This window comes from Phyllobates terribilis, unplaced genomic scaffold (genome assembly GCF_046119375.1).
Source record: "Phyllobates terribilis strain yellow unplaced genomic scaffold, ASM4611937v1 Scaffold_4__5_contigs__length_816908805, whole genome shotgun sequence".
Classification (NCBI taxonomy): domain Eukaryota; kingdom Metazoa; phylum Chordata; class Amphibia; order Anura; family Dendrobatidae; genus Phyllobates; species Phyllobates terribilis.
This window is the reverse complement of record NW_027362764.1, coordinates 620,757,164-620,901,342: the sequence shown is the minus strand read 5'-3', so window position 1 is coordinate 620,901,342 and position 144,179 is coordinate 620,757,164. Positions and strand designations below refer to the sequence as shown.

At 44.8% G+C, this 144,179-nt stretch overlaps 2 protein-coding genes and 1 pseudogene across 2 annotated transcripts in view; all 3 read left to right on the top strand.

Moving 5' to 3' along the window:
* The window catches only part of MOS (MOS proto-oncogene, serine/threonine kinase), a 1,890-nt gene extending 1,874 nt beyond the window's left edge, over positions 1-16 (top strand). Inside the window, exon 1 of the mRNA XM_073679317.1 lies at positions 1-16. This exon is cut by the window's left edge and continues 1,874 nt beyond it. The gene's annotated coding sequence lies outside the window, so the exon portion shown is untranslated.
* A 57,220-nt stretch (positions 17-57,236) lies between these two features.
* RPS20 (ribosomal protein S20) lies at positions 57,237-62,182 on the top strand. The gene is made up of 4 exons (XM_073679315.1): positions 57,237-57,393; positions 58,500-58,599; positions 59,417-59,490; positions 61,964-62,182. Exons 1-4 carry the CDS (start codon positions 57,391-57,393, stop codon positions 62,144-62,146), a joined length of 360 nt encoding a protein of 119 aa, XP_073535416.1. The 5' UTR covers positions 57,237-57,390; the 3' UTR covers positions 62,147-62,182.
* Positions 62,183-79,349: 17,167 nt separating this feature from the next.
* Positions 79,350-132,263, top strand: LOC141264450 (kinesin-like protein KIF20A; annotated as a pseudogene).
* The last annotated feature ends 11,916 nt before the right edge of the window (positions 132,264-144,179 follow it).

The window sequence follows — 144,179 nt, the reverse complement described above, 5'->3', positions numbered from 1 at the left end:
GACTGGGCTTCTGCTGGTAATGACGTACTGACCTGCCGAGCCTCTGGACAGGGTGGGTGGACTGGGCTTCTGCTGGTAATGACGTACTGACCTGCCGAGCCTCTGGACAGGGTGGGTGGACCGGGCTTCTGCTGGTAATGACGTACTGACCTGCCGAGCCCCTGGACAGGGTGGGTGGACCGGGCTTCTGCTGGTAATGACATACTGACTTGCGGAGCCCCTGGACAGGGTGGGTGGACCGGGCTTCTGCTGGTAATGACGTACTGACTTGCGGAGCCCCTGGACAGGGTGGGTGGCCTGGGCTTCTGCTGGTAATAACGTACTGACCTGCCGAGCCCCTGGACAGGGTGGGTGGTCTGGGCTTCTTCTGGTATTGACCTACAGGGTGGGTGGTCCGGGCTTCTGCTGGTAATGATGTACACATCTCTGCCTGCTGTCAGTGGATCAAAATAAATTCTATGTACATCACAGCTATTGTGCTAGAATAATAATATATTCTCTGGTCTAACACTTGTCCTGCGGTGCTGATGTCATTCGCAGACTAACTGGCTTCTTTGTGCCAAATTTATCAACCATGACCTCAATATTGGTAGGGCATGAGGTTAGTTGTCTAAGATGTCTAATATTCCAGCCTGACTTACTCCTGGTCAGACTGTTTGTTTCAAGAGACTTGCTCTGTTCCGGTCTATAGCTCCTGACGAGGTACAGGCATCAAATTGTCCATCTGACAGCAAGCAGAGATATTCAAGCTGGGCATTAAATCAACTATGTACAGGATGGGTGGTGACTTGTACGTCAGTGGGGGCACAACACTACGGCACAGCGGGGCCCTTGTATCCACGTTGGCACTGAGCAGCAGTGCACCTGCTCCACCACAGGGCCATTTGTTTCCTGTGGAGCTGCTGAGCAATGTGCTTTTTCCTGCAGCCCCATAGAGAATGAATAGACCGGAGGTCAGCCATCTGACTTACTCTACTTAATGGGGTTTAAAGTTCCCCGTTCTGTCAGTGTGTGTCTCAATGTTTGGACCCCATGATCAATAAGTTATTACTTGTCCTATGGATAGGTGATTAAAGGGGTTGGTTGTTTTCTGTTCTACAAAGAATATATTTATTCCAGTTATCGAAATGAGAACTTGTTGAAACATTAATGTGCGATATACTCTAGCGAAATAGGTGTAACACTGACTCTTATGTACAGCATATACACTGTTACAGGCAGAGTAATGCTTTACATCTCTGCAGTCTAACCTGTCTTGTGGTGTGATGTATGATGGTCCTGGTGCTTTCTTCTATGTTGTGGGATTTGTGTTTTTCCGGTTGTATCTGTCATCAGACTTGTGCCCTCCACTGTTAAAGGAGTTTTCCGCTCTAAAATGACAAGTCTGCAGACTTGTGAATCCTCCCAGCGCGCTCACTGCACTCTGAGGATCCGCCGGGCGGCCGTCGCGTGACCGCAGTATGTGTGTACCCTCCCAGCCAGTACCTGGCTAGACTGCTTCCCGCCTCGTGCAATACTAGTGTATATAGTGGCTGCAGACTTGTCATTTTAGACCAGACATCTCCTTTTAATTAGCAAAAACCTGTCCTGGTCACTGAGGGCATTATGTTCACTTACAGGCAGCCTGTGGAGGAGGGATTTGTACTGGTATGTATACATGAGATATTCTCATAGAATTTGACTGAAAAGTGAATCCATTCCTTGTTCAAGGCTCAGTACGGAGCCTCCCTCTAACGGCCTGGTCAGATGACCATATAAGTCAGACCGCAATGCACAGACTGGCTGGCAGGTCTCCCAACCCAAGCGTGACTGCTCTATAGAAATATATAAAGCTGTCACACTCGGGTTGGGAGATCCGCCGGCCATTCTGGGCATTGCAGGCTTGATTTTATATGGTCATCTGACTGCACCCTAAGACTGTTTATATTTGATGGGAAGATTAGTGCAGCGTGCAGGACACAGTGCACCCTTCAAAGCTATTGTCATGTCAGCGATCTGGCATTCCTTCACTTTCTGCTCATTTGACGGGGACTGAAATGTAAACTCAAATGTTAAGTCAACTTGTTTCTTAGCTGTTGTCCACTGCTTTTACATTGATGGCCTATCCTTAGGACAGGTCATCAATGTCTGATCGGCCGGGGTCCGACACCCCTGCTGATCAGCTGTTAACTGTGTCAGTGGCCACCGACTGGAAGTACTCACTTGCCGAGCTGCTCCGTCTACTTGTAGTGGGCACTGCACATTCGCCTCCTATTTTGAATAACGGATGTGCAGTACCCAGCCCCGGCCACTACAAGTAGACGGAACAGCTTGGCTAGTGAGTACTGGCGGCCATCGATACCGATAACACTGATCAGCGGGGGTGCCAGATGTTGGACCCTGGCAGATCAGACATGGCCTTTCAATGTAAAAATAGTGGACAACCTCTTTAATCATTTTGTTAGTTTTTTTTTGTTATTCAGTTGCCAGCGAGTGATGGAGATATTCTTACCTCAGACACTTATGGCATATACACAGAATATACCATAAGATGTCAGATGTGGGTCATGCTATCATTCTAGAGAACCACTAGAGTGCCATGCCAGATCGGTTGGTGAATAGAAGGGTGGCAGCACATGGCTGTTTCCTTTAACTTCTGTACAAGTTTCGAAACTGGCCATGCAAGCTTCTCTCTGTTCACAGTGGGATGGGACGCCATCCTCTCTCCTTCTGTATTAGTTGGCGTAAGATGCGTACAACTAAATTGAGTATGAAAACCTTGGGTAGCTACAGGGCAGGCGCCCTATCTTTACACTTTATGTATAACCTAAATCCATGTTATGTTATCCAAGCAAAATGGGATGATGTCCCATAAGGCTATGTGCCCACGTTGCAGAAATGAAGCATATTTTTTACGCTTCTCCCTGGCAGGAAAAAACGCACATGGATTTTACATGCATTTTTCCCGCCAGGTAGAAGCGTTCTTCACATGCATTTCCGCATGCGGGTTATCAAGCGCTTTTCCAAGCGATTTTAGCATCACTTGGAAAAGTGCTTGACAACTTGTTCACACTATATAAATCCATGCAAGCGGTATGGATTTATAGTAGTGTGACCAAGTTAGTTAAAATAAAGAATAAGAATGGTGAAAATTAAAAAAAATAAAGTTTATACTCGCCTTCCGATGTCTTCCCAGTGTTTTGTCTGCTCCGTACAGTGTCTTGCATTGCTTGCGCTGGGTGAAGGACCTGCGGTGACGTCATTGAGCCATGTGATGGGTCACATGACTCAGTGACGTCATGGCAGGTCCTTCACATCTACGCGAACATTGCAAGACACCGGAGGGAGCAGACAAAACACCGGGAAGACATCGGTAGGTGAGTATAAACTTTATTTTTTATTTCAAATTCTTTTTTTTACAGTTTCTATGGTACCCAGGTCTGGATGAGTCTCCTCTACTCCAGACTTGGGTACCCATCCGCACATTGAACAGTGTGATATCCGCTTGTGCACATCTAGTGATGCGGATGTCACACTGTCCAATGCAAGTCAATGGCGGCGATTACGCTGCGTGTCCGCAAAATTAATGGACATGCTGCGGATTTTTGAGCGCAGCATAAACGCTGCGGAAAAATCCGCAACATGGGCATTGAAAGTGCGGCTTGTCATTGGGGACCATAGGGGGGCGGATTACCAAGTGTTTCCCAAGCGTTTCTGCTGTGGAAATTCCGCAGCATAAACGCTTGTAAAACGCTACGTGGGCACACAGCCTAAGTCTTATGGTGACGCTACATTCACACATTCATGTATACGTTTTTTTTTTTGTTTTGTTTTATATATACACTAAAGTAGGTAACCTCTTTCCTTTTAATCATCCATAGACTATTAGCAATAGTTCTGTTTTAAAAACTAATGGAACACTGAAGTACAAAGGATGTTTTTGTTTTTTTTTTATTTTGTGGCAATGGGTCTGATTCATCACTTTCACTTTTTTGGATGTCACTGTTTTGTCGTATACACTGGTATTTTTTGCACCAAATTCTTAAAAAAAAAAATGGCACATATAGTTCATGAATCTTGCCAAAATAAGGGACTTTAGCGGTAAAAGACATGTTCTGCCAGAATGTTGCCAAAATTCCAGGAATGCATAAAATATATATATTTTTTTTGTTACAATTGATGGATCGGCTGCAAACTCTGCTCACTATAACTAATGCACAAAAAAACAGGCGAACACGTGAAATAAGCTTCAAAAAGGTGCAAGTGAAAGTAATGGGGTGCAAATTAAAAAAATAAACTATAAAGTGCAAATTCAATAATGAATCAGGCCCTATGTCTTTATGGCAATTAGCCCATGAAGTATTGGCATTTTGTATGTATGTGACACATTTTAAAATGCACCATAAAATTAATAAAACTTTACAGATAACAGTTCATTTTGCTGCTGTGTTAACTATTACTTTCCTATATCAGGAAATCTGCTTGTTGCCCTTTATCCTTGTACTTTAGTGTGAACACTCAGCTGTGTACTTCTCTGCTGTATTCTGAACTATTAATTGGGTGGGGTCTCGACCTGAACCCCCACAGATCTGCAGGCATGTTTAAGTGCATGCAAAAGATTGTAGAAATGCATATGTTTACTTTTTTAAATGACCTGACCTGGTATGTTCAAAAAGGAAAAAAATTCATCAGCTCACCATCAAAGATGATGGAAATACGGAATCTGAGTGCAGATACACTGAAATCACAGGGCCATCATCCCCCTGTACAAACCACATGGAAAAAGAAAACCGGCCCAAAAGTATTTAAAGCACCACTCCAGCGGTGAAATAATATTTAAAATAACACACTGGAGTGCTGCTTTATATACAAGTTACCTGCCACCTTCATCTGTTTTCCGCGTCTGTCTCCGGAAAAAAGTGACCTGCTCACAGCTCCAATGTTTCATGGAGTGAGCTGGAGGTAAAACTTTTTAATACAAGTCTGAGAGCCTCTTTCCGGCTCTCAGACATATTTGAGAGCTTCTGATGTACTTCTGACTTCCAGTCAGATGCTAGTGTCACAGGATGGCTCGGGGGGCGAGTATGTAACGGGGCTTAGATTTAAAGCGCCACTTCAGAGCTGGAAAACAAAATGCTGGAGTGGTGCTTTAATCCCTTAACGACCACCGCTATGGGGCCTTATTCCCTCATTGGCGGTTTAAAACTGTGATTGTGAATAAGGGTATAACGCCCCCCAGAGTTGGAAAATCTCTGGGGTCTCGGCTACCTTGGGTAGCTGAGACCCTGGAGAACACTATCAGGGCCCCGATCACGTGATCACTGTTATTGAATGAAAAACAGCAATCATGTTAATAGCGGTCACACTTTTTTTTTTACGTTTCTCTCTTCTGAAGTGATATACATGTCATAGGAGAGACAAATGATGTCCCCCGGCCTCCGCTTCCTATTCCTGGTGGAAAAAAAATGGCGGGTGCATGCGCAGTATGCCGGCTGAAATCGTCCGGCACCCGGTAATAAGGATTTTTCCTATTGGTTCCTTTTGATCACTGTGATTGACCCTATCCCAGTGATCAAAAGCCAATAATTAAATCTTCCCCTAAGAAATAAATAAAAAAAAAAAAAAAATCTTTCATTCTTTGCCTCTAGGGTTGGGGCTTAAAAAAAGGGGTTGTATGAGCATTTATAGAATGCAGCACAAGCGCTAAATAAAGTCAGTTCCTATATCACGAAACTGGTGACTGGTTCCCTTTTTAAGAAAATATTGAGCAGGGATTAAAAAAAAAAAAAAAAAATCTACTCTTCGCGTCACTCATTGGTGGTTGATAGCTGTCAGTCACAGAGCATGTATGGTGGCTAATACTTTTGTGGCTGGTGCTGCCATGTGCCTGTAGTTTTGTCTAATACTAGCTGCATTATAGTACCAGCCACAAAGTATGCCTACTTAAAGAAGCACTCCTCCTCCCATCAAAGTTTTTATCCACTTGATATATTGCAATCATCATATTATATGGCACTGTGTACTTACAATTGCTCATTTTGACCTTCAGCCCAGGTAATTCCTTTCCATTAGGTCTATGACATCATGTGATTAAAAACTGACTAGCTGAATCCTATGTATCTAAGGGGTAAGTTTTCTCCTTTATGGAGAGTGACATGCCAGGTCTGGCACACCAGTAGGAGGAGGCTTAAACGCCTTGCATGCATCTCTGGAAAATTAAATGGGCTTTTATCCTATCTGCATAAATCATATTACAAGGCTCGTAAAAGGGCCAATATTGACTTGTAGGATTGCTGCTTTCAATAGGTGGCGCTAGAGTTCAAGTCCTTTTCCTCTCAGAAGAGACAATTTGCATATTTAAGTTCCATGTAGACACAGGAGGTCACTTTTGTCTGCACAAGTAATCACTGCAGAAGTCTATGGTAGGGGGGAGGGGTGGAGCAGCTGGATCAGGAGTTGAAGAGGGGAATGATAAATGCAGGGACAAGAGACTTCCTGTTTCTACATAGAGAAATGGGTAGAAGGGCAAAATGAGTAATTGTAAGTACACAGTGCTACACAATATGATAGTAGAAAAATCGCTGCACTGCTGGATACTGGTGCTTGAGTAGGGGCCGAACCCGTACTGTGCTATAGAGTAACCTCGGCACTCAAAAGTTCATTAAAGTAAGATTTTAATGCAGTCCACAAATTAACAAAAACGTTTCGGTCAAACAGACCTTCATCAGTAAACTGTTGGACATAAATAAAAGAAAATAACGTAAGAAAACATAAAATAACTCAGAGAAAATATAAATTAAATTAAATGGAACATGGACAATAAAGCCACAGGGCAGAGCAGGACTATTTAACATATATCAGTTCTGGTGTCAAGCCTGTGAAAGATCATGTAGTATCCTTCTAATGACGCGGATAAATACAATGGGTCAAAACCAGAGATTACCTACCAGACTGCTTGTGGGAGCTAAAGCATAGATGCAGAGGAAGAGGACTCAGTGTCTCAGATAGCGTAGATCTATAGGGGGAGGAGAAATGTAAGGCCGAGTTCACATGTAATGTGACTGTATATCCAAGCAGTAGTGTAGGAATAGTATACCTTTGGTAGAGTATATATCTGTAGCTGGAAGGGAACGCGGTATCCACCGCTAGTTCCTGGTACTGTGTGGGTAATGGTGGGAGGGTCCCTAGTTAAAGAAGAGGGGTGGGACTGCTGGTGAAGCCCAGCCAATCACCGCAAAGCGGCGGTATGCTGGCCGCGCTGGCCGGAAATGCCGTATTGCTAGTGAGGTGTGTGCGTTCCAAGCGCTCAGAGATTGCGTTCCACAGGGCCGGAAGTAAGCGTGCCTGACCCTGGAGACATGCGTTCCACAGGCTGGAAGCATGTGTATGTCTGGGCATGGTTAGAGATGGGTGAATCCCTGAGGAAGGGACCAGAAGATGGTATATATGTAACAGGAGGAGGAGGAGAAGGGAGGAAAAGGAGAAAAAAAAAAGGGAAAAACAAAGTCATTATAGTAGTATACAGAATTTCTCATCAGCATTAACAACAGTAATGACAAGACACCCGCAGAGAATAAATAAATTAGACATGCAGAAATAAGCATATGAAGTTCTAAATAGGTTGTCAACAGTGGCATTAATAATAGCGTAAAAACCTGCTACATAATTTGCAACATGGAGTAAGAAAGCAAATCATATTCCCTATTCAATCCCTTAGGTGATGGGGATTCCAATTCATGTATCCAATAGGCCTCCCTTCGTTTCAGGAGGCGGACCCGGTCGCCTCCCCGGCGTGGTGGCAGTACCTGTTCCAAAACCTGGTATTTGAGTTGGGATATGTTGTGGCCTGCTGAAATGAAGTGATGGGGAATGGGTAGTAGCAGATTCTTATACCGAATCGTAGATTTGTGTTTGGAGATTCTATCTTTTACGGGCTGAGTAGTTTTGCCTATGTAGATCAGACCACATGGACACTTGATGAGATATACGACAAATGCACTGTCGCAGGTAAAGTAGTTTTTAATATTGTATTTCTTGCCTGTGTGAGGATGATAAACAATATTGCCCTTTAAAATGTTATTACATTGCAGAGAAGGTTCCCATTTTAGGTTTCTGAAGGAATCGTTGTTTCGGTCCCTGGTTTGTTGTGCCAATGTCTGCACGTACCAGAGAATCCCTAAGATTGGGGGCTCTCTTGAAGCATGGAATGAACGGCTGTTGAAAGGAAGTGATATTGGGGTACCCTGTCCGTAATATGTTCCAGTGTTTCTGAATGGTTTTGTGTAAGATATAAGCGTAGGGGTGGAACGTGTGGACAAAAGGAATATGATCTTTATTGTTGGAGCGGACCCTCTTGGGATCCTCCGTCTGTTGTTGTAATATGGAGGACGGGTATCCCTGTTTGCTAAATTTAGAGCGCATTTCTTGTAGTCTCTGGTTACAGGTGGATTCATTGGTCACAATCCATTCAACCCTTTGTAATTGAGATTTGGGTATGGATTTCTTAATGGACCTTGTGTTATGATCTGCTACAGGGACTAAGGAAAGACAGGAGAACTGTCCCTACAATAGAACTAAACTAGATCCCTACGATGTAACGGGGAACCTGATCCTGCAGGCCACAACATATCCCAACTCAAATACCAGGTTTTGGAACAGGTACTGCCACCACGCCGGGGAGGCGACCGGGTCCGCCTCCTGAAACGAAGGGAGGCCTATTGGATACATGAATTGGAATCCCCATCACCTAAGGGATTGAATAGGGAATATGATTTGCTTTCTTACTCCATGTTGCAAATTATGTAGCAGGTTTTTACGCTATTATTAATGCCACTGTTGACAACCTATTTAGAACTTCATATGCTTATTTCTGCATGTCTAATTTATTTATTCTCTGCGGGTGTCTTGTCATTACTGTTGTTAATGCTGATGAGAAATTCTGAATACTATGACTTTGTTTTTCCCTTCTTTTTTTTTTTTTCTCCTTTTCCCCCCTTCTCCTCCTCCTCCTGTTACATATATACCATCTTCTGGTCCCTTCCTCAGGGATTCACCCATCTCTAACCATGCCCAGACATACACATGCTTCCAGCCTGTGGAACGCATGTCTCCAGGGTCAGGCACGCTTACTTCCGGCCCTGTGGAACGCAATCTCTGAGCGCTTGGAACGCACACACCTCACTAGCAATACGGCATTTCCAGCCAGCGCGGCCAGCATACCGCCGCTTTGCGGTGATTGGCTGGGCTTCACCAGCAGTCCCACCCCTCTTCTTTAACTAGGGACCCTCCCACCATTACCCACACAGTACCAGGAACTAGCGGTGGGTACCGCGTTCCCTTCCAGCTACAGATATATACTCTACCAAAGGTATACTATTCCTACACTACTGCTTGGATATACAGTCACATTACATGTGAACTCAGCCTTACATTTCTGCTCCCCATATAGATCTACGCTATCTGAGACACTGAGTCCTCTTCCTCTGCATCTATGCTTTAGCTCCCACAAGCAGTCTGGTAGGTAATCTCTGGTTTTGACCCATTGTATTTATCTGCGTCATTAGGAGGATGCTACATGATCTTTCACAGGCTTGACACCAGAACTGATATGTTAAACTAGCTGTACTACCCAGGTTAATAACTGCTGTTAGCAAAATAGAATATGTTAACAAAAATGTATTCTCCACACAAAAACCACAAAACAAATATATAGAAATGTAATTATTAAAAGGCAAAAACTAAGCTAATAGAAGCATTTCACAACATATATTTCAATACCAGAGATATTCCACACAGATTTAACTAAATTGGCCAAGTAATGTGAAGTAATCGTCTACTCCTTATTCGAGAGCCTTTTGATAAACGACATTTAGTTCTTCCTTCAGGTGCAAACACGAACAGATTTTAGGCTGTTCCAACTCTTGAACAGGCCACATAAAGTTGACCATGAGAAAAGCATGGAGATTGTAAATCGATTCCAACTACTTTCAAGGACTGTCCCTGAGCCTTGTTGATGGACTTAGCAAATGCCAGTCGAACAGGAAACTGGAGGCGTTTAAAATCAAAAGGCAAATCAGATGGAATGAGAGGAATTGTTGGAATGAAAACATCTTCTCCTGTGGCACCTACTGTGAAAATGGTTGCCTCAATTACATGTGGAAACAGGTTCTTAATCAAGAGTCTTGTTCCATTACACAGCTTTGGTGGATCCAAATTTCTCAATAGCAGAATAGGTGCTCCAGGTTTCAGAAAGAGGTTGTGAGGAGGAAGTCCTTGTGGCTCCAAGGAATTGAGGAACTCGGTTGGATAAAATAATGCTTGAGCAGGGTCTATTACTGTATCCACTGACTTATAGGTTGTGCACACACCTGGAAGGAGATTTAGAATTTGAAGATTGATCTTGTTGACACTGTCATTTTTGGAGCTAGAATAGCCCTTTCACACAGCCAACCAGAATTTTTGAAGTGGAGTTGAATGTTTGGAAAAACCTTTGCTTTCAACTCCTCAATGGAAGTCACAATGCAACAAAAGTTGCTTGGGAAGGTGATCTGTCCAGTGGTTGAGTTTACTGGTGCCTTGCCATCTCCAATAGTCAACAGCTGGCTCGAAAACAGTCCAGCAGAAACATTGCCTGTCATGTAGACCCTCATTTTTGTGTTCAGTGACATTTTCTTTACTTTTCTCCAAAGGTACGATGCTTTGAGACAGGCATTCCGTTCATCTGCAGGGGTTGATCTTGGAATAACAGGTAGTGTTTGGCGGAAGTCACCTGCCAAAACAACAACTACTCCTCCCATGATATATTTGTTGCTACGCAGGTCTTGCAGCAGTCTGTCAACTGCTTCCAGAGCCCTTTTGTGTGACATGGTGCATTCATCCCAAATGATGGCACTGCATTTTTGAAGCAACTTGGCCAGTCCTGATCCCTTGGCAATATTACACACGGGGCTGTCACTATGAGACAGGTTAAGTGGTAGTTTGAATGTCGAATGTGCTGTCCTGTCACCTTTTAAAAGCGTAGCTGCAATTCCAGAAGATGCCACTGCAAGTGCAATCTTTTTTTGTTGTCAAAATTTTGCCAGGAGCAAGTTGATTACAAATGTCTTTCCTGTTCCACCTGGAGCATCACGGAAGACAATCCCACCTTTGTTGGTTTCACTGAAACTTAAAATGTAGTTATAGGCATCTCTTTGATCTGGTACCAATATTGGCTCGTTCTGAGACACAAATGCTGTCAGTTCATCAATACTGTAGTTTGTTTCTAGGAAAATCTCCCTACACATTTGGGTGCCTTCAGGATTTCTTATTGGAGCAGGCAAACCAAGCAACTGTAAGGCTTTTCCTGACATTGCTATGCACTGATCTTCAAGGAGCATTAAAGTTTCATTGAACATTTCCTCAGTGAAGTTGATGAGTTGCTGATGATTTTCCCTGCTAATCTACATGAGGATGTCCTCACTGAGATCAGTTTTGTACTTTGTCCAAATCTCAAGAGGATTTGAAATGCTACAGGTTGTTGGAATAATAGCAAAGAGGTGTCTTGGTCGCTTTGGGGTTTGTGTGGCTGCTGCTTCACTGAGGGTCATGTCCCAGTGTCCATCATTTTCCAAAAGTCCTTTTCTTTGGCAAGCTTCCCTGAATGTTTCACACACATGGCCTTTGCCTGTCTTCAGGTCAGAAAATGATGTAGGGCCTTTGACAACATGAAGTAACATGTGCAGGTAGAAGCTCTCTGCATTTGACGGATGAACAGTGTAGACGCGACCAAAAGTATCAGTTGCTTTCACCCTTGGATAGCATTCAATATCAAGCCCCCGTTTCCTCCGTTCCAGTGTTTTTCTGGAGGCATTCCAAGTATAGTACTTTGGTAACATTAGGTCTTAGGTGGTGTTAGGAGCTGCTGCTCCAAACAGCTTCATTGCTGCTTATGTACCTGCCCATCTGGAACGCCTCCACTTCATCAATAATAGGTCCATTTTTCTGGAGTTCAAAAACTGCTTGATCACTTCCTTTGTGGACATATTTGCAGATATACTTGATTGATTTCACAGAGTGGCAAGATTTGACATTTATGTGGGCCTGGAAGATTTTTGAGAGCAAAGGGTTGTAAGGCACTACCCACCTGTTGTTAATTTCTATCTCTTGGAGTGATGATCCAACACGCATTTTGAGCTTTGCTATGAAACCACCATCCCCTGGCTTTCTTCTTCGGTAGACTGGATATCCATCCTGTCCTGTTTGGGTTTCTTGGACCAGGGATCGTGGGTAATGCTTTGAACACCTGCCATCAATCATACAGGGAGAATTTTTGTTCAGACTCCGACACGGACCATGGATCATGTTTTTTGTGATGGTGTCAAACAGCAATGGGTCAATCTGAGGGTCTGGCAATTCGGCACTGATGATATTGTCAATTTTGGTAGGCTGTATTTTTTTGCTTCAGCCAAATCAAGATGTGGTCGTGAGGAAGGCCTCTTTTTTGCCATTCAACTGAATACATCCAGCACTGCGTCTCACCATAAATATGTGATTTTGTGATGAGATTAGTCATCTTTGAAAGTTTCTGTTTGAAAACCCGAGCAATAAGGTCATGGCGATTCACTGTTTTTTGGCCCGGCAACAGGTGCCTCCAATTTCCTCCAAGGCAGGATTACAAGTAAAGGTGATGAAAAGATCTGGACGGCCATACTTTCTGACATAAGTCATTGCATCCTGTGTGTATTCATGCATGTGTCGTTGGCTTCCAGTGACAGTTGATGGAAGAATAACCATTTTCCCCAACTCTTTTGGATCAGCATCATTTGCAACAGCATCTCTAAGGTGAATATATTCCTCTGCCCTGAGCTGCTTGTGATTTAGTCGGATATATAAAAGACGTTCACTCTCAATCTTTGCATACATGTCAACAATAAATTGGTGGAAGAGGTGTTTGCATTTCAAGATGTGACTTTCCTCTGCAAATCTTGTCATGATCCTATATGCATAGAAGTCCATGGCAGACACTTTTTTTCCTGAAGGGTTGCCTGTTGTTGGATCTGTCTGAGGTATTTCAAAGTGATAGCCATCCTGTCCCTGCCAAAAGATGATTGGATATTGCAGAGCATCATAGGACCTGTGAGTTTCTGCTACTCGTTGCAAACTATTGTTCCTTTTCTAAAGCACAATGTCACGGCTTTGAAAATCATTACCTACAATCAAGATGGCTACCTCATCAAATGTGGGAGCATTGAAACGTCACTGATGTTCACCTTGTGGTGTTTTGTCAGCTCGAATGACAACTTTGTAATCGTCATTTGGCATGCATTCAAGTGCAGTCTTGAAAAGTTGAACATATAGATTGTTGGAGTGAAGGAACTGCTGCAAAATAGTTACAATATCAAGGCGAGTGTTAGGAATTAAAGAGCATCTCCGCTGAGCCTCTGCTTCTGCATTTCCCATAAAGAAGAGTTGAAGAAATTGAGGTGCTTCTCCTTGTAATGGAAGCAGTGAGCCAATTGAGTGGTAAACCTGTCCTTGAACTTAAAATGTCGGCATAAATCCTGTTGTAAACCTTTCTTTTGTTGCACCAAATGATGTCATTTGGAAGCAGGAGTTGTACTTCCTAATGTTGTCCAAGAAATGCTTTGATATTGTACTGGTACCTGTCATCAGAGACTTTAGGGGATCTAGTGGTGACAGGAGAGGTGCAATTTGCACAGCATAAACCTGGCGGTTCATCTTTCCATTTCAGGGCACTGCAGTACATGCAGACCACATCCATTTTTCCTATCTGAACTTTAGGATTATCCTGATAGTTTATGTCTGACTGGTAACAAAAGGCAGCATGTTTCAAATCTCCAACCATTTCCTGTGCCCTGGTGGAAGAAATAGCAATTCTCTTAGTGGCAAGTCGGCCTTCTCTCTGCTGAGATGACTCATTGGCCCTTGAGGAAGCAGCTCTTGTTTTCATGTCTGCAAGCCTCGCTTCCCTCTGCTCAGAAAGTTCATTGGCTCTTGAGGAAGCAGCTGCTGTTCTCATGTGTGTCAGCCTTGTTTCTCGGTCTTCACATTTTTCATTGGCCCATAATGCAGCTTTTCTTTTCGCATCAGCTGACATTCGTGCCATGAAATTCCTTTTCTTATGAGGCATTATTGTGGTAAAAGTAGTCTGTAACTGGCAGTTTCTATATCCTCTCACATAGAAGTAATATGACTGACATCAGCCTTTCCACCAACACACCCTAAGTGACATCTTATTACCTTACACAAGCTTTGTTATACTGAGAATGTCCTTTGTTGCCTATATTAACCAATCACAGCTCAGATTAATTAACTGTAGCAAAATAGAAGCTGAGCTGTGATTGGTTGCTATTGGCAGCCTGATAAATCTTTGTGAGATGCGTTTTGTGTGTGCTGAGGGTGGTATATGTGTTCAAGCACGTGGTAGTGTGTGGGGCATTTTGTGTGTGTGTGTTCATATCCCCGTGTGTGGTGAGTATGAGTATCCCATGTCGGGGCCCCACCTTAGCAACTGTACGGTATATACTCTTTGGCGCCATCGCTCTCATTCTTTAATTCTCCCTTGTTCACATGTGGCAGCTGTCAATTTGCCTCCAACACTTTTCCTTTCACTTTTTCCCCATTATGTAGATAGGGGCGAAATTGCTTGGTGAATTGGAACGCGCGGGGTTAAAACTTTGCCTCACAACATAGCCTATGACGCTCTCGGGGTCCAGACGTGTGACTGTGCAAAATTTTGCGGCTGTAGCTGCGATGGTGCAGATGACACACACACACACACACACACACACACACACACACACACACACACACACACACACACACACACACACACACACACACACACACACACACACACACACACACACACACACACACACACACACACCCCTTTATATATTAGATAGTCCTGCTCTGTGGCTTTATTGTCCATGTTCAATTTAATTTATATTTTCTCTGAGTTATTTTATGTTTTCTTACGTTATTTTCTTTTATTTATGTCCAACAGTTTACTGATGAAGGTCTGTTTGACCGAAACGTTTTTGTTAATTTGTGGACTGCATTAAAATCTTACTTTAATGAACTTTTGAGTGCCGAGGTTACTCTATACTACACAATATGATGACTGCAATATATTAAGAGGATAAAAACTTTTGATAGGAGTGGTTCTTACATACCCGAACTTGTTTTCCTGCCCGGGCCAAATTTTACAATTCTGACCCGTGTCACTTTATGAGGTAATACCGCTGGAACGTGTCCCAGTGATTGAGATATTTTTTTTTTTTTTTCATGACACATTGTACTTTATGGTAGTGGTGAATTTAGGTGAAAATATTGGAATTTAGGGAAAATGTTGCAATTTTCAAACCTTTAACCTTTATGTCTTTTTAAACCAGAGTTTTATATCATACAAAATAGTTAATAGTTTTCCACATGCCTACTTTACTGAACATAATTTATTTGGGGGGGATTAGGAAGTTAAAGGAATTAAAAGTTGATAAGCAATTTCTCAAGTTTGTTTTTTTTTGTTTTGTTTTTCTTTTCCCCTACAAAATTTATAAAACCAACTTTTTAGGGACCACATCACATTTGAAGTTACTGTTAGGGGCCTATATGACAGAAAATACCCCAAAGTGACACCATTTTGAAAGTGCACCCTTAAAGTTCTCAAAATCACGTTCAATAAGCTTATTAACCCTTCAAGTCCTTCACAGGAACTGAAGCAATGTGGAAAGATAAAATTAAAATTTTACTTTTCCCTAAAAAATGTTACTTTAGCCCTAATTTTGGCATATTCATGAGGGAAACAGGATAAAATGGACCATACAGTTTGTACAATTTCTCCTGAGTACACAGATACCCATATGTGGTGAAAAACAACTGTTGGGGCACTTGGAAGGGAAGGAGCACCAATTGACTTTTGGAGTGCAGAATTGTCTGGAATTGATAGAGGACACCATGTCGTGTTTGGAGAGCCCCTGATGTGCATAAACAGTAAAAACTCCTCAAGGAACTTATCTAGAGGTGTGGTGAGCACCTTAAACTCAGAGGAGCTTTACAGAATTTTATAACGTTGAGCTGTGAAAATGAAGGAAAATTTTTCCCTCAAATGTTGCTTCAGACCCAAATTATTCATATTCAAAATAATGACTGAAGAAAATGCATACAGATACCCCATATATGGTGTAAGACTACAGTTTAGGCGCACAGCAGAGCTTGGAAGGAGCGCCAATTGAATTCTGGAGCGTAATTGATGGCTAGAATAGATTGCGGATGCTATGTCACATTTGAAGAGTCCCTGACATGCCAAAACAGCAGAAACCTCTTGTGGCTAATACTGGCATTATAGTGTTATGGTTTAGTCTAACACTAGCTTAATTGTAATTCGATCCACAAGTAATACCAACCTAGCATGCTGTGCCCACCTACATTTGCCCAATACAACTGAGTTTGATAGATTAGATTGTGTAATTAGTTATCACTAGATTATTTAGAATCCACAATGCCATTTGTTGAGACAAAAGTATCCATCCCCTGTTTTAACCATTAGCATAGTACGTGACATTAGTCTCCCACATTTCTTTTGGCAAACTCAAAACAAGCCTTGGGCTATGTGCACACGTTGAGTATTTGATTGCAGAAATTTCTGCAACGTTTCTGTGTCTCTAGGAGTTTGTTGGCAGCAAAAATGCAACGGAAAATACATGCGTTTTTTTTTACTTGTTTGAGTGAAGTCAATGGTGAAAAACACAGGTCAAAAACGCACAGAGAATTGACATGCCGCAGATTATTTTCTGCACCAAATCTGCAAGTCACAAATACTCTTCGTGTGCATGACACTTCGGGTTTCTCATTCACTTTGCTGGCATCCGGTTTTGTCACAAATCTGTGCAGAAAAAAAACGCCACAATCGCACCAAATCTGCAACATGTGCACACAGTGTTAGTTTGTGTGCAAGTAAAGGCTTTTTTTCTGTCCACTCTTCAATAACTGCCACGTCTATGGAGTGTACGGCTTATTGTGGTTGTATGGACAGATACTCCAGTCTCTGCTTAGGAACTCTGAAGCTCCTTCAGGGTTATCTTTTGGTCACTGTGCTGCCTCCTTGCCCGGGCTGAGAGTTTTGGTGGGTGGCCCTCTCTTGGCAGGTTTATTGTGGTATCATGTTCTTTCCATTTGATGATAATGGATTTGATGATGCTCCGGGGAATCATCAGAGATTGGGATATTTTTTTTTTTTTTTTTTTTTTTTTTTATATAACCCCACCCTGACTTGTACTTCTCAACAGCTTTGTCCTTGACTTTTTTGGAGATCTCCTAGGTCTTCATGGTGTTTGGTTAGTGGTACCTCTTGGTTAATGGTGTTGCAGCCTCTGGCCTTTCAGAAAAGGTAAAGTGTATATACTGACGGACCATGTGATACTTAGATTACACACAGGGAGACTTCCTTTCACTAAGCATGTGACTTATGAAGGGAATTGCTTGCACCAGAAGTTTTTAGGGACTTCATAGCAAAAGGGGTGAATACATATGCTCATGCCAATTTTTAGTTTTGATCCTATAAATTTAATTTATGCCTATATTTTTCTCACTTTACCAACTTAGAATATTTAGTGCTGATGTATCACACATCGGATTACAAAAATATTTACACACATTTTGTAAATGTAACAAAATGGGTAAAAAGCTGTGGGGGGGGTGGAGGATACTTTTGCAAGTCATTGTAGTTTTGTGTGATCAGTAGTGTTGAGCGATACCTTCCGATATCAGGAAATATCGGATCGGATTGGATCGGGCCGATACCCAAAAAGTATCGGATATCGCCAATTCCGATGCCGGAAACCAATGCAAGTCAATGGGACACAAATATCGGAATGAAAATAAACCCTTTCTTTCCTTGTAGGTTAATTCTACATGAAGGAAAACAACTAACAATAATGTAGAATTTATTGGTGTAGGTGGTTGCCCAAATCGATGGGAACAGTGCTCACAGTGAAACATGAAAAGCCGGCAATTCAGCAGCGGCATACACCGGTACCCGACAATTTAGAACAGAAAGAAGAGAGCTTCACACACAGATTAGATAGAAACATGTCAGTCACATATATAAGAAGTACAGTGACAGTGTTGGTTACTGTACTTGTCATTTAGTGTAAAGGATTTATTAAAAAAAAATATGTGTTTTCATGCACCGTCTCTTTAAAAAAGCCGGCCGGCAATTCAGCAGCGGTACCTGACAATTTATAACAGAAAGAATAGAACATCACACATAGATTAGATAGATAGAAACATGTCAGTCACATATATAATAAGTACAGTGACAGTGTTGATTACTGTACTTGTCATTTAGTGTTAAGATAAAGGATTTATAAAAAAAAAAAAATTGGCGTGGGATCCCCCATAATTTTAGTCTCTAGCGGAGGTTAAGCAGACGGCTGGGGCAAATGTTTGAAGCCTGGGAAGAGGGTAATACCCTCGGAGCTTCCCAGGCTACTAATATCAGCCCCCAGCTGAATACCTAGCCTTTACTAGCTATTAAAATGGGAGACCCCCCCCCCCCCAAAAAAAAAATGACGTGGGGTCCCCCCTATTTTAATAGCTAGCAAAGGCTAGGCAGACAGCTGGGGGCTGATATTAATAGCCCAGGAAGGGTGCCATGAATATTGGCCCCCTCCCAGGCTAGAAACACCAGCCGTCAGCCTCCCCAGAAATGGCGCATTTTCCACGCTGCCCTGGTGCGGTGGCAGGGGGTAATAGTGGTGGGGTTCATGTCAGCGCCAGCTGCCATGAAGCCCAGGTTAGTAATGATGGGCGTCTATTAGACACCCCCATTACTAACCTACAAAGTGTTAAAAATAAAAAACACACACTATACCCAGAAAAAAATAATTTATTTGAAATAAAACACACCATTTTATTTAATTCTTAGTTTACTAAAAAAAATAGTTACCTGTCCACGTTCCTGCGCTGATCTCCCATGCACAGCTGTCACATCTGGAGATGGTGACAGCTGTGCATGGCTGCTGTAAGCTCACGCTGCCGGGAACACGTCCGCTCCCGGCAGCATGAGCCCCTGACTGAGGTCACCGGAGTGCATTCAGTCAGCGCAGCTCCGGAGACCTCCTTTACGGCACTGCTGTACCGTGGGAATTTCTCACGGTACAGCAGGGCCATAAAGGAGCTAACCGGAGCAGCGCTGCCTGAACTCCGGCGAACCCGCTTATGCAATGACGGGGCTGCTTTACGGCCCAGTCATTCTAGCGGCGGCGGCGGTTCAGAGCGGTCACATTCTATGTGGCTGCTCTAAACTGGAGATCATCGTGGGACACTCGTGGACTACTACGGAGGGGTAAGGATAAGGTTGTGGTTTATTATTTTATATTTTATTACAGGAGATCGATGGCTTCGGGGAATTAGGTGTCTAGGTGAGTATAGGTGTAGTTTTTTATTTTTTACTTTATTTTAGGTGGCGATCGGCGGGGACAGGTAATGTATAAACTAATTTATTTTAGGTAACCTCTGGCCACCAATGAAATGTATTTAAAATTTATTGGGGACCAAAAACAAATATATATGGGGGCCTAAAAGAATAAAAGATGTATAGGGGCAAAAATAACATATGGGGCAGTTTAAATAGCAGGATCAGGCTGATGGGAACTACTGCTCCCATCAAGCTGATCCTGCTGGCACGAGTGGACGGGGGACAGACATAGGCCGATGGGAGTAGTAGTGTCACATCGGCCTATGTCTGCCTGCACGCACACACCTGCAGACATCCCACAGACATCGCACAGACACCCGCAGACATCGCACAGACACCCGCAGACATCGCACAGACACCCCGCAGACATCGCACAGACACCCCGCAGACATCGCACAGACACCCCGCACACACCCGCAGACATCGCACAGACACCCCGCACACACTAATCATGACGGGCTCATGGTCTGGGAGGTGAGGCTGACCTGTGCGGCCGTGGGAAAGTTCATGTGAGTTCATGCAATGCAGTCAAGCATGAACTCACATGAACCCTCTGAGGGCACCGCGGCTACTTCAAATGAACAGCTGATCGGCATCACCTGATACCTCAGCTGTTCATTTGAAATAACCGGCGGGAAAGCGCAGCACAGAATGGGAAAGCCGGCGGTGAAGTCTTCTCACTGCCGGCTTCCCCGCCCGGGTCCTTCGCTCCCCGCTCCTTGGTGCTGTGCTCCCCGCCCCTTGGTGCTGTGCTCCCCGCCTGGTCCTAACTTACGATCAGGATGGGGGGAGCGGAGGATCGGGGTGGGAGGCTGCGGGGAAGCAGTATGGGGCTGTGTGATTGTTTAAAAGCCGGCGGCTTTTTACCGCCCGCCGGCTTTTTACCACCCGCCGGCTTTTAAACAATCAGGAGAATTCTCCCATGCTGGGATGGCATTCTGATGACAGGCTGGATCGCAGCTGAGCACTGCCATCCAGCTTGTCATCCTTCAGAGACACTGCAGAGCGCAGGCATTATGGGAACTTCCGATTCCGGTATTCGATATTGTAAAAGTATCGGCATTAAGTATCGGAACTCCGATACCGCGAATATCGGCCGATACCCGATATTTCAGTATCTGAATGCTCAACACTAGTGATCAGCTAAGACTTTCAACCCATCCTCAAAAGTCATTAGTAAAGAGAACAAGAAGAACCGGTCCTAATGCTGATCCTTGTGGTCCCCACTGCTGACTTTGTACCATTTACAGCAACTGTTTCCTGCCCTTTAACCAGTTGTTTTTTTTAACCCATCTGCAAATGGTGTCCCCCCAGTCCTTGCTTCTGGAACTTCAGTTTAAAGCTGTTTTGTGGTACAGTATTAAATGCTTTCACAAAATCCAGATATCACATCAGCCGCATTACCAACATCCAGATTTGCCCTTTCCACTTCATAGAAACTCAGCACATTTTTGCAGTTAATTTCTTATAATGCCCTCAAATTCTGGACACCACTGATGTGAATCTCACCGGATGGTATTTGCACAGATCCACCTTCTTACCCCTTTTGAATATTACTACCATGTCAGCCATTCTTGTGGTACTGACCTGGTTACATGAGTGTAAGATGAGATACAGCGGTCTATTCCTGAGCTCAGCTCCGTCAATATTCATGGATAAATATAGTCTAGTTCTGACTTTTTCAATATTTAGTTTGGTCAGTTGCATCTGTATTTCTTGTGTTTAGTGTTATTGGGTGGTGAATCTTGCCTGCTGCACCACATTGATAAATGAAGATGAAAAGTATAGCTTTGAATTTTGCAACATTTTTCCGCAAAAATTGTGACTTTTGGCAGTTTCGATTATCTCTGCCAAAATGGGTGAGATGATTATGATGATTTCTGCTTTTCTAATCTATAATGAGCTATTCACTCTAACGTGCCCCCTTATCAAGTCCGGTCTTGATGGATTGGGCCTAAGTGTTTTAAAATCTCGTCCTTCTTTGTCTACAATTATCACTATGGTCATCTTTTATGGGGCCAATACCATGGTTATTACCTTATTTTTCGGACTATAAGACGCACTTTTTTCCCTCAAATTTTGGAGGAAAGTGGGGGGCGTGTCTTATAGTTCGAATGTATATGGGTGGCTGTGGGGGGGGGGGGGGGGTCTGCCTGCTGCAGCCGCTACCACTGTGCCCGCTACTAAAGAAAATGAGTATTCACTGCTGGGGAGTGGGGAGCAGTGAATATTCATTTTCCTTAATAGTGCGCACACTGTACCCGCAGCGCGGCTCCTGCAGTGGCCGGCGGTCAATGTGCCTGCTATTAAAGTCCATGAATATTCACTACAACACTCTCCCATGGGTTGTAGTGAATATTCATGCTCTTTAATAGCGGGCACACTGACCGCCGGCTGCTGCAGGAGCCGCGCTGCGTGTACAGTGTGCGCACTATTGGGGAGAATGAACGGTCACTGCTCCCCACGCACACAGTCCCGACTATTCCGACACAGCATCTGTGTGAGGGCGCATGGCAGTGACATCATGCGCAGCTCACACTGTGAGATCAGTGCTGGCAGAAGAGCAGGACGCAGCGCTGGAGTACAGGGAAGAAAGGTGAGTAGAAGTATTTATTTTTTTTGTGTGCAGCATAGGATGGGGGGAGGGTGGACATGCATACCAGGAAGAGGGATGGGGGAGTGTTGGGGCCATGCATACCAGGAGGAGGGATGGGGGAGTGTCGGGGCCATGCATACCAGGAAGAGGGATGGGGGAGTGTTGGGGCCATGCATACTAGGAAAGGGGTGGGGGGGGGGCCATGCGTACCAGGATGAGGGATGAGAGGGGGGGGTTGGGGCCATGCATACCAGGAAGAGGGATGGGAGGGGGGGGTTGGGGCCATGCAGACCAGGAAGAGGGATGGGGGGGGGGTTGGTGCCATGTAGACCAGGAAGAGGGGGGGGTTGGTGCCATACAGACCAGGAAGAAGGAAGGGAGGGGGGGTTGGGGCCATGCATACCAGGAAGAGGGATGGCAGGGGGGTTGGGGCCAAGCATACCAGGAAGAGGGATGGGAGGGGGGGTTGGTGCCATGCATACCAGGAAGAGGAATTGGAGGGGGGGGTTGGGGCCATGCATACCAGGAAGAGGGATGGGAGGGGGAGGGCTGGGGCCATGTATACTAGGAAGAGGGATGGGAGGGGGGGCTGGGGCCATGCATACCAGGAAGAGGGATGGGAGGGGGGTTGGGGCCATGCATACCAGGAAGAGGGATAGGAGGGGGAGGTTGGGGCCATGCATACCAGGAAGAGGGATGGGGGGGTGTTGGGGCCATGCATACCAGGATGAGGGAGGGGCCATAAATACCAGGATGGATGATATTAACAGAATTAGGGAACATTATCCCTATGCCAGTGTCAGCAGCAGACCCCCTCCCCATAATCGTGCATCATGACCACATTTTTTTTTACATTTTTTTTCCAGGTGCGTTTTATGATCCGATGCATGTTATAGTCCGAAAAATATGTTTTTTTTTTCATATATGCACACAGGTACTGAAGAAAATCGTCTGGGAGGTTGTTCCAAACATTTTTTTTTTTTTTTTAAAACTAACCACAGATCTTCTGTGGATGGCGCTTGTGCAAATCCTTCTGTCTCTTCATGCAATACCAAACAGACTCGATGTTGAGATAAGGGCTCTATAGGGGCCATATCACTTCTATATGCTGATGATATTTCTTACTGGCATTGGCTGTATGTTTGGGGTCTTTGTGTTGCTGCCGAATAAATTTGAAGCCAACCTAATGCCTCCCTGATGGTATTACATGAGAGATAAGTATCTGCCTGTATTTCTCAGCACACCAGGACACCATTAATGACATCCCCCAACTCCATTTGCTGAAATAACCTTGTAAGCCCTCAGAATCCTCCTGGATGGAGAAAGAAGAATGTTGTGAAGAAAAAACGGAGAGTGGTGGTCATGGGGGATTCCCTGTTAAGAGGAACAGAGGCCGCTATCTGCAGACCAGACATAACCTCAAGAGAAATGTGCTGTCTTCCAGGAGCAAAAATTAAAGATGTGTCTGACAGGGTATCAAGACTCTTCAGACCTACAGATCACTACCCATTCCTGCTAATACATGTGGGGACAAATGACACCGCAAGAAAGGACCTGGAAACCATCTGCAGTGACTTTGAAGACTTAGGCAAGAAAGTGAAAGAATTGGGAGCGCAGGTGGTCTTCTCATCCATCCTCCCAGTGGATGGCCATGGAACAATGAGGTGGAATAAGATTCTACAGGTGAACAACTGGCTACGTCGATGGTGCCGTCAACAAGGATTTGGATTTCTGGATCACGGAATGAATTACCTATATGATGGACTACTTGCTAGAGATGGGGTGCACCTTACGAAGACTGGAAAACATGTATTTGGAAGTCGCCTTGCTACACTCATCAGAAAAGCTTTAAACTAGAACAATGTGGGAAGGGAAACAAAAGGCCAGAAAAAGCCATACAGCTGACAAATACTATTGAGATCTCTGCTACTGGAAGTGGAAAGGAAGAACAAAGACAAAACAATTTAAATAATAAAAATATGGGAGGAAGAGAAACCAATCACAAACTAAAATGTTTTTATACAAATGCACAAAGCATGGGCAACAAACAAGGAGAATTGGAACTACTAATGCAGGAAAAGGAATATGATGTCATTGGAATCACTGAAACTTGGTGGGACGATACACATGATTGGAATAAAAGGCTAAAAGGATACAACTTATTTGCAAGAAACAGACTTGATAAACGAGGAGGAGGTGTTGCATTGTATGTTAGAAAAGCGTATATCTGCACAGAGATTGAAGCTTCAGAGACTGGGAGTTCTGTGGAAACTGTTTGGGTAAGAATACAAGGAGAGAACAACGGAAAGGACACCATTGTAGGCATTTACTACAGGCCACCTGGGCAAGCTGAAGATATGGATGAACTCTTTATGTATCAAATGACCAAGTTCTCCAAAAAATATGACGTAGTGGTCATGGGAGATTTCAACTATCCAGACATTTGTTGGGAATCTCTCTCAAGTAAAACTAACAGGTCAAGCAAATTCTTATCCTCTCTTGCTGACAACTTTATCTTCCAAAAGGTAGGGGAGAAAACAAGGGGATCTGCTACTTTGGATCTAATCCTTATAAACAGGGAGGAAATGGTTGAGGAGGTAAAGGTGGCTGGGACCCTAGGAGGCAGCGATCATAATATTATAGAATTTTGGATAACTAGAGGAGGAAGACATGTGAAGACTCAAACTTCATTGTTAGATTTTAGAAAGGCAGATTTTAAGAGACTCAGAAAGAGAATAGGAGGGATCCAATGGCTGGATGTCCTTAAGGACAAAAATGTCCAGGAAGGATGGGAAATTTTTAAAAATGAGATTCTCAAAGCACAATCGTTAACAATCCCGAAAAGTAGGAAGAATGGGAAGCATTTAAGGAAACCAGGATGGATGAACACAGAACTTAAACACATGCTAAAAAGAAAGAAAGACATGTTTATTAAATGGAAAGAGGGAGGCATATCTAAAGAAGATTATAATGCAGTCTGCAGATCCTGCCGGGCACGTATCAGGTTAGCTAAAGCTGACAATGAATTAAGGCTTGCAAGAGATGTCAAAAGCAATAAAAAAGGATTTTGGGGGTATGTCAAAAGTAAAAGAAAAGTCAAAGATGCTATAGGATTTTTACAGGATGAAAATGGAGAAATGGTAAGAGAGGATGTTGAGAAGGCCGAACTTTTTAATTCCTATTTTGCATCTGTTTTCTCTCAGAAAGAAAATGTAACATCAACTGATCTTCACTGTCCTTTTAAAGGAATAGAGGAATCCAAGTTATCTGTAAACAGAAAGATTGTGAGGGAATATTTAGCTAACATAAATGAGTTCAAGTCTCCAGGTCTAGATGAATTACACCCCAGAGTACTGAAGGAGATCGTAGAAGAAATTTTAGAACCACTCTCCATAATCTTTGAAAATTCTTGGAGAACAGGAGAAGTCCCAGAAGACTGGAGAAGAGCAAATGTTGTTCCTATCTTCAAAAAGGGGAAGAAGGTGGACCCAGGGAACTATAGGCCGGTGAGTCTGACTTCTATACCAGGAAAGATCTTTGAACAAATTATTAAACAACATGTATGTAAGTACATGGATAAGAATGAAGTGATTAACCAGAGTCAGCATGGGTTTGTAACTAACAAGTCATGTCAGACTAACTTAATTTCCGTCTATGACAGAATCACTGACTGGGTGGATCAGGGAAATGCTGTAGATATAGTATATCTTGACTTCAGCAAAGCATTTGACAAAGTATCTCACACCATCCTTATTGAAAAAATGACCAAGTATGCAATGGACCAGGCAACTGTTAGGTGGATTCATAACAGGCTTAGTGATCGGACTCAAAGGGTGGTTGTAAATGGCTTCACATCCAGCTGGATGAATGTCTCAAGTGGGGTACCACAGGGCTCCGTCCTGGGACCTGTATTGTTCAACATCTTTATCAATGATTTAGATGAAGGAATTGAGGGTAAACTGATTAAATTTGCTGATGACACAAAGCTAGGAGGGATAGCTAATACTAGAGAAGAGAGAGAGGATTCAAAAAGACCTAAATAAACTGGAGCAGTGGGCAGCAACCAACAGAATGGTTTTTAACAGGGAAAAATGCAAAGTACTACATCTGGGCAATAAAAATGAAAAAAGCATATACAGAATGGGAGGAATAGAGCTAAGCAACAGTACATGTGAAAAAGACTTAGGTATACTAATAGATCATAGACTGAACATGAGTCAACAGTGTGATGCAGCAGCAAAAAAGGCAAATACAATTCTGGGATGTATTAACAGAAGCATACAGTCTAGATCACGTGAAGTCATTATCGGTCTTTACTCCTCTTTGGTCAGACCTCATCTGGAATACTGTGTACAGTTTTGGGCACCACATTTTAAAAAAGACATAGACAAACTGGAGCAAGTTCAGAGAAGAGCGACCAGAATGGTGACTGGTCTGCAAACCATGTCCTATGAGAAACGGTTGCAGGATTTGGGAATGTTTAGCTTGCAAAAAAGAAGACTGAGAGGAGACTTAATAGCTGTCTACAAATATGTCAAGGGCTGTCACATTGTAGAAGGATCATCTTTATTCTCATTTGCACAAGGAAAGACTAGAAGCAATGGGATGAAACTAAATGGGAGGAGACACAGATTAGATATTAGAAAAAACTTTTTGACAGTTAGGGTGATTAATGAGTGGAACAGGCTGCCACGAGAGGTGGTGAGTTCCCCTTCAATGGACGTCTTCAAACAGAGGCTGGACAGACATCTGTCTGAGATGATCTAGTGAATCCTGCTTTGAGCAGGGGGTTGGACCAGATGACCCAGGAGGTCCCTTCCAACTCTACCATTCTATGATTCTATGATTCTATGATTCTATGAAATGCAACTCAAACTTGCAGAGAACCTCCATCATGCTTCACTGTTGCCTCCATGTTAACCCCTTTATGATATAAACTTGCGTCATATGTCTTGTCTCTGCCTTTGATGTAGGATTGCACACCGTGCCCGCATCTTTCCTGGCAAATGAAGGTTAATTTATTCAGCCATTATGTTCCTCTAATAGCCGCAAATTTAACGGAACTTGGCCCGCGGCTGTTAACCTGTTTAAATCCCGCTGTCAATCTCTTGACAGCAGGATTTAATATGCGCCGGCAAGTGGGTGCGTCATTCCATGCTCCCATCAGTGCACCTGTGACGTGATCACGGGATGCCGATAGGTTGTCATAACAGCAGGGGGCCGGTCATTACGATCTTCCTATGAAAGCCAGCCTGCGGCAGGCGTTCATAGATCGTGAATTTCACTATACATAGTAATGCTGATTGAAATTTTTAATTTATTCTGCGCTTATCAACCCGCATGCGGAAATGCATGTGAAGAACATTTCACATCCGCATGTACAATCCGCATGTACAATCCGCATGTACAATCCGCATGCGTTTTTTCTCCCAGGGAGATGCAGAAACGCTCAGGAAAAATCCGGAGCATTTCTGCATCGTGGGCACATAGCTTCAGGCTATGTGCCCACGTTGCATTTATGAAGCAGAAAATTTCTGCTTCATTTCTGCAAGTCCTCTCCCGGAAAAACGCATGCGGAATTCCGCACGCGTTTATCGCTCATTTTTCGCGCGTTTATTACGCGTTTTCCACATGCGGAATTGCCTTGCGTTTTTTATGCATTGGACAAAGGCAATTCTGCTTGCGGAAACGCAAAATTAAATGACATGCTGCGGATTTTTGAACGCAGCATAAACGCTGCGGAAAAATCCGCAGCATGTGCATAGAACTTGCGGAATCACATTGGGGACCATGGGGTGCGGGTTACCAAGCGTTTTACAAGCGTTTCCGCTGCGGAAATTCCGCATCAAAAACGCTTGAAAAATGCTACGTGGGCACACAGCCTAAGTCCATCTTTCCTCACACTGACCGGCACCTCTGTCCCTACAATGGCAGCTGGTGGAAGAGCATATAACCAGGCCATCAGCCTCATCCAAACGGTCAATCATCTAGCCTCCAAAGACATCCTGATAGGGAATGTAGATCGTGAGCCCCAATGGGGACAGTGCCCATAATGTCTGTAAAAATTGTCTGAATTGTAAAGTGCTGCAGAATATGTTGGTGCTATATAAATAAAAATCATTAATATCTAGCTAAAAAAAAAAAAAAACAACCTCTTTATAAAATGAGAAATGAGATGTAGTTTTGGTATGGTTTGTAAGTATACAAGGTTTTTTTTATGTGAATTATTTTGTTCATGTTATTAAAATATTCTACTGATACACAGTTGTTACATAACCACATTGGGGCCAATTCATTAAGACTGGCATTGTACATACCAGCTTTACTAAAGGAGGGTGGTGTGGTAAGATGTGCCAAATTCTTTAAGAGGAACTGGAGTCAGATGTCTAAAGTGGAGTTACCATTAAACAGAATCTGTCAGCAGGTTTTTGCCATTAAATCTGAGAGCAGCATGAGGTAGGAGTGGAGAGCCTGATTCCAGCAATGTGTCACTCACTAGGCTGTGTGCTGTACGTTCAATACAATCAGAGTTTTATCAGCAAATTATCAGCTGCCTGATTAGCTCTCATGTGTAGCCTAGTCCAGCTGGTCTGTGTAACCCCACCCCCACCACTAATTATCAGCTTGCTCACAATGCACAGTGTACACAGGAAGCTTCCTATCAGTGCTGTGGACAGGGTCATACAGGACTTCACATTTTGACCACATCTACTACATAGAAAGCAGATATTTTATCAAAACTGCACCAAGCAGTGCAGCAAGTGACATTGCTGGAATCAGGCTCTCTGCCCTTATATTATGCTGCTCGCAGATTACATAGCAAAAACCTGCCAACAGATTCCCTTTAAAGAATTTGGAAGGCGGGCACTACCATGATCGGCCCACTTTGGTGAAGCTGGCCAGGAAAATGCCCAAAACTTTGTATTGTACAATATTGTAGCAACTCTGATGAATCGGACCAGCTGGCATTTTCGTTTTTTATATTATACGTTAACAGTAAAATTAAAGGGGTGGTCAGATACCTATAATACACTTTATAAATACCATCTTTAAGCCATAAACAACTTTTGCAATCTGGTTTATTATAACATTTCCCTATATCTGTTTTTTATATTTTACTTCCTATGGCGTTTAATTTGAGAGAAGTCTGTAACAGAACATCTCGCGGTACACTGAAGGACCTGCCGTCACATGACTATGACGTCACCCCAGGTCCTTGAGTCCACCGCGATCTGCTGGCAAGAGAAGACAAGTGCACCGCGGGCCATCAGAAGGTAAGTATAATATTTATTTTTTATTTTATTCTTTTTTTTTTTACAGGTTCTATAGTACCCGGGTCCGGAGGAGAGTCTCCTCTTCTCCAGACCCGGGTACCATCCGCACATTGAAACGCATGGATTCCGCATGTACAGATGCAGTGATGCGGAATCCAAGCGATTCAATGCAAGTCAATGGTGGTGAAAACGCAGTGCTTCCGCAAAATAATTGGTAGTGCTGCGTTTTTTTCCGCAATGATAACCCGCAGCGGAAATTTCCGTAGCATGTGCACAGCACATGCGGATTATCATTGGGGAACATGTCAGGCCTTCTAGCAAGCGTTTTTAAGCATTTCTGCAGCTTTTTTGCTGCTGCGGAAACACTTAAAAAACGCATCGTGGGCACACAGCCTAACAAGAGAAAGTGGTGACCTCTTCACCTGAGAACCTGTCAATAAGCTCGTTCTGACAGTCTAACAGGAAAGTTTCTAACTTCTACCTGTCTCTTTCTGAGCTCTCAGCTGATTTTTGGCCACAGGCTACATTAAAGTTGAATGTGACCGGAAGTAAAGAGCCCGTAAAAGGTAAAAGCCAAACAATGCAAAATGTGTAATAAAATCCAATTGCGAAAAATTTTAACCCAAAATGTATACATTTAAGTAAAAAAATAAAAAAAAATCCCCAAAAGGTGGACAACCTCCTTATCACAAATGAGTTTCTTTTTTTGACTTAAGGCCCCGTCACACTTAGTGACGCTGCAACGATCCCGACAACGATACGACCTGTCAGGGATCGTTGCTGCGTCACTATGTGGTCGCTGGTGAGCTGTCAAACAGGCAGGCTCACCAACGATCAGGGGAGCAGCGACATCGTGGAAAGAATCTTTCCACGATGTCCTGCTCCTGGTTACCAGCCTGCTGAAGCAGGAGCAGGCTGGTAACCATGATAAACATCGGGTTACTAGGGGCACACGCGCACCTAGTAACCCGTTGTTTATCATGGTTACCACTCTGCTATGGTGAGCCGGAGGTTACCGCTCACTTTAGCAGGCTCGTAACCATGATAAACAACGGGTTACTAGGTGCGCGTGTGCCCCTAGTAACCCGATGTTTATCATGGTTATCAGCCTGATCGCTGCTCCCGCTAGTCACACACAGCGATGTGTGCTGACCAGCGGGAGGGCAACGACCAAAAAATGGTCCTGGACACTTTGCAGCGATCAGCGACCTCACAGCAGGGGCCTGATCGCTGCAAAGTGTCACACATAGCGACATCGCTGGTGAGGTCGCTGTTGCGTCACCAAAACCGTGACACAGCAGCGATCTTGCTAGCGATCTCGCTATGTGAGACGGGGGCTTTACCATCAGCTCTAAGCAAGTCCCTCTCCTCATCTAGGCTGAGATACAGAAGGGGGTTGGTTAAACTATTGAATTAAGTAGTCAGCCTTCGCTCTGAATATTGATGAATATGATGATAATGGAAACACGTTCCTGCATCAAACACACAACCAGAAGTGGAGTCACTTGAGTGGACACTCAAATGTTGGAAGACCTGGCAAAACTGATGTGCTCTAATACCATATATAACTTACATTTTAATGCACATTTAAGTTTTCTGTTTGTTTTTTATTGGGGGGGGGACAACTTGTTTAGTGTTTTTCTCTATACTAATAGAACACGGGCAGCTATTAGGGCAAACCTGAGGCACAGTTATAGGATGCTTTTATGGGCTATCTACCCAAACCTTCACGAATGATGGGAGGTGATATAAATAAAAGTTATCCTAATTGTTCTATTTATGACAGAGGCAAAGTTTTTATTCCATGCAAGGTTAGGAGTTCACAAGAAGGTTATAGACGGCTGACTAATCGGGGAGATCTATTTATGAAGAAGAGCAAGGTGGTTGTAAAAAGGGATGTCAGAATAGTTTAGAGCTGATCAAACCTCACACAATGGAAATGGATGACCTTAAAGTGATCTAGGGTCATGCACTCGCATGATGCAATGTACGTTTATAATGCAAGTGACCGATCACTCCATGTCAAAGAGCCAAAACAATAGTAAAGACATGAGAAAACTAGAAATAAACATAGTAAGTCATATATACATGCAAAATAATAATTGTACATCAATGTTATGTGAAAATCCATTCCAGCCTTTTAAACTTGTCAGCCTAATCTAAAGCACTGTTAGCCCTGCTAGATGCCCTCTGGGCATGTTTAGTGCAGTTCTTCCAAAAATGTGGTATCAATTATGTATTCATGGGGATCACAGAGGCCATGGGAGCACATATCAGATTTACTGTGATGATTTATTGTGTTAGATGGTAACGTGCATTATACAATGTACATGACACACACAGCACCTCATTGTATACTTTAGAGTAGAACATCGCTGTCTGTCCAGACTGCTGCGCTGCATATGATATTCAGTACCAACTATTGGCATTTCTGACTGACACAGCCCAATGCATGTTTCCTTTTAATAACCTTTTACTGACCTCAGTCTTGACCTAAGGAAACATTATTCTCTGCGGAGGAAGCACATTATTTATAAACCCCCAATAACTTTAAATGTCCTATTTCCTGAACTCAACTGCCCAATTTAGCTGGCACAATACAATGAATGAAACCCGCGCTGCTCTGTTCCACAACCATGCTTTTGTGCTCTTCTATTCTAAAATTGTATGCTTAACACATTGTGGAGATTTAGCAATGCTGTCTAATGCTCTGCTAAGCTTGTAGGTTGCTTTATCTCCCTTCAATTTAGATATCAATACAGCCCTTCTTGGCACTTTTCAGCTGACTAAGTATCTGTTTCTTCCCAAAGATGCCTTTCTTTTTAATTTAGCCATTTTGAACTTGACATTTAATTTGTGTAGCCATAATTAACATTATTTGATTTTCGCCTAAGACTGACTCTGTAGTCGGGTCCTTTTTCTCAGAAACATGACCATTTATTAATTTTAAATGTTATAAAGGTACTGTAAATTAATTGTGAATGTTTTTAACAAATATTTGGTGACTAATGTTCTATTTTGCTACTTTGTTTTCACATGACCCTTGAATTTTTTTTATATCCAGGTAACCAAACACTATGTAAAGCATATACCCGTATGTTAGGTTTACAGAACAGCCACTATATTAAAATATTATACATTTAATATTTTAAAGAAAATTGATAAAAGTAATCAAAAAATACATATCAGTAAGCATGTTCAATACTTTTTTCCCTGTGTAATTTCTCGTTGTTACTTATAACTTATTTAGTGGACATCTATGGTTTGATCTCTTTGCCTGTGTGAGTTGGATGAGTTGTTACCGACATTCAGTGAGAATTTTATGTCAATTGCACGTTTAGAAATATATTTACTTAGGAAATTGGTGATGTGTTCAATACTTATTTCACCTGCTGTATATATGACTACTAGTACATACTCGCTCAACACTTGCTACCAGTGATGAGCGAGCATGCTTGTTTAAACCTTTAACCAAGCATGCTCGGGTGCTTACCGAGTAGTTTTGCCGTGCTCGTATATTATTTTCGAGTCCCTGCGTCTACATGATTTACGGCTGTTAGACAGCCTCAAGACATGCAGGGATTGCCTATTTGTTTGGGAATCCTCACATGTGTTGAGGCAATCTTACAGCCATAAATCATGCAGACGCAGGTACTCGAACATAATATACCAGCATGCTGAAGCTACTGTGTAAGCACCTGAGCATGCTCGGTTAAAGAGTTAAATGAGCATGCTCGCCCCGAATTGGTCATGCAGATCTATGGTGGTATAGGGGGTCAGCCCCTGTTAGCCTAACAACTGAATTACACTGTGACTTTCAGAGACAATGCTCCCCTCTGATTTTTGTACACTTGGACTAGTCCATTCCCCCCCACTGCTGCCTGATGTGTGTTGGTTGGGAAAAGAGGAAGGAAAGAGGCGCATTGCACATCCAGGGTAATTCTCCCCGCTCACCTGTAACCTGAAGGAAAGAAACAACTCTGTGGTACCAGTAATCCCTCAACATTTAAAGTGGGAATGAGACTTGCCCGGATCGGGAAGAGGACGGATCCATTAACCTGAAGGAAGAGCTCATCACAACAAACTCTACTCTACTACATCAGGACCAAGCAGCAGCTACAAGACCTTCTTCTAAGCCTACAAAACTGTAAGTGTGACACCGATGTCCAACTGTGTTAGGGTTTACAGCAGGTTTCTCTAGCTAGGGCGCTGTAGCAGCACGGCCCAATTATCGTAAGCCTGGTAGGAATTTAGCAGAGAGTAGTTGGTAGAAATTGTTTATTCTGTTTATATTGTACTTTGCATTGTCATAGCTGGAGCACTGCTTGTGTGACACGCTCCAGCCATCTCTTCTTGTATCTACTATTGTCATTATCATTAGAATAACTGTTAATCTTTATTTTCCAGCATATAATCCTCTCTCTCATTAAAGCCGGTCTTTTGTTTCTGCCTCCTCGTCTACTGTAACCGTACTTGAGTCCTGCCTGGCGGTGTCATTCAGGCACCCCTACAAGTGGCGCTGCGAGCAGAGTACGGTCACAGAGATGGAGGCGGCCGACAGCTATGGTGGTGGTGTTCATGCGAGTACAGCAGACAATGGTGGAACCCCTTTAAGGGCCCTCCCTATGAGCACGTTGTGTAGTGTGCTAGCCAAATTTGATGTCCAGAATATGCCACTGTTCGACTGGGTGACCAGATTGCAGAGCGCTGCGAAGATTTATAATGTCAGCCCAGAACTTACAAGTGGAGATCGCTCTGGCCACCCTTGAGGGTGAGGCCTCCCTGCAACCGGAAGCGACGCGTAACACCTTGAAAGAGATGGTGACATTTCTGGAGGAGATATACAGTGAAACAGCAAGTGTGGGGCACCTCCGGGCAAAGTTCTTCTACCGTCTGCAGTGGGAAGGGGAAGGGGTCTCCCAATATGCCACCGTGTTACAGGAATTACTAGCAGAAGTACAAAATAAAGAGACAGATGGAGTAGGCGGCATGGGATCTGTGGACCGGATACTATGAGAACAATTTATCTGGACCCAGACAGTCGCAAACCTCAGGGCCGTAAAGAATGAAGAGGCACTGATTAGAGTAGTAGAAAACCTGCAGAGTTCCCTGAATGGTATTCAAGAAAAGTTGACTCAAATAGAAAAGCGGATAGGGACCGGTCCCGCCTCTGAGGCCACCTACCCAGCCCTACAAACTCCATATCGGGCCTTGCCTCAGGTTCCTGAAACTGAGCCTCCATACGCAAGTGTGCTGAACCCCTACGGTCCTCCACCTACTACGCCTGGGTGTGGATCATCCTACCAAGTTCCTCAATATCATCCACCAGCGGGCCCTCTGTCTGAACGGATCTATCTGGGACCCCAGCGTCCTCCACCAAGGCCAGTTGGTGAGGTTCTAAGGGCGCCTTATACATACAGACTAAGAGATGATCGTCAGGACACAGTGTTGGCGGTGTGGATGTAGAGGACACTTCGCTAGAGGGTGTTTGGAGTGATTTGCAAGGACACCCAGAATCGCCATTAAACTTCCGGCCCCCGCAGTAGTGGGACATACTGCAGGGGAGGTAGAGGGACAAACCACCCAGAATAACTCTGAACACCTGGTTGCAGAGAGTCCCATCCTGCGAGCTGAGTTCAAAGGAATCCCAGTGAACTTGCCTAGTGGATACCGGGTTACAGGTAACTACCATGCCTGAGTCTTACTTCAACAGTTACTTTCAAATGATGGCCAAGCCAGAGCGGGAGACGTTGAGCCGTGTAACAGCGGCTAATCATCAACCGATCCCTGTCATGGGGTTATGTGGATGAATGTGCTTCTCGGCAGACCATCCTGCCACTGCCCATGGTAACCTTCCGCAACCTTGAAGGCATGAAGGTGGTCATCGAACCCGTGGGCCTAGGAGAGGTAGGCCAGAATGGTAACCCGTACATTAGGTACTCGTCCATTATGGACTACTGCTATCAGCCGTGAATGTGGGACAGAGAGAAGTCTGCTTAACCCCAGGAGTGGAACTGGCTCATGTTTGCCTACATCAAAGTGAAGTGTTGAGTCAGAAAGAAGTGACCCTGGCCCCGGTAGATGATGATGCTGTCTGGACCCTGGCAGTCACGGGCAAAACGGAAGAGGCCCCGGAATGGAATGGGCAAGCCATTTTGGCCCAAATGGAGGTGGATGTGAAGGCTCTTGATCCAGATCACATACAAGCAGTTGAAACAATGCAGTGGGAGAATCAGGCCGCGTTTTCCTGCCATGCCGACAACTTTGGCTGCACAGATGCCATCACCCATGAGATACCGACGGAGGACACTTCTCTGATCCGAGAAAGCTATCGACAGATACCTCCCAAGCTGTACCGGGAGGTGAAGACCTTTTTGAAACAGATGTTGGATTCGGGAGTGGTGCAGAGTATTCAGTCCATGGGCAGCCCCAGTGGTGCTTGTCAAGAAGGACGGAACCATTAATTTTTTTCATGGACTACTGGTGGTTGAATGCATGCACCGTGCGAGACTCACACCCCTTGCCCCGCATCAAAGATTGTTTGACGGCCTTGGGAAGGCTAAATACTTCTCCACTCTGGATCTAGCTAGCGGGTACTGGCAGGTACCAATGGCAGAAAAAGACAAGGCAAAGACAGCGTTTTATACTCCTCATGGGACAATTTTGAATTTCACGTTTCAGCGGCTGATGAAATGCCTGGGTGACCTGAACCTTGACGCGACTCTGATATATCTGGATGATATCGTTGTGTACTCCGCTACCTTCCAAGAACACCTGAACAGACTTGGGCAGGTACTTGGGCGATTACAGGCCCATGGCCTGAAGGTGAAGCCAAAGAAGTGTCATCTGTTCAAGAAGGAGATTGAGTCCCAGGACGGAGTCCTCCCTTTCCTAGAAACAGTATCTGCGATACATCAATGACCAGCACCCAGAACCCTGCAGGAGTTGAAAGCCTTTCTTGGATTGGCTGAGTACTATTGGTGGTTCATCAAAGACTATACCAAAATAGTGGACCCTTTGAATGAGCTGCTAAGAAGGACAGCTGGGATACCCAAGAATCAAAGCATACCCTGGGAACAGAAGCAGGAGCAGGCCTTCCAGACTCTGAAAGAAGCCCTGACATCGGCCCCCATGCAGGCTTATGAAGATTTCGATAGTTCGTTCCTCTTATACACTGATGGCAGTCTCTATGGACTTGGGACAGTCCTTTCGCAGATACAGGATGGACATGAAAGGGTTATTGTCTACGCTAGTAGGTCCTTACGGGATATGGAGCAAAACCCTCACAACTACAGCTCCTTCCGCCTGGAACTCCTTGCCTTGTGTGGGCCAAGATGGAGATGTTTGCAGAATATCCACAGGAGCTGACCCCCTACAGTAGCAAAAAGATTAATTAAATCATCCTCCGTGGAAAGATAGGGGCTTTTCCTCCGCCTTCTCTTCAGTTAACACCCTAGAGATGCAATTGGCACCACTGCTCAACAAAGGCTTACACTGATGTGCTCTATAAAGACCTGCAAGCCATGTCTAAAAACTGATGAGGTTGATATAATAGAAACAAATTGACTTCCATAAATATCAATCAAATGCAATAAATAGATCTAGCACGACCCACTATAGCCATCCATACACTAAAGTAGAAAAGTGTCAATAATATTAATACATATTAGGCATAAAGTAGCACAAGCATGAAGGATGGTACCCACACAAAGATCACAAGAAATGTATATGTTGACAGGTATACATCATCATAGTATTCAGTTTGCCACAGATATGAACAATCCCATATCAAAATAAGTTCGCCTAATATACCTAGTATGTCATACATACTTTATGCGTTTCCCCTAAATAGGTTCATCAGAAGTACATACTAAACAAGGAACCTTAACAAGAGAAAAGGTCATCATAAGCATTTACCAGACGAGGATACTTGGCTTTCAGATATATTCATACAGGGTAAGATGCTTCCAGTGCATAAGTAGATACATTAAATTGCTTATTCCAGATATAGGATCGTATTGTAGGCCAAGGGAATGCTGCCCAACAAGCATATGTTACTAGTATTTGTATGGACTTGAGGAAGACATTAGACAAATCTTGAAATGCATTGACCTATTCATAGTAAAAAAAGGCCTGGAACTTCATTTTCAGTCCCACCAGCGCTTCTGTTGATTGTGAGTCTCCTTTTTTTATACTCTAACCCCAGATCACTGATAGCAGTGATTGTACTGGGCTATTACCTTTTATGAGATATTTGTTTGCGGTTATCTACCAACAAGAAAAACGCAAAGAATGGCAAAATCTGCATAGGTTGTATGTTGATTTGCCGCAGATGTACATTTTTGGCTACCTCAAGCACTTAAATAGAGCCATTATGTGTCACTTTGAGGTAATAAAACTGGAACTCTTCAATGTATTCCAGTGATTTCTTAATGTTGTTTTTTCATAACACATTCTACTTTACGTTAGTGGTAAATTTCGATCAATATTTTTTACATTTATTTGTGAAAATATTATTATTATTATTTATTATTATAGCGCCATTTATTCCATGGCGCTTTACATGTGATAGGGATATACATAACAAAAGCATTTACATAATCTTAACAAAACGAGTCAGCGACTGGTACAGGAGGAGCGAGGACCCTGCCCGCGAGGGCTCACAGTCTACAAGGGATGGGTGAGGATACATTAGGTGAGGGTAGAGCTGGTCGTGCAGTGGTGTTTACTGCAGGTTGTAGGCTTGTCGGAAGAGGTGGGTCTTCAGGTTCCTTTTGAAGGTTTCCACGGTCGGCGAGAGTCTGATATGTTGGGGTAGAGAGTTCCAGAGTAGGGGGGAAGCACGGGAGAAATCTTGTATACGATTGTGGGAGGAGGAGATAAGAGGGGAGTAGAGCAGGAGATCTTGTGAGGATCGGAGGTTGCGTGCAGGTAAGTACCGGGAGACTAGGTCACAGATGTATGGGGGAGAAAGGTTGTGGATGGCTTTGTATGCCATGGTTCGAGTTTTGAACTGCATTCTCTGGGCAATAGGGAGCCAGTGAACGGATTGACAGAGAGGAGAGGCCGGGGAATAGCGGGGGGACAGGTGGATTAGTCGAGCAGCAGAGTTTAGGATAGATTGGAGAGGTGCAAGAGTGTTGGAAGGGATGCCACGGAGCAGGAGGTTGCAGTAGTCGAGGCGGGATATGATGAGGGCATGCACTAGTGTTTTTGCAGAGTCTTTGCTGAGGAATGCACGGATCCGGGAGATGTTTTTGAGTTGGAGTCGGCAGGAGGTGGAAAGGGCTTGAATATGTGGCTTGAAGGAGAGATCAGAGTCCAGGGTTACCCCAAGGCAGCGAGCTTGTGGGACTGGGGAGAGTGAACAGCCATTGACGTTGATGGATAGGTCGGATGGGGGATGGGAATGAGAGGGTGGAAAGATGATGAACTCTGTTTTATCCATGTTGAGTTTTAGAAACCTGTCGGAGAAGAAGGATGAGATGGCGGACAGACATTGTGGGATTCTGGTTAGTAGGGAGGAGATATCGGGTCCAGAGAGGTAGATCTGTGTGTCGTCAGCATAGACGTGATACTGAAAACCGTGAGACTCTATGAGCTGTCCCAGGCCGAAGGTGTAGATGGAGAAGAGCAGAGGTCCTAGAACTGAACCTTGGGGGACACCGACAGATAGGGGGCGAGATGAGGAGGTGGTGCGTGAGTGGGAGACGCTGAATGTCCTGTCTGTTAAGTATGAGGAGATCCAAGATAGAGCCAAGTCCGTGATGCCAAGAGATGAGAGAATCTGGAGTAAGAGGGAATGGTCCACTGTGTCAAAGGCAGATGACAGGTCCAGAAGGAGGAGGATGGAGTAGTGTCGCTTGGATTTGGCATTTAGTAGGTCGTTGGTGACTTTGGTCAGGGCAGTTTCAGTCGAGTGATGCGGTCGGAAGCCAGATTGTAGACGGTCGAAGAGGGAGCAGGAGGAGAGGTGGGAGGACAGTTCAAGGTGGACATGTTGTTCTAGAAGTTTTGAGGCAAAGGGGAGGAGTGATATGGGGCGGTAGCTGGTCAGAGAGGAAGGGTCAAGGGAGGGCTTTTTGAGGATGGGTGTGATTGCGGCATGTTTGAAACATGAGGGGAAGACTCCGGTTGTTAGTGATAGATTGAAGAGGTGGGTTAGGGTTGGGATGAAGACTGAGGTGAGGTTAGTGATGAGGTGGGATGGGATTGGGTCAAGTTCGCAGGTGGTGAGGTGTGATTTGGAGAGTAAAGAGGAGACTTGACCTTCTGTAATGGTGGAGAAGTGGGGTTTGGAGGAGGAGGGTTGAGTAGGTATGAGGAGGGGTTGTGTGGACTTTAGGCCAAAGTTTTGTCTGATGGTGTCAATCTTCTGTTTGAAGAATGAGGCAAAGTCGTCGGCTGAGATGAGAGAAGAGGGAGGAGGTGCTGGGGGACGAAGGAGAGAGTTGAAAGTGTTAAATAGCTGTTTAGGGTTGTGAGATAGGGAGGATATGAGAGATGAGAAGTAGGTTTGTTTTGCTGTAGTGAGTGCGGACTTGAAATTAGTGAGGGATTGCTTGAATGCGATGAAGTGCTCGATGGAGTGAGACCTTTTCCATCTCCGCTCCGCAACCCTGGAGGCCCGGCGCAGTTCTTTGGTAAGTTTAGTGTGCCAGGGTTGCCTGTTGAATGTGCGAGGTGTGGTGTGTGTGAGAGGGGCGATCGAGTCTAGAGCTGAAGCTATTGTGGTGTTATATGAAGCAGCAGCAACGTCTGCATCGTGTAAGGAATTTGTCTGTGAGAGGAAGGAGGGATTCAGAGAGAGAGTGTAGGTCAAGGTGTTTGAGGTTTCTGCGAGGGTGTGTGAGTTTGTGGAGTGGGGATTGTGCACCCGGAGAGGAGAGGGTAGAGAATGTGAGGAGGTTATGGTCAGAGAGAGGGAGAGGTGAGTTAGAGAGGTTAGATAGGGAACAGAGGCGGGTGAAGATGAGGTCCAGTGTGTGGCCATCTTTGTGGGTGGGTGTGGAAGACCATTGAGTGAGTCCAAATGAGGAAGTGAGGGATAGGAGCTTAGAGACAGACGAGTGGGGAGTGTCAATGGGGATGTTGAAGTCACCCATTATGATAGTGGGGATGTCAGTGGAAAGGAAGTGAAGCAGCCAGGCAGTGAAATGGTCTAAGAAGGTGGTGGCTTGCCCTGGGGTTCGGTAAACGACGGCCAGTTGGAGGTTGGAGGGGGAATAGATGCGCACACAGTGCACCTCAAAAGAGGGGAGTGTAACGGAGGGTGGCAGTGGGATTTTGATGAAAGCGCAGAGTTCTGATAGGAGGAAACCTACGCCTCCACCATGTTTGCCATTGGGGCGGGGGGTGTGGGAAAGGTGGAATCCGCCATATGAAAGGGCAGCTGGGGAGGCTGTGTCAGAGGGGGTGAGCCAGGTTTCGGTGATGGCGAGGAAGGAGAGTTTGTTTGTAATGAAAAGATCGTGGATGAAGGAAAGTTCTGGCGAACATTATGAAAATTTTGTAATTTTCAGGCCTTTAATTTTTATACCCTTAAATCAGACAGTTATAGCACCAAAAATAGTTAATAAATAACATTTAACATATATCTATTTTTCATCAGCATTATTTTTTAAACATTTTTTTTTCTTGTTAGGAAGTTAGAAATGTTGAAAGTTCATCAGCATTTTCTCGTTTTCCCAACAAAATTTACAAAATCAATTTTTTTAGGGACCACATATCATTTGAAGTGATTTTGATGGGCCTATATGACAGAAAATTCCCAAAAGTGACACCCTTTTAAAAACTGAAACCCTCAAAGTGCTCAACTCCACATTCAAGAAGTTTATTAATCCAGGTGCTTCACAGGAATTAAAGCAATTTAGAAATTTGGAAGGAAAAAATGAACATTTTAATTTTTCCCACAAAAAATGTTGCTTTAGCCCCAAATTTTGCATTTTCACAATGGTAACAGGAGAAAATGGATACCAAAATTTGTTGTGCAATTTCTCCTGAGCTTACCAATACCCTATATGTGGTGGAAAACTACTGTTTGGGCGGACATCGGGGAGTGAAGAAGCGCCATTTGACTTTTGTATTGCAAAATTTGTGGAATAGATAACGGATGCTATGTTGCATTTGCAGAGATCCTGATGTGCCTAAATAGTGGAAACCCACCACAAGTGACCCCATTTTGAAAACTACACCCCTGAATGAATTTATTTATAGGTGTGGTGAGCACCTTGAACCCATAGGTGCTTTTAAGGTTGAGCCATGAAAATTAAAAAAAAATTTCTTCCCACAAAAATGTTTTTGTCACAAATTTTTCATTTTCACAAGGGTAACAGCAGAAAATCGACTTTACAACTTATTGTGCAATTTGTCCTGAGTACACTGATACCTCATATGTAATGGAAAACTACTGTTTGGGTGCACGGCAAAGCTCTGAAGGGAAGGAGCGTCATTTAAATTTTGGAGCACCATTTTGGCTGGAATAGATCGTGGATGCCATGTCACATTTGAAGAGCCCCTGACATGCCAAAACAGCAGAAACCCCCACATTTTGGAAACTACCCCTACACAGAATTGTATAACATTGGGCAAAGAGTGGAAAATTACCAATTTTTTTCCACTAAAATATTACTTTGGCCCCAAGTTTTTAATTTTCAGCAGGGGTAACGGGAGAAAATGAACGTTTCAATTTGTTATGCAATTTCTCCTGAGTAAAAAGCTTGGAAGGGAAGGAGCGCCATATTGGCTTGCTGATTTTGCTGGAATGGTTTGAGGGTGCCATGCCACATTGGCAGAGCCCCTGACATGCCAAAAAAGCAGACCCCCAACATAAGTGACCCCACTTTACAAAGTACACCCCTCAATGAATTCATCTAAGGGTGCTGTCAGCATATTGACACTACATGTGCCTCACAGAATTGTATACCATTGGGCGCTGAAGGAAGGATAATTACATAATTATTACCATTGTAAGGGCTAATAGTAAAGAACGGACCTCATAGTTTGCTGTGCAATTTCTCCTGAGTGCACCAATTCCCTAGTTGTAATCGGGAAATACTTTTCAGGCACAGTGGAAAGCTCAGAAGGGAAGTAGCGCCATATTAAAAGTTCAGATTTTGCTATGGTTTGCGGTTGCTATGACCCACTGGGAGAGCCCCTCATGTGCCAGTACAGCAGAATAAGAGACCCCATTTTACAAACTACACCTCTCAATGAATTCATATAGTGGTGCAGTGATCATATTGACACCGTGGGTGTGTCATAGAATTTTATACCATTAAGCGATGAAGAAAATGTGTCACACAATTTCTGCTGAACGTGGCAATACCTCATATGTGGCTGTACAGTACTGCTTAGCCACACGGCGAGACTTGGGAGGGACAGAGCGTTATTTGACTCTTGGAGAACACATTTTTCATAGAATAGTTTGTGGACTCCATATACAGAGCCCCTAAGTGCCAGAAGAGCAGAATCCCCCTTCAATTGCCCACATTTTGGAAATTACATCCCTTTGGGAATTTATCTACAGGTGTAGTGATGATTTGACTCCATTGGTGTCTTCCAGAAACAAGCAGCAATAGATGTTACTGAGTGAAAATTGCAAATCTGTCGCTGTAGTGCTCAGTACGTTGTAGTGCCTATACATTGTGCCCAGCTTGTGCTTCATCACTACAGAAATGCCAAACATGTAGACGCTAAATGTGGTTTAGGCAAAGTGGGGCTCAGAAGGGATGGGGGCATTTGGACTTGGAAGCGCAGAATTCACTGAATTTATTTTGGGGGCGAGGCGCCATTTAGCTTTTCACGAGCCTTTGTGCTACCAGTAATGTGGAAGCCCCTATATTTCCATTGATAGATGACGGACCTGAGTGGGAGTGTTTTTTTTTCGTTTTTCTTTTTTTTTTCTTTTTTATGGATTGAGTTGAAGCTTTTATTGGTAACATTTTACATAGCATTTTGGATGACATTCATCCTGCGCTCTACACTGAGCACTTACACCAGGGTTTCCATCTAAATCTCTGAAAGATGTGATTCAGATGAAACTCCAGAGGCATCCATTCACTATAATGAGACAGCAGAGTTACTCTGAACCCCGTCTGGCCTCTGTTCAGCGGTGTTCTTCTTTTTAGAAGTGCACAAAACTGTGGCCAATGGCACTTTTATGCACGCCTAAAAAGACAGACACCGCCGGATCACAGGTCAGATGTCGTCCACAGTGCCTCCATCTGCCTCTACTACGGGGTCTTCCAGTGGGGGTTCCATCATGTTTTTTGCAGGACAAGTTGACATTTTTATTGGTTCCGTTTTCGAGCACATAACAGTTTTTAATCTCTTTCTATTCTGATTTTTTGGAGGCAGAATGAACAAAGACCAGCAATTCAGGAATTGATTCTTGGTTTGTTTGTTTTTTTTATTCTGTTCACCGTGTGCTAAAATTGATAAGGCAGCTTTATTCTTCTGGTCAGTGCGATTTACAGACAAACCACATTTATATCATTTTTATTATGTTTTGTCAATTTTATACAATAAAAACAATTTTTTAGAAAAAAATAATTGTTTTTACATTGCTTTATTCTGGGAGCTATAACTTTTGCATTTCTCCGCTGATGGAGCTGTATCCGCCGTTCTATTGATTGGTCGACCTGGCGCGCTGTCACATGTGCATAACTCTGCAACAATGATGTCGCCCTAGGTCGGCTAATCAAAAGAGCTGCAGGTGCCGAGGTAGTTCACATGGCTGTTGTCCAGTGGCCACACATTACTGACGTGACCAATGGACTGAGTCCTGCAAATTGATTTGCACCAACTCTAGTTCCTACTTTTAGACCACATTCACACGTTCCGTATTCGGTCAGTATTTTACATCAGTATTTGTAAGTCAAAACCAGGAGTGGGTGATAAATACAGAAGTGGTGACGTGTTTCTATTATACTTTTCCTCTGATTGTTCCACTCCTGATTTTGGCTTACAAATCCTGATGTAAAAAACTCAACAAATAACGTGTGAACATGGCCTTAGACTACATACAAGTGTCTGGGCTAATGAACTTCACGGAGCACAGTTGTTGGTGATTTGTTAGGGAGTCAATGAGGGGGAACATATTCAAGAACAAGAGACCTATATACAGTTTTCATTCGATCCTCTTCTGATGTCTGTCTTTGCTCCTACATATGAGGACTTATAACAGACCATCAGCTGATATACCTGGAGGATCTGCCCTGAAAAAACACTACATGGACGCTATGGGAAGCACAGCTCTAGTATGGAGGTCGCAGGCTGCTCCCTTCATGTTGTCAGGTACAGGGCTGTAACCACGGCCCAACATGTGGTGCTCATTATGTGCATTCATATACATAATGTCTTGATTATAACAGGGGAGATTTTAATAATGTTTCTTTAGAAACTGACTTTATTTAAAGACCAGTATTGTGAGGTTAGTTACAGAAAAACTTTTTTTATATATCCGTTACTTCATTTATTTTCATTCCAACTGACGTCTAATTGATAAAATGTGGTAAACGCGGTAGTGGTCATTTTTACATTAGAAGCTATTTTAATTACATGTTTGCATATTAATCTACTTTGATGACGTGTTTTCTCTTATAGCCACATATTCTACCAATCTGAATCTGTTCCATACGTTCCTTAGAGGTGTTTTCCACTACAATGATGTTGATGGCCTGTCCTCGAGTAGGTCACAAGTGTCAGATCAGTGGTGGTTGTTTGAATAGGAGCTGATCTGCAGTACTGGGTTTCGGCCACTAAAGTGTGACGGCACTGTGCTGTTCTGCACCACACACTGTTTATAGCCAACTGCTGACGGAGCTGGTGACTGCTGATTGGTGGTGGTAGGGGGGCGCTACAATGATACTGATGACATATCCTTAGGTCACAAGTATCATTGTAGTGGAAAACACCTTTAAAATCAGTGTCAATCCAAAGCCTGTGAGATGATTATATCCATAATGGAAGTATATTTTCCTAAATGGTCACTTGCACCTTTTTTAGCCTCAAAATAATCAAAAGGTAAGTGATAACGTTCCATTTTAGGTCAGTCCTATGAATAATTTATCAACCTGGAAAAATATGAGTAAACAAATCACCCACTACACTGTTCATGGTGGTATAGGTGCCCAGGCAAAGTACATATTGTTTTTAACCATTAGGCTACATTCCTACTGTGAGTTTTTGGTGATGATTATTATTATTTTTTTTACTTTTGAAAAACTGCAAGTAACCTATTTTACTTAATGGGTGCAGAAAATCTGCAACATCATTAACTCTCCAACAGCTCATTGTGGGAACGTAGCTATCTATCATATAACTATCAGATATCATTATCTGCACAAAAAAAGTGCATATAGCAATATTGCCCACTACAATGTCACCCCCCACACAGTATGATGGCCCTCCGCAGACATTATCATGGTCTCCAAAGCCCCACCCCTGCCAACGCAGCGGAGTATCATGAAATCCGAAGCCTCTCACGCAGTACAGTGCGGTCACATATACTGACATTAAAAAATAAATCTAAACTACTTCCCTAGCCCTGTTCCCCCAAAGCACTGCTATGGGATGTGCAGCCTATGGAGTGAGCCACCATGCAGCAGGCATGATCTAGTGATGTCATGGCGCCTGCTGCACTGAGACTCAGCCTCAGGATGAAAGGTGGAACAGGGAGCCAACTGCTCCCTCCTCTACCAATTGTATTCAAGGTAGCATTGAAATTGTGACGTCAGGCAGGAAGCCCCCTCACTCACAGGCCCATAGCAGCACCATGGTCTGCCGCTATTAGCGGTACCACTTGTAGTTTTAGAAAACACTTTTATTGTACAAAAAAATTTTTTAAATCACAATATTTTCTTATTTTTTAGCCAACAAAGTTGTATGAGGTCTTATTTATGTTGGATGGTTTTGTATAATATTTATTTTTTTGCCCTGTTCACAGGTTGGTACCAGTGATCAGAAAACTTTGTTTTTCGAGTCAGTCCAATTACAGCAATACCAAATTTATATAGTTTTTTACGGCTTGTTAATTTTTTCCCATTAAAAAAAGCTGTTTTTTACAATTAAAAAAAATTGTTTTTGCATCACTATATTTTGAGAGCTATAACTTTTATTTTATTTTTCTGCCGACAAACCTGTATGACGGTCTGTTTTTTACAGGATGAGATGACATTTTTAGATACCATTAATATATATTTTTTTCATATGAAATTTTTGCTCACTTTCTATTTGTTTTTTTTCCATCATATGGGTTAAACAATGTGACAGTTTCATATATTGTGCTTTTTCCAGATGCAACAATACCAAATATAGACACTTTTTTTTTAATTTTTGTTTTTACATAAAACCTGCAGTTTTTTCTATGTAATCTGAGGGCAGCATGAGGTAGCGGCTGAGACACAGATTTCAGCGATGTGTCACATATTAGGCTGTGTGTTGTTGTTTCCACACAATGAATGTTTTATCAGCAGGATATTATCACTGCCCAGACTAAATCCCTCTTGCCAAGTGGTCTGACCACACCCCCTCTTCTATAGGCAGCTGTCAATATACAATGTAAACTGAAAAGTATGGTGTGCGCGAGGTTAGCTTTCTCAGCTCTGCTACATGCTACAACTAAAAACTCTGAATGTGCTTCAACTGCTGCACCCAGTAAATTTCTGTATTTTCCGGATTAAAAGACGCAGCGGACCGTAAGACGCATCCAAAGTTTAGATGATGAAAATAGGAAAAAAAATGTTTAACTTGTTTTGAAGAATATTCAAGACCATCCCATGTCAATCATTGTGCCCTGTTTGACGGGGATTATAGAGATCTTCAATGTACAGTGTAATTCGACACTCCAGCAAGGGAGGGGGCTGAGAGGCAGGGAGTGACATACCTCACAGCAGCTGTGAGCTGCATATGACGACCCCCTGTGGACCCCAAGCCATGCGGTCCTTTGTGTCAGATATTATAATTCAACACCGAGTTATGGGAATACGATACATCCCAGTGACACACCAAATAGATTTTTGGAAAACCAAGAGAATGGGGAATGTCATCCTGGCTTTCAGGACAGTCCAGCGCGTAGGGAAAGGGAGACACACAGCACAGCCTTGTGGGAGCCCCTAGGGCCCCGGTGCTTGGTATCCACGCGTAGCAGGGGTCCGGCTGGATCCAATGACACCAGAACCGAATCCTTAGGACAGTCCATTAAGGAGATACTGTATAGCCCATTTTAGTTTTTAGCTGAGAGGCCAGGGGTGGAGATTTAGGGGCAGCCAGGGGGCAGTAAGGGGAGTGACCAAGAGAGGTTAAGAGCCCCTGTGTAACGGGTCTGGGAGGCGGAACCTCTGAGCTACTATACAAGGGGGCGGTCCTTGTAAGGGAGCGGGTGGCGACCAGGCAGGCAGTCACAGCAGGTGACCGGGACAGTCTCTAGAAGAACGGGCAGGAGGTCACGGCAAGTGACCGGGGCAGTCTCTGGATGAACGGGCAGATGGTCACGGCAAGTGACCGGGGCAGTCTCTGGGTGAACGGGCAGATGGTCACGGCAAGTGACCGGGGCAGTCTCTGGGTGAATGGGCAGATGGTCACGGCAAGTGACCGGGGCAGTCTCTGGGTGAACGGGCAGATGGTCACGGCAAGTGACCGGGGCAGTCTCTGGGTAAAGGGTTGGTACGACCTGTGGCGGCTGATGGTAGACGTGAGCTCCCAGGTGAGCAGGCGAGAGTCTCTGGATAAACGGGTGGTCACAGCATGTGACGGCGGAGCCTCCAGGAAGAACAACAGGCAGGCGGCAGATGAGCGCTCCCAGGTGAGCGGGCAGAAGTCTCTGGACAGGCAGGTGGTCACAGCACGTGACGGCAGAGCCTCCAGGTAGGCTAGCAGGCAGGTAGTTGATGTGCGCTCCCAGGTGAGCGGGCAAGCTGGTCCTTAGACAGACTGACAGGAGTAGTAAGGCAGACCGTCGGACCTCAGGCTAGCAGGCAGGTAGCAGAATATCAGGCAGGAATAAGACAGCAAGCTGGCAGGAATCTGGCAGGTATCTGGCAGGTAACTGGCAACGGGACCTGAGGGCTGAAGCAGAGTAGTGAACAGTGCAACAACATTGCTCGGGCACCTCCATTTTGGAGGAGGTGCCTTATATATGGTGAAGTCCTCCGGCCATTGGCCGGGGACTCCTTAGGACGGCGCGCGCGGCCCCTTTAAGAGGGAGGGAGAGCGCGCGCGCCCTAAGCACAGTGGCCGGGAAGGAGCGCGCACTGCCAGCAGAGCGGGAGGAGGATGCCGGGCACGGAGCAGAGAGGTGAGGGGAACAGCGTCCCTGCCTAGCAGAGGGCAGGGACGCCGGCGCTACAGTACCCCCCCCCTTTAGGCCCCCCCTTTTTTAGGCCAGACAGAATTTTAGCAAGGATGAGCGGGGCATGGATGTTCTCCCGGGGCTCCCACGTTCTCTCCTCAGGACCAAACCCCTTCCAATCTACTAGAAAAAAGGTCTTTCCTCTTACCCTTTTGGTGGCAAGAATGTTCTCTACCTCAAACTCGTCCTCAGCAGAAACCGGAGCAGGAGGCATACCTGTAGACTTGGAAAAAGAGTTAAGTACCACAGGTTTGAGGAGAGATACATGGAAGGAGTTAGGGATCCGTAAGTTGGCCGGGAGTTTCAATTTATAGGCCACCGGGTTGATCTGACTGATGACCTCCAGAGGACCGATGAACCGAGGCCCTAACTTGTAAGAAGGTATCTTGAGTCGGACATATTTAGATGAGAGCCAGACTTTATCTCCAGGACGAAATTGTGGAGGATCCAGGCGTTTTTTGTCAGCGTGTCTTTTCATCCGTTCGGACGACTGAAGGAGTGCGGATCGGGTACTCTCCCAAATGGAGGAAAATTTGCTAACGAGAGATTCCGCAGCCGGGTTGTCCACAGAGGTGGAGACAGGAAAAGGAATCCGAGGATGCTGACCGAAGACTACAAAAAACGGGGATTTGGAGGAGGATTCGCTCTCGTGATTGTTATAAGAGAACTCGGCCCATGGTAGGAGATCCACCCAGTCTGAATGATGGGCATTAACGAAGTGCCGGAGGTAACTGGTCAGGTTCTGATTGATCCGCTCCACTTGACCATTGGACTGTGGGTGGTAAGCGGAAGAGAAGTCCAGGGTGACGTCTAGCAGTTTACAAGTGGCTCTCCAGAAGCGTGAGGTGAACTGTACCCCACGATCCGACACAATGTGGAGGGGCAGGCCATGAAGACGAAAGATGTGACGAATAAAGTCTTTAGCTAGCTCGGGTGCAGACGGGAGGCCTGGCGGGGGAACGAAATGAGCCATCTTGGAGAAGCGGTCAGCGACCACCCAAATGACCGTACAACCGGCAGAGACTGGGAGGTCAGTTATAAAGTCCATTGCTATATGCTGCCAGGGGGCAGCAGGTACAGAAAGCGGAAGGAGGCGACCGGCTGGCAGATGTCTCGGAACCTTGTTGCGGGCGCAGGACACACAGGCAGAAACAAAGTCTATTACGTCCTTGTGCAGGGTAGGCCACCAGTAGTGCCGGGTAATAAGCTGGAGGGTCTTTTTCTGACCGGCGTGGCCAGCCAGTTTAGACGAGTGACCCCAGTGAAGGATCTTCTCCCGATCAGGTACTGATACGAACGTCTTTCCGGGAGGGAGACGATTTAGACTCACGGGAGCCACCTGCATTACTCTGGCGGGATCGATGATGTGTTTCGGATCTTCCTCGAGATCAGACACCAGAAAGGATCGAGACAAGGCGTCCGCCTTGACGTTTTTGTCAGCCGGGCAAAAATGAAGAACAAAATCAAAGCGAGCAAAAAACAAGGACCACCGGGCTTGGCGCGGGTTAAGTCTCTGGGCATGCTGGAGGTAAGCCAAGTTCTTGTGGTCAGTGTAAATTATTACCGGGTGAAGAGCCCCCTCGAGCAGGTAACGCCACTCCTCCAATGCCAGTTTGATGGCCAATAACTCTCGGTCTCCTATGGAATAATTGCGCTCTGAAGAGGAGAAGAGTTTAGAGAAGAAGCCGCAAGTTACCATCCTCCCGGAAGATGATTTTTGAGTAAGTACCGCTCCGGCTCCAGAGGAGGAGGCGTCAACTTCCAGGAAGAACTACTTGTTGCCGTCCGGGCGATGCAGCACCGGGGCGGAAGAGAAGGCCTGTTTTAAGGAAAGAAAGGCCTCCTCTGCTTCGGGCGGCCACTCTTTGGGATTAGTACCCTTACGGGTGAGCGCGGAAATTGGGGCAGTCCGGGAAGAGAAGTGCGGTATGAAGAGGCGGTAGTAGTTGGCGAAGCCCAGGAACCGCTGAATGGCCTTCAACCCCTCCGGTCGAGGCCATTTCTCGATGGCAGACAGTTTCTCTGGATCCATTCGTAGGCCGGTCTGAGAAATAATGTAGCCCAAAAACGGAAGCGAGGTCTGCTCAAAGAGGCACTTCTCGTATTTAGCGAAGAGGTGATTCTGCCTGAGCCTGAGCAGGACCTGACGAACGTCCCTCCGGTGAGTCTGGAGATCCGGAGAGAAGACCAAGATGTCGTCCAGGTACACCACTACGCAGGAGTAGAGAAGGTCCCGGAAGATGTCATTGACCAACTCTTGAAAGACGGCAGGAGCGTTACAGAGACCAAAGGGCATTACCAGATATTCATAGTGGCCATCCCGGGTGTTGAATGCCGTCTTCCATTCATCCCCCTGACGGATACGAACCAGGTTGTACGCCCCACGGAGGTCCAGTTTGGTGAAGATTCTAGCCCCCCTCAGACGATCAAATAACTCCGGAATGAGCGGAAGGGGGTACTTATTCTTCACCGTGATCTGGTTAAGGCCTCTATAGTCTATACAGGGACGGAGAGAGCCGTTCTTCTTTTTGACGAAAAAGAAGCCTGCTCCCGCCGGGGAGGTAGATTTCCGGATGAATCCCCTGGCCAGATTCTCCTCAATATATTCGGACATCGACCGGGTCTCAGCAGCGGATAATGGATAAATACGCCCACGGGGAAGAGTAGTACCAGGTAACAGGTCGATAGGGCAGTCGTATGGTCTATGAGGGGGTAGTGTCTCTGCCTCCTTTTTATTAAAGACATCAGCATAAGACCAATAAGGAATCGGAAGTCCAGGTAGATTAGCTGGGGTAGGAGAAGGACGGACGGGATGGACGGGAACCAGACAGGTCTTATGGCAGTCCTGTCCCCAGCGAAGGACTTCTCCGGTCTGCCAGTCAAGCACGGGTGCATGTCTCTGGAGCCAAGGTAGACCTAGCAAGAGGGCGTGAGAGAGTCCAGGCAGAACATGAAAGGAGATACTCTCAGAATGCAGCATTCCCACCTGCAGAGTAATGGATTCGGTGATGAGTTGGATGGGGCGTGGTAAGAGACCCCCATCCACGGCAGCAACAGACAAGGGTACAGCCAGAGGTTTGGTGGGGATGCGGTATTTCTCTACCAGGGACTGTGAAATAAGATTCCCGGCTGCTCCAGAGTCAAGTTGGGCTAGTTCGAAATAACGGTTCTCCCCGCAGACGATTGAGACTAACAGCAGCAGAGATGGAGAGGATTTATTCTTGTCTAGGTCGACCTCTCTGAGCGAACCTAGACACAGGCGTTTCCCGACCTCTCCGGGCAGGCACGGATCCGGTGCTCCTTAATGCCACAGTAGAAGCAGCTCCCCTCGGCACGGCGTAAGTCCTGACGGGTTTTGACCATCTTGGTCTGGTCGACCTGCATAGGCTCAGGAGAGTGTACCTGGGGAGAGACGGATTTCTGAAAAGTAGGAGCTAGACGTGGAAACCTCCTCTCACGGGTGACCTCTTTGGCACGCTCCTGGAACCGTAGGTCAATCCGGGTGGCAAGAGTTATTAGGTCATCGAGAGTGGTAGGAATGTCCCGACCGGCAAGTTCATCTTTAATACGGCCGGACAGACCCTCCCAGAAGACGGATACCAGAGCGTCGTTATCCCAGGCCAGCTCCGAGGCAAGGGTACGGAACCGTATGGCATATTGGCCCACGGTGAGACTTCCCTGACGGAGGCGTAGCAGTGATGATGCGGATGAGGTCTTCCGTCCGCGTTCGTCGAAGACTTTCCGGAAAGCCATGAGAAAGGCAGGCAAGTCGGACACCAGGGGGTCTCCTCTCTCCCATAGAGGATTTAGCCAGGCCAGGGCCTCCCCGGTGAGATGGGACATGATGAAGGCAATTTTGGCCCGGTCGGAGTTAAACTGGTGGGACAGGAGTTCAAAGTGCAGGGTGCACTGATTTATGAAGCCCCGAGCCTGGGCGGAGTCGCCTCCGAAGCGAGGAGGTGCAGAAAGCCGGGGTCCGGGGTAGGATACCATGGTATTAGTGGACAGCGGAGCTGCCGGATTGCGAGTCATGGCACTGGCGGAGGTTGCTGGCGGAGCAGTCAGAGTGTCCAGGCGAGAATTGACATTCCGCAGGTGACCCAGGATGGACTCCTGTTGGGACCTCTGACGGGACAGTTCATGACACAGGTCCGAGAGCGAGGGAGCTTGGGTGCCACCGGGTTCCATGGCCTGAGCAAACTGTAACGGGTCTGGGAGGCGGAACCTCTGAGCTACTATACAAGGGGGCGGTCCTTGTAAGGGAGCGGGTGGCGACCAGGCAGGCAGTCACAGCAGGTGACCGGGACAGTCTCTAGAAGAACGGGCAGGAGGTCACGGCAAGTGACCGGGGCAGTCTCTGGATGAACGGGCAGATGGTCACGGCAAGTGACCGGGGCAGTCTCTGGGTGAACGGGCAGATGGTCACGGCAAGTGACCGGGGCAGTCTCTGGGTGAACGGGCAGATGGTCACGGCAAGTGACCGGGGCAGTCTCTGGGTAAAGGGTTGGTACGACCTGTGGCGGCTGATGGTAGACGTGAGCTCCCAGGTGAGCAGGCGAGAGTCTCTGGATAAACGGGTGGTCACAGCATGTGACGGCAGAGCCTCCAGGAAGACCAACAGACAGGCGGCAGATGAGCGCTCCCAGGTGAGCGGGCAGAAGTCTCTGGACAGGCGGGTGGTCACAGCACGTGACGGCAGAGCCTCCAGGTAGGCTAGCAGACAGGCAGCAGATGAGCGCTCCCAGGTAAGCGGGCAGGAGTCACTGGACAGGCAGGTGGTCACAGCACGTGACGGCAGAGCCTCCAGGTAGGCTAGCAGGCAGGTAGCAGATGTGCGCTCCCAGGTGAGCGGGCAAGCTGGTCCATAGACAGACTGACAGGAGTAGTAAGGCAGACCGTCGGACCTCAGGCTAGCAGGCAGGTAGCAGAATATCAGGCAGGAATAAGACAGCAAGCTGGCAGGAATCTGGCAGGTATCTGGCAGGTAACTGGCAACGGGACCTGAGGGCTGAAGCAGAGTAGTGAACGGTGCAACAACATTGCTCGGGCACCTCCATTTTGGAGGAGGTGCCTTATATATGGTGAAGTCCTCCGGCCATTGGACGGGGACTCCTTAGGACGGCGCGCGCGGCCCCTTTAAGAGGGAGGGAGAGCGCGCGCGCGCGCCCTAAGCTCAGTGGCCGGGAAGGAGCGCGCGCTGCCAGCAGAGCGGGAGGAGGACGCCGGGCACGGAGCAGAGAGGTGAGGGGAACAGCGTCCCTGCCTAGCAGAGGGCAGGGACGCCGGCGCTACACCCTGCAGTTGGAGCCCAGTGTCTTTGTCCCTGGGAGGTCACGAGGATACATCGTGTGGGCGAAGTCCTGCAACAACGAGAGAGGGCCCTACAAGCCTCCCATGTGGCAGCCCCTCCACCAAAAGCCAGGCCTTCCATCTGACTGGTAACTGACTCTTAAGTTCTGCTTATATCTTTTGTGCCACGGCTATTGTGTTTGCATCTCTGACCATTATGTATGTATAACCCTTATGTATATAGTGTATTGTCTAGTGTGCCCCTAAGGCGATTAAATATATAATTTAACCTTTGTCTGCTCTTTTATCTCAATCCACGAACTTTCACATCCATTGTTCGGTCCAACGAACACGCTACTGGGCTGGTTTCTAGCCCGATATAAGTCCTGTTATATCTAATAGAAACGGGTGGCAGCTCTCCTAGGCCGACAAGGTTCTGCTTCACTGGAGCTAGTGAAGGAACCTCTCAGCCTGTCAGGGGTGTGAGCGTGTCAGTGACAGAGTGGGCCACCTCTTCTCACTCCCTGGTGCCTTCTTGTACCCGTGTGGACAGGGGTTGTCTGTGTAGAACTGTACCAATCTGACCTTACGCGTCCTCGAGGGGGTGCGGTACGTCACGTTGTTGCAAAAGGCAGATCCGTATCACGTAATCTGTCTGACCTAATAGTGACGTCAGGCAGGTGGCGGGGTGTGGATCCATCACAAGTGGTGGCAGCGGTGGGATTCTGCGGGGTCTCTCTCGCCATTTCTTCATATTTGTGGCAGCGGTGGGATTCTGCGGGGTCTCTCTGGTGCCATTTCTGTTAGAACCCTCCTGTTTGCTTTTTCCATCTTGTGTTTTGCGGTCACGTCACCACCTGCCTTTATATTGCAGCTCCGCCCTTTTGGCTGTGCTGGACTTCAGTGTTTTTTGACTGTTTTGCTAGCCAGGTGCTTTGGTGCCTTTCTGTCAGTTCGCTTGGTCCTTCTGGGACCTCTAGTACCTTTTTGTCAGTTTTTCTTTTTGTGTTCTGCAACAACTTCTCTGTTTAGGAGGTGTCCCATTTTTGTTCCAGTCCTTAGTTCTTTTAGGGACCCCTCCCCATATGCAATAGGTCTTCGTTCAGACTAGCCGAGGACTAAGGCGGGTCTGTTCGCTAGGAACAGGTAGCCCGCTACATCATAGGGATTCAGCTTAGTCTTACTGTAGGGACAGTTTTCTCCTATCTTTCCTTAGTACATGTTGCAGATCATAACAATTTCTTCATATTGGTGGCAGCGGTGGGATTCTGCGGGGTCTCTCTGCTGCCATTTCTTCACACCTGTCATCCGGATCAGGCATGTCGGGGGTCACAGGTGCGTCTTACAGTCCGAATGTAGCTTACCGGGGGGCGGTGGTGGAGTGGGGGTCACGGGAAGTAGGGTCACATTTACGTCATTTGACAGCAGGAGTGGGGTGATGCTGCAGGCTCTGGGCTGGGAGGAGGAGGTGTCCCAGCGGTGCGAGGCAGGAGCGGAGTCCCCGCTGCACACATTGCTCTCCCAGCGGTCTGCAGTAAAATGTAACCGGAGGCGGCGCATGCGCAGATTGAGATCTCGGCTCGTCATTGACCCAAGATCTAAATCTGGGCATGTCCTGACAACCGGCGACATTTTCCGAAGCCCACCACGAGGTCAATGTGTGCAGCGTGGACTCCTCTCCTGTCTTGCACCGCTGGGACACCTCCTCCTCCCAGCCCAGAGCCTGCTGTCAAATGACGGAAATGTGACCCTACTCCTGCCTCCTGTGACCCTGCTCCACCACCGCCATCATCCTGTAGCTTACAGGCAACATTCAGACTATAAGACGTACCCCCATTTTCCTCCCAACTTTCGGGAAAAAAGTGTGTCTTATAGACCAAAAAAATATGGTAAGTGATAGATCGCTGGAATCAGGGTCTCTTTACCTACATTATGCTGCTGACAGACGAGGTAGCAAAAACCTGGAGACATTTTCCCATTAATCCCACCAAGGGCCTTGACCATTTTTGACCTGTGTATTACAGTGAATCAGGCCTGTCACTTTTAGGTCGGCTATAGCCGTGTGTATAAAAAATTGTTTAAGTTTCGTCCAGAAAACTTTGACGATTTTCAACTAATTTTCATCCATTTTTTTATGTCCGTGTGACATCCATGTGCGATCCATTTTGATAAATCTACATGACAATGTGCACATTGTCAAGTACAGTTTCCTACGTTTATAACAGAAATGTATTCGTAAAAATCTGATGTCACGCGGATGTTCGGTGTGGAATCCAATTTTATTTTTTTACACACCCGTACACGTGAATGTGTGAGTCTTACCTAATACGTGCAAGAAAGTAGTGCATGCTGTGACATTTCTTCTCGTGGACCGTCGGACCGTGAGAAAAATCGTTCATGTGAAGAGTCCTACTACAAAACATGGGTCAGTGCGCTGTCCGATCAAAAATCAGACAGCACACGGCCGCTTTCTACGCTCGTCTGCATGAGTCCTTACACTGACACATGTCCTATTAGACCCGGTTTATGGCATGTCCTAACGGGCTGGTAGACCCCCAGGTCCGTTATTGCAACCATCGCACCCCGCGATTACATCATATGGGTGCCCATGGGGTGAGGGAGCCCCCTCCTTCTATTGCTATTAACAGCATACCGAGGGTTGAACACCCACAATTGTCGCTAGCACTGATACGGGCCGCTGCCACAAGATGTCAGCTGTAATATACGGTTTAAACCTCCGGGGGACGCTGTATTATATATTTAATTCTCAGTGCTGTAAAGGTGATTCAGATAAACAGCGCCCCTTATCATCTGCCGTACTTCAAGTACTAAAAAATTACATGATGCCAGTAGCCATAATATAATAATTTAATATCACCATAACCCACATGAGAAAGGTAACTTGTATAAAAAAAAAATACAATGGTAATCGCACTGTCGGACAGCCATCATTGGAGGCGGCACCAGGCACACAGGACCAATGATTGTGGGCGGGGTCAGTTCATGGGCGGAGCTTTTTTAAATTGATAAAGGTGAACTACAACAGCCTGGTGGTAATAGCAGGAGCGTAGTAGTAACCCCCTTATGTTACAAGAAGCAACTCCAACTATGGGCGCTATGTCTGTGGTGAATGCCTGAACAGCAGCACGGACCTCGCTTGTTAGACGTACATGCCTATAACTTGTAAAGTAAGGGATGTCTGCCCTGACTAAACATGGCGGCCGGTAACACCGGCTCTGTAGTGATGACGTATTTCCTGTAGGCCGGAAGCCTGTGTAGTATAAATAGGAGGGTGGCGGGCGTGTTCGCTCTCTTTCAGTACAGCCCTTGTGGTGTGTGCACCGTGCTGAGCGCCTGCTCCTGGCTCACCGCTGTTCGCTCTCATCGTACACGAATAAGTCGGTCAGGAAGGTGATTAGACATGGTGAGTGTGCGGTGAGGGAGGCCATGCTGGGACGGTGCGGCCGTAGTCCCTGCGCCACTACTGGGCAGTACAGGACATCCTTATGTGTGTTAAATGCTATGGGCTGCGGTAACACAATGTCCGGTCTATGGACTAATATGGCCCGTTATTGTGGGCAGCTGCTGACATAACTGTTCCCGTGTGTTCGGCGCGGGGTGATGCTTGTGGTGTCCGGGGAGGAGGCCTGAGCTGTGGGTACTCTGACCCCATTATCAGCCGGGGGTTGTGCAGACTGTGGTCTTCTGCCTGCAGATGTCAGGCTGTACTGTGGTGATCCCTTCTCAGTCTTGCAGCTGTGAGGCAGCTCTGTGGGTTTATTCCGCCTGCTGTAATGTGACTGCTGTGGTCCTGCAGCTCTATCATGGGGGTCTCGGGTGATGTGGTATTCTGGCTTATAGCGGTGGACATGTTCTAGATCGGTGGTCCTGGAGCCCCTCTGGTGTGTTGTAGAGCTGGGACTATCCTGGTGGACGTTGCTGGAGCTGCAGTCTCCTTGTTCTGCTATTATAGTGGAGCAGATTGCCAGTGATGTGGCTCCCATACTAGCCTATGTAGATATAACTGGGTGATGGTGCCTGACACTTTGCTACCATACGTGCCTATGTAGATATGACTGGGTGATGGCGCCTTTGACACTTGGCTACCATACATGCTTATGTAGATGACTTGGTGATGGTGGCTGTGGCTCCCATAGAAGCCTATGCATCTGTGACTAGGTGATGGTGGCTGTGGCTCCCATGCAAGCCTATGTAGATATGACTGGGTGATGGCGCCTGTGGCACTTGGCTAACATACATGCCTATGTAGCTATGACTAGGTGATGGCGGCTTTGGCACGTGGCTCCCATACAAGCCTATGTATTATGACTGGTTACAGACACTGGGGTGACTCTGCAGTAATTGGATGCGGGAGCAGTAACACAAGTGACTACAGGTTTGTGATCCTGGAAGAGCTGAAACTGTAGATCTGTTAACCAGGCAAGGTTCTTCATGGATGGTTATAGCAGAACATTGAAGCTGCTGGTATGTATGTATATATTCATATATTCTATCTTTTTTTTCCTTTAGGCTTTTAAAGATACTGGCAAAGCACCTGTTGAACAGGAAGTGGCCATTCATCGTATCCGAATTACACTCACAAGCCGCAATGTGAAATCGCTGGAGAAAGGTTAGTTGCCTGTATATTGAACATGCTGCTGTCCAATGTGCCTTATGTGCCCCGTACCCAGAATTTAGAGTGTGCAGTAAATGTCAGATGTGCAGGTTCCCCAGGTATGATCTACAGACTTGAGCCGTCTTCACTCCCTTGCTGTCTGGTGACGTGGCCTCTGAATGGAGCGGTGGCTGTGGGCACACTACTCTCCATTCACTTTATTAGCATTCTGTAAAAAGCCAAACAAGTTTCATAAATAAGTATAGCCTTATTTTTGGGCTTATGCCTTAACCTTATTAGATATTTATCTTTTAGACAAATTTTGTCGAAAGGCAGCACGTTTATTAAAGGGGTTGTCCTGTCCAAATTGATAAGTCTGCAGTCACACTGTGACTGTAGACTTGTGAGTCCCCCAGTGCTGCAGAGATTTGCTGAGCTGGGACTGGAGGGTATGTATGTGTTATACATACTCCTGGCCAGAGTCTGACTAGTGAGCGTGGCCTCGCTTCCATACACCCACTGACTGCAGTCCCCTTTAAACCCTTCCGACTGGTGTATTTGCCATTGTATTAACGTATTCATATGGCAGATTTAACATGTCTGGAGCACCGTATCGGTGGTAATGTGTGGTATAAAGAATTGTGATCTAGTATTCATGTTTGTAATAGTGCATGTAAAAAAAAAATTTTTTTTTATGGACTTGGATTGGCAATACTGATTATATTTCAGTGATTCACATTATAGCCTATTATCAGGGCTGTGGATAGAATATTAGCATTAATGCCAATGATGCAAATAAGACGACTAATGAAATGTAAATTTGACTTTTTAGTCTGTGCTGATCTGATCCGTGGAGCCAAGGAGAAGAATCTGAAGGTGAAGGGACCTGTACGCATGCCTACCAAGGTAATGGGATCAGGAACCTGCTAACATGCTCCGTTCATGTCTGCGCTATTTGCGTTCTGTACCTTTATCGGAACTGAATCTTAGCACTTCGATGTCACCTGTCGGGCACCAACAGCTCCTGAATGGATAGATCAAAGGTGCAACATACACATAGGTGTATACAAATTATTATTATTATGAATTTATATAGCGCCATTGATTCCATGGCGCTGTACATAAGGGGTTACATACAAAATAGGAATATCACTACAGTAAACAAACTAACAAAGATAGACTGGTACGGGGAGAAGAGGACCCTGCCCTTGCGGGCTTACGTTCTACGGGAATAGGGAGGAGACAGTAGGTTGGGGGGTTGCAGTAGTAGCTTCGGCATTGTTGAGGAGGCAGCGGGGTCATTGCAGGCTGTAAGCTTTCTTGAAGAGATGGGTTTTCAGGTTCCGTCTGAAGGATCTGGATGTGGTGGATAATCGGACATGTTGAGGCACAGAATTCCATAGGATGGGGGATATTCGGGAGAAATCTTGGAGGCGATTGCGTGAGGAACGGATAAGTGTGGAGGAGAGAAGGAGGTCGTGGGAGGACCGGAGGTTACGTGAGGGAATATATCGGGAGATTAGTTCAAAGATGTACGGAGGAGAGAGGTTATGGATGGCTTTGTAGGTCAGTGTTAGTAATTTGAACTGGATGCGCTGGGCAATTGGGAGCCAGTGAAGCGATTTGCAAAGGGGGGTAGCAGAGGAGTAGCGAGGTGAGAGATGAACGAGTCGTGCAGCAGAGTTGAGGATGGACTGGAGGGGTGCGAGAGTGTTAGCAGGGAGGCCACAAAGAAGGATGTTGCAATAGTCGAGGTGGGAGATGATGAGGGCATGCACAAGCAGTTTAATAGAGTTAGGGTTGAGGAAAGGACGGATTCTGGAAATGTTTTTGAGCTGGAGGCGACAGGAGGTGGCGAGAGCTTGGATGTGGGGTTTGAAGGACAGGGCAGAGTCAAGGGTTACTCCGAGGCAGCAGATTGTCGGTACAGCGGAAAGAGTGATGTCTTTTATTGTGATGGATAGATCAGGTGGGGAAGATATGCGAGATGGGGGAAAGATAATGAGTTCAGTTTTGTCCAAATTGAGCTTGAGGTAGCGGGAGGAGGAGGAGGATATGGCTGCTAGACACGCTGGGAGTCTGGGCCAGAGAGGTAGATCTGGGTGTCATCAGCGTACAGATGGTACTGGAAGCTATAGGATTTTATGAGCTGTCCCAGGCCAAGGGTATAGATTGAGAAGAGTAGAGGTCCTAGGACAGAGCCTTGAGGGACTCCCAACAGAGAGGGGGAGGGATGAGAAGGTATTGTGGGAGATGTTAAATGTGCGGTTAGAAAGGTATGAGGAGATCCAGGATAGAGCAAGGTCTTTGACGCCAAAGGAAGAGAGTATCTGCAGTAGGAGGCAGTGGTCAACTGTATCAAAAGCAGAAGACAGGTCAAGTAGAAGGAGTACAGAGAATTGTCTGTTAGCTTTGGCTGTAAGTAGGTCATTGGTGATTACAAATGGGTCACAAGTAACAAAAGGGATATATGTGTATTATAGTATAATCCCAAAATATAATTATAAGATTACGTAAGCAGTTGGTGAAATGGCTGTGTACTTTGGAACTGAAAATTCTACAATAATTAGTATATTGGACTATGTGCTAATTACTGCAGATTTTTGTTGTACTGCACTCTTGCCTTGGGGTCAGTCAGCACAGAATGACTGTTCAAACCAAGTGCGGCTGCTTGGTGCATTATGGGCCAAACATTTAAATGTACCTTCTGACCTACTTGTTTTCAAGCTCTGCACCATTTTATGACTCTAAAACCAATCAAAGAGGGAAAACAAGTATTTGGGAAGGTGCATGTAAATGTTGAGTCTTGCCAAGGTATCTGAACTTGGCTTGAGCAGCCATTCTGTGCTGACACTCCCCATAATGTGCTATGGTGGCACTTGGCCTCCCATGCAGATGTGAACCTTGCAGGTTTTTTCCAGTGTTAAATCCAGGCATGTGAAGCCTTTCTTGGCCAGGGATGTCCTATGTGTAAGAAATAAGCAATAATTTTAATGTGACAGGCAGTCTTGCTCTGAACCTGATGGTTGTCTGCGGCTGAAGCCACTGCTTTCTGTTCTTTGGTCACTTGACTTCTGAGGCCTGTGAGGACTCGCTATTCCAGTCATGTAACTGCTGAGGTAAAGAATACTTAATCCTTTGTGGATAAGACTCCTAGAGCTCCCTGTGCTGGAACCGCAGGGGTTCAGCCTTTAATTTTTAAAATCTTTCAGCGCCACTTCTGTAATTATTGTAGGATCCTGACTGCAGTTCTCCGTGCCTAAACTTCTCCACGCCTAAAATTAAACCATAAAAGACTATTTTAAAAAAAAAATGCTGCTTAATAAATGACGGAGTCAATTAACTGTTTACTAAATGACTTGTTTTTTTTCTTTTTCAGACTCTGCGTATCACTACGAGAAAAACCCCTTGTGGTGAGGGATCCAAGACTTGGGATCGCTTCCAGATGCGTATCCACAAGCGCCTAATTGATCTGCACAGTCCCTCTGAGATCGTGAAACAGATCACGTCCATCAGCATTGAGCCTGGTGTAGAAGTTGAAGTCACCATTGCTGATGCATAAATGCCACGTTTCCTGAATAAAACATCTTGACTATAATGACTTTGTGGGTTTTCTATTTAAATTTATGGAGTAAGTATTTTGCCTAGAAGCAACTCTTAAATATCTGAAGATATAAATTAAGGGGTATTAAAGGGGATCTGCAGAGGCTTAAAAGTCCCACTAATCGCCTGATCTATCCGCTGCAGTAGTGATGCAGTGCTCACATACTGACCAACAGCCTACTTCAGCTAATCGCTGGCTTCAATGCTGTATTGCATGGAGTGGCAAGCTGTAATGTGGGCAATGTCTGATACAACCTGTTTGAGACTGGCTGTGGCTCTCTGAACCTGTTAACAGCCTCATATAACTGGGTCTCTTGAAGTTAATTTGGCACAGGAGACTGGTGGTCAGTCTGAGATTCTGTACACTGACATGTGCATGTAGCCAGTATGTTTTGGCTCTGACTTTAAAGAAGTGATGTCTGGAAATACTGTACTTGCACCAGCCTTGCAGATCCATTCCACTTACCCTTCTCTTAGAGAAGACTTCACCATTGTCTTACATTTAGGTAACCTATTCAAATGAAGCAGAGGTGCACTGCGCTTTTCAGTCAAGGGCCACAATTCCATACTGAACCAATCGCAAGGGCTGCAATTTTTTTTTTTTTTTAAAGGGCTAGTTACATGAATAATCGCCAAAACCACCATCAGTACATTAATCGATCACCAGAACCAAATTTTGAGAAGGATTTGCAGAGCTTTTGCTCCAAAAATAAGTATGAACACACTAACTTAAAGGTGTTTTTTTTTTTTAGAGCAGAAACTCCAAATTCTCATCTCAAATCTTGACGTTTTGACACCTGTTTTGTTTTTAGTGTGATTTTTGTTTAACATTGCCATGAAACACATTATGGATGCTACATGTGTACAAGATCATAAGTCAGTACGTGAATACATTGCCAGAACCGCCATCAGTATGTGCTCCCCCCACTGTCCCTTACTATACTATGCCCCTATCACAATCCCCTTAACGTCCCCATAATTTTTTATTTTGCTTGTATAGTGCCATTCATTTCAGACATCACCCCAAATTATGTGCCCTCGTAGTAATAACACTTTCCTCCCCTGACCCCCTCATTTAAGATAACATTTAATCTTCGGCTCCTCCATGGAGTGCTTACCAGTGCCTGACTTTTCTGCCTGTGCAGCGCAGGCAGCTGTGCGATGACATCAGCAATGTACTCAGCTCATCATGCTGCTGCAGGTTGGGGTGGGGGCTGATGAGCGCTTTCTCTGCACCAGTGTTCAAATGGAAGAAGGAGCCATCTCATCGCTGACAGCCGCATAACATCCTTCTGGGACCCACATGTGCAGACCTGACATAAGCATAAACTGCTTATAAGTAGCGGGTATCATGTACCAGTCCTAGTCATTACAAAGGGGCAGGTGCACGATGCCCGTCTGTACACATGCTATCACTGACCTCGCTTGTCTTCAGAGGAGGAAGTGATGAGGGGATCTTTTCTATTGGTGCCCAACTTCACACATGTTCATAGACACAAAGTCTACTCAGATTGGTGGAGGCCATGAAAGATGATCTAACTCCATATTAACACCATAGTTTTGGGATTGGATCTCCAACAATCTGGTAGGTGTGATGGTGAGGTGTCCATGGACTTTAGGTCATTTGGTGAATATTGTGTGGTAATAGAGGCAGAACATTTACTGGTTAATATTGGAAGATGTTTTGTATATATGTTTTACGAGTAGTGTGTATGTTTCATCTATGAGGGTATGTGCCCACGTAGCATTTTACAAGCATATATGCTGCGGAATTTCCGCAGTGTAAACTCTTGTGACACGCTTGGTAATCCATCCCCAATGAGAATCCGCAATTTCAATGCCCATGCTGTGGGTTTTTCCGCAGCGTTTTTGATGCCCTCAAAAATCCACAGAATGTCCATTCATTTTGCGTTTACGCATGCGGAATTGCCTTGTCAATGCAATAAAAATGCAAGGCAATTCCGCATGTCCCAAACGCTTCTAAAACACGTGAAAAACGCTTGCCAAATTCCGCATGCGTTTTTCCAGGAGAGGACATGCGGAAATGAAGCAGAAATTTTCTGCTTCATTTCTGCAACGTGGGCACATAGCCTAAGGGTTTGAAACTTCAGAAAGGTCAGTAGGGTTAGGGTCAGTTAATGTTTGGGATCACGTTTGGCAGGATTGTGCCCCACATATCTCTCGACTCTTCATAGCATGGTATGTATATTTGTTTTTAATGGTGGAGAGAGGGGCCGGGGAATTTGGGCTGAGATTTCCATTGGTGACATCATATACAGAGCAGCCTCAAGAGCAGAGCCTTCTCCATACAGTGTGGTCCCAACTGCGTTAGAAGGGAATCTTTGATCTAACTGCTTACTAGCTCTGATCCGTAGCCATTTAACCCCTTAGATGATGCGGTCAATGAGGAGCAATGGCATTTTCCTGGCAGCTGAGGACCTACTGAAGACCCTGTGTCTATGTGCTTCATAGAGCCGATCCTTTTATCGGAATTGAGTGATTCCATAATTTTTTCCCTCTGCTTGGTCTGAAAAAAATTACCCTTACTAAGTACCACATTTTTAATCTTGATTTCTTTTAGTGTTTCTTAACCCCTTACTTAGCGGGGACGTATTAGTACGCATATTTGCGTACTGCCCGTTCAGTGAGGGCTGCTGCGCTGAGCCCTCACTGAACAGAGCACATGTCAGCTGATTCTTACAGCTGACATGTGCCCGCAACAGCCGCGGGTGGAATCGCGATCCACCCGCGGCTGTTAACATGTTAAATGCCGCTGTCAATCTCCGACAGCAGCATTTAACGCGCGCTTCTGGGTAGCGCGTCATAAGCCCCGGCGACCCCGTCACGTGATCGCGGGTCGCCGATGGGCGTGCATGACAACCCAGGGTCTGCAGCAGACGCCTGTGGTTGTCATGATCTTGTCGCTATGAGCGCCACCTAGTGGTCGGCGCTCATAGCACAGGACCATTTCTGCTGCATGCAGGGGACCTGCTCGTCCCCTGTATGTAGCAGGGGCGATCGGATAGTTGCTGCTTCTAGTCTCCTATGGAGACTATAGAAGCATGTAAAAAGTAAAAAAAAAAAAAAAAAAAAAAAAAAATTTTTTAAGAATATTAAAAAAAAATAAAAAAATATAAATGTTTAAATCACCCCCCTTTTGCCCTATTCAAAATAAATATATAAATATATATATATATAAAAAAAAAAAAAAACCCCACATACACATATTTGGTATCGCCGCATTCAGAATCGCCCGATCTATCAATATAAAAAAAGAATTAATCCGATCGGTAAACGGCGTAATGAGAAAAAAATTCTAAACGCCAGAATTACGTGTTTTGGTCGCCGCAAAATTGCAATAACGGGCGATCAAAACATCGAATCTACCCCAAATGTTATCAATAAAAACGTCAGCCCGGCACGCAAAAAATAAGCTATCAACCAGCCCCAGATCACGAAAAATGGAGACGCTACGGGTCTTAGAAAATGGCGCTATTTTTTTATTTATTTTTTTTACCAAATTTTGGAATTTTTTTTCACCACTTAAATATAAAAGAACCTATACATGTTTGGTGTCTATGAACTCGTAATGACCTGTAGAATGAGAAGGGCAGGTCAGTTTTAGCATTCAGTGAACGTGGTAAAAAAAATAAATAAAAAACAACTGTGGTATTGCACTTTTTTTGCAATTTTACCGCACTTGGAATTTTTTTCCCGTACAGGATATGGTAAAACTAGTAATGGCGTTGAAAAGTACAACTCGTCCCGCAAAAAATGAGCCTCACATGGCCATATTGACCAAAAAATAAAAACGCTATGGCTCTGGGAACAAGGAGCAAAAACGAAAATGCAAAAACGAAAAATGCTCCGGGGCTTAAGGGGTTAAAGCCCTAAAGTTGCCATTTGAAATGACTTTAGTTTTGTGCCATGTCTGTGATCTGCTTTTTTTCAACAACATTAAGCAACTGAATGAACATCCTCCGAGCCCGGTGATTCCATAATTTTTGCCAGGGGTTGTATAAGCCCACATACAACTGACAGAGGAATAAAAATGTTATAACTCTTGGAAGAAAGATTAATATGGGCCTAGGGGGACGCCGTCACCCAAGGGCCCACATAACCCTGGAGCTACACAGCTCTGGTGTGTCTAGAAGATGGTGGTCTATGAGCCTGCGATATTTGCAGTTCACAGTGTGTAGTGTCTGACTTGTGCATTGTTGGTAATTTTGCACATTTTTTTTACAGCCAAATTTCAAAATACTAAAGTATAACAGGGAGAAAAAATGCAAGCATCATCTCTGCAGGAAATGTTCCAAAGGGTTAATTCCAAGGGCCATATAGTGACCTTACTTATTTATCCCTATGACACGGTTAGTTCGGGTCACGAGACCCATGGTCAGGAAAGTATTTTGTCTGTAATATGGATGGAAAACTGGGTCATTGACTGATGGCTCTAGCTGATCAATTATAACCTTCTTGGGGGACTCGCATGCACTTCTGGGGTCCCTATTGGGACATTCCTTGATATGAGGGTTGTTTGAAAAAAACAAACCATTATATAAAAAAATTAAATGGTTTCCCACAGAAAACAGATGTCCGTGTTCATTTTTACAGGTTACAAAACAAAGTGATTTATTAGTTCGGAGATCACAGAATTATGTGATTAATCACTGATTATGTTACTAAAAAGAACAACAAGTCACAGCAACCACATGAAATTCAGCAGCAAGTACTTTTATATTGTAGCTACCAATCATCCAGTAGAGGGAGCCCATGTACAAATATCCCATAATTATCCAGCAGAGGGAGCCCTTATAAAGGAAATACATTGTACTAGTAGTATCCCATAAATATCCAGTAGGAGGAGCCCATGTACAAATATCCCATAAATATCCAGTAGGGGGATGCCATGTACAAATATCCTATAAATATCCAGCTGGAAAAGCCCATGTACAAATATCCCATAAATATCCAGTAGGGGGAGCCCATGTACAAATATCTCATAAATATCCAGTAGGGGGAGCCCATGTACAAATATCCCATAAATATCCAGTATGGGGAGGCCATGTACAAATATCCTATAAATATCCAGCAGAGGGTGCCCTTATAAAGGAAATACATTATACTAGTATCTCATAATAGCCAGAAGGGGAAGCCCATGTACAAAAATCCTATAAATATCCAGCAGGGGGAGCCCTTATAACGGAAATACAGTGTACTAGTAGTATCTGATAAATATGCAGCAGAAGTCTTTACAATGTGGATACTTTGTACTGATATGATATCCCATACAGCAGTCACTTTAAACGTAGAAGGTGGAAATAACATGCACACTTGTAATTTAACGTAACTATGGCAGTCAGAACCGGGCGGGAATGATCCCTTATGCCAAATTTTGATAGGCAGACACATTACACTGTAGGATCGTTAGTTACAGCGATCACATGAATGGTGGTAAATATGAAGCTGGAAAGCAGTAGTTTGCTGGCAGCAGGAGTGACCAGTGCCGAGTGGTGTATACCATGGTGGAGATCCGGGATTGCACATTTGGACTTTTCAGTCACAGGCTGATTGAAAGCCGCACAAACCCATAACATTGTGTAATATTGTTTTTGTATGCAGATACACTTATTTTTGGTAAGTTGTGGACTGTTTTGGTTTTCATATAAAAACTATTTTTTTGGTCAGTGACATCAGTGACGTGATGCAGGAGGATGGCAGCGAAGGATTCAGTGTACTTGATGTGAGTGTTACCACCATCTGATGCTAGAAATACACTGACAATTCGAGTAGTAGTAAAGCGAAGCAGTGGTCATTGGCTATCATTGACTTTATAACATGCCCTGGAGCAATAACCAGGACTATTTACAGAGGAGCTTTCACCTTCAATGTGCATATGACTGGCTAATTCTTTGCATTAGTTTTATAGCCCCTCCACTACAATGATACACCACCCAGGCTCCAGATCTAACCAAACTGACTCATAATTGGTCCTTTTAACCCCCAATGCAGCAGTGTCAAACTCATGGCTGCCTGTGGCCATTTGCAATTGTAAGATTGTACAAAAGTAACTACTCCTTGACATATTGTTAAACCCCACCTACTGTATCCTCACCCATCCCTTGTAGACTGTGAGTCCTCGCTCCTCTTGTACCAGTCGTCGTCACGTTTTGTTAAAGATCATTGTAATTGTTTTTGCTATGTATACCCCCTTTTTCACATATAAAGCGCCATGAAATAAATGGCGCTATAATAATAATAATAATAATAACCTGAGATACCAGATCACACACTGTCTGCATCCATTGATCGTGTTCTGAAAATAGCAGCAAACACAAAACAAAATGCAAGCATACAAATGTAGGGTTGAAATGGAATTTGACTAGATTTCTTGGTTGAATTTCTTTTCATTATATTTTTAATTTAAGATTTTAAAAATGCTTACCTCTTTAGCTGTGCTCTGGGTAGGACTCTTAGATCTTTGCCTGCTTAGGGTTCCTAGAGCTGGGCCTGGGTAGGGCTCCAGAGCTGTGCCTTGGGTAGTGCTCTCAGAGCTGTGCCATGGGTAGTGCTCTTAGCTGTGCTTGGGTAGGGCTTTCAGAGCTGTGCCTGATTAGCTCTCAGAGTTGTGCTTGGGGAGTGCTTCCAGAGCTGTGCCTTGGGTAGTGCTCTCAGAGCTGTGCCATGGGTAGTGCTCTTAGCTGTGCTTGGGTAGGGCTTTCAGAGCTGTGCCTGATTAGCTCTCAGAGTTGTGCTTGGGGAGTGCTCCCAGAGCTGTGCCTTGGGTAGAGTTCTCAGAGCTGTGCCTTGGGTAGGGTTCTCAGAGCTGGGCCTGGGTAGGGCTCCCAGAGCTGTGCCTTGGGTAGAGTTCTCAGAGCTGTGCCTTGGGTAGGGTTCTCAGAGCTGGGCCTGGGTAGGGCTCCCAGAGCTGTGCCTTGGGTAGGGTTCTCAGAGCTGGGCCTGGGTAGGGCTCCCAGAGCTGTGCCTTGGGTAGGGTTCTCGGAGCTGTGCCATGGGTAGTGCTCTCAGAGCTGTGCCATGGGTAGTGCTCTCAGAGCTGTGCCATGGGTAGGGCTTTCAGAGCTGTGCCTGGTTAGCTCTCAGAGTTGTGCTTGGGGAGTGCTCCTAAAGCTGTGCCTTGGGTAGGGCTCTCAGAGCTGTGCCCAGGGTAGGGCTCTCAGAGTCACAAAAATTTTTAATCTGGTAAAAAAAACAATGACCATCTTGCATGTCTAGGTGTCAGACATTTAGCTAATTCTAGATAAAAAAGATTTTTACGATTGGTGATTACCGTGACTGGATGAACTGCCCCCTCCAAAAAATTACACCACTTCTCAAAGGCCCACTTTATTGTTAAAAAGTTCCCTATTACCAATGTCATAGTTCCTCTAGGCGGACGACAATTTCTTGGAGATGTATGCACACAGACACCATTTACTTGGAGTTGAACTCTGCGACAATATAGCCCCAATCCCCACCTCTGATGCATCAACCTCTACAATGAACTGCTGAGTGACGTCAGGCTGTATAAGAATTGGTGCAGAAGCAAAACATCACTTTAAGGTAGCACTGGCCAAACTGGACCATTTAGAAAAGTCTGTCCTTTTCCTGGTCATATCTGTCAGTGGTTTGGCCACTACCGAAAAGTTCTTGATGAACTTACGGTAATAATGAGCGAAACCCAAAAACCTTTGTAAACCTTTCTAAAGCTTTTAAGTTTTCAGAACGCTCCCTTTCCAGTACCGCCCGGACTTTCGCTGGATCCATCTGAAAACCGGTGGATGATAAGAAATACACCAGAAAAGGGATCTCCTGAACCGAAAACATACATTTCTCTTATTTAACATATAATTTATTGTTCCTGAGTATTTGTAAGAACTGCTGACATGTACCTTATGTGAATCAAGGTCCGACGAATAATCAATATGTCATCCAGATAGACTACCACAAATCTACCTGCCAGATGACAGAAAATGTATTTTAAAAAGTATTGAAAAATGTCGAGAGCATTAGTTAAGCCAAATGGCATTATGAGGTTTTCGTAGTGTCACTTTGGTGTATTAAAAGCTGTCTTCCACTCAACCCCCTCCTTTATTTGGATGAGAATATATGCCCCCCTGAGGTCCAGTTTGGAAAACCACTTAGCTCTAATGATCTGATTAACCCCTTAATAACATCTGACGTACTAATACGCGTCTGTGCCCTGGGACTTAAGAGCCAGACCCGTATTAGTACGTCATGGCGATCGCGCGCGCACACAGGCTGTGCGGGCGCGATCGCCGCCGGGTGTCAGCTGATTGTCACAGCTGACACCCGGTACTATGTGCAGGGAGCGGTCACGCACCGCTCCCAGCACATTAACCCCCGCGATGCTGCGATCGAAGTCGATCGAAGTCGATCGCGGCATTGCGGGGGCAAGGGGAGGTGATCGCCGATACTCACCTCCTCTTCCGGCTTCCAGCGCAGTCTGCAAAGGCTTCCCGGGTGTTGCCATGACGACCCGATGTCGTCATGACAACATCCGGGTCACCAGAGAGCAGGAAGATTGCTTGGACATGCGCAGTGCATCTCCAAGCAATCTTCACACTGTGCACTTCTGACAGCCTTCATGGCATAGGGATGGTGCTCCATTCCTGTGCCATGCAGGCGATCAGAAAAAAAAAAGTGAAAGTCCCAGAGTGGGACAAAGTAATAAAGTGTATAAACTGTGTGAAAGTGGAAAAAAAAAAAAAAAAAATGTGCAAAAATATTATAAAAAAATAAAAAAAATAATACACCAAAAATAAAAATATAATGTACCCATCAATAAATATTACTATAAAAAAAATTAAAAAAAAACAATAAAAGTACACATATTTGGTATCGCCGCGTCCGGAACAACCTGACCTATAAAACTGTCCCACTAGTTAACCCCTTCAGTGAACACGGTAAAAAAAAAAAAAAAAAAAACAAGCAAAAAACAATGCTTTATCACCATACCGCCAAACAAAAAGTGGAATAACACGCGATCAAAAAGACGCATATAAATAAAAATGATACCGCTGAAAACGTCATCTCGTCCCGCAAAAAACAAGCTGCCATATAGCTCCATCAGCCGAAAAATAAAAAAGTTATAGCTCTCAGAATAAAGCGATACTAAAAAATATTTTTTTCTATAAAATAGCTTTTATTGTGTATAAGCGCCAAAACATAGAAAAATTATACAAATGTGGTACCGCTGTAAACGTACTGACCCGAAGAGTAAAGCTGCCTCATCAATTTTACCACACGCGGAACAGAATAAAAAAAAAAAACAATTCCTGAATTGTTGGTTTTTGTTTATTCTGCCTCCCAAAAATCGGAATAGAAAGCGATCAAAAAATGTCACGTGCCTGAAAATGGCACCAATAACAACGTCAAGTCATCCCGCAAAAAACGAGCTGCCACATGACTGTCTGCAAAATTTGGAAAAATTATAGCTCTCAAAATATGGCGATGCAAAAACTAGATTTTACAAAAAATGCGTCTTTTAGTGTGTGACAGCTGTCAGTCATAAAAACCCCATATGATTCTGGCATTGCTGTAATCACACCGACCCGAAGAATAAAGTCGTCTAATCACTTATACCGCACAAGGAACGGCGTCAAAAATAAACTCTTGAGTTAGGATTGGGCTAGGGTTAGGGCTGGGTTTGGGGCTAGGGTTGTGCTGGGGCTAGGGTTGTGCTGGGGCTAGGGTTGTGCTGGGGCTAGGGTTGTGCTGGGGCTAGGGTTGTGCTAGGGTTAGGGCTGGGGTTGGGATTTTTTTCAAAAGTAAGAAAAAAAGATGACGATATGGCGACTAGTGTTGAGAGCAAGTGCTCGCTACTTGAGTTTGCATCGGGTGCTCTGGTATGCATTTAGTATCGTGGGTATTTGAGTGACATGCTCGAGTCTCTGCCCCATATGCTTCGCGGCCAAAAAACTTTACGGGAATTGCCTGCCATGCACGAGCGATCCCCGCATGTTTTTTTTTGGGTGTCTAATAACCGTGAAACATGCGGAGCAGGGACTCGAGCATGTCACTCGAGCACACGCTGTACATGGTGCATACCTGAGTACCCGATGCAAACTCAAGTAGCGAGCACTTGCGCTCAAGAATAATGAAAACTTATTCAATATGATGACCTAATGTAAACAAATAATGTGCCGTACCTCTGGGTTCAAAATGTTCACTATACACCTTAATAAAATCTTTGAGGGGTATAGTTTCCAAAATGGGGACACTTGTGGGGGAGCTCCACTGTTTAGGCACATCACGGGCTCTCCAAACGCGACATGGTGTCCGCTAACAAATTGAATGGAAAATCGGCTCAAATTGTTAGCGGACGCCATGTTGCGTTTGGAGAGCCCCTGTGTGTCCAAACATTGGAGCTCCCCCACAAGTGACCCCATTTTGGAAACTAGACCCCCCAAGGCACCTTTCTAGATGCATAGTGAGCACTTGGAACCCCCAGGTGCTTCACAAATTGATTCGTAAAAATGAAAAAGTGAAAAAAAAAACACTTTTTCATTTTTATGAATCAATTTGTGAAGCACCTGGGGTTCCAAGTGCTCACTATGAATCTAGATAGGTGCCTTGGGGGGTCTAGTTTCCAAAATGGGGTCACTTGTGGGGGAGCTCCAATGTTTGGGCACACAGGGACTCTCTAAATGCAACATGGTATCCGCTAACAAATTAAATGGAAAATCGGCTCAAATTGTTAGCGGACACCACATTGCGTTTGGAGAGCCCCTCTGTGCCCAAACTTTGGAGCTCCCCCACAAGTGACCCCATTTTGGAAACTAGACCCCCCAAGGCACCTTTCTAGATGCATAGTGAGCACTTGGAACCCCCAGGTGCTTCACAAATTGATTCGTAAAAATGAAAAAGTGAAAAAAAAAACACTTTTTCATTTTTATGAATCAATTTGTGAAGCACCTGGGGTTCCAAGTGCTCACTATGAATCTAGATAGGTGCCTTGGGGGGTCTAGTTTCCAAAATGGGGTCACTTGTGGGGGAGCTCCAATGTTTGGGCACACAGGGACTCTCCAAATGCAACATGATATCCGCTAACAAATTGTCGGCTCAAATTGTTAGCGGATATCATGTTGCATTTGGAGAGTCCCTGTGTGCCCAAACATTGGAGCTCCTCCACAAGTGACCCCATTTTGGAAACTAGACCCCCCAAGGCACCTATCTAGATGCATAGTGAGCACTTGGAACCCCTAGGTGCTTCACAAATTAATTCGTAAAAATGAAAAAGTGTTTTTTTTTCACTTTTTCATTATTACGAATCAATTTGTGAAGCACCTGGGGGTTCCAAGTGCTCACTATGCATCTAGAAAGGTGCCTTGGGGGGTCTAGTTTCCAAAATGGGGTCACTTGTGGGGGAGCTCCAATGTTTGGGCACACAGCAGCTCTCCAAACGCAACATGGTGTCGCTAACAATTTGAGCCAATTTTGCGTTAAATTTGTTAGTGGACACCATGTTGCATTTAGAGAGCCGCTGTGTGCCCAAATATTGGAGCTCCCCCACAAGTGACCCCATTTTGGAAACTAGACCACCCAAGGCACCTATCTAGATGCATAGTGAGCACTTGGAACCCTCAGGTGCTTCACAAATTGATTCATACAAATGAAAAAGTGTTTTTTTTTTCACTTTTTCATTGTTACGAATCAATTTGTGAAGCACCTGGGGGTTCCAAGTGCTCACTATGCATCTAGATAGGTGCCTTGGGGGGTCTAGTTTCCAAAATGGGGTCACTTGTGGGGGAGCTCCAATGTTTGGGCACACAGGGACTCTCTAAATGCAACATGGTGTCCTCTAACAAATTTAACGGAAAATCGGCTCAAATTGTTAGCGACACCATGTTGCGTTTGGAGAGCCGCTGTGTGCCCAAACATTGGAGCTCCCCCACAAGTGACCCCATTTTGGAAACTAGACCCCCCAAGGCACCTATCTAGATGCATTGTGAGCACTTGGAACACTCAGGTGCTTCACAAATTGATTCATAAAAATGAAAAAGTGTTTTTTTTTTTCACTTTTTCATTGTTACGAATCAATTTGTGAAGCACCTGGGGGTTCCAAGTGCTCACTATGCATCTAGAAAGGTGCCTTGGGGGGTCTAGTTTCCAAAATGGGGTCACTTGTGGGGGAGCTCCAAAGTTTGGGCACACATGGGCTCTCCAAACACAACATGGCGTCCGCTAATTATTCAAGCAAATTTTACAATCAAAAAGTCAAATAGCGCTCCTTCCCTTCCGAGCCCTGCCTTGCGCCCAAACAGTATTTTTTTCCCAAATATTGGGTATCTGCGTGCCCAGGGGAAATTGCACAACAAATTTTGGGGTCCATTTTTTCTTGTTACCCCTGTGAAAATAAAAAAAATTGGGTCTAAATTAACATTTTTGTGAAAAAAGTTAAATGTTCATTTTTTTCTTCCACATTCAAAAAATTCCTGTGAAGCACCTGAAGGGTTAATAAAGTTCTTGAATGTGGTTTTGAGCACCTTGAGGGGTGCAGTTTTTAGAATGGTGTCACTTTTGGGTATTTTCTGTCATAAAGACCTCTCAAAGTGACTTCAAATGTGATGTGGTCCCTAAAAAAATGGTTTTGTAAATTTTGTTGGAAAAATGAGAAATCGCTGGTCAACTTTTAACCCTTATAGCTCCCTAACAAAAAAAAATTTTGGTTCCAAAATTGTGCTGATGTAAAGTAGACATGTGGGAAATGTTATTTATTAACTCTTTTGTGTGACATATCGCTCTGATTTCAGGGCTTAAAAATTCAAATTTTGAAAATTGCAAAATTTTCAAAATTTTCGCCAAATTTCCGTTTTTTTCACAAATAAACGCAAGTGATATCGAAGAAATTTTTCCACAATCATGAAGTACAATATGTCACGAAAAAACAGTCTCAGAATCAGGGGGATCCGTTGAAGCGTTCGAGAGTAATTACCTCATAAAGTGACAGTGGTCAGAATTGTAAAAATTGGCCCGGTTTTAACGTGCAAACCACCCGCGGGGCTTAAGGGGTTAAAGAGGTCCAGATTGAGAGGGAGAGCATATGGATCCTGTACTGTGATCTGATTAAGTTCCCAGAAATCTAAGCAGGGGCATAAACCCCCATCTTTTTAAAACCCTGCTGCAACGGCAGATGAGGAGGGTCTGATATGACCCTTAGCCAGACTCTCTTTGATATAGTCCTTCATGGCCTGCCACTCTGGACCTGAAACATTATATAACCTGCTCTTAGGCAATTTGGCCCCAGGAATAAAATTAATGAAGCAATCATATGGTTGATGAGGCGGAAGTTCTTGACACCCCTGTTCAGAGAACACATCCTCAAAATCAGACAGGTATTCCGACTGAAAAGGGTGCACATTCAGGGTCCTTGACAGTATTTGCTCCGCCTTACTACCTCCCGAGACTGCCAGTCCACCACAGGATTGTGCAACGTCAGCCAAGGTAGTCCAACAACCACAGGGGAGGGTAAGCCCTCTAGCACATAGCAATCAATAGATTCCAAGTGCATGGCCCCCACCTGCAGACATATATCTCTAACGACCTGAGTAACATTCCCCTGGCTTAAGGGTGCAGAATCAATAGGCTTTGAGTAGGGCTTTCAGAGCTGTGCCCTGGGTAGGGCTCTCAGAGCTCTGCTAGGGCAGGTCTCTCAGAGATGTGCTCTTGGTAGGGCTCTCAGAGCTATTCCTTGGGTAGGACTCTCAGAGCTGTGCCCTGGGTAGGGCTCTTAGATCTGTGCCCTGGGTAGGACTCTCAGAGATGTGCCTGGGTAAGGCTCTCAGAGATGTGCCACCACCTATTAGTTGCTGAACAAAACAGTGTAGAGGTGAAGATGCCAACCAATCCATGTGCTGGTGCCTCACCCTCGGCCAAACCCTATTCCTGGGTAGGGCTATCAGACCTGTGTCCTGGGTAGGACTCTCAGAACTGTGCTTGGATAGTACTGTTAGAGCTGTGCTTGGGTAATTCTTTCAGAACTGTGCTTGGATAGAGCTCTCAGAGTTGTGCTTTAGGTAGGACTCTCAGCGCTGTGTTCTGTGTAAGACTCTCAGAGCTGTGCCCCAGGCAGGGCTCTTAGAGCTGTGCACTGGGTAGGACTCTCAGAGCTGTGCCTGGGTAAGGCTCTCAGAGATGTGCCACCACCTGTGAGTTGCTGAACAAAGCAGTGTAGAGGTGTAAGATGGCACTCAATCCCTTTGCTGATGCCTCATCCTCTGCGAAAGCTGTTCCTGGGGTGGGCTCTCAGACCTGTGTCCTGGGTAGGACTCTCAGAGCTGTGCTGGGGTAGTACTCTCAGAGCTGTGCTTGGGTAATGCTATCAGAGCTGTGCTTGTGTAGGGCTCTAGAGCTGTGCCTGGGTAGGATTCTCAGTGCTGTGCCCCAGGTAGGGCTCTCAAACTATGCCTGAGTAGGGCTATCAGAGCTGTGCCTGGGTAGGGCACTCAGAGTTGTGTGCTGGATAGGGTTCTCAGAGCTGTGCCACAGGTAGTGCTCTCAGAGCTGTGACTGAGTAGGGCTTTAGAGCTTTTCATGGGCTGGGCTCTCAGAGCTGTGCCTGGGTAGGGCTTTATGCTATTCTTGGGAATGGCCCATAGAGCTGTGTCCTAGGTAGGGCTCTCAGACCTGCATCCTGGGTAGGGCTCTCAGAGCTATGTCATGGGTAGCGTTTTCAGAGCTGTTCTTGAGTATTGCTTTAAAGCTGTGCTTTGGAAGGGCTCTCAGACTTGTGTGCTGGGTAGGACTCTCGGAGCTGTACTGGAGTAGTACTCTCAGAGCTGTGTTTGGGTAGGGCTCTAGAGCTGTGTCTAGGTAGGACTCTCAGAGCTGTGCCCCAAGTAGGGCTCTCAGAGTTGTGCCTGGGTAGGGCTCTCAGAGTTGTGTGCTGGGTAGGGCTCTCAGACCTGCACCCTGGGTAGTTCTCTCAGAGCTGTGACTGAGTAGGGCTTTAGAGCTGTGCTTGGAAAGGCTCGTAGAGCTGTGTCCTGGACAGAGCTCTCAGAGCTGTGACTGAGTAGGGCTTTAGAGCTGTGCTTGGAAAGGCTCGTAGAGCTGTGTCCTGGACAGAGCTCTCAGAGCTGTGACTGAGTAGGGTTTTAGAGCTATGCTTGGGAAGGGCTCATAGAGCTGTGTCCTAGGTGGGGATCTCAGACCTGGGCCCTAGGTAGGGCTGTCAGACCTGGGCCCTGGGTAGGGCTCTCAGAGCTGTGCCCTAGGTTGGGCTCTCAGAGCTGTGCCCTAGGTTGGGCTCTCAGAGATATGCCACCACCTGTGAGTTGCTGAACAAAGCAGTGTAGAGGTGCAAGATGGCACCCAATCCCTGTGCTGGTGCCTCACTCTCTGCCAAATGTTGGCTGCATCTATGCCAGACACTGGCTTTGTCCAGGACACAGCCACTGTCTAGTAGAGGAGGCATCGTCAGCTTTGTGGGCCACATTAAATTACGTTGCTGGCCAGATTTGGCCTGCGGTGTTGAGTTTTACATGCTTCAAAGAATTTGGATATTTATTTGCTTTTGTGCTTTAGTTGGTTTCCACTTGTTCTCCTGATACATTTGCACCAGGTCTCGCTTTTTGTGAGTCACCATTAATTTTTACCATGGAGTGTTTTTTTTTTTTTTACGTACAAGTGCCGTTATAAGGTGAAAAAAAAGCGCAAGTCTGACACTCTTTTTTGGGTTTCAATGACTTGATAGCATGATTCTCCAGATCAGAGGTCAGTGTGATTACAGTGATACCAAACATGTATCGCTTTTATTTTAGCCGGTAAAACTAAATCGGACACGTGATTTGTCCACTTTAAATGTCAGAAATTGACAGCCATCATCTGCTGGGAATGATGCAGGCTCAGTCGGGAAGGGGTTAATTGTGACCTTTTATACACATGGAAACTCCCAGAATCCTTTGCAGGATTCTCTATATACCACTAGAGGGTGCTAGCTTGCCTCTTACAAGGTGAGATCAGACACACCCTGGTGCAGCCACAGTGCAGGTCAGTAACTTTGTTAAACTGAAACAGGAGTATTAACCATTGCTACATTGTTGCTAGCTGGCAATAAACCAAAAGAGTAAAATGGTGCATTACGCCATGTTCACATGAAGAGTTTTTGTCTGCAGCCAAACCTACTCTCTTGGCAGGAAAAATGTGTTCAAAACGCCTATTTTTCAATATTTTCACAGTTTTTATTTTACATTTTTGTGCCTTTTATTGGGTGGAGATTACATGTTTGTTCTATCTACAGTACATGTTTAATAAAACTAGTTTTATTAAGCAAAAAACGCTACAGAAATGCAACTAAAAACACCGTTGTGGTGTCTTTTGTTTTTTTTTTCACTCTAATTGCTTTCTATGGGTGAAAAAAAAACGCTGCAAAAAAGCAGAAAAGTGACATTCTGCAGACTTCAAATGCAGAGAACCATGCATGTGTAGATTTCTGAAATCTCAGTTTTTGTTGGTAATTCAAGGAGCAGCCTTTTCATAAAAAAAAAAAAAAAATGCACCAAAAAGTCTCTGCAAAAATGCAATGTGTGAACATAGACTTAGGAGGCCAGCCTAAGAAGAGTAGGAAATAAGCCTAAGCATTCACAGAAGTTTTGTCAGACTAGGAAAGGTCACGAGTCACAACCAGGAATAAAGGAAATCTACTTCATTGCATTAGTGAGACGACTGAATGGTGCGTCTGATCACTTTGCCCTCCGTCAGTTGGCATCCTATGGACCGGAGAGTAGTCTGGACAGGACTGAAGGCTGGGCAAGGCAGGGGGCAAAGATACATCACGAATGTAATGAAATGGCGTGTAATATAATCATTCAGCCTGTGATCATCCCCTTCAACCTCAATCTAACAATTGCACATGATTAGATTAAAAAAAAAACTGATACAGCGAACAATGATCCAGACAAAGCTCTGTGCCCTGACTGTTGGAATATAGGATTACTGGCAATATTGGGTGGTGTAATTGTGAATATTCTGCAATACGGATCTACTGATGCGCTGCTATATAACACTGTGTTCACACCTTGCAGTCGCCTATCATGCATTACTACCGTCAGAGTGTTACTATAAGAAGTCCTCACTGAGTATCTTGGTGGACATTGTGCTTTTTTTTTTTCTTACTATTCATCTGAAGGAGGAATCCCTTTAACAGTTCCTGCTGCAGAAAGCCAAGTCTAAACGCTGCCCTGATGGACGCTAGGGACGACGGAGCCGTGCTGTCTGCAGAGCAAAGCTCTCTGCTGGATCCCACAATGTGCAGCGCTGCAGGGGACACGCTTACCTCTGACTCCTCAAGACTGGTAAGTCCTTTCCAGTATCCCACCTTTCAGTCCTGCAGCAAAGGAGCGAGGGCTTTCTACACTTCAAATTTTATTAATTTTTTCTTTCAATGTTTTGTGTCTACAGGTCCAGCGTAAAGCCTCATTCACACATCAGTGTTTGTATGCCAAAAACAGAAGTAGAATTTACAGAGAAAAACTATAATTGAAAGACTGACACCTGTTCTGTGTTTTGGAGACTCTCCTGGTTTTGGCATCCAAATACTGATTAAATACCAATGTGTGAATAAAGCCTTATAAACCTGTGTATCTATGGTTATAGACTACAAAAAAAACTTTAGTTAGATCCTGCAGTGATGGCTTCCTCAACTCCCTCTAAGGCCACATTCACATGGACAGTATTTGTAAGTCAAAACCAGGAGTGGGTGATAAATGCAGACGTAATCACTTTATTATACTTTTCTTCTGATTGTGATTTTGGCTCACAAATATTAATAATGTTTTTATTTATATAGCGCCAACATATTCCGCAGCGCTTTACAATTCAGACTATTTACAGACTTTATCATCACTGCCCCCATCGGGGCTCACAATCTACATTCCCTATCAGGATGTCTTTGGAGTGTGGGAGGAAACCGGAGAACCTGGAGGAAACCCGTACAAACTCCTTGCAGATGTTGCCCTTAGTGGGATTTAAACCCAGGACCCCAGCACTGTAGCTTTGCAGCGCTGACCACTGAGCCACCTTTCTGCTCCAATGTAAAATACTGATAGTGTGAGAATGGCCTAACCTGCAGGATGGCACAAGGGGAGGTTAGATGGAAGGATGACTGCAGGATCAGACTACACCTAGGGTTTGTTGCAGTCTAACCATGGAGATGCATGGGTCTGCCTCGGAGCTGTGGACACAAACTTAGAGCATTTTTATTTTCTATATTTCACAACTGTTTTCAGTTTCCTCTCAAAGAACCAGTCATCCTTGTTAGCTGGGGGTCCTAGTGATAGGACTGTGTATTTAGGAAGCATGTCTTGAAGGTTTTATAATAGGGGAATTAAGGCTGCAATCACACATGCAGTTTAGGATGCTTTTTATTGCGCCAAAGCCAGGAGTCCCTTACAAAGGCTGTTGGGATGATGTCCTATGTGCAGCAGTGTGTAGACTGGCGGGGTACAGGCTGCGAGGGTAGTTTGCATTCATTTATTTACTTTTAACCAATTTTGAGCATTTTGTGTAAAATGCTGTAGGCGCCCATTTAGTTCTTGTGGCGTCTTTTACTTCAGTGTGTTCACAATAACCAGTGTATTTTCACTTGCATAATTTTTTCTCTCTCCGTGTCTCGCAGAGCTCCCAGGCGTCACATCCCCTGAAAGTATATTTGCGAGTGCGACCTTTTTCAAAGGCAGAACTTGGTAACAATGAATCTCAGGTTGGTGTCATTTCTTATTGCAGAGCTCAGTCTATACTGGCTTTTTGCTCCTTGATTGGTATGATGAAGCCATTTTTTAGCAGATCCTAAGGTTTCCAGCCTGGCCACTATAATGGATCCCAGCTTGTCAGTTTCAGCAATACCGCACACATCCCTTTATAGATCTAATCCTGGGCGAACCCTTTAACCAAGCCTAAAAAGCCAAATGTATGTTCTAAGGAAATGTTTGGACTTGGTATGAATTGTATATGTTTGCAGGTCACAGCTTAAAAGAGTAACCATTATTTCTCCTTCCCCCATGACGGCACCACGGAGAGAGGGGATCCGCCCTTCAAGGACAGGAAACCTACAGATAAAAAGGGCGGTGCCTCTCTCCCGCATCAGTTGGTTTCCTGTCCTTGATGGGATCCTACAGTCCGGCATACCTGCGGGGTGCCAGAAGACAGAAGTGGACGTCGTGGGATGCCAGGCCTGGCCAGTCCGACACAGGCAGCGGGAGTCCCCCTGCCTCGGCTGGTGCGGTGTCCTGAGGCGCCACCACTATGGTCAGTGGGCCTTTAGGGTGTGCGAAGGGAGGTCCAGACGAGGAGTGGATCACGACCTCACCTTAGAGCTATGAACTCTCCTGATGCACGTTCTCTGGTGGGAGAGGCTGCCGTGGGTGGCTCCAGCTCTGCACGTCCGTGAGAGAGCAGCTGTGGACCAGCGCCCCTGTCTGGGGTCGGCAGCTCCAGCTCCGTGCATCAGTGGAGAAGCTGCTGTGGAACTGCGCAGCTCCAGCTCTGCACATCAGTGGGAGCAGTATTGCTCAGGCATGGACGGAGGGAGGAACAGGCCTGTGACTCGTTCCAGCCCCCGAATCCGTACAGCTGGTGGTGAGTGATCGTCATGAATGTTTACCTTGTTATGGGGCCCTTTCCTTGTTTGGTCTAGGGAAGTTCTGAAGGATGTTAGCGCAAAACTCAAAATTGGGTGTGGGTGCGCTCTGTAAGACCCCATCTGGGCTAAGGGCTTTAAAAATCGGCTGGACCTTAGACCTCTAGGCTAAAGTTGGCCACATGTCTGGGTCACACGGAGCCTCATGATTAGATTTCAGAATTTACCAAAAAAAAAAAAAAAAAAAAAAGCCTCAATCTGCTCAGTAAATGTTAAACTAAACACTGAGGTTTTTTTTTTTTACTGTTGTCCTCCAGTCTGTTTAATCCATCCATAGGACGGCACATGGTGTTAATACAGCACATGGTCTCTGTGAAGGTCTGCTGTCCAGCTGCGTATCATCAGTTGGCTCCTTCGGGTGGGGCTAGTCTGACAATTGAGATTTACCACCCAAAGGAAAGGTTTATCCTTCATTCAGATGGATTTCTTTTTTTAAAACCTTTATCTGAGCACAGTGCCTTATAAGCCTCTTTGCGCTCACAAAGAGAACATCATAGCTCTTTATATCACATCATGGCGTGGTGCCTCATGGCACATCATGGCGTGGTGCCTTATGGCGCGGGCACTTTATGGCGCGGTGCCCCACGGCACTTTATGGCGCGGTGCCCCACGGCACTTTATGGCGCGGTGCCTCTTGTCAATGCCTTTTTAGTACCTAATGGGACCTCATAGTGTCTCTGTGCTTCAGGGTGCCCCTGTGCCTTGTAGTGTTTTTTATAGGGTGTCTGTGCCTCATAGTCCCTCTTCGTAAGGGTACTGGTTCCACAACTAAGTTTGTCTAACAAAACCAGGTCAGCAACTGTAAAAAAAGAAGAAAAAAAAAAATATATATCCTAGCCTCTGTTTTGAGACTGAGGGTAGCAGTATTCCTGGCTGGTGCTCAGCTGGCTCGGTGAAATGCCGATTGGAGGCAGGTAACAAGAGCGCTTCCTTAGTTTTGCAAGCTAATAATAAACCTTGTACGTTTTCACCCTTAAAGGTAAGAGGCATCATGTAGTGCTCATACAGCCATTGTGGGTTTGGTCCAATCAAGCGCAGTTTTCTTGCTTTTTACATGTTGCACAGAAGTCCTTAACTTTAATATTTCTGGTCTTGTCCAAGTACTGACTAAATAGGACAGACCCTGACTACTCATATACTGCTCAGCTAACCCAGCTTGATCAAACAAAACAATATTTATCCAAGGTAACCACTGATACTTGTGGAGTCTGGTCTGTGTCTCTGATTAGCTCCAAGACACATACCATCTGCTCTGCTCTCCAGCAGTCTGACTAAGGTGAATGCTTAGCCTGCTCTGGTGCTTAGCTCTCCAGGGGCCCTAATCAAGACTGGTAAAGCTATTATTTAACCCAGTCCTACCTGGGTTTGCTTCAACCCAAAGGGGCTACTGAGATTCCTGAGTCAGACCATTGGAAATGGACTCTAGAAGAACTGCTAGTGAATCTGCAGTTCCAGATTGCAATATAGTAGTATACGCATTTAAGGAGCTATACAATCAGGTTCCAATTCACATGAAACATCAAATTCCTGAGAATAGTTCTTGGTATAAATGAAGATTTAGGCTTTCAGTTTGTGTCCTTCCATTCAGATGTTAATGATCCTTAAGGCTTTATGGAGGATTATAGTAGTTAGGACAACTCTCATATCGAAGGAAGAGGCATTGACAATAGTTTACCTCAACTATTTCAAGATTATCGGCAGACCCATCGAGTGCTGCAAAACTCACTGGGCAGTGAGTAAGAGCCGTAGTCTCCCAAGGTAGAATAAGGAGTCCTGCCATATGTCAAAATTAATAAGTAGTCTGGCCACAACTGTGAACAAGGCAATATTGCTGTTAATAAGTAATCTCTTACATTCCAGTAGGACATGGTCACCATGTAAAGGTCTTGTCATACAATAGAGTAGCTTTATCTTGCATAAACCATTATGGAGGAACTCTGCCAAGATCCCTAATGACACTTATGTCTAATCAGTTCAGATGGCGAAGTCTCACCTTTTATCTTTAACAGCACCTCATATAAAGAGAGAGAGAATTGCAAGTGGACCTTTTTAGCCGTGAACTACTGGAACAGTGTCCAACCTTCATTGAATAAGCAAGGAATGTGAAAGTGAGTTTGGATCTAGGCCCATTTTCAGTCCAAAGATGGCACCCTGGGATGTGAATCCAGTGCTTACGGCTGTAACAAGCCTTTGCTTGAACCCATAGATTCAGGGTCTTCACAATAAAGACTATTATCCCGGTGGCCCTGACTTCAGCATGGTAAGTTATGACATTCAAGCTTTGTCGGTTAATCCTTTGTTTATACAGATCCTAGAAGATGGGTCGGTTCCGGAGCTACCTGATCTTCTGAAGATGGCTTCCAATTTCTATAGAAGTCAGGAAATTATGCACCCTACTTTCTGTGCTAATCCAGGGAATCCATGGCAGAACAATAAGAAACCTCCTGGGCGGAGAAGGCCGGGGGTACGATAGAGCAGATATGTAGAGCGGCAACCTGATCTTCCCCCTCTACCTTCTTTAACCTCTGCCGGCTAGTCTTAACCTCTTTTTCGGACCTTACTTTCAGGAGAAGGGTTCTGGAAGCTGTGGCCCCCCCTAATGAGTCACTTTTCTGTAATTCTCTCCGTGGTGCCGTCATGGGGGAAGGAGAAAGACGTAGTTACTTACCGGTAACAGAATTTCTCAGAGCCCATGACGGCACCCGTACATTCCCTCCCTTCACGTGTGGGTGCGCACACTTATTAGTTAATTATTGTAGCCACGTGGTGTGTCTGAGGTCTTAAATTGTAAAATTTTTTGTTCCTAACCTGGTGGTCCTCTCATGCTCTGTAAACAACTGATGCGGGAGAGAGGTGCCGCCCTTTTTATCTGTAGGTTTCCTGTCCTTGAAGGGCGGATCCCCTCTCTCCGTGGTGCCATCATGGGCTCTGAGAAATTCTGTTACCGGTAAGTAACTACGTCTTTTTATTACATGAATAATACATATGAAAATAAGGATCTTTGTAATATATGTAAAGAATTTTTCTTCTTTCTCCTCCTGGACTGATCAGTCACTTCAACTCGCTGGTAAAATTCGTATTCAGTGATGACAATTTTCCCATTACGGAGAAGGAGCTAGAGGCAGATACTGGTATTCTGCTGTAAGTTCACCTGGAAGGAGTTGGGTCTTCATGGAACTTTAAGCTTTAAAGGGGTATTCCAATCTCCAAGATCCTATCCCAACATGTAGTAGGTATAATAGTAATATTAGCATATTCCTCCAATTAGAAATGTAGTACAGTTCTTCTGATTCACTATGTCCTTCCTCATGTGCAAACATTGCAGGACTTTAGGTATCCATGGTTTTGACCACTAGCAACTAGCTAACTGTCACTATATCAGCGGTAATAACCATGGATACTGAAGGTCCTGCAAAGCCTGGCACATGAGGAAAGAGACATAGCGAATCAGAAGAACTATACTACATTTCTAATTGGAGGTATTTGCTAATATTATTACACCTACTGCATATTGGGAATGGGAATACCCCTTTATCTGTCATCTCATGTCTCAGAAATGAAGACAAATGTTACCTGTGAACTGCAAATTTTGAGATTGAAACCAGGAGAAGGAAGCAAAGATATACAGTACAGACCAAAAGTTTGGACACACCTTTTCATTTAAAGATTTTTCTGCATTTTCATGACTATGAAAATTGTACATTCACACTGAAGGCATCAAAACTATGAATTAACACATGTGGAATTATATACTTAACAAAAAAGTGTGAAACAACTGAAAATATGTCTTATATTCTAGGTTCTTCAAAGTAGCCACCTTTTGCTTTGATGACTGCTTTGCACACTCTTCGCATTCTCTTGATGAGCTTCAAGAGGTAGTCACCGGAAATGGTCTTCCAACAATCTTGAAGGAGTTCCCAGAGATGCTTAGCACTTGTTGGCCCTTTTGCCTTCACTCTCCGGTCCAGCTCACCCCAAACCATCTCGATTGGGTTTAGGTCTGGTGACTGTGGAGGCCAGGTCATCTGGCGTAGCACCCCATCACTCCCCCTCTTGGTCAAATAGCCCTTACACAGCCTGGAGGTGTGTTTGGGGTCATTGTCCTGTTGAAAAATAAATGATGGTCCAACTAAACGCAAACCGGATGGAATAGCATGCCGCTGCAAGATGCTGTAGTAGCCATGCTGGTTCAGTATGCCTTCAATTTTGAATAAATCCCCAACAGTGTCACCAGCAAAGCACCCCCACACCATCACACCTCCTCCTCCATGCTTCACGGTGGGAACCAGGCATGTAGAGTCCATCCGTTCACCTTTTATGCGTCGCACAAAGACATGGTGGTTGGAACCAAAGATCTCAAATTTGAACTCATCAGACCAAAGCACAGATTTCCACTGGTCTAATGTCCATTCCTTGTATTCTTTAGCCCAAACAAGTCTCTTCTGCTTGTTGCTTGTCCTTAGCAGTGGTTTCCTAGCAGCTATTTTACCATGAAGGCCTGCTGCACAAAGTCTCCTCTTAACAGTTGTTGTAAAGATGTGTCTGCTGCTAGAACTGTGTGGCATTGACCTGGTCTCTAATCTGAGCTGCGATTTCTTAGGCTGGCGACTGGGATAAACTTATCCTCAGAAGCAAAGGTGACTCTTGGTCTTCCTTTCTTGGGTCGGTCCTCTTGTGAGCCAGTTTCTTTGTAGCGCTTGATGGTTTTTGCAACTGCACTTTGGGACACTTTCAAAGTTTGCCCAATATTTCGCACTGACCGACCTTCATTTCTTAAAGTAATGATGGCCACTAGTTTTTCTTTACTTGGCTGCTTTTTTCTTGCCATAATACAAATTCTAACAGTCTATTCAGTAGGACTATCAGCTGTGTATCCACCAGACTTCTGCACAACATAACTGATGGTCCCAACCCCATTTATAAGGCAAGAAATCCCACTTATTACACCTGACAGGGCACAAGTGTGAAGTGAAAACCATTTCCGGTGACTACCTCTTGAAGCTCCTCAAGAGAATGCCAAGAGTGTGCAAAGCAGTCATCAAAGCAAAAGGTGTGTACTTTGAAGAACCTAGAATATAAGACATATTTTCAGTTGTTTCACACTTTTTTGTTAAGTATATAATTCCACATGTGTTAATTCATAGTTTTGATGCCTTCAGTGTGAATGTACAATTTTCATAGTCATGAAAATACAGAAAAATCTTTAAATGAGAAGGTGTGTCCAAACTTTTGGTCTGTACTGTATTACATCAGTTTCTTATTTTCACAGGTACTATTGGTTTATAAAAGAATAAAACTACTGTTAGTCTTTAAAGGGAAACACAGCAGCTGTTAAAATTTCTGAGGGGAATGCAGCTTCAGGTTTTCTGTAGCATGTCATTGTCTGTGTTTTAGGATTGTGTGACTATTGAGAACGCTGAGGTTGTGTCCCTACGTGCTCCTAAAGACTCCTCTACAATGAAAAACTGTGAGCGAGGCATTGGGCAGTCAGTGCACAAGTTTACTTTCACGAGGGTAAGTGGTAGGACTGCTCTCACCAGATTACTGATGCACATTTGACTACATATGTATCTGCACAATATTCTTTATTCTGCAGATCTTCGGCGAGGACACAACACAAGCAGATTTTTTTGAAGGCACAATGAAGGACCTGGTGGTCTCTTTTGCCAACGGGCTGAATGGACTTGTCTTCACTTATGGTGTCACGAATGCTGGGAAAACCTTTACTATTCAAGGTATTTAATCTAGTATGACCTCTTGGAAGCAGAAGTCCACATGATATTGTCAGTGTTTAATTGGATGCAATTTCTATGTTCCTATATCTTTTGTTGTTTTATGTAAAAATATATATAGTATATTATATTATTTTTGTTTGTCAAATTCTGCATAAAAAACATAAGCATCAGTGAGACATCTATTCCAGGTAGCAGCTAAGTATGTTTCTCTCATACACCCAGGGCCTTTTTTTGAGTCTGTGGCTATTTCCTTTGTTGGTGAAGCTCATACTCCTCATTTAGTGTATGTACCTCGAGGCCTCCATGGATAATACAATCAATATCTTACAATCTACCTATTTATATATTTGTGCGTGTATATGATTTACAATATTAATTTACTATTACGAACGCCTACTTCTATACATATTCTGGATTATTAATGTCCCATTCTTTGACCTACCTTGTCTTGCTCTACTGTGTTTTTATTTTGTCTGTTCAATAAAAAGTCTTAAGAAATCTGGAGATTATCGTTCTCACCGGAGTTTGAGGGCTCAGGATTTTGTTTGATATTATGTGTTTGGAGTGTGGTCACCGTCACTTATAATGTGGGTCTAGTCAAATGGGGGGGTTATGAAAAAACCTAGGCAGATTTAATCACAATATTACACCTAACCGCTCTGGAATGTATTAGTTGACAATGGGGAACGGCAAAATGTTAAAGGGGGTTTCCACTACTGGACAACCCCAGCTTAATTATTTCAGTGCCCTATAGAAAATTAAAATGATGTACATATACTGACCTCATGAAGTAGCGCTGTTCCAGAGATGCTGACTCTGTTTTTCTCAGTGAGTGACATGACCGCTGCAGCCAATCAACACCTTTTTAAATAGTCATTTTGTATATTGTGGAATGTTAAATCTTTTGGTATGGAGATGGCTTGATCAGTCACAAAGAATTATTTCATCCCCTAGGAACACCAAAAGATGGAGGTATTCTGCCCAGATCACTGGATGTGGTCTTTGATCATATTAAAGGGCGGCATTACGTCAAGATGAATCTCAAGCCTTATCTTGGTAATGACGTTATGATGCTGGATGCTGCTCAAGTAAGACAAGAAGAAGCCATGAAAGCGTCCCTCTTTTCAAGCATAAAGGAGGTCGGTCTGTACTTACAAACGTAAAGCTTAGGGGTTGACTGTTGCTGTGATGTCCACAAGGTGGCGGTGGAGTTGCCGTGCATTTATCTTCCGATACGCAATATAGGATATTAGAACAGATCTAGATTTTGGAGATGGAGCAGATCGTATGCAAGAACATTGGATGTTTTGTCACTGATGCCTCTGAATTCAGTAGGAATTAAACACTAACTCCTTAAGACTCACTTTGCAGTAAAATATAATCCATAGCTGCTGTTAATAAAACTTTGTTTTGTTCCAGGATAGTATGAAAACTGTTCTAAATTCTGGCAATCTGAGAAGTCTGGTGTGTGAAGACCCCTCACCCGATGATCAAGGTGAATCAGACCACTGGTTATGTTCTTGCATATTAAGCCATTTTGATTATGTGAATAATCCTCTATCCGTTTAATCCTCTGACCTATTTCTAGGTGGTAATGAGCATAATCAGTTCTCCGCTTGGATGTCCTTCTTTGAAATCTACAATGAGTATGTGTATGACCTCCTGGACCAGCTCCCCACATCAAAGAACCAAAAGAGGCCAGCCTTGAAGATATGTGATGACCAGTTAGGTGCATCTTATGTGAAAGGTAATGCTCCACATCTGCTGTTTTAAAGGGGGCTGTCTCATATGGAATATTTATGAATACAGACGAACAAATTTAATTTTTTAACTTTTTTTTTTTAAAATTGTACCCAGCTAGCTGCTATCTTGCTAGATTACGATATAATACTTTATTGTACAGTATCACAGCAGCAAAAAATGGTCATGAATTACATAGACATGAAGATTACACGCGGGAGAGGGTTACAATAAAATATCTAACTCTCCTCAGCCCTCTCCATAACAATTCTGCTGCTCTGTCCTGTCCTCCGATTGCTCCTCTTTGGCTTTCTCATTGTTCCTGGGCTTCCAGAATCACCATTGCTGACTAGGATCCACATGGTCTTGTCACTCTGAGGAGCATAATCAGCAGTGCCAAAGATCCAGAACGAGGAGATGTCTGAAGAGGAGCGATTGGAGGACCAGGCGGAGAGCTGCAGTGGTCGCATGGGGGAGGGCCCTACGACAGTGTAATAGGGGGAGAATTTTTGGAGATTTGCTCAACTCTATTTATGACCTAACAATAGGATATGCCGCAAATGTCTGATGGATGTGAGTCAACAAGTGTGCTCAGGAAGAACATATACAGTGCCTTGTGAAAGTATTGGGCCCCCTTGAACTTTTCTACCTTTTGCCACATTTCTGGCTTCAAACACAAAGACATAAAATTCTATTTTTTTGGGGGAAGAATCAACAACAAGTGGGACACAATCGTGAAGTGGAACGAAATTTATTGGATATTTTAAACTTTTAAAAAAAAATTAAACTGAAAAGTGGGGTGAGCAATATTATTCGGCCCCCTTGAGTTAATACTTTTGTAGCGCCACCTTTTGCTGCGATTACAGCTGCAAGTCGTTTGGGGTATGTCTCTATCAGTTTTGCACATAGAGAGGCTGAAATTCTTGCCCATTCTTCCTTGCAAAACAGCTCGAGCTCATTGAGGTTGGATGGAGGGCGTTTGTGAACAGCAGTTTTCAGCTCTTTCCAGATTCTCAATTGGATTCACGTCTGACTTGGCCATTCTAACACCTGTATACCTTTATTTTTGAACCATTCCATTGTAGATTTCTCTGTTTGGGATCATTGTCTTGTTGAAGATAAATCTCCATCCCAGTCTCAGGTCTTTTGCGGACTCCAACAGGTTTTCTTCCAGAATGGTCCTGTATTTGGCTCCGTCCATCTTCCCATCAATTTTAAACATCTTCCCTGTCCCTGCTGAAGAAAAGCAGGCCCAAACCATGATGCTGCCACCAACATGTTTGACAGTGGGGATGGTGTTTTGAGGGTGATGAGCTGTTGCTTTTACACCAAACATATAGTTTTGCATTGTGGCGAAAAAGTTCGATTTTGGTTTCATCTGACCAGAGCACCTTATTCCACATGTTTGGTGTGTCTCCCAGGTGGCTTGTGGCAAACTTCAAACGAGACTTTTTATGAATATCTTTGAGAAATGGCTTTCTTCTTGCCACTCTTCCATAAAGGCCAGATTTGTGCAGTGTACGACTGATTGTTGTCCTATGGACAGACTCTCCCACCTCAGCTGTAGATCTCTGCAGTTCATCCAGAGTGATCATGGGCCTTTTGGCTGCATCTCTGATCAGTCTTCTCCTTGTTCGAGATGAAAGTTTAGAGGGACGGACTGGTCTTGGTAGATTTGCAGTGGTCTTATACTCCTTCCATTTCAATATGATCGCTTGCACAGTGCTCCTTGAGATGTTTAAAACTTGGGAAATCTTTTTGTATCCAAATCCGGCTTTAAACTTCACCACAACAGTATCTCGGACCTGCCTGGTGTGTTCCTTGGTCTTCATGATGCTCTCTGCACTTGAAACAGAGCCCTGAGACTATCACAGAGCAGGTGCATTTATACAGAGACTTGATTACACACAGGTGGATTCTATTTATCATTACCAGTCATTTAGGACAACATTGGATCATTCAGAGATCCTCACTGAACTTCTTGAGTGAGTTTGCTGCACTGAAAGTAAAGGGGCCGAATAATATTGCTCGCCCCACTTTTCAGTTTTTAATTTTTTTAAAAAGTTTAAAATATCCAATAAATTTCATTCCACTTCACGATTGTGTCCCACTTGTTGATTCTTCCCCAAAAAATTAGAATTTCATATCTTTGTTTGAAGCCAGAAATGTGGCAAAAGGTAGAAAAGTTCAAGTGGGCCAAATACTTTCACAAGGCACTGTAAATTCCTTTCATATGTCCTTTGATCCTCAGTGCTGCCAGCTAAGTTGAAGTCATAGACCCACGTAATAACTTTGTGAATAGTCTATAAAGCCAACTTTTACTGTAGTGTGTGTGTTTTTTTTTTTTTTTTTTTTTTTTTTTTTTTTTTTAATTGGTGCTTTGTTCTGGTTATCTATACATAGATGTAGGCTTTGTTTAGCTATTCACTTGTACATGGAAAATGTATTTTACCACTTTTGTTTTTAGATTTGAAATGGTTTAATATCACGAGTACAGAGGAAGCATGTAAAATACTGCAAATCGGCAACAAGAATCGAAGTTTGGCATCAACTAAAATGAATCAGCAGTCCAGTAGAAGGTAGGACGCTGTCAAGACTTGTGGATTGTTTGGCTGGGCTCTTGCCTTTTACATTATGTTTTATAATTTTGTTCAATAAAATCTCAGCTGCTGCAAACACATTTTGATATTTTAGGCTCTGTTGCTGCTTATAATACACAATACTGCCCCCTCCTTTTCGAATAGGAGGTTATGGCACAGTACTCCCAATATGTCAGGGTCACAGTGGTGAATATGCCTAAAATGGCCAAAATGGGAATACCCTCCTGATATAAATGGAGCATGTGAAAGGATGTTATGTCTTTTTACAATCAATACTTTTCTGTTTCAGCCATTAAGCCCCCCACCACCACCACCTTACTTTTCACGCTGATAAAATCTTTAATTCTAGCAGATTTAAATATTCTGAACGACCATAGTTTGAAAATTAAACTCTGATGCTAGTTTACTATGGTCAATTATTGTCTGTAAAAAAAAAAAAAAAGTGATCTTTTGATTGAAATTTCTTTCTTCTCTTTCGGCTAAAAATACAATTTTATGCCATGGTTGGTCAATCCTTTGCCCTAGTCCGCAGTAATGTGTGCACTTTGTTTGAATGGTTTCTCTAATCTGCCAGTCAGTCACCTGTACACCTTTAGAAGGCTATCAGCCAAACAATGATTTTTCTTATCTATCAGCTGGCAGCTGCCTCGTAGTCTCTCCCATTGGTCTGTTCACTTTGCCGAGCGCTCCTATGTTCTCTGAGAGCTACAGACTGGCAGAGGTTTATCTTGAAGAACGAAAGGATCAACTGTTCAAAATCAAACTTGCTGGATCTTTAACTCTGACAATCTTCTGTCTGGAGACCAATGCACAATAGATTGTCACCTGAACCCATCGATCTCAACGGGTTCAGCCAATATCAGTCTATGGGGGCTTTAGCCTGTTAATTGTTGGTTTGTTCCTCTGCATTATTACACAAGGCTATGGTTGGCATAAATTAAAATGGACCCATGACTAAGTCTAAAGTGACCAGTTTTTGTTCTTATATAATTCACGGCTCCCTGAGTAATGGTGTGTTGTTGTTGTTCAAAAGATATGGGCCTCTTTATGTACTGCTAATTTTTGGCTTTTACGAAGGGGGTGTTGCTCACAGGGTAGTACGGAGCAACTTAAGACGAGCCTCTAAAAATCGTGAGAGCTATGCCCCCTTGGTAAAGACCATAAAAATTTGCACAAAACAAAAAGGTCCATAGCTCTGGAACTGTATGGCAGATTTTAATAAAACGGGGGGAGTGGAGGGGGCATCATGGCAAACTCGGGAGAACAAAAACTGGCTGTAATATGCTGCTGTCTTCCAATACTGCTGCCTACAATAAGAGACTAAGGGCCCCCATGCATATTAGACTTAAGTTGGCTGAACCTGCTGTTATCAACGGGTTTGGACGATGGTCTGTGTATGGGGGCGCAGGCCCACCGGTGGTTGGGGAGATATGTCAATCGCTCATTTCTGATTTCAGACTGCCGATTGTATTTTCCCTGAGATAATCCACTGCCCAATGTTAGTCACTTTCTCATAGAGAACACACAAGCACTTGGTCGAAACGAGCGCTCCTGTGCTTGGGAGAGTTGGGTGAGATGTCTGTTGTCCGAACCATCATTCCGCCAACAGTCATCTATAGTGTATAGCCAGTTTAAGAATACGTTCAAGCCACAATCTTTGGCTAAGCTGCACCTCATACTTCCCTCAGCTAAACCTGGGCGAGATCAGGAACAAAACCTATGTTCTCTGCAATTATCTTACAAGATGGTTCTGTGAATATCTTGCAGAATGTGAGGGTTTTTAGTAGCAAATGAGTGAATTAAAAATCGGACTTTCTAAAGTGTGTATATTGCTTTGTGTTGGACTGTGATTATGTACTAATATTTTTTAATATCTTTATTTTGTTTTAGTCACAGTATTTTTACCATTCGACTTCTCAAATTAAGCCATGGTGAAGACCCCAGTGTCCTCGGAGTGTCAGAGTAAGTGAAAGCATAATATCTCGCTTTCGATGATGTAAAGGTTACTTCTTTTAAAATGGAGAGATTTATTACTTCAGCACCACAGCATTTAGGCCAGCTTCAAGCATCCACATTTCACTGTCCATGTACAGTTTTTGATTGCCAGTTCGACCACAGGTTTCCTGAACAGAACTCGATGGCTTTTAGGTATTTGAGGTTTTTGAGTTTGGGGCAGAAGAGCTGCGGCTGGTCTGTGCATCACAGCCCACACTTGGTCCATAAAACTTGGCCACATGATGCTGACCTTAAGATTCATTTAGATGTCTGATTTTTCTCGAATATAAAAACACGGTTAATTATGACTGTTCTGGACCACTTGGTCCTCCAAAAAATCAGATGTGAACAGCTGCATAGATTATAATGGGTACATGTTCTATCCATGAAAATCTTGGTTAGAACGTATACTTGCAGCACGGACCTCTGAATGAGGCCTTAGTCTTATGTTGGACCTTTTGTAAAGCGGTGTAAACTTGTATCATTCTGGCTGGCACAATGGACACTCAACACGTCTTCTCTGCCTCGTCCCCTGTGCAGGATGTCTTTGTGTGACTTAGCCGGATCTGAACGTTGTAATAAAACTCAAACTGTCGGTGACCGATTGAAAGAAGCTGGAAATATAAATAACTCTCTCCTCATCCTTGGTAAATGCATTGCAGCCCTGAAGCATAGCCAGAACCCAAAGTAAGGATGTGAGCACAAATACCCATACGGGTACTGCAAGGGGCATAAACTTAACAATTGGTTGGGGTGGTGTTATTCACTCATTATAGATGCGTGTTCCTATTCTGCATTCTCTCCACCTCTAGGAAAGCAAACTATGTCCCATTCAGGGAAAGTAAGCTCACCAGATTGTTTCAGCCTTTTTTCTGTGGGAAGGGAAAAGCTTGTATGATTGTGAATATCAATCAGTGCGCTTCTACCTATGATGAGACGCTGCATGTCATGAAGTTTTCAGCTGTTGCTAAACAAGTAAGTATGCCAGAAAACTCATTAGGCATAAAGTTCAATGGAGAAATAACTTTTATTGAGTAGGCTTTAAAGGAGTGTTCCAGGTTGATTTTATATATTTTTCCTATTGGGTAAAGAACTGAAAGGTAGTTAACTATCTGCCTGTCCTGCCAGGCGCTGGCTCAGAGTGTTCATGGACTGCCCCTGCCAGCAATTCTGCTTCTTCACATCAACAGAGCAGCTCTATTGATGGGGCGTGACTGCCAACATCATGCTGATTAACCGCTGACTTCCTGCAGTTATGCAGTGGGGAGCTGGCGATCAATCAGCATGACATATGCACTTATTTATTTATCGCCACATCCTAATAGTGCGATCTAACTATCACAATATAAAATTAACCCTTATGTTAAATACTGTAAAGAACGAAAAAAGTCAAATCGCCAGAATTATGTAACATTTGATTGTATAACCTGACACCCATCAGAAGTATTGGCTAGAGTCTGACAATAGGATTATGTTGATAGAATGTGATTTGATGTGGTGTTTGCTTATGAAATTGCAATCTTGTATGTTCAATTTTAGATTGTTCAGTCAATTCAACCCCGAAGCTTTGATTTCATGAGCCCAAGAATTGTTGGCAAAGATGGCAAGGTTATAACAGAAAATGATGCTGATGTGTCAGTGGAGGATCTTCTTTCTGAGGATGAAGATGAGGAAATTGATATCTCAGTCCTGAGTACAGAGGTAACTATTGCCTAATGTTACTCAAGTAATGCCCCTGCCTAAAATTCTGCCTCAGTAATGCCACCTAATAAGGGTACAAAGCAAAATACTATGAGTCTCCCTTTCCTAATCTCCATTATTCCATATCCAATGTATAAAATGGCTATGTATTGCCATGGTGGAACAGTACTTCTTTGATCTATCTGGCTCCTCAGCGCATGTGTACAAGCGATGTGTATTTCTGGAGGAACACTTGGGAGGCAGCCTCAAGCTGTTTTCTGTGCGATCCCTAAAGCTGTCTGTAGTTCGCACACTTCTCTTAATCTTATAGGATCTCTTGAGAAAAACTGAAGAGCTGAAAGAGAAGCTGATGTCTGAAAGGCAAAACAAACTGCTCCTTGAAATGCAGATAAGAAAAGAGATGGGGGAAGCAATGTATCAGCAGATGGTACAGCTCGATGAGACTTGGAGGTATAAGAGTTTTCATTTGTTGTTTTTTCCTCTCCGTAGTGTCCAATAATACTAAATGCTAATGCAGATGGAATTGTGATAACAATCATGGAAAAACCAACATTCGTAAACCTCACCAATACTTCCTACATCCACTTAACTCCAATGCCATACTGCCAATATATTCAGAGATGCAGCCAAATAAAATCACCTCTGTAACTCAATTTCTAGCCATAATGCATTCTACTAATATTGTAATAAACAGACATTTTCAGTTTAGTATTAATATGGCATGGTATAGGGCTTAAATTTTTTTTAAATTAAGATATTGAATTGGAAAAATATTTTTTACATCGGAGTGGTTACCCTTTTAAGTTTCAGTATACAATCTTCATTCGATATTAGATCTTGGTATATTGTTTGCAGCCTCTTCCTAGCCTGGTCAATCATTGCCAATAGCCTTCCCCTCACTGTTTTAGAAGTAAGGGCTTACTCGCACAATTGTGTAGAATCCATATTTCCAAACAATGTTTGAACTGTAATTCCCAAATCAAACGCAGGTCTCCTCACGTTAACTTACAGCCTCCTAGGCATATATAATGCAGTTATGTCAGGCCAGCAATTGGGACCTTAATATGGCCCCTACTGCTGGTATAAGGTCGTGTGAATAAGCTCCAATGGGTGGCATATGAGGAGTTGGGCTTCTGGCATCGAATCTAGTTCTCATTAGAGTAGATTTCAGCCTGCTCTGATTGCAGATGGCATGGACACGAGTTGTACCTGTGCCATCTGCAGTGGGAGCCAGCTGTAATCTACAGCTTGGCTCCCCCTGCAACTATTGCGATCAGATCTAGGTTTGGTGCCAAAGTTGAACTCCTCGTATGCTGCCTATTTGGGTGCCGATGAGCTAGAGGTCAAATGGTTGGTCTGTCAGTATAACACTCTCTGGGCTACCACCAGGAATTTCAGGGCCCCATACTGGCAAAAATTTTCTGGCCCCCCCTGAGACTCTGCCCAGTCTCCACCCCTGCTCCGCCTCCATCCCTTGAACCTTCCACAGTCACACCACCCACTCTTGGAAAAACTCCCCTTCTGCACCACGTCCTCACCAATCGCACATTAATAGTGCCCATCGAAAACCATATGACATATATAGCCATCAGCTTTTGTTTTGGCAGAAAGATTTTTTTTAAGCCAGCACAAGGTAGACTCTTCTGGCTGGATCTTACTCTACTGTAATCTATTAAACCTTTCTTAAAATATCCAGTACTCTTTTTAGGTATGTTTCTTTAAGGGAATGTGTCACCTTTTTTAAAATGACCAATAATATCACAAGATACAAATACTGTCACACTATGGCCAGACCACATATTACCACCACATAGTGACCGAATGATACTACATACAAGGAACAAATACTGCCACACCATGACTGAAGTACATATTACCACCTCATAGTGACCGAAAAATACCAAGTACAAGGGACAAATGCCTCCACACCATGATCAGACCACATATTGCCACCACATGGTGACCGGATACTATAATACTGATCATAAAAAAACAAAACAAAAAAAAAAACCCACAATACTAATAAATTTACCATAAGTGCCATTATACACAGGAGCTCTGTACATAGTATACAGTGTATAGTCGGTGTACAGGTAATACAATGATCACCAGTGACATTATACACTGGAGCTCTGTATAATAGTGTACAGGGATCACCAGTGACATTATATGTCAGTGTACAGATAACAGACTCACCGTGACGTCTCTAGTCGAAGTACTTCTTCCAGCCAGGACTCATCCCTGCATAAAATAAATTATCTAGCGCACATTCTCCAACTTGCACACTACGCAGCTGAATACCGATGTGCACCCACCATTAATATATAATTGGTTATTATGCAACCCATCATTCCAAATATAAACTATAATCCACCAATGCGTCCCACTAACTGTAAATAGCCACTTTCCCCACCTAATAAAAATATAAATTAGATCCTGTACCCTTTCCCCCAATTCATTAGCAGTCACACTCAATCATCCTCAATGCCCCATCTCCCAATTCATTATATTTACATACCCACCTCTGCCCCAATTTATTTGGTCATGTCTTCTATCCCCCACTCCAAATTTATCATGATTTGTTGTCCCCCCACCCTCAATTCATCATTTGCACTCCCCACCCCAGTCTCAATTCATCATTTGCTCTCCCCATGCCCCAGTCGTCATTTGCTCTCCCCCCTCCACTCCTAGTTAATCATGTGCTTTCCTCACCCCCACTCAGTTCATCATATGCTCTCCCAGTTCATAATGTTCTCCCCCCCCCCCCACTCCCAGTTCATCACGTGCTTCCACTCCAAGACCATTTAATTAAAGGGGTTGTTCACTACATTTTATTACCCCCCCCCCCCCCTCCATTGTATTCTCCCAGGGCCGCTAGGTGGTTTTGTAATTACCTTGCGGTGTGCTATCACTGGCCGCTCACTGGCATCACGTGACCACCGGCTGCAGCCGACTCTGACATTCGCTCATGTCATGTCATGATTCCGGATGCAGCCTTGGGTCTCTTCTGCGTTACACCAGTGGATGCTGGGTTGTTGGCGGGGTTATCCTGCACGTCACACTTGGCATCCAGCGCGTTCTTTCCCTCTCCCCATTCACTGGGAAAGTGAGTGGTGGATGCTGGGAGTGACACAGGGACTATGTCACTGATGTCACGCCTCACTTGACGTGTCAACAGTGGCGGGTCATGTGATGCCTGTGAGCGGCCCGCGGTAGGGCTGGTATCCTGGTGCTCGATGCCGGCGAATACGCGTGACCTCTTTCCAGCGTGTCACTGAAGAGGCGGAGGGACTCCTTTGGAGCTGCATGAGAGCGCCAAGACTGAAGCTCCCTGCTCTGAGATGAATGCCGGCATCAGAGGCACCCCAGCACGCGATACCCCAGGGCCCGGTGAGCAGAAACACAAGAGGGGTGGCCCCCGCTCTTTACTGCTGTTCTCCAGGCCCCATACATCAGTAAGGGCAGTAATGCCCTGATGGCGGCCCTGATAACACTGACAGGCTGAATGATCCACTGTGCTACTTAAGTAGTGCAGTGTATTATCTGTGATCAGAGTACTGCATGTTCAAGTTCCTTTGTTGGACTAACAAATATTGTTGAAATGCATGAACATCATGTACAGGCAAAAAATGGCACCTGTAAAAACTTCAACTTTTCCTCCTGGAATAAACAAGGGTTCATAATTCTATGGAAATATAAAAAGATGGAGTCACAAAAACAAATTTTATATTCTCTTAATTGTGTAAAAGTAATAAGACGTATGTATGTATCTTTTTGTGCAGAACAAGAATAGTGTAAAACTTAACACTGCTCCCTGGCAGCCTGTTTGGACTTTAATGAGCAAGCCTCATATTTCAAATCTGACATGTTACTGTGTTAGTCATATATGTCCCAAAAGGAATTGTGTAATGCTAGACAGATTGTAGTCAATATACAGCCAATATCCTTATCACTCAATCAATATGCTGAAGGATATAAAGAGATTGCAGCTTAATATAAAATGTTTATTGAATCAATAAAGTTAAAAACAAAAATGGACAGGGCAAAACCCCCAACAAAGGGGGAGACACAAGCATGATTAAAGATGAATGAATTTATGTGGTGGTATCTCCAAGTTGGTACAATATAATGGATAATAAGGTTGTCATGTGGTAGGGGCTCTTAAAGCACCCCGGAAGAAGCTGAAAGTGAAACTGCGTTGGGGTAGGGCGACACTGCACTTGCACTTTTTTCTCCTCTGGTGGTTATCTATTTCAGGTAATATACCTCTTGTTGTTCATCATTGTGGATATGCTGCTATCTATTATGATCTACTGTCCAGTTCGTGACTTCTATTCACTAATATTTAAGTAGTGGGATTTTTTCCTGACTTTATTTTGATTGCACTTGCACCTTACCAATGCCTTTTATAGATATTATTGACATTTATTCCTGTTTGTACACCATTGATGAACATATCTGTGGATTTACTGCTACCTATATTCTTGATTAATTTTTGATGTCCAAGTGTCAATATGATTTTAATTAGGGATTTTTTTGTTTGTTTTTGATCAGACCACTGCATTGGCTCATCTGCAATTGATTGTCAGTCCGGAGCGAGACCTGTGCTCCACTGAGGTATTTGGCGAACTTCTCGGTCATGGCCCAGATGATGCCAACAGCTCCAGCTTAAAGAAACTGTAGTTATCTGGGTTTCTTTTGGAGTTTCTCAAAGACCGACTGCCGTATGCTATTACTCGTTCTGGCCCCCCTGCTCCTGGGCCAGAACCGCTCCCAATCTGAAAACTTCATCCATATATAAAATGAATTTACAATCCTGTTGAGCATATGCCACCACCGGGGCATTGGTCAAGGCATTTTTCAGCAGATTCAGGGCTTGTTGCTGCAAGGGTCCCCAACAATGGGCCAATTCCTTCAGCCTTTTACGGTCCCCTTCAGTAACTTGTGAAGAGGCTCGGCTATCTTAGTGAAGTTCGAGATGAAACGTTGATAATATCCTGTTAGTCCCAGGAAGGCTCGCAGCTTTCAAAGAGTCTGTGGCGGAGGCCAGTTCATTACAGCTTCCAGCCTGGCTGACTCCATCCGAACAAACCAATATTCTATTTCTGTCTGAAACGAATTACACTTTCGGGGCTTCAGCTTCAGACTGTGGGCCTGCAGACAGGTCAACACTTGTTGTAGTCTTCGAAGGTGGGTGCATGAACGATGACGTCATCCAGATAAAGATGGATTCAAAATTCAGTTCTCCCAAACAGTGCTCTGTTAAATGCTGAAACGTCCCAGGTGCAATTCGAAAGGTATTCTATTGAACTCGTACAGGCCCAATGGTAAAAAGAAAGCTGTCTTTGACTTGTCTTTCAGACACCGGAACCTGCCAGTAGCCACTTGACAGATCTAAGGTGGCAAAATACTAGGCCTGTCGAAGTGCCATCAGGGACTCTAGGCAAAGGGTAAGCGTCTCGGACGGTGACACTATTCAACTTGCGATAATCGACATAGAATCTCAAGCTTCCATCCGTTTGGATGAGCACGATCGGTGCGGCCCATGGACTAACTCTCCCGCATTACTCAACTACTCAGCATCTTTGAGAGCATGGCTTTTACTTCCTGCAACAGGTTAAGGGGGAATTTGTAGATCGCTCACGGATTGGAGGTGTCTCCCATCAGAATCAAGTGTTCAATGTGTGTTTACATCCAAAATCATCTTCATTTCTGGAGAAAGCAGTTTGAAACTCCCATAGAAAACTTGTTATCAGCTGAATCTGTTGAGAGGAGAACTCACTGGTGTCCAGTTGTAGTATTTTGAGGATCTTCCGGCCCTTTGTCCTTGTAACTTCGGACACAGACGCAGTTCACAGTTCCTGTTTCTCAGCATTCAGGCCAGTTGTATGTCGGAGACCGTCTCTCCTCCATACACGTACAAATCCGCAACTTTTTTGCCTACATGAACCACGACAGGAGAATCATGTACATTGGCACAACAGACTGCCACTTGTCCATCCACCACTGTTGCCATAGTACGTGCGATCATCATGCCTTGTCAATTCCTGTTGGCTTCTGGGGCTCAATCACCTCTATTCCGTTGGGTCTTCGGTGACTACCCTCATCCAGCTGAACGATCTACTCCTGACGAGGCGAGAGAATATTTTGATGCCCAGGTGGGACAGTCTCAATCCCCACCACTTCATCTTCGGGAACCCTGTAGCGAATCCCAAATACCCGGCTCATTCTCTGGAATGCCTTGTGTAGGCAGATGTTTTGGTGACTTTCTGCCAGTATCCTGGGCTATCTTTGTGGAACACCAACCTATCCAGATCACGCAGGATATTCATTCCTAATATAATTGAGGTTCCTGACCGTGAATCCCCATCCACCAGCACAACCTTTTTTTTTTTTTTTTTTGGACCCACGTCCAGGTCTCCAATCTTCACATGCATCCACTTTATCCCGTGGACTAGAATCTTCGCCTGGTTAATGGCTGTCAGCTTAATCAGTTTTCCTTGCTTGGCTTTGATAAAGTGACCAGAATGGGTTTCTAGGCCACACATGGTCTTGTATTAAGTATGTCAATTACTTGACTTTGGGACACCAGGTTCTTGGGGCATTTCAGGCCTTGTCTACATGGGGCATTCCTTGCAGTGCACCCTACCATTGGCTGTGTTCCTCGTTTAAATGTCCTGGCGTGCACTCCCATCCGTTGTCTGAGCTGGGGGCAGTTCCGGGAGACATGCCCTCTTTCTTGGCAACTCCAGCATATTGGGCCCCGGTGTAGAACGTGTTCAAGTGTTCTCGGGTTTGGTCCTGGTTTGGTTGAGATGGTCCTTGGGAGTGGATCAGGCCATGCTGGGGCTGTCCGGTCCTGGATTTCTTCTGGTGACCTATACGAAGGGATGTTTGTCTTATGTCTCAGTTCTTCCCACCCCATCTGTCAGGGCGACTGGTCATACGTTGAATTGCCTGACTTTCCCCACAACACTTGACAGGTCGAAGGGGCGTGAGACCTTAAATGATCCACTTGCCAGGTCAGTTCCTGGATTGCGGCCCTCATCTCAGCCAAGGAGTCGGACTGCTGATTTTCAGTGTGGACTCCCAGTCCTCTGGGGCCATAAATCCGCATAGTGCTGGAGCCCAAATCATCCTCGCCTTCACGAGCCAAAGCTTCTGCGGCAACCTGTGCAAACAGAAGTGTCTCATTTGCCCATATCTGATCCCGCAATGTCTGTCTCAGCGATGTATCAATCATTCCCTGAACCAACTTCTTTCAGGATGGAGTCAGAATCTGTGAAAATAGAGCCTCTAACCTTGCATTTTTTTTTTTTTTTTTTTTGGTAGGTCTGGAACATTCTCTGTAAAACATTTATGTACTGGGAGATGCTTTCGTCTTAATGCTGACACCGATTAAAGAAGCGTTTCTAGAAACTAGCGGCTGAGACTCTCTCACAATAAAACCTCCTCTAATATGGCCACAATGTCTTCTAGAGTTTTTCGTGTTGACCCGGGACGCCGCATCACCGTTTCCCCTTCTAGTGCGTGCAGGGTGACAGAGTGCAGCTCCTCAGCTAGGTTGTACAGTCTGTATATACTTTGCATGCGATCGTCCCATTCTTCGATTGGCATGTTATTGCCGTCAAATTTTGCAATTTCTCAGTATGGACCCTGCTGACAAGCTCCGACTCGGAGCATTTAGAATCTGTGGGAGAACGACTGGGACAGGTGCTCTTGTGGACCCTGCAGCCTGTACCATACTACCATCCCGGGTTGCATTCTGCATTGTGATGCTGCATGTACCCTGCTCACAGCACCAAATAAAATGTGGATGAGGGATGGCCACAGGACGAGAGGTACAGCAGCGATCAGCAGACACACGCAAAGATTAGATAAAATAATATAAAAATGTATTAACCAGTTTATAAAACAAATGAAAGCATGGTAGATAAAGTGTATGAATAAGAAATAGGATGACAGGAGTTACTCTAAATAACAGACTGAGTATACACAGTTACGCTTAACAGAATTAGCAGTTATGAGTAGTGTTGAGCCACCCGCGTAGTGTTAGAGTCCGGTTCTGTTCGTCGAACACCCGTATGTTCGCCGAACACCTTCAAACACCGTTAAAACCAATGGCAGGCAAACAAAAACACATAGAAACACATAGAAAACACCTTCAAAGGTGTCCAAAAGCTGAAAAACTGCTCAGAAGACACAACTAACACATGGAAAAGTGACAAGTACATATAGTCATAAAAGAGGTGGAGGAGTAAAAGCAGGGGGAGACACAGATATAGGCATGTCATGCCCTTCTAAAATCAAGAAAGGCTGGAGTAAAAATCTAAAATCTGCCTACAACCACCCAGACGTCGTGACAAGAAAATTAAAAAAAGAAATATATTTAGCTAGAATGGCGGTTCCATTCAGAACACTTTCCTTACAAGACGTAGTGGTATCCCTGTTGTGAGTTGTGCCAGAAACGGAACCCAATACATTCGGACTACTCCACCATTTGTCATATCCAAGGGGCAGGTCCGTAAACGACAACATCGACGCGGAACCAAGTACAGTAGTATATACTGTACATCCTTTGACAAGGCAATCAGGCGGATCAAGAAGTTGGGAAGGGTCACCCTAATGGCCAAAACATTGATGCGGCATTCCGGTTACTTACTACCTGTGCCTCCGAATAGTGTCCACCTATTGGGCTGCTTCTGGGAAGGAGCATACTATATAGATCGCTGTTTGCCCATGGGGTGCTCCAGATCCTGCTCACTATTTGAGGCGTTTAGTGGCTTCCTCGAATGGGTTGTAATGGACGTTTCTAAGGGGGCACATATTATCCATTATCTCGACAACTTCTTATGCCTGGGCCCAAAAGATTCGCCACAGTGTGAATACACGCGATAGTCCACCTGTGAGAAGGAGAGAGCTGGAGGGAGAGCGGACACCACAGAGCCAAGGGGTTAGATGGAGAACGGAAGAAGGAAAGAGGGCGAGGGAGGTAAGGGAGTACAGTGGAAGGCCGACCTGAGCTCCCCCACATTCCTGCTGGGCGGGGAACAGCCCTGGGAAGAAAAGCCGCTTGCGCATCCCTTTGAGGTTACGGGCGCGAGCGGGCAGAGGGAATACGCTGGAGTGCGAAGCCGACACGGCCAGTCCGTTCCTGCCCTTGCGACCTCTGTGTCGCTGGGTTTGTGCCAGAGCTGCGGTGGACCCTGACGGCCAGCCCCCCTCTCCCAATACTGGTGCCTGTCCGCTGGTGGGTCGAGCCCCCCCGTGGTGGGGGGGAGTAACATCTGCAGAAGAAAGACCATCTTCCAGCCAAACTAAGATGTCTACTTCTTTTCGTGGACAATGTGATATGATCCCTTTCTTACGGACACGCCCATCGCTACAAATTCCAGATGAGGCACAAAAGCAGCAGGTGCTTCAACGGATATCAAGTGCTCCTTTGAGTGGGCTCTCCTCCACCTCAACATCACAAATACTCCAGTCCTCAGAGGTGTCACCTCAATCGCACTTGCTTCCTCACAGCTCCCAAGTCTCCAGCTGCCCGTCTGAGTATGGGGTAATACAGATGGTTGAGTCTGCAGAGCTGTTTACTCATACTATAGCCTGGGAATCAGAGGTCTGCTCCAGAGCTTCTGTTAATCCAGACGAGGAAATGATCTGCACTGATGCCCAGAATCTTTGAGTCAGATGCAGGACCAGATGAAGACGGTTCTGAGCATAATGTAGACCCTCGTTCCCAAACTGTAACTCCTGTTGGTGGAGACAATGAGGAAGACTATGATGAGACTCAGATACCTGATTGGAGAGACAACTTGACTTTTCGGTCAGGGCAGGAAGAGGTTGGCTCTGAGGACGACTGGTGTGAGAACACACAGGGTGATGATGACGAGGTTGGAGATCCTACTTACTGTCAACCAGTCGATTAGGTCAGCAGAGGAGGTGGAGGAGGATGTGACTAGCCCAGGGGATGGGGATGACTCTGTACCCGGGCCTTTGCCTGGCCTTGGGGATGTCGCGGTGGTCGGCTCCCGGGCCCGTACCCCGGGGTCACTCTTTAAAGGGTGGATAATTGTTAATTTTATAAGAGTTCGTGACGCCACCTGTGGTATCTGGTGAGAAGCACCAGCGCTGCAGCAGTCCACTGAGGCCGGTGATAAGGCTGCTCAATGGTATAGCTCCCCACAGGTGGAGCTAGGCCTCAGGGCAGTGTATGCAGGGGGAATGCAGGACAGGCGAGACCCAGCTGGGTCAGAGCAAGAACGGGAACGGACACGGTAGTCACTTCAGTACCTTTTACTGGTGGAAATTCAGGCACATCCCGGAGCACTGTAGGGTGAAGGGTGCATATCAGGATCCTCCCCAATGAGCGGGTGTAGGGCCTCCTGTTTCTTGCCTCTGTGTAGTAAGTTTCTGACCTGCCTAGAGCTAGGCCTAACTTTGTCTCTGTCCTGCGCTGGCTGACCTTGTGGTAGGGCCTTCTCTTGGAGTTCACGCTCCCAGTATGCAGGGCCTAAGCGTCTCCTGGCTCTGTTATGTATCAGCACCTTAGCGATCCTGGGACTTGTAGTTCTCCAGGGATTCTGGTTATGCCTTACTGGGTCATAGAGATCCCGGTAAGCTCGGATCCGGTTTCCGGTAAATGCTTCAGGGTGAGCTGGTTAAGCTCCTCTGCCCCCTATGTACTAACTCTCCACTCGCCTTCGGCCTACTCGGGCCCTCACTAGGCTATACACTAACAGCAGCTTGCCGCGCTTCACCGATCTTATGGCGCCGGAACACCTTAAGCTCTAACTGGGCTCCCTGAATCTAGCTAGCAGGAGCCTCGTGCTCCACTGCTGAACTATTAATGGAGTTCTCTAGACTAGACTGAGCTCCACTGCAGACTGACCTCTCTTAGGCTTCTCTACTGCAGGAACTCTTCAGAGGAACTGAACTGCCTAGCTCCACCTTCCCTATTTATATCCCTAACGGGCTCCCTCTGCTAGTCTGAGGTGGAAGGTGGAGATGTGTGAATGTTTATGGGGGCCTCTTGTGGAAGAATAAATCAATGCACACTTCTAGGATCTGTGATACCAAGCGCAGCTGGGCGTCACAGATGCTATTGACGACGATGTTAGGTTGCGCCTTCCTGGACAGAGACTGAGTACTGGAAGCATGTCAACAACTGCATCCTCAACCACAACTCTGCCTCTGACCACAAGTCGTAGTGGCTCTTCAGGTCGCATGGGCTCTAAGCCTTGCATAGCCTGGCCATTTTTTCAGATCGATAAGGATGACCCAACTCGTGTTATCTGTAATATTTGTCAACAAAAGCTAAGTAGAGGCCAAAAAATCCATAGTTTGAGTACTTCATGCATGAACCGTCACATGGATATGAAGCATAAGTTGCAGTGGGAAGCTCACTGTGCTACAATGCGGCCTAGCGGGCCGGGCCAACCACCGTCTGCCCCATCTTGTGCATCTGCGGCCTCTTCATCCTCTGTGACTGGGGGGACAGCAGTCACACATGTTTTTGGACGCAGACCTGCCACCTCTTTACCCGCAACAGCCAGTGTGATTGGCAGGTCATCATTTCATTTGGAAGTGGAAACACCAGCTGGTGTTGAGCGCTCTCCGACATCGAGAGCACCACCTTTTGGATCAAGGCAACCTAACTTATCCGCCTGCATCTTCCTCACAGACCGGCAGTTTGCCGGGGACACCCTACTCAACCCTGTCTAAGCACAACAGCCAGCCCTCGGTCCCTCAGATGTGGACAAGTAAAAGACCATTTCCTCCTAGCCAAGAGAAAGCGAAGAGGTGGAATTTCACCATCTGCAAGCTGTTGGCTACAGAAATGCTGCCTTTCCGCCTGGTGGACACAGAGGATTTTCGAGACCTTCTGTCCGTCGCACTGCCCCAGTAAGAGATGCCCAGTCGGCACTACTTCTCAAAGAAAGGTGTCTCGCACAACATCACCGCTTCTTTGAGAAACTGTGTGTGACAGGGTGCATTTCACCACAAACACTTGGGCGAGTAGGCATGGACAGGGGCGTTGCATGCCGCTGACTGGGCACTGGGTAACTATGGTGACAGCAGGACAAGGGGCTGCTGTCCAAGTCTTGCCGTCCCCACGAGTTGTGCATCAATCCTCTTTATCTAGAAGTTCCTCCACTGCTTCTGCCTCCTTAACCTCCTCTCGGTCCTCCACCTGCACCCAAAGCCTGTCTCGTAATGCCACCCGCTTTCTAACTGCGCAGAAGGAATTCTGCACACCTCCTTACTATGCTGGCAGCAGGGCTCAACGGCATCAGGTGGTGTTTACTTTGAAATGTCTGGGAAATGTGAGTCATACAGCTGAGGAGTTGTGGTCAGCTCTGGAGACTCAGTTTCATGAATGGTTGTCTCCACTGGACCTGCAACCAGGGAAGGCCATGTGCGACAATGCTGCAAACCTGGGTGCGGCCCTTCGCCGGGGCAATGTCACACACATGCCTTGTATGGCTCACGTGTTTGAACCTGGTTGTCCAGCAGTTTTTAGCCCACAATCCCGGACTAGATGGCCTTCTGCAGAGGGCACAGTCGCTGTGTGCTCACTTCCGCCGTTCTCATCCCGCAGCTCAACGACTTACATCTCTACAGAAGTCGTTGGGCCTGCCAGTTCACCGGCTGAAATGCGATGTGCCGACACGGTGGAATTCAACTCTGCACATGTTGCAGCGACTGTGGCAGCACCGACGAGCCCTGGTGCAATACGTTCTGACCTATATCCTGGGCCAACAAGATCCAGAGGTGGGGCAAATCACGCTGCAGGAGTGGTCTCAGATCAGGGACCTATGAAGTTGACCCGCCCCCCTGGGCCGTGGGGTACCCAGAGTCGGGCCGGTAGACGCTGGGGGTTGTAGTCACTGTGGCGGCGACCCGGTCTGTGACCCAGGGCGGTCAATCCAAGGGTAATATGGGTTTTTGTAATGTCTGTCTACGCCACCTGTGGAGTGCGGCCAAAGGGGCCACCGCTGCGGAACAGTCCTCTGAAGCTGGTGGTTTTGCAGCAATGGTATTACTCCCCACAGGAAGAGTGTAGCTTCAGGGCAGTGTGGGTGGATGATGGTGGTTGTAGTGCAGGGAGTCGGTAATGAACACAGAGTCCGTGTGATGCAGTCCCAAGATCTTTACTCACAGTTGTTGCAGTCCAGATTACAGGTACCAGAGCAATCTCCCCCGTCGTGCTGTGCGTACTCAGTGAGGGGCCCAGTCCACCCCCAGATAGCTCCGGAGTACTTGGCAGGACCACCTTCTGTGTGTCCTTTCTCTGGCCTTCTCCCTGCACCTCACACCCAGTGACACTTCTATCCGGTATCCTCGGGCCTTGGCGGGCGACGTGTTCCGTCCCCTGGGTCCTATGTGGCTACCTTCTTAGTGAGACTGGTGTGGACTTTGGCCTGCAGTACATGAAATGCTGCAGCCTCCGGTTTCTAGTTGAGCCTTGCTGTTTCTCCGCTAGTTGAGGGACCGGTTCCCCTTATCTGGCCTGACCCCTCTACCTCCTGGTAGCAGCGGGCGTACGGGTGGCCTTCTGCACGGCCCGTACCCCTAGGGTCCCTTCGGTTCCTGGAGCCTTCCTGCTCCCACTCCTCTCTTCTCTCCTTCAGTCCTGGGCCTCCCAGGCTAGGCCCGCCTCCGGAGCAGAGCTCATGCAGAGCCTCTGCTCCTGTCACTTCTCCTCCTCTGACTGGCTTGCTCTTTCTAAGATGGCTTCCTATTTATACTCTCCCTGTCATGTGCTCTCCTAAGCTGCTTTCCTCACCCACACCCACTACATAGGACCCTCCCGCCAGCTAGGGACCTGGGACTGTGCTCTCCCTTAGGAGCAATCTCGCCCTACCCCCACTGCGGGTATGTGTTGGATGCAGGTGTTAGGGTCCCGAGCCATACTCCTTCCTTACCTGAGGGTGAGATACCACACCTCTGGGTGAGATGCAGTACCTCTGTGGCAATTGAACCCTCAGGGGCGCCACACACCCTTCTGCACAGTTTTGAAATGGCGACGAAGATGTTTAGTGCTGACGATGCCATTATCAGCATGACTATTCCGGTCATTTACATGCTGGAGCACACGTTAAACAGAATTCAGTCAGGTGGTGGGACTGGAGGAGGAGGAGGAGTCATATGCGGAAGGGATAACATCTCCAAGGTCCAGACGGTCTGCAGCACCAAGGCGGCAGGCATGGGAGGGTGGGGGAGAGGGATTAACTAGGGTGCATGGTAGCAGCCAAACTGAAGCCGAGGAAGAAGTGGAGGACGAACTGGCGATGGGCATGTAAGACTCATCAGATGAGGGAGACCTTGATCACATTTCTGTTGTGTGAGGTTGGGGGGAGAGGGCAGAGGAAGGAAGCATGATTCTTACCTCGCTACCAACACAACAAGGACTTGGTCCTCCTGGATGCGCAAGACACATGAGTGCCTTCTTGCTGCACTACCTGCAACATGACCCTTGTATTGTCAGAATTCGAAGTAATCCCGACTACTGGGTTGCCACACTCTTAGATCCCCGATACAAAAGTAAATTTGCCGAAATAATTCCTGCCATAGAAAGGGATTTAACCATGCAGGAGTATCAGCAGACGCTGTTGCAGGATCTTACATGTGCTTTTCCACAAAACACCAGTGATGCACATAGTGAATCTCAGTTCTAACTTGCAAACCGTGGGACTGTCGAGTCTTCATCACTCAAACCATAACAGTAACACAGTATCTGCTGGTAACAGCAATTTTGCGGAATCATTTCACGGCTTTTTTAGCCCATCCTTTGCAAGGCCACAGGAGACAAGAAGTCTGACACATAGTCAACGCCTAGAGAGGATGGTACAGGAGTATCTCCAAGTGAACATCGAAGCCATGACTGTGTCACTGGACCCTTGCTCATTTTGGGATTCCAATCTGGAAAAATGTCTGGAGCTCGCCACTCACGCCTTGGAGATCTGGTCATGCCCTGCAGCCAGCGTTCTCTGAACGTGTGTTCAGCGCTGCTGGTGGTGTGCTGACAGATAAGCGCACGTGGCTGTCCACTGAGAATGTAGAGAGACTCATGTTCATAAAGATGAACAAATCATGGATCTGCAAGGACTTTTCTACCCCTGCGTCATCCTGGGGAGACTAAAAGCTTGAGGATTTGGTAAAATCACCTCACCAACCGTTTTAAGCAACTCTGGGGCAATTGATGCCACTTAAGTGGTGTCTGTGCCACAACTTTTGGAAAAAATGGAGACTTTTTGGAGTCCCCTTGCTGTGTTTTACGTGACGTTGGCATCGTCAATTCCAGGTGGGTTGGGGGTGGGTTGGGTCGCCCCCCCCCCTTTTAACTAAAAGAAACCACATACACTATGGCTTGGGGTAACACAGATGGTTGAGTCTGAAGAGCTGTTTACTCATAGGTCTGCCCCAAAGCTTCAGTGTCTGCTAGTCAGCGTAGTAACCCAGCTGCGAAGCAAGCTGCACCGCCTGTGTATCTAATAAGATTTTTTAAATGCATCTAGCCTAGGCACACTGTGGGGACCCCCAACCAAACCCAGATGCTCAGCCCCCCCCTACCGCCCCCCTTTCCTTGACAATACAATAATGTAACTCTTACAACTGGATGGGTGAGGATTGGTCACAGCTTTATTAACTCTTTATACTCATTCCATTAGAAAGGCATTTTATTTCTAAAATAATTCAGCTTATTGCAGCAGGCCCTGGGTCTCCACACCGGCAAGTTGGCCAACAAGTGTAACTCTCCAACATGTCCTTTCTATTTCCAGGCCACGGAGGATCCTGCGTACTCGTATGCAGGACTCTGACCCCCATCCGTCACTCTTAACGCTTGTTCCACTCTGTCCTTGAGTCCTGACAGGAATATGTCCAGGCCAATATCCATTAAGTGAACACCGTCGGGCCGTATGAGGCCTGATTTATCTCCTTCCAGTTGTCGGTGTCTTATCACTACACCGCCTCTGTCTCTTCTAAATTTTGCCATCCGAATATTTATTACCCGCCTTGTCCGTTCGATGGCCGTGATGTCTCGCGCACCTTGCCATACCGTTATCGGCACAATCTCTGACCATACTATACACTGTTCCAAATTATTATGCAAATAATATTTTCTCAGATTTTCCCAAATTACCTATATGAATTGCAGTCATTGTCATTTTCCAGTCAAATAACTATTAGAGTACAATTGAAAGGTTTTTGTACAAACTGCCTATGATAACAGTATATTTTTTAAAAAATAAACTCAAACTGCACTCAAAATGCATGCTCCAAATTATTATGCACAGCAGAGTTTTCAACCTTTTCATTTTAATAAAGAATAAAAAAAATGGTCATTTTGAAATTATAAGCATTAGCAGGTTATTACAAACTGAAATCAAACAGTTTTCAACTCAAAACTTTATTCTAGGTGATGTTACATTTGCACATAGGACCCCTTGCTCGAAAGGAGCTTCTGAACTGTCTCGTCCATTGAATTTGTCAGGTTTTGGATGGTTTCTGCTTTAATTGTTTTGCATGAGGACAGACTACCCTCCCAGAGCTGTTGCTTAGATGTGAACTGCCTCCCGCCATCATAGACACTCCTGGAGCATCATCAAGAGGTTCTCAATGGGGTTGAGGTCAGGGGAGCATGGGTGCCACACCATAAGTTTGTCTCCTTTTATGCACATAGCTGCCAGAGATGCAGATGTGTTGTGGCTTGTTCACATTGGTCAACCAGTCTGCCTGCTACTAGTCGTGTCCACTCTTCCCATGCTTTACCGTATGCTTGCCACGTCGACTGGGCAACTGACGCTCTGATTAATGGCATCCACTATTCGCCACTAGATCCCATAGGGAGGGTGGGCAACTGTTGCCTGATGGGTGGAGAGACTATGATGCCATCTTATTAATGCAGTGCGCTAGGCTGGTGTTTTTTGTTATGAAGCGTATATCTTTGTTAGCCAGGCGCGCGCCCCATATTTCTATTGCTACCACTATTGGGAAGAAAAATTATTTTCCGGGCTAGATGCAGCTAATTATTATTAATTTCAAAGCTGGTGGAGCTTGGTATAGATGGCCTAATACAATGAGTACCACACACTGCTAATATGCCCAAAATAATTTTATAGGCAAGATGCAGCTAAAAATTAGTAATTTGAAAGCTGGTGGAGCTTGGTATAGATGGCCTAATACAAGGAGTACCACACACTGCTAATATGCCCAAAATAATTTTATAGGCAAATTGCAGCTAAAAATTATTAGTAATTTGAAAGCTGGTGGAGCTTGGTATAGATGGCCTAATGCAATGAGTACCACACACTGCTACTATGCCCAAAAGGTTTTACTTGGCTAGGTGCAGTATAAAATGTGTTCTATACACAGGTGGTGTAGCTTGCAACACATATAGGCTACTCCACTGACTAACACACTCTGCAAGAGGCCCAAAAGGATTTGCTTAGCTAGATTTAGCCAAATGCTGTGAAAAACACTTGCACAGCACTGGCACAGACCTGCCTGCTAAAAGTGCTAGGAACTGCTGTAACCTAGCCCTCAAAAGGGCTGCAATTACAAACTAGTCCCTACTCCCTAAACCTTTGTCTATTTAAGAGCAAATTCGCTTGCAATTCAGTTACACAATATAGCGCTAACAGCAGCAGTGGTGCCGTCTAACACTCAGCTGCAGCAGTGAGAAAATGGTGGCGACGGGGAAAATGGCTGGGTCTTATAGGGCAAGGACACGTGACATACACAGCCAATGACACATGCCCTTGCTTGTGTGAAAAAAAAAAAGCACTTCGCTCCGTGTGTGCGCTGCTGATAGGCTGACAGACTGCACCTCCCCACTGCAAATGCGGGAAAGAGAAAAAAAATGGAGATCTTCATTGTTCCTGCAGAGATCCATCCCCTGCCCCTCCCCCCACCCCGCTGTACACTCAAACTGCGTATTAACATTAATTTTCATCATTACTGTGAAAAAATCCAGTTATGATTTTGGTGCACGAACAGTTATCGAACATAACCTCGAACAGCCGAATTTTTCTCAAATTGTTCGTGTTCGCCGAACGGCTCGAACACCGCCCAAAACAGCTCGAATTTGAGATTGGCGAACAGTTCGAGTAGAACACCGCTCATCTCTAGGTATGAGCAAAATACACACGATTAACCCTTTCTATGCATAAATCCACAAAATCGTGTTGTGCCAGTACTTTAGTAATCGCCTACTCAAAGCAGTTTTTGAAGTCCCTTTCAGAAGAGGCCTTTTCTCCTAACTAAACCTCTATAAAGTTATTTATATATGCGCATATATATTCAGTTGTCAGTCTCAGGAAGTACCTGTACTGAAGTAGAAGGGTCCTTGCTGGACTGCGTCCCAAATAGCTTCAAGTCAGCGTTTTTTGACTATTAGAGAATACCGATCTCTCCAAAGGGCTTCTCTAAGCCCCTAGAAATAAGGTCTGGCGTGGCCTAGCCCAAGATGCTTTGTCCTTGGTTGTCTTCCCAGAGTCAGCTTATGTGAAGCCGAACAATGCGTGCCAGTCGCCAAAAAACAAATCCAAGGTTGCGCTGCTCTATCCAGACCTTCTACCAACGATGCGCAGCTTCATTTCCACCTTGAACTCCCTTAGCAACTGTCACCAACTGCCAAACCCCTGCACTGCAACTCTTGCCTCTCCGCTGCCCTCTACTGGCCAGATCATGTTACATCACAAATCTCCAACAATACAGTGAACTGTGATTAACCCTTACACATGTGCCAGTGACTGTTTTGTTTTTTAAATCTCTCTACACAATGTGATTTGGTGAGATTTTTTTTTAAATTTTTGCTTTTCATGAAAATATCTGAAATTTGTAGAACATTTGAAAGTTAATAATTTTTAAACTTTGAATTTTTAAGACCTTAAAACTATATTCCCACACATAATGGTTAATAAATGGCATTTCTCATTTGTCTACTTTACATCAGCTTAATTTTTTTTTTTTTTTTTTTTTAAATGTCCTTTCATTTTTTTATGATGTCAGAATGTTTAAAAGTTTAGCAGTAACTTATTTGAAGAAAATATCAAAAACCTGTATTTTTATGGACCTATTCACTTTCGAAATGACTTTTAGGGGCTATATATTAGAATGCTCAAAAATTTACCTCATCTTAACCAATACACCCCTCATTACATTCAGGAAGTTTAACCCTTTAGGCGCTTAACAAAACTAACACAGAATGGAATGAAAAAATGAAAAATTACATTTTTCTTCGACTAAAATCTTTCATTTTCATAAGTGATAGTAGAAGAAAATGGACATCACAAATCATGCAATTTCTTCCTGAATAGGTATTTTTTTTTTAGTTTGAAACTACTGGTGGTTGTGCATGACAGGGTTAGGTAGGGCAGGAGCGCTGTTTGACTTTTGAAGTGCAAATTTGACTAAGTTTGTAGATGCCATGTTGCATTTATCTTTAAACTTTTCATTTTCACAAGGTTTAAGAGTAGAAAATTAATCCCACAATTTTTTCCCATAATTTCTCACGAGTGCCGCAATGCACTATATGGATATAGTCGTACAGTATATTTTGGCCACCTGGCCGGCTTAGGAGGTTGGAGCGCTATTTGACTTTTGGAGGAGTGCAGATTATGGTGGAATAATTTACGGGCGCAATTTACCAGACCTCTTTGGGTGCCAAGTCAGTAGGAAAAAAATTTTGCCACATTTTGAAATTTACATTTCTTGGGGAATTAATTTTATTCCTGTGCTTCTAGCCAGCGATTTGAAGATTTCAGAGAAACTACAGAGGAACAACTGGAGAACAGGCTTGAAATGTACAAGAAAGCCATTAAAAACCATGCCTGTCGTCAAGCAAAAGAAGAACTTGAAGAGGATTATGTTTCACTAGATGAGTTTCAGGCTGAACAGGAAAAAGTTGAGGTTGGTGGATCCGCCATGTATAGATGTCTGTGAGGTGTTTGTACAGTAATGCTAGATGTCTAAACGTCTTTTGTATGGTGCAATTTGCCCATGTGAACACCAGCAGACATGCTGCTGTGACTGGATGTTTAGATACTGCAATCTTGACATCTAAAATATAAAAGTAAGAGGTTGTTGTGCTTCTTTTGTACAACTAGCAGTCAAAAGTCCTCCAGTCGTGCCCAGATTAACTTTGTACTTGCAGTCAATCTTTACCCTGACTGTCCTCTCTGTTCAGCATAGTTGTATTTTCAATACAATATTTGCATCTGTACCATTTTTGTGGTGCCATTTGTTTTTGCTCTCCACCTGAACTTTTCTTAATGTATAAATTCTTGGGCTTGTATTACTTGATCTTGTGTGATTGTCGCACCCTTCTACCACATTATGGTCCTGAGCAAACAGTGTGTTTAAGATATAAATGTCTTCCTATTTGTGTTTGATAACTGAAATGTACTCTAATACAATTATATCCCGACAGGAGAGAGACCGAAGAATAGAAGAACTGGAGATTGTGCTTGGTCTACAGAAGCAGTCGGGAGATGGTGAAAGTGGCACAGGTATGCAACATTTTCAGCATACAATTCTCTCTAGATCTGGGTGTACAGGGCCAGATTTACACATTTCTACACCCTAGGCCAAAGTTCATAATTCTGCCTTCCCTCTGACCCCCCCCCCCCCCCCCCTCAAAAAGTTGATTTAGAAATGTATTGATTCCAAAGTTGTCACTCCTTCTTAGGGCTCTTTCACACGTCAATATGTCCAGTACGTGTGGTGACAGTTTCCACATGTACCGGAGACACTAAAACATGTAGACCCATTCAAATAAATTGGTCTGTGCACATGTCCGTGTGTTTCCATGGACCGTGTGTCTGTGTGATCCACACATAGACATGTCCGTTTTTGGCCAGCAGCACTAATCACACGGACCCATTCAAGACATTGGGTCCGTGTAAACACGTACCGCACACTAATGCCATCTGTGTGACACGTACTGGTGCTTGGAAATCAGCGGTACAGTTAGCGCTGTTCCCAAGCGCCGGGTGCTGAATGCTGCCCTCATCATAGTCCCCTGCTGGCGCTGCAATCAGCACCAGCAGGGGTTAATGAGGAGAGTTGTAGTGTCTGCTCCTGGTGTCTCCACCTGTAAAAATAAGCATAAAATAAAAAAAATGCTTATATTCACCTGTCCTAAGTGTCCATCGCTGTAATCCATGCAACTGCTCACACCAAGGAGCCGGGGAGAATAACTCCTGCAGTGAGAGGCCCCGGAGCTGTGCTGTCCTGTCACTCGCTTAACGCAGCGGACGTCCGGGGCTCGTCCGCTGCAGCGCTTCATTTTCCATGGCTCCTCTGCTGAGCGGTCGCATGGATTACAGCGGGGGGACACTTGGGACAGGTGAGTATATGGATTTTTTTATTTTCTTATTTTTACAGATTGAGACACCGGGAGCAGACTACTACTCATCATTGTCCCTGCTGGGGCTGATCGCGGCGCCGGCAGGGAACAATGATGAGGGCAGCGTTCAGCTGGGAGCAGCGCTAATTGTACCACTGATTCCCAAACGCCAGCACTTGTGACTCTGATGCAGCTCACAGGCAGCACACGTGTGCCACACACAAATTACACATGGACATGGATATCTCCGGTACGGGTTTTTTATGGAAATATCCGGACTTATGAAACTGGCCTTAAACTAACTACACCATTACATGTCTCATCAGATTGAAGTTTCATGAGAATCGAATGCTTTTGATAACGCTCACATACTTTTTTTTTTTTTTTTTTTTCAGAAATGGTGAGCGCTTTTTCCTCATATACATCAAACTGTTCTCGCAGTTGATTCAATAACTGTACTAGTGATTGTTGACAATTAGGGTGTCAGCCTCTGCGGATAGGTAGGACTCATAATTTAGGGCCTTAAGCCACGGCCCCACGGTCAGTATTTGGTCAGTATTTTTTCTCAGGAGTGGGAGCTAAAACCAGGTGAGGAACAATCAGAGAAAAGGTATAAGAGAAACAAGTGCACCGATTTTGCATTTTTGACCCACTTTTGGTTTCGGCTCCCACTGCTGAGAAATACTGATCAAATTCTGATAGTGGGGCCATAGCCTTACAAGGATACTGAAGTTTGCCACATTTCTCCCTTTATGTACAGTTACTGGAAAATATATTCTTTATTTTCGCATCTTTTAACCTGTCTTTAAGAATAAGGGATTCTTCCCCTATTTGACTGATTGGAGAACTTTGGCAACTTCCAAAACATCAATTTCCACATTTTACACATTTGTTCACTTGGTGTAATCTGAGCCGCACCGTTCCTCCAAACTACAATGAACACTGTGTCAAGTCTTTGAAGCTTGATTAGTATACCTCTAGCTTCTGCTCAAGTTCATGATTTTTGGGTTTTCTTACTATCGAGGTATCTAGAGCATCTATGATGGCAGTAGAAGTCGAGCAATATGAGCGTAATCTATCACTATTGTAACGCCAAATGTGGAATTTTCTTAACGCGTGGTTTACGCTGTGTGTGAGAAATAGTAAATGCTTTTTGCCTGTGACTGAGCAAGATAGCACAAGCTGTCAAGATACTAGTATAGTTTTTTACACAGCCACATCAATTTGAAAGTTGAAAAAAAAAAAACACATTGCGGTTGGAAAACCCCTTAAATTCTATGTGAAAAGAGGGGGTTGGGGGGGGGGTAAAAAAAAACTAAAAACTATAGAAGTTTTCCAAGGTCTATAAATCCATAATATGTTTATTACAAATGTCCTTATTCAAGATGTGGCTAAGGCAGTATGTCTAGACCAGAATATCATGATTGATGTAATAGTTTTGTTCCTTCCCTAATAGATTCTGCCTCTGTGGCCATAGATGCATTGACCAAACGGTGTCAAGCTAAAGAAAAGGTAACATTGATTTACATATAAACATTTTTTTTCAAAATTCTCAATACTGGGGTAAAATCTGTATTCAGTGAAGACAGATTTTTACATTACCGAACTACAGGAGGCAGTGGAGGAGGAGCTCTGCTTATAGCCCCCCAATACAATTTTATCAGTAACAACTGCCATCTACTATCTCAGTAATGGAAACGTCTGTCCTCAATGAATATGAAGATTTCTTGTACTCCTTGTATAAAATCTTTCTCATAGTCTTCATCAGAGGACAAAGGAACCATGGGCTAGTCTACCTCCACCAGACGGCTTACACGAATGATGCATCTTAACAAGGAAAAAAAACTAAAGCGTTAATGAATAATAGAAAGTATAACCACCCCGAGAGAAAAACAACAACTTTAAATGCATGCCCAACTGGGCAGCCAAGGGTGGGTTCCATGTCCCCCAATGAAGACTACAAAGATTTTATACGGAGTATCAAAAAATCTTCATTTCTCAGACTCCTCATTGGGGGGGACAAAAAACATGAGTCGCCCTAACGCTGTCTGTGGGTGGGATTCACAAGAATAGGTTGGCGCTTAATCTAACCTACTAAAGCGAAGACTGGTCTGAGACACTGACCCATGTCTGGCTCCAGATGACAGCAAGCTAAACTAAGACACTCTGGTGCTAGCTGACGAAGAATAGTCTACTGGGGAGGATCCAACATTTTTTTTTTTTTTGCTAAGATGTATTGTTAGTGTCGGGCTCTAGGTGGCAGTAGACTAATCCATGGTTCCTGTTTCCCTCAATGAAGTGACAGAAGCAGATTTTCTGTGAATTGAGAATGAATGATCATTACTGGAGGAAAAAGACTATTTCTTGAGGATAAATTACAAAGTTGCTTATTTTCTTGTGTACTACTGATTTATTAACCCCTTCACGAAATACAATGTGAGCTTACGTCATATGCCGTCCCCCTGACTTTGATGTAGGCTCACATGCCAAACTTGCATCTTTTCCGTCAAAAGACTGTTGATTTAATGATTTGTTCCATGCTCCAACCAGCCCATGACGTAATTGTGGGGCGCCGATGGGTTGTCATGAAAGCTGATGATCTGTTGAACCCTGTGCCTGTCATTACGATCCTCCTGTGAAAGCCAGTCACTGGCTGGCGTTCATAGATCGTGATTTTCACTATAGACAGCAGTACGGATGCACTGCTATGTATAGTGCAAGCGATCTGAAGATTGTATCTTCAAGTTCCCTGAAGAGACTATTAAATACAGTAAAAAGTGAAAAAAAAAAAGTTTACAAATATGAAAAAAAATAAAACACTAGTTCAAATCACTCCCTTTTGCCCTATTAAAAATAAAACCAAGTCCGAGCTATCAAAATATAATAATAATCTGATTGTTAAACGGTGTAAAGGAAAAAAAAATCAAAACTCCAGACTTGCGGGTTTTTGGCCATCGCAAAATTGTAATAAAATGCAATGAGAGGCGAGCAAAACTTCTTATCTACCCCCAAATGGTATCAATAAAAATGTCAACTCAGGATGCAAAAAATAAGTCTTCACACAGCCCCAGATCCCAAAAAATGAAAATGTTACAGGTCTCAGAAAATGGTGGCAAAAGCAAAAAAATTTCTTTCAAATCTTGAAAAAAACTGTTTATCTGCGGACTCATACTGACCTAGACAACCATATTGTCAAGTCAGTGTTGCCATATAGTGAACCATGGTAAATAAACTCCAACAACAATTATGAAATTGTTGAAATTGCAAAAAAAAGAGCAAACTTGGAATTTTTTTTCCCATTTTCCAGTACACTGTGGTAGAATGAATGGTGCCATCCAAAAGTACAACTCTACCAGCAAAAACAAGCCCTGAAATGGCTATATTGATGGAAAAATAAAAGTTATTGCTCTTGGAAGAAGGAGAGAAAAAACAGACGTAAAAACAGAAAATAGCCATGGCGTGAAGGGGTTAAACGAAATTTAAACCGGCGGTTACTCTGTAAATGTTTGTTAATGTTTTCCTTTTGCCTTCAATGAATGCACACAAAAATGCTGTGAACAACTTTGTATCCAACTTCAGAAAAGTTACTTTAAGGTTATGTGCACTTGGCTGTTCTTTCAGGCTGAATTCCATTTAGAATCTACCTAAAAAAGCGTTCAATATCTATTAAAAATAATGAACATGCAGTGCATATGTTCCATCATTTGTAAAACATTTTAATCGCTTCAGGTTTCCAAATTGGTGAAGTTAGCTAAAAGAACTGATCTGACCAGATTTTAGGCGGCTACCACTTGGGCGCCATCATTATATATTCTGCCAGCGACTTTTTTTTTTTTTTTTTTCTGTATAACCCCTTCAACCTGAGCCTATCTTCACCTTTCTGACCAAGCCAAATTTTACAATTCTGACCAGTGTCACTTTATGTAGTAATAACTCTGGAACGCTTCAACGTATCCCGGTGATTGAGTGTTTTTTCGTGACACCTTGTACTTTGTACTTTGTTAGTGATAAATTTAGGCCGATATTTTTTGCCTTTGTGAAAATGTTGCAATTTTCAAACTTTCAATTTTTATATCCTTATAACAGTAAGTCATGCTGTGAAAAATAATTAATAAATAACACTTCCCATATGTCTACTTTACATCTGCATCATTATTGAGACATTTTTTTTTGTTAGGATGTTGGAAAAATTAGAAATTGCTGTTCAACTTTTAATTTTTCTAACCATTTACAAAAACATTTTTTTTAGGGACCTCATCACATTTGAAGTGACATTGAGGGGCCTATGTGACACAAAATAACCAAAAGTGACATCATTCTAAAAACTGCACCCCTCAAAGTACTCAACCAAATTCAAGAAGTTTATTAACCCTTTAAACACTTCACAGCAATTAAAGCAACGTCGAAGGAAGAATTAACATTTTAATTTTTCCCACGAAAAAGTTCATTTACAGCCAAATTTTTCATTTTCACAAGGGTGACCGGAGAAAATGGACCATACAATTTGTTGTGCAATTTATCCTGAGTAGACAGATACCCCATATGTAGTGGAAAACTACTGTTTGGACGCACGGCAGGGCTTGGAAGGGAAGGAGCACCATTAGACTTTTACATTTGCAGAGCCCCTGATGTGACTAAACAGTGGAAACCCCCCACCAGTGACCGCATTTTGGAAACTACATCCCTCAGGGAATTTTATCTTGAGGTGTGGTGAGAATTTGAACCTGCAGGTGCTTCACAGGATTTTAAGTGAAGTCTTGAAAATTAAAAAAAAACTAATTTTTCCCACAAATGTTTTAGCCCTAAATTGTTCATTTTCACAACTGTAACAGCAGAAAATGGACCATACAATTTGCTGTGAAATTTCTCCGGAGTTCGCATAAACTCAGCCATGTGTGCCAGGCTGCAAAGAGGCAAGACTTCCATGTCCTCAAGAGGACAACTGACCATGCTCTCCTCCTCATCCTCCTCCTCCCTGTCCCCAGGCCATCCATGCTGAACAGACGGTATGACAGTTGTGCAGGTAGTACAATCTATAGCGTAGGAAACCAGCTCCTCCTCATCACCCAATTCACGTTGGGATGAGATGAGGCTGGCCTGTGTGGAAACACCCTGTATGGTTTTTTTGCTCCATCTCATTGTGCTCTGCCTGCAATGCGTCCTCTTTACTTGTGAGCAGACAGCATTTCAGCAGACTGAGAAGCAGGATGGTGATGCTAATTATGGCATCATCGCCGATCACCATCTTGGTGGAGGAGTCAAAGTTTTGGAGGATGGCACAGATGTCTGACATCCATGTCCACTCCTGAGGTCTTATGTGTAGAATCTGACCTGAATACCGACCGCCTTGTTGATGCTGGTAGTCAACAACTGCCCTCTTCCGCTCATAAATCCTTCCCAACATCTGCAATGTAGAGTTACAACGCATGGGGACATCGCAGATCAGTTGGTGAGCTGGAAGCTGCAAATGCTGCTGAAGCACGGCAAGGGCAGCGGAAGCTGTAGCTGACTTTCTAAAATGGGCACACAGGCGGTGCACTTTGACAAGCAGATCCGGGTAGGTTTTCAGAAACCGCTGAACCACGATATTAAGCACATGGGCCAGGCATGGTATGTGTGTGAGCTCACCTCGCCTCAGAGCCACCACCAGGTTCCGGCCATTGTCTCACACAGCCATGCCTGGCTCTAAGTTCAGTGGTGTCAGCCACAGATCTGCCTGCTCTTTTAGAGCTGTCCACAACTCTTCAGCGTTGGCATATTAGCTTCAGCACAGCCTGTTGCCGCTTGGCCGAGGCAGTGCTTCCAGCTTGCGACTGTGGTCATTTCAGAGATGGAGGAGGAGGAGGAGGTGCAGGAGCTGTAGAATGTGGGGGCAACCCTGATTGACCCAGGGTCCGCAATCCTCCACGTCGGGAGGACGTGTTCTGTCCCAAGGTCTGACTGGGTCCCTGCTTCCACTATATTAACCCAGTGTGCCGTCAGCGAGATGTACCGTCCCTGCTCACAAACACTTGTCCAAGTGTCTGTGGTTAGGTGGACTCTCTCAGTAACTGCGTTGTTGAGGGCATCGGCTGCATATTTCCAAGGACTGGGGTAGGGACAACTGAACAATGCGCTGGGACAAAGACATGAACGTGCTAGTTGAGTGTGCAACAACTGGTACAGGGCGGGAGGCATCTTGGCATGCGCCATGGACAGGGGATTGGGGTGCATGCGGAACAAGCAGTGGTGTCACCCGCAGACACTGTTACTGGACCCTGGGGTTTGGCCCACTTTGTTGTAATCTAACCCAAGCTGGGGTACAGAAATGCCTCAGTAACATTAAAATAAACAAATCACCAGGACCTGATGGCATACACCCACGGGTACTAAGGGAACTAAGTAATGTGATAGACAGACCGTTATATCTTATATTTAAGGACTGTTGAGACTGGGTCTGTGCCACTCGATTGGCGACAGGCGAATGTAGTGCCAATATTCAAAAAGGGAGCGAAAAGTGACGCCGGAAACTATCGGCCGGTGAGTCTGACGTCCGTTGTGGGCAAAATTTTTGAAAGCTTCATTAAAGAGGCAATTACGGAGCATCTTGATGCTAATAATCTTTTAATCCTGAACCAACATGGATTCATGAGGAATCGCTCCTGCCAAACAAACCTGATTGACTTCTACGAGGAGGTTAGCTCTCTAGTAGATCAGGGGGAACCAGTGGATGTCGTGTATCTCGACTTCTCAAAAGCGTTCGATAGCGTGCCACATAATAGGTTGGTATACAAAATGAGAATGATGGGGCTGGGGGAAAATGTCTGTAAGTGGGTAGCTAACTGGCTAAAGGATAGAAGGCAGAGGGTGGTTATAAATGGAATATACTCAGATTGGGTAAGCGTCACTAGTGGGGTACCACAGGGGTCTGTACTAGGCCCAATGTTATTTAATATCTTTATTAACGACATAGTCAACGGGATAAATAGTAAAATATCAATATTTGCAGATGACACAAAGTTATGTAAAACAATTAATACAAAAGAGGATAGTGAAGACCTACAGAGGGATTTGGATAAGCTGGGTAGGTGGAGCATTAAATGGCAAATGAGGTTTAACGAGGAGAAATGTAAGGTCATACATATGGGAAGGAAAAATGGAAGTCACCAGTACTCACTGAATGGGAAATCATTGGGGAATTCAGAGATGGAGAAGGACTTGGGCATCTTGATTGATAGCAAACTAAATTGGAGTGCCCAAAGTCAGGCCGCTGCTGTAAGGGCAAACAGGGTAATGGGCTGTATCAGAAGAGGTATAGCTGCAAAGGATGAGAACATTGTTCTTCCACTGTACAAAGCACTGGTCAGACCACACTTGGAATACTGTGCTCAGTTATGGGCCCCAATATATAGAAAGGATAGGATATAAATGAGCTTGAAAAGGTACAAAGGAGGGCAACAAAATTAATAAAGGGAATGGAGGGACTGCAATACCCAGAGAGGTTGGCAAAACTAGGACTATTCAGCCTGGAAAAGAGAAGGTTGAGGGGGGACATAATAAATGTGTACAAATATGTTAGGGGACAGTATAGAGATCTTGCCCGGGATTTGTTCAAAAGGAGGGATATTACGGTAACAAGAGGGCATTCACTAAGACTGGAAGAGAAAAGGTTTCAGCACCAGCATAGGAAGGGGTTCTTTACGGTAAGAGCAGTGAGAATATGGAATTCACTGAGTGAGGAGACGGTAATGTCGGATTCACTACACCACTTCAAGCGGGGACTGGATGCATTTCTAGATACCAGGCAGATTTCAGCATATAATTAAAAATAAAATAAAATGGTAGGTTGATACAGGGATTTATGCTGACTGCTGGTTTCAGAGTCGGGAGGGAATTTTTCCTCAGGTGAAGATTGGCTAAATCATTTGGGGTTTTTGCCCTCCTCTGGATCAACTTTAGCAATTACAGAACTAACAGGTCGAACTTGATGGACGCAAGTCTTTATTCGGCTTTACAAACTGTTACTATGTTTGGTGCTTTGCTGCCATGTGCCTGATCAGGCTGGTGGTGGTTGTCAGGCTGCTAGTTTTTCTACCCCTGGTGATGCTGGCCTGGCAGGTGGTGCAAATGGCTATTTTGGGGTGATTTGCAGAGTCTTTAAAAAATAACCAGACTCGGGAAGACCTAACAGTTGTACTGGCAACTTCCTTCGTGTTGGTGTTACGAGGAACGCTTTCCCGCCTTGTTTGCAGCCACCACACTGCTTGTTCTTGCCTGTTGTGGTGCTACGCCTCCTTCCCCCTGTGTGCTGCTGTCCTCGCTCTGTATGTCCCCCTGCCAGGTTGGGTTAGTTACTATATCATCCTCATCTTGCACTTCTGCACCCTGGTCCTCCTCCTGACTTTCTGGCAATTGTCTGGTCATAATCATTCACCTCTGCGACCGTAATTGCACTTACCCACCGTCGCCTTTGTGTGACCGTGGCTGCTCCAATATTTGGGCATCGCTACACGTGTTCTCTTGACTCGCTTGAAGTTGGCCGGGCAAGAAGCCCGAATCTATCAATGGAAAAGTGAACAGCTCTTCAGAGTGTGGGATCAGTTGTCTCCGGGCACTCGACATGGTGGGAGGAAGGAATCATAGAATCATAGAATCATAGAATGGTAGAGTTGGAAGGGACCTCCTGGGTCATCTGGTCCAACCCCCTGCTCAAAGCAGGATTCACTAGATCATCTCAGACAGATGTCTGTCCAGCCTCTGTTTGAAGACGTCCATTGAAGGGGAACTCACCACCTCTCGTGGCAGCCTGTTCCACTCATTAATCACCCTAACTGTCAAAAAGTTTTTTCTAATATCTAATCTGTGTCTCCTCCCTTTTAGTTTCATCCCATTGCTTCTAGTCTTTCCTTGTGAAAATGAGAATAAAGATGATCCTTCTACAATGTGACAGCCCTTGACATATTTGTAGACAGCTATTAAGTCTCCTCTCAGTCTTCTTTTTTGCAAGCTAAACATTCCCAAATCCTGCAACCGTTCCTCATAGGACATGGTTTGCAGACCAGTCACCATTCTGGTCGCTCTTCTCTGAATTTGCTCCAGTTTGTCTATGTCTTTTTTAAAATGTGGTGCCCAAAACTGTACACAGTATTCCAGATGAGGTCTGACCAAAGAGGAGTAAAGACCGATAATGACTTCACGTGATCTAGACTGTATGCTTCTATTAATACATCCCAGAATTGTATTTGCCTTTTTGCTGCTGCATCACACTGTTGACTCATGTTCAGTCTATGATCTATTAGTATACCTAAGTCTTTTTCACATGTACTGTTGCTTAGCTCTATTCCTCCCATTCTGTATATGCTTTTTTCATTTTTATTGCCCAGATGTAGTACTTTGCATTTTTCCCTGTTAAAAACCATTCTGTTGGTTGCTGCCCACTGCTCCAGTTTATTTAGGTCTTTTTGAATCCTCTCTCTCTCTTCTCTAGTATTAGCTATCCCTCCTAGCTTTGTGTCATCAGCAAATTTAATCAGTTTACCCTCAATTCCTTCATCTAAATCATTGATAAAGATGTTGAACAATACAGGTCCCAGGACGGAGCCCTGTGGTACCCCACTTGAGACATTCATCCAGCTGGATGTGAAGCCATTTACAACCACCCTTTGAGTCCGATCACTAAGCCAGTTATGAATCCACCTAACAGTTGCCTGGTCCATTGCATACTTGGTCATTTTTTCAATAAGGATGATGTGAGATACTTTGTCAAATGCTTTGCTGAAGTCAAGATATACTATATCTACAGCATTTCCCTGATCCACCCAGTCAGTGATTCTGTCATAGAAGGAAATTAAGTTAGTCTGACATGACTTGTTAGTTACAAACCCATGCTGACTCTGGTTAATCACTTCATTCTTATCCATGTACTTACATACATGTTGTTTAATAATTTGTTCAAAGATCTTTCCTGGTATAGAAGTCAGACTCACTGGCCTATAGTTCCCTGGGTCCACCTTCTTCCCCTTTTTGAAGATAGGAACAACATTTGCTCTTCTCCAGTCTTCTGGGACTTCTCCTGTTCTCCAAGAATTTTCAAAGATTATGGAGAGTGGTTCTAAAATTTCTTCTACAATCTCCTTCAGTACTCTGGGGTGTAATTCATCTGGACCTGGAGACTTGAACTCATTTATGTTAGCTAAATATTCCCTCACAATCTTTCTGTTTACTGATAACTTGGATTCCTCTATTCCTTTAAAAGGACAGTGAAGATCAGTTGATGTTACATTTTCTTTCTGAGAGAAAACAGATGCAAAATAGGAATTAAAAAGTTCGGCCTTCTCAACATCCTCTCTTACCATTTCTCCATTTTCATCCTGTAAAAATCCTATAGCATCTTTGACTTTTCTTTTACTTTTGACATACCCCCAAAATCCTTTTTTATTGCTTTTGACATCTCTTGCAAGCCTTAATTCATTGTCAGCTTTAGCTAACCTGATACGTGCCCTGCAGGATCTGCAGACTGCATTATAATCTTCTTTAGATATGCCTCCCTCTTTCCATTTAATAAACATTTCTTTCTTTCTTTTTAGCATGTGTTTAAGTTCTGTGTTCATCCATCCTGGTTTCCTTAAATGCTTCCCATTCTTCCTACTTTTCGGGATTGTTAACGATTGTGCTTTGAGAATCTCATTTTTAAAAATTTCCCATCCTTCCTGGACATTTGTCCTTAAGGACATCCAGCCATTGGATCCCTCCTATTCTCTTTCTGAGTCTCTTAAAATCTGCCTTTCTAAAATCTAACCTTGAAGTTTGAGTCTTCACATGTCTTCCTCCTCTAGTTATCCAAAATTCTATAATAGCATGATCGCTGCCTCCTAGGGTCCCAGCCACCTTTACCTCCTCAACCATTTCCTCCCTGTTTATAAGGATTAGATCCAAAGTAGCAGATCCCCTTGTTTTCTCCCCTACCTTTTGGAAGATAAAGTTGTCAGCAAGAGAGGATAAGAATTTGCTTGACCTGTTAGTTTTACTTGAGAGAGATTCCCAACAAATGTCTGGATAGTTGAAATCTCCCATGACCACTACGTCATATTTTTTGGAGAACTTGGTCATTTGATACATAGAGTTCATCCATATCTTCAGCTTGCCCAGGTGGCCTGTAGTAAATGCCTACAATGGTGTCCTTTCCGTTGTTCTCCCCTTGTATTCTTACCCAAACAGTTTCCACAGAACTCCCAGTCTCTGAAGCTTCAATCTCTGTGCAGATATATGCTTTTCTAACATACAATGCGACACCTCCTCCTCGTTTATCAAGTCTGTTTCTTGCAAATAAGTTGTATCCTTTTAGCCTTTTATTCCAATCATGTGTATCGTCCCACCAAGTTTCAGTGATTCCAATGACATCATATTCCTTTTCCTGCATTAGTAGTTCCAATTCTCCTTGTTTGTTGCCCATGCTTTGTATCTTTCAATTCAAAGTTGCCGGCAGCCGGGAGAACAGATTGAGCAGGACAGCGCGGGCCATCGGAGGTAAGTATATACACGCTCTCGGTTCACACTGTATAAATCCATGCTGTTTGCATGGATTTATATAGTGTGACCTAGTTATCAAGCACTTTCCAGGTGATGCTAACATCGCCTGGAAAGCGCTTGTCAATCTGCATGCGGAAACGCATGTGAATCTGCATGTGGATCCGCATGTATTCTGCAGGAAAAACGCATGCACAATCTGCATGCGTTTTTTCTGCCAGGGAGATGCAGAAATGATGCAGAAATTTTCTGCTTCATTTCTGCATCGTGTGCACATACCCTAATTGACATGCTGCGGATTTTTGACCGCAGCGTTAACGCTGCGGAAAAATTCGCATCATGGGCACAGCACATGCGGATTTCCATTGGGGAACATTGCTTCCCTTCTACCATGCGTTTTTCATGCGTTTCCACGGCGTTTACGCAACTGCAAAAACGCCGCGGAAACGCATGAAATACGCATCGTGTGAACACAGCCTAAAGCTCTTCTGATGAGTGTAGCAAGGCGACTTCCAAATACATGTTTTCCAGTCTTTGTAAGGTGCACCCCATCTCTAGCAAGTAGTCCATCGTATAGGTAATTCATTCCGTGATCCAGAAATCCAAATCCTTGTTGACGGCACCATCGACGTAGCCAGTTGTTCACCTGTAGAATCTTATTCCACCTCATTGTTCCATGGCCATCCACTGGGAGGATGGATGAGAAGACCACCTGCGCTCCCAATTCTTTCACTTTCTTGCCTAAGTCTTCAAAGTCACTGCAGATGGTTTCCAGGTCCTTTCTTGCGGTGTCATTTGTCCCCACATGTATTAGCAGGAATGGGTAGTGATCTGTAGGTCTGAAGAGTCTTGATATCCTGTCAGATACATCTTTAATTTTTGCACCTGGAAGACAGCACATTTCTCTTGAGGTTATGTCTGGTCTGCAGATAGCGGCCTCTGTTCCTCTTAACAGGGAATCCCCCATGACCACCACTCTCCGTTTTTTCTTCACAACATTCTTCTTTCTCCATCCAGGAGGATTCTGAGGGCTTACAAGGTTATTCATTGCTGGCAAAGTCTTATCTTGCTGTATTTCTTCATGGTTCTCCTGTGTGAGAGCCTGGTACTGGTTCCTGAGCAGTATGGGTGCTGACTGCCTCTCGATCCTCCTGCTTCTGTGGGTCACATGCTTCCATTCCTCTGTTTCGTCAGGTGCAGTTTGAATTTCTTCTCTTTCTGAATCATGAAGAGATAATTCTGCTCTGTCTAAGAACTCTTCACCTTCCTTAATGATTTTCAAGGTAGTTAACCTCTCTTCTAGATTTCGCAACTTTTCCTCCAACAGGGACACAAGCTTGCATTTCTGGCATGTGAAGTCTGGCTTTTCCACTGGCAAGTCTGTGAACATGTAGCAGGATATGCAGCTCACCAAATGGCTCCTGGACTCTTCCATGTTCTTATTGTTAATGTTCTGAAAACAGTGAAAAAAGCTTAAAAAAAAGCTTCAAAATGCGCGCGCCAGTCGGCGCGCGGTTTACCGATGTCCTCTTTTCAGCTCCAACAGCCAAAATCCAGTGTTCTTTGAGCTCGCGGAGACTCTTCACTTACCCCAAAGTGCAGTGGGAATATGCAAATTATCTCCTCAGGACTCCTCCCCTGGTTTTGTCCTGAGGATCAGGGTGATGAATATGCGGTCCAGACTCATGGCTACTGAGACTTGACCGTGTGGATGACGTGCTGGTGGTGGCTAAGTGACTGGAAGCATTATCTGTTCTCCAACCAATAACCTTTTGACACTGCTGTGTTCAATAGTGGTGTTCTATGGTCCCCTGTTAATTGGGGCAGGAAAGTCAAGCGACAAGATGTGGGTGTTTGTTGTGGCACAATTTCAGCTTGACCACGGCCACGTCCTCTGCTTCTGCATGCACCATCACGTCCACTTCCCCGTCCCTTGCCATGCACCTTGCCCATTTTTAATGGAGGACAATATTTTCCACCTTCACGAGAAATGGCTGATTTTGGAACGCAGTGATGTGATACATCTGACAGAGAACCACAATTTTAAATAGCAAGCCTGTAGTTTGCTAATACTCTTCTTCAGACACCTAGTGTGAATAGCTTGACCGACACACTGCAACGGAATGGAAAAGGAGGCCAATATTTTCCACATTCAGTTTAAATTTCTGAATTTTTATCGCTGAAATATGGAACAGATCTGGCTTTATTTTGCAGTGAGAACAAGCAAATGGAGCAGAAAAATTGTGTACTCTGGACTGCTTTTTAAGCAAATAACCAGGATTAAGATAAAAAAAATTTCCCTAGGCCCTGATATCTGGAGCTATGTCTACAAATATCTGTAAGCAGCAGCAGCAGCAGGAATGTTCAATGGACCCTCTTGCACTATATGCACTGCAGTCTGCCACATACACTCCGTGCCTATAATTAATGTGTTCCGGAGTTGACAAGCATAGCGGAGCCTGGTCTTCTATACACCTGATGATGCTGTGCGACCAGCCAATCACTGTAATGCCACAACCAACATGGCTACGGCATTACAGTGAGTGGCAGGCAATCCCTGCATGTTCATTGGCTCTCTAAAGAGTGACCAACATGCAGGGAGGGGACAAGCGTTCCCACCCGAGCAACCCGGAAATACTCGCCGAGCTTGTCGAGCAAAGTGATGCTTAGGCGAGTACCGAGCAGTGGCGAGCATGTTCGCTCATCACTACTGATGAATAGAATCATATTAGTAGAAAATTTTTTACCACACAATGTATGCTGTAAAAACAATTACCAAAAAAAATGTCAGAATTGCTTTTTTTTTCGCAATTTTACCACACTTGGAATTTTTTCTTTTTTTCCATTAACACTGTGGTAGAATGAATAGTGTCAATTAAAAGTGCGACCTGTCCTGCAAAAAAAACAAGTCCTCATATGTCTGTGGACAGAAAAATAGAAAAAAAAATGTATATATGGCTCTTGGAAGACGGGGGAAGAAAATAACAAAAGCGCAAAACCAGAAATTGTCCATGTCGGAAGGGGGTTAAACATTTTACCTAATGACATTGTGAGAAATGCCAGTATCTTGTCGTAATCTCCCCTTTTCTGTATAGTAGAGAGATGGCTAATAGATCTGCGGCCTGGTTGTTCTTCAAGCCTTGCTAATAGCGGCCCATGTTCTGTAGGATGGAATGTACCTACCCTATATTACATGGGTGTAGTACTGGGCACAAACTAGATATTTGGGCCCAGGGTTTAGAGAAATATCTATATCCACCTTGCTTGTTTCAGAAAATGTTGGTGTTCATGTGTGTAGGATACATCTTCAGACGTGTTTTTGTCACTTTTACAGATCATAATCGGTTTAAGGGTGCAGATACAGAACATTAAGGATGAAGCCGACCTGAATGGAAGACAATTGACTGAAGAAAATGAGATCTTGAAGCAGCATTTGAAAATCAAAGTATGCCTAATATATACTTATGATTAGCGTATTGTTTTACCCTAAACATGATAAAGTGTAAATGATAAATGCTGGCTTTTCACAGGACCAGGAAATCCGAGGTCTCCAGAGTCTGGCGGAGCGGGCTATCCAGCTGGAGGCTTCAATAACAGAACTTCAGGGGCAGCTGGATGAAAGTAGAAAGCTCATGTCTGCCGTGGGTGAACCAAAACCCAAAAGAGGCTTGTTGTCTAGTATTAAAAATTCCATGAGTGCCACTCCAAAGAAGATGAAAGGTGTGGAAAAAACGGAGGAATCTACTGGCCTGGCTAGGAAAAAACCTTTGCTGGCTCGTAAATGAGGAGTCTATTTTAAACTATTTGTATATATAAACCGGCTATGTATTTATATGTATGTATGTTTTAGATGTAATTAAATAAAAAATAATTCAACTTTTAATGTTTTTTGCTTGGTTGCTGAACCTTTCCTCATATCATCTTTCATGATAAATGTACAAGGGTGAGCTTTGCTTTCCTGCTGACAAGTGAAAATTTGCGACATTATTGCTTCATCAAAGGAACTGGGTGGGAAAATAGAAATTCTACCATTGTTTTAAGTTTCCAGATAATATAATTTGTGTTTTTCTTGCACGATGTTCAACATTACAAGCAAAGTGGATGTGATTTTGTGTATTTTAGCGTAGACTCCCTCTGGTAGGTTCATGACACTGTTCATGGCATTGTTCTACATTGCATCAGGTTTACTAATCTCTAGTGGTGCTCTGCTGATAAAACAGTGATTTTATCAAAACTACAGCAAGCGGCACAAGAAGTCACTCATTGCTGGTATCTGTCTCTACATTATGCTGCTCTCAGATTAGGTGGCAAAACCTGGTGACAGATTCCCTTTAGGTAATTTACAGCTGTAGCATTGGTTGTTTACGGACAGTAATTCCATGAAGGAGAGTATCTGGTTAAATACAGACAGCAGTGGGGTCCTGCTTGCAATTGATTTATTTTTTTAAATGGCTGCTAACCAGGGTCAGACTAGGTCAAAAAAAGCAGCCGTTCCACACAAACCCCACCAGCCCGTATAATATAAGGGTATGTGCACACGGTCAGTATGGGCAGCGCTTTGAACGCAGTATACTTTATGCTGCTTCCAAAGCGCTGCACGCAGGTGAATCCTCATGTGTTCATTGAACCTATACATTGCACTGATTTCATTTCTCTTGCGGAGACTAGCGTCCACTCCAATAACTAGCATCTCCGCAAGAGAAATTGACATGCTGCAGTCTGGAAAGACGCGCCACATATCCGTGTACGCAGGTGATCCGCAGGAGCACAGATGCAGAGTGGACATGGGATTTCTACAAATCCCATCCACTATGCTGTAACATCTGTCCGCTGTAAATTGCACGCAGCACAAGTGCACTGCATGCAGTCTGCTGCAATTACTGATCGTGTGCACATGCCCTAACACTCATTACCTCCAATCAGTGAATTTAGCTTTACTTTGTCATGCCCCTCACTCTCCTGAAAGGAGTTATTTGAAGAGCCGCATGTGAATGGCGCTACAGTGCGTATGATCGGCCACAGCTGCATTTACATGGTGTTCTACTGAGCTCAGATTCTCAGGATCATGGGGGTCTCAACAGTTGGATTGCCAGCGATTGGACAGTTATCAGCTATCCAGAGGAGAGGGGACTACTTAAAATCAATTTAAACAGGTTTTCCAATATTTATATTTATTTGGCCATAGTAATATTAAAAATACTAAACCAATGTTGACACCTCTGACAAAAGGACTCGAGAAGTGGCACTGTGCAGTGTATATATACAGGACAGGAGGAGTGGTGTGTGTGTGTGTATGTACAGGACGGGAGGAGTGGTACTGTGCAGTGTGTGTATATACAGATACTTAGATTTGCATGGTCTCAGCCTGTCACCTTGTCACTTCTGGAACCCTTGCCACCTTAACATAGCCCAGCTCTGCTTCATGAATACTGTCATTTTGTAACCACATTAGTATTTTACCAGTGAATACTGGAGGAATGGTACCTGTGTGAATGGCTGTTCTGACAATGACAAACTCTTCAGAGCAAACTCTGCAGTTAGAGGCATTAGAAGTTATTAATTAGTGCACAATATACAAGACCAGCTTTTCCGAGTCAAATCTGTCTGGATTGCCCATCCTAAACTCTTAGGCTATGTGCCCACGATGCAGAAATGCTCAGGATTTTTTCCTGAGCGTTTCTGCATCTCCCTGGCAGAAAAAAACGCGTGCGGATTGTACATGCGTTTTTCCTGCCAGGGACATGCGGATGTGAAGCGTTCTTCAGTTGCATTTCCACATGCGGGTTGACAAGCGCTTTCCAAGCGATTTTAGCATCACTTGGAAAGTGCTTGTCAACCTGGTCACACTATATAAATCCATGCAAAAGGCATGGATTTATATAGTGTCACTGAGAGAATGTCAAAAAATAAATATATACTTGCCCTCCGATGGCCCGCGCTGGCTTGCTTCACCGTCCCGGCAGCGGTAGACTGAAGGACCTGCCGACGTCAGCGTCGTGTGACCCGTCACATGACTATGATGTCCGCGATGGAATGAAGGACCTGCGCTAACTGCTGCCAAGCGAGGAGGAGCGCACCGCTGGCCACCAGAAGGTAAGTATATATTTATTTTTTATTTTATTTTTTACAGTTTTGGTACCCAGGTCCAGAGGAGAGTCTCCTCTCTTCTAGACCTGGGTACCATCCGCACATAACAACGCATGGAATGCGCATCTACATATGCAATGATGCGTAATCCATGTGGTCTAATGCAAGTCAATAGCTGCGAAAACGCAGCACTTCCGCAAAATAATTGGCAGTGCTGCGTTTTTTTCCGCAATGATAATCCGCAGCGGAAATTTCCGCAGCATGTGCACAGCACATGCGGATTATCATTGGGGAACATGGCAGGCCTTCTACCATGCGTTTTTTAAGTGTTTTTGCCGCTGTGGGAAGGCTTAAATGCATCCTGGGCACACAGCCTTAGAACGGAGTTGTCCAGTCCTTTTGTTTATTTGCCTACCATAAAGATAAGTAGATAAGCAGATAACCTCAGACTCCACACAGAATGCATGACTCACTGATACACAATGGTGCACTGACCACAGTAGCCGGGCAGCCCATTTTATGACCTAAAAGATCTGCCCGATAAGGAAAATTAGCAGTCCGGGCCTGGCTGTTACCCAGTGTAACACCATTTAACACTCTCCCGCGATATGAACTTATTTTGGAAATAAAGTTTTATATGCAGCTTGGCGAGTGCTGTAATTTCTTCTCTCAACATTATTAAACCTCCTGATGGTGTCTGGATGATCCGTGAAGAAACCTAAAGATGGGTCAGGATTTTGTTAATGTTATACAATTCCAGAAATGCTTCTGTATTACACTAATGTGAAATACCTACCTACCAAATGGAATAGGAGAGGGCCTTACAAATTTGGAACGAATTCTATTGTGTCCATTTTTTTAAATGTGTTGATCGCAGAGCGTGAAAGTCCTATATGACAGGTCTCCTGTGATAAATATCACTGACTTCAGTTATAAACGTGAGGTTCAACTTTGATTGTTCACCCTTTTCCCTATTATGGTGACCTCATTCAAAGGTTTTTCTACGAAGACCTATTGTATAAGAGGAGATATTAATGTAGTATGTGGCACATGTCGTCATCTTCAGAGAACAGGATCACATTGTCCCACTTCAGAACAAAGTGATGTCTACCCTGACGTATGGAGGAAATGAAGACACATCATGATTCAGTGTCGAATAACCAAACTGTGCTTGGGTTAGGTGGTGATCCACCTCATTTGTTACAATATGTATGTGCACTTCATTGTGCCTTTATGCTATATTGTATAAATCATTACAGTGAACCGTGCTATACGCCGCTTTACATGAAGCTCCTATAGAACAGGTAGAAGTATTGTAACATAGTAACAGTTTTTAAGGTTGAAGGAAGACGAAGTCCATCTAGTTCAACCCACAGTCTAACATGTTGATCCAGAGGAAGCAAAAAAAAAAACCATGTGGCAAACACTAAGCTCCACATTGGGGGAAAAAATTCCTTCCTGACTCCATACAACAATCAGACTAGTTCCCTGGATCAACGCCCTATCAAGGAATCTAGTATATATAACCTGTCGTATTATACTTTTCAAGAAAGGCATCCATGCCCTTCTTAAATTTTAGTAGTGAATCACTCATTCCAACATCATGCGGCAGAGAGTTCCATAGTCTCACTGCTCTTACAGTAAAGAATCCCCGTCTGTGATTATGATTAAACCTTCTTTCCTCCAGACGTAGAAGATGCCCCCTTGTCCCCATCTCAGGCCTCAGAGTAAAAAGATCAGTAGAAAGGTCTTTGTACTGTCCCCTCATAAATTTGTACATAGTAATAAGATCACCCCTAAGCCTTCTTTTTTCCAAAGTAAGTAACCCCAAGTGTAATAACCTGTCTTGGTATTGCAGACCCCCCAGTCCTCTAATAACCTTGGTCGCTCTTCTCTGCACCCGCTCTAGTTCAGCTATGTTTTTCTTATACACCGGAGACCAGAACTGTACACAGTATTCTAAGTGTGGTCGCACTAATGACTTGTATAGAGGTAAAATTATGTTCTCCTCATGAGCATCTATGCCTCTTTTAATGCATCCCATTATTTTATTTGCCTTTGCAGCAGCTGCCTGACACTGGCCACCAAACGTGAGCTTGTCGTCTACCAATACACCCAGGTCTTTTTCAGTGACGGTTTTGCCCAGTGTTTTACAATTAAGCATATAATTATACATTTTATTTCCTCTGCCCAAGTGCATTATCTTACATTTATTCGCATTAAAGCTCATTTGCCATTTATAAGCCCAAGCTTCTAGTTTACATAGATCCTCCTGTAATATAAAATTGTCCTCCTCTGTATTGATTACCCTGTAGAGTTTAGTGTCATCTGCAAATATTGAAATACTACTCTGTATGCCCCCTACAAGGTCATTAATAAATATGTTAAAAAGAAGCGGGCCCAATACTGTCCCCTGTGGAACCCCACTGTTAACTGTGTCCCAGTCTGAGTGTGTTCCATTAATAACCACCCTTTGTTTCCTATCACTGAGCCAGTTCTTAACCCACTTACATATATTTTCCCCTATCCCATTGTTCTCATTTTATGTATCAACCTTTTGTGTAGAACCGTATCAAAAGCTTTTGAAAAGTCCATATACACAACATCCCCTGCATTTCCTTGGTCCATCCTATTCAGGATGCTAATAAATGTCTCCCATTTGCTTTGTGTAGTTTTATGTCTCAGGATATCGTCCCAGATTATTGCACCAAGACCATCTCTCAACCATTGGAAATTTGCCTTCCTGAAGTTTAGTGTCCTTGTAACCCTTCTACTACACATCTTTTTAAAGGATACATGAAAACTCATTATTTTGGGATCCGTATTACCCAAGTGACCCCCAACTCGTATATTTGATATGCGGTCTGGCCTGTTGGTTAATATTAGGTCTAGCAGTGCCCCCCTTCTCAAAAACCTATTACCTTTGCTGGAACTACAGGTTTCTGTTCCCCAATGTATTTCAGGGTAGTTAAAGTCCCCCATAATAATGATTTCTCCTTTAGTCGCTGCTTCATCTATTTGCTTTATGAGGATATTCTCCGCTGCTTCCATTATTTTTGGAGACTTATAACAAACCCCTATGAGTAATTTATTTTTCCCCCTCCCCTTATCTCCACCCACAGGGACTCTACATTTTCATTAGATTCACATATATTCTCCCGCAACATGGGTTTTAAGGATGATTTTACATATAAACACCCCCCCCCCCTCGCTTGTTTGTACGGTCATTTCTGAATAGACTATAGCCCTGTACGTTAACTGCCCAGTCATGGCTCTCATCCAGCCATGTCTCAGATATTCCCACAGTGTCATAATTATTTTCCAACAAAATTAATTCTAATTCCTTCATTTTGTTGGTGAGGCTTCTGGCATTAGTGTACATGCATTTTATGCATCTCTCTGTACCTCTATTCTTACTATATTGACTGTTCTAACCCCACCCCCAATTTCTTTATTTGTGCCCAGGTCACTATCTGCACTAATTTCTTTATTTGTGCCCAGGTCACTATCCTCCCCACCTATAAAATGAATACCCTCCCCCCAATCCCTAGTTTAAACACTCCTCCAACTTTCTAGCCATTTTCTCCCCCAGCACAGCTGCACCCTCCCCATTGAGGTGCAGCTCATCCCTAGCGTAGAACCTGTAGCCAACTGAGAAGTCAGCCCAGTTCTCTAGGAACCCAAACCCCGTCCTTCCTACACCAATTCCTGAGCCACTTATTTATCTCCCGATGCCTCTCTGGCATGGCACATGGTACAGGCAGTATTTCAGAGAATACCACCTGGGAGGTGCTTGCTTTAAGCTTGCAGCCTAATTCCCTGAAATCATCTTTAAGGACCTTCCACCTACCTCTAACTTTGTCATTTGTGCCAATGTGCACCATGACCGCTGGGTCCTCACGAGTCCCTCACAGTAATCTGTCAACCCGATCAGCGATGTGCCTGACTCGAGCGCCAGGTAGGCAGCACACTGTTATGACAGATTGCCCTATCTGTTCCCCTAATAATTGAGTCCCCCACTACCAGCATCTGCCTGGCCTGCCCTGTTCTCCTATTTGCCCCCTTACTGGAGCTGACACTCCCCCAGCTTTCAGAGGACATGCCTTGCTGCAGCAGTGCTACCCTTGTACAGACACCCCCCTCATCTCACAACTTTGCAAACTTATTGGAGTGTGCCAGATCAGGACTAGCCTCCCTTGTGCGCTTCCCTCTACCCCCCCCTTCTGTCACCCAGCTAGCTGCCTCACTGTCCTGCAGCTCCATACTACCACCCTCCCCCACATCTACCCCAGTGAGCAGCTGCTCAGTGAGCAGCAGACTCCTTTCCGTATTGTCTATGGATCTCAGTGTTGCCAGCTGCTCATTTAGATCCAGTACCTGGGCTTCCAAATGCACAACGTGCTCACATCTCGCACAGCAGTATGCATCCACGCCGGCTGTTCAAGAATTGCATACATGTGGCAAGATGTACACTGGATAGCACTGTCACTAATGGAGCTCATTTCCTAATGGGGATTGCCCTAGACAGAAATGTTAAGTAAAAAGAAATGTAAAGAATTAATAAAATACAGACAGCAATTCAGTCCAAATTCCTCCCTTCCAAACTCCCTGAATCCAAAGTCATTGAATCACAAGTCACACACTTACTTCCGTTCGCACTTACGCTCTGGTCACACTCGCTAAGGAAGAAGATTTAAAGAGTGTTTTTTGTTTGTTTTTTTTCCCTTTAGAAGCAATCCAACCTACAGCTCAATGCACTTCCAAGGGTCTGGAAGCCCCAACCAGCTGCCACTTATAAACCCTTAATTATGACCCCTCACCCTTAATTAACCCCTTGTGAGTATAGTTACACCTCAGGATTTAAGTGCAATGTAGTTAACCCTTAAACACACAGGTAGTAAAATAAGAGACTGTAAAACTGTAGAGAGAAAATAGGTTGTAGCGATACTGTAAGTGATAAATGGCTTCTCCAGGTTAATTAAAATGTATAGAACTGATCTCTAGACTTGCCCTTACCTGTAATATACTCTCTATGGCCGAGCATTGTGCACACTGTCCTCCACCTACAGAAGAGACCCTAGTGATGAGGACCGCAGTGAGTATATCGGAAGGTTACAGCACATATAGTGATCAGTTATATAACTGCTAGATAATGCAATTATTCCCAGAAAAGCTGACCTTTTTCTCCTTCCTAGACACTCCCTCAGCTCCCAGGTCACCTGACCCCTGATCTCTGGCTCTGGACACGCCCCCAGCTTCCCAGTCACCTGACTCCTGTGCTCGCAGTCTGTTTTCCCCCTGCAACCAGAGGCATGGCCCCGGCAGTTCCGGATCCCTTGTTCTGAAAGTACTTACACCCCGGTCTTCCCCCTTACAATCCCGCTCTCCTTTAACTCGCCATTCCACGGGCGAAAGTTCCTTCACCAAACGTTAACATTCTTGGACTTCCTGGACGATATGTTGCCATATAAACTGATCTTGTTCGTGACGGTGAGGAGGCACTCCTGCTGTTGTCTGTTCTGACCGGCGTAACTCAGTTTGACCGATGGGTGGTGCAGGGTCACTTGGATTCCCAATCTCTGCCTGCCTGGTGGCTTCAACCGATGGTGTTCCCTCGCCGCCTGCGCTGCCGACTGCAGGTAATCGAGTGCTGGGGCTCGGAAGTAGAATCAACAATTCTTCTTCATACACATTGTGGCTTGGGGCAACTGTGACAGGACTCTCTCTAGAAGCAGGTGATCCTTCTTCATCTTCGTCATCTTTAGACAGACAGGGCCGCAGCATACTACGATGAACCACTCTGGTAGGGGCTCCATCAGCCCCCTGGGGTTGAACTTCATACACAGGTCCTTTAGAGCCAATCCTGCACTTCACTCGGTGCGGTGTCCGTTCCCACTGCCTACTCAATTTGCCCCGGGGGCGCCTGTCTCGAACCAACACCCGCTCCCCGGGCCTCAGAGCTGTCCCTCGAAGAGGCAATGTCTCATGATGTTTGAGCTCCCGAAACTTTTGTTGTACCAACCGTCGGAGGGTCTGCAGTCGATGCCGGTGTTCCCAGACCCAGGAAGACATCCCCGTCCATGGGTAGTCCTCCTCGGCGTCCAGCTCTAACTCTGTAATCTCTCGCCCCTTTTGCCTGAACAGTAAGGTATAAGGAGTGAACCCCGTCGTATTATTCACTCGGTTGTTGTAGACCCACACCAGCTCGGCCACAAACTCAGGCCATCGTACCTTCCAATCTTTCTCCAACATGCGGCGCATTTGGATCAGTGTCTGATTAAAGCGTTCACAGGCCCCATTTCCTTGAGGGTGGTAAGGAGTAGTCCGTGACTTCTCAATCCTGTACAACCGGTGCAGCTCTTCCATCACCCGGACCTGGAAGCAGGTGCCTTGATCGGAATGGATCCTCTTTGGGCAGCCGTACACCCGAATGAAGTCTCGGCAGATGGCCTGCGCAGCTGATTCGGCGGTCTGGTCTCTGGTCGGGGTCACCTCCGCAAATTTTGTGAAGTGGTCTGTCATCACCAGGCAATGGTCATACCCGAGATGCGCTGGTCCAACAGTCAAATAGTCGATCATCTACACCTCCAAGGGGGCAGAAGTCACAATGGTTTGTATGGGGACCCCCAGCTCCGGGGGCTTAACCAGCTCACAGCTACGACATCTTCGACAAGTGTCTTCTATTGTTGCTCCCAGTTGGGGGTGATACACCAGCCTCTGCAACCACTGAAATGTCTTCTCTGGTCCGAAGTGAGCCCCTCGTTCATGAGCCTCCTTAGCCACTACTCCGACCAACTTCTCTGGGATCACCACTTGCCAGGTGATCCCGAACTCTCGCAGAAGCTGTACCCGTCGGTACAGCAGCCCGTCTCGCAAACAAAGTCTCTCCCATTGTCCCAGCATTTTCAGTGCCCCCCGGGACAGGGTACTCCTCTCCTCTCGACTGGGGACCTGTCTCAAAGCCACCCATTGACGTAATTGGGCAATTTCTTTGTCAGTCTGTTGAAGTCGGACCCAGTCATCTCTTGGCTGCCCTAGCACTTGTTCTTCTGATGTCTCTCCGATCTGTCCCTGCTCCGCAACCAGCGGTCCCACGAAACTTCGGAAAGCTAGGGACCTCATCCGCCTCCAAATCTTCATCGCGGTCATGATCAGGCTATTCATATGTCACTCTGGAGAGGGCGTCGGCATGAGTATTCTCTGCCTTAGACCGGTAGGCGATCTTATACCGGTACCTGGCCATGCGGTCCACCCATCGCTGCTCCAGGGCCCCCAATTTCGCATTCTCCAGGTGAGCCAGTGGGTTGTTATCTGTTCTCACCAGTACTTCGGACCCGGATAAATACTCTGCAAACTTTTCGGTCATTGCCCAAACCAGAGCCAGCAACTCTAATTCGAAAGAGCTATAATTATCTGGGTTCCTCTCAGAGTCGTGAAGGGAGCGACTGGCGTACGCAATCACGTGCTCTTTCTCCTCCTGTACTTGGAACAAAACGGCTCCCAGACCATGTAGGCTCCCATCAGTGTGGAGTATGAATGGTTGGGAGAAAACCGCATAGGCAAGTATTGGGGCATCGGTCAGGGCCATTTTTAGGGCCCGGAAGGCCTCTTCCTGGCTGCTTCCCCACCGAATCGCCCGATTCTTGGAGCCCGCCGGCACTCCCTTAAGTAGCTCCAGCAATGGGTTGGCTATGCGGCTGAAGTTGTTCACGAATCTTCGGTAGTACCCGGCAAGTCCCAAGAAGGCCCGAATGTCTTTCACTGTCTTCGGGGTAGGCCACTCCTGTACGGCGGCCACCTTTTCCCGGGTGGGCCTGACTCCTTCACCGGACACAATATGACCGAGATATTCGATCTGTTTGCAGAACAGGTGGCACTTCTGGGGCTTCTCCTTTAGGCCATGACTCTGTAGGCGACTCAGTACAACAAGTGGGGACAACAAGGGGAGTAGCAGGTAATAGGCTATAACCGACAAGCCACAGTTTGGCTAGATGTAGCAGAGTCGAAACGGTTGTAATCGGCAGTTTTACACTTAGCTGACTCTTGTTCCCCACAAGGCCCCTGTCGTTGACTCCAACTGTCAACTACCTGCTTTTCCACGCAAAACTCCTTTTTCTCCCTCTTCCTAGACACGCCCCCAGCTCCCCGATCACCTGACGCCTGGCTCTGGACACGCCCCCAGCTTCCGGGTCACCTGACTCCTGTGCTCGCAGTCTGTCTTCCCCCTGCAACCAGAGGTACGGCCCTGACAGTTCCGGATCCCTTGTTCTGAAAGTACTTACACCCCGGTCTACCCCTTACAAGAGGACATAACAATGAATTAGAGGGAGGGTGGGGCGCATGCAATTATGATTTGGACAGCTGAAGGTGCACAGTGGTGGGGCATTGAGGACACAAGTGATTGGTAATGTATTGGGGGAAAGAGTACAGTGGCTAATTTATATATTTAATGGGCTGGGAAAAGTGACTAATTATAGTTAACAGGGGGCATAGTGGTGGATTATCAATTTATATCTGTAATGGTGGCTTGCATAATAGCTAATTATATATTAATGGTAGGAAAATGTCTATTCAGTGGTGCAGTGTGGGTCGATTTCGTATTCAGGAAACGTATACATATATGTGACCTTTTTTATCTTCAGGGGCACGATGATGAGTGCGGCAAACTGCAGTGGCTGAGTCACGACATTAGGACGTGGACATGGAGGTTGAACAAGATGAAGAAAAAGGCTTGAAATCAGATGAGGTACATGTGACATGTCATGTGATACATAGGGTTCTGGGGTCTCACACCCTCTGAACTGCCCAGGGCCCTGGCTACTCTTAACCCCTTAAGCACCGAGGCACTTTTTTCAATTCTGATCATTGTCACTTTAGGAGGTAATAACTCTGGAACGCTTCAACGGATCCCCCTGATTCTGAGAATGTTTTTTCATGACATATTGTACTTCATGATACTGGTAAAATTTCTTCAATATGATTTGCGTTTATTTGTAAAAAAAAAAACAAAATGGAAATTTGGTGAAAATTTTGAAAATTTAGCAATTTTCAAACTTTGAATTGTTATGCCCTGAAATCAGAGAGCTATGTCACACAAAATAGTTAATAAATAACATTTCCCTCATGTCTACTTTATATCAGCGCAATTGTTTTAAAAAAAATTTGTTAGAAGGGTTAAAAGTTGACCAGCGATTTCTCATTTTTCCAACAAAATTTACAAAAACATTTTTTTTGGGGACCACATCACATTTGAAGTGACTTTGAGGGGTCTATATGACAGAAAATACCCAAAAGTGACACCATTCCAAAAACTGCACTCATCAAGGTGCGCAAAACCACATTAAAGAAGTTTAGGTGCTTCACAGCTTCACCTTCAGGTGCTTCACAGGAACTGATGCAATGAGGAAGAAATATATATTTCCATTTACACATGACAGACCTGAGTGGGGGCTTTTTACGTGAAGCTTTTATTGGGAACATTTTGCATAACATTTTAGATCACATTTATCCGGCGCTCTTCGCTGAGCATTTACTTTGGGGTTTCTATCTAAATCTCTGAATGACCTGATTCAGATGAAACCCCTGAGGGATCCATTCACTATAATGAGATGAGG

What these genes read in the sequence shown, in the direction of transcription:
- RPS20 (XM_073679315.1), top strand. An exon ending in TGTGAAATCGCTGGAGAAAG is followed by an intron (nt 58,600 to 59,416) that starts GTTAGTTGCCTG and finishes TTGACTTTTTAG; the next exon opens with TCTGTGCTGATCTGATCCGT. An exon ending in CTGTACGCATGCCTACCAAG is followed by an intron (nt 59,491 to 61,963) that starts GTAATGGGATCA and finishes TTTCTTTTTCAG; the next exon opens with ACTCTGCGTATCACTACGAG.